At 44.4% G+C, this 142,051-nt stretch overlaps 11 protein-coding genes, 2 long non-coding RNA genes and 1 pseudogene across 21 annotated transcripts in view; 9 read left to right on the plus strand and 5 right to left on the minus strand.

Moving 5' to 3' along the window:
- Positions 1–6,066: 6,066 nt before the first annotated feature.
- On the plus strand, positions 6,067–7,628 carry LOC112895699 (crocetin glucosyltransferase 2-like). Its single transcript, XM_025963687.1, is given in 3 exon segments — positions 6,067–6,148; positions 6,844–7,155; positions 7,158–7,628. Coding segments are annotated over 3 exon segments (843 nt in total). The 3' UTR covers positions 7,607–7,628.
- A 6,380-nt stretch (positions 7,629–14,008) lies between these two features.
- On the minus strand, positions 14,009–18,485 carry LOC112879032 (zinc finger CCCH domain-containing protein 15). Its single transcript, XM_025943353.1, has 2 exons — positions 17,481–18,485; positions 14,009–14,314 (listed from the first exon to the last, which is right to left on the minus strand). Exons 1-2 carry the CDS (start codon positions 18,354–18,356, stop codon positions 14,177–14,179), a joined length of 1,014 nt encoding a protein of 337 aa, XP_025799138.1. The 5' UTR covers positions 18,357–18,485; the 3' UTR covers positions 14,009–14,176.
- A 1,621-nt stretch (positions 18,486–20,106) lies between these two features.
- On the minus strand, positions 20,107–24,032 carry LOC112878959 (probable protein phosphatase 2C member 13, mitochondrial). Of its 2 annotated transcripts, none has more exons than XM_025943242.1 (8): positions 23,576–24,032; positions 22,348–22,475; positions 22,171–22,269; positions 21,914–22,072; positions 21,536–21,622; positions 21,201–21,292; positions 20,772–20,846; positions 20,107–20,523 (listed from the first exon to the last, which is right to left on the minus strand). In XM_025943242.1, exons 1-8 carry the CDS (start codon positions 23,869–23,871, stop codon positions 20,386–20,388), a joined length of 1,074 nt encoding a protein of 357 aa, XP_025799027.1. In that variant the 5' UTR covers positions 23,872–24,032; the 3' UTR covers positions 20,107–20,385. The 2 variants fall into 2 exon arrangements, with proteins under 2 accessions (XP_025799027.1, XP_025799028.1); XM_025943243.1 differs by having other exon boundaries at positions 20,113–20,523; positions 22,348–22,470; positions 23,576–23,599.
- Positions 24,033–25,969: 1,937 nt separating this feature from the next.
- Positions 25,970–34,065, plus strand: LOC112886176 (cyclic nucleotide-gated ion channel 1-like). Of its 3 annotated transcripts, none has more exons than XM_025951990.1 (8): positions 25,970–26,134; positions 26,839–26,990; positions 27,245–27,782; positions 28,984–29,196; positions 29,832–30,112; positions 30,187–30,298; positions 31,381–31,617; positions 33,067–34,065. In XM_025951990.1, the coding sequence occupies exons 2-8, from the start codon at positions 26,962–26,964 to the stop codon at positions 33,763–33,765; spliced, it is 2,109 nt and encodes a 702-aa protein (XP_025807775.1). In that variant the 5' UTR covers positions 25,970–26,134; positions 26,839–26,961; the 3' UTR covers positions 33,766–34,065. The 3 variants fall into 3 exon arrangements, with proteins under 3 accessions (XP_025807775.1, XP_025807791.1, XP_025807783.1); XM_025952006.1 differs by having other exon boundaries at positions 26,861–26,990; XM_025951998.1 differs by having other exon boundaries at positions 26,871–26,990.
- Positions 34,066–37,841: 3,776 nt separating this feature from the next.
- Positions 37,842–42,023, plus strand: LOC112895708 (cyclic nucleotide-gated ion channel 1-like). The gene is made up of 7 exons (XM_025963699.1): positions 37,842–37,987; positions 38,105–38,210; positions 38,451–38,663; positions 38,866–39,146; positions 39,234–39,345; positions 40,474–40,710; positions 41,325–42,023. Exons 1-7 carry the CDS (start codon positions 37,842–37,844, stop codon positions 42,021–42,023), a joined length of 1,794 nt encoding a protein of 597 aa, XP_025819484.1.
- A 3,028-nt stretch (positions 42,024–45,051) lies between these two features.
- On the plus strand, positions 45,052–50,948 carry LOC112892329 (spermine synthase-like). Of its 2 annotated transcripts, none has more exons than XR_003228705.1 (12): positions 45,052–45,246; positions 45,832–46,049; positions 46,159–46,203; positions 47,153–47,229; positions 47,310–47,432; positions 47,618–47,722; positions 47,814–47,886; positions 47,983–48,054; positions 48,340–48,535; positions 49,360–49,456; positions 49,951–50,080; positions 50,374–50,408. XR_003228705.1 is itself a non-coding variant. In XM_025959503.1 (12 exons), exons 2-12 carry the CDS (start codon positions 45,863–45,865, stop codon positions 50,638–50,640), a joined length of 1,161 nt encoding a protein of 386 aa, XP_025815288.1. In that variant the 5' UTR covers positions 45,052–45,246; positions 45,832–45,862; the 3' UTR covers positions 50,641–50,948. The 2 variants fall into 2 exon arrangements, 1 of the variants encoding a protein (XP_025815288.1); XM_025959503.1 differs by lacking the exon at positions 49,360–49,456 and adding an exon at positions 50,563–50,948 and having other exon boundaries at positions 50,374–50,448.
- A 493-nt stretch (positions 50,949–51,441) lies between these two features.
- LOC112892721 (ribosome production factor 2 homolog) lies at positions 51,442–54,167 on the plus strand. The gene is made up of 6 exons (XM_025959848.1): positions 51,442–51,617; positions 52,392–52,595; positions 52,923–53,168; positions 53,255–53,491; positions 53,651–53,716; positions 53,799–54,167. Exons 1-6 carry the CDS (start codon positions 51,546–51,548, stop codon positions 53,904–53,906), a joined length of 933 nt encoding a protein of 310 aa, XP_025815633.1. The 5' UTR covers positions 51,442–51,545; the 3' UTR covers positions 53,907–54,167.
- A 6,846-nt stretch (positions 54,168–61,013) lies between these two features.
- Positions 61,014–62,023, plus strand: LOC112903174. Its single transcript, XM_025972398.1, has one exon. It carries the CDS (start codon positions 61,276–61,278, stop codon positions 61,633–61,635), a length of 360 nt encoding a protein of 119 aa, XP_025828183.1. The 5' UTR covers positions 61,014–61,275; the 3' UTR covers positions 61,636–62,023.
- A 35,931-nt stretch (positions 62,024–97,954) lies between these two features.
- On the plus strand, positions 97,955–98,811 carry LOC112895713. The gene is made up of 2 exons (XM_025963711.1): positions 97,955–98,291; positions 98,371–98,811. The coding sequence occupies exons 1-2, from the start codon at positions 98,127–98,129 to the stop codon at positions 98,809–98,811; spliced, it is 606 nt and encodes a 201-aa protein (XP_025819496.1). The 5' UTR covers positions 97,955–98,126.
- A 621-nt stretch (positions 98,812–99,432) lies between these two features.
- On the minus strand, positions 99,433–101,339 carry LOC112902780. 3 transcript variants are annotated; one of them, XM_025971961.1, is made up of 4 exons: positions 100,627–101,339; positions 100,236–100,396; positions 99,844–100,146; positions 99,603–99,744 (listed from the first exon to the last, which is right to left on the minus strand). In XM_025971961.1, exons 2-4 carry the CDS (start codon positions 100,248–100,250, stop codon positions 99,637–99,639), a joined length of 426 nt encoding a protein of 141 aa, XP_025827746.1. In that variant the 5' UTR covers positions 100,251–100,396; positions 100,627–101,339; the 3' UTR covers positions 99,603–99,636. The 3 variants fall into 3 exon arrangements, with proteins under 3 accessions (XP_025827754.1, XP_025827746.1, XP_025827738.1); XM_025971953.1 differs by having other exon boundaries at positions 100,502–101,339; XM_025971969.1 differs by having other exon boundaries at positions 99,433–99,744; positions 100,236–101,337.
- Positions 101,340–105,288: 3,949 nt separating this feature from the next.
- Positions 105,289–113,535, minus strand: LOC112902094. Of its 3 annotated transcripts, none has more exons than XR_003230480.1 (4): positions 113,124–113,535; positions 107,410–111,082; positions 106,597–106,895; positions 105,289–106,161 (listed from the first exon to the last, which is right to left on the minus strand). It is a non-coding gene; the product is annotated as an uncharacterized LOC112902094 (long non-coding RNA). The 3 variants fall into 3 exon arrangements; XR_003230482.1 differs by lacking the exon at positions 105,289–106,161 and having other exon boundaries at positions 106,598–106,895; positions 107,410–108,554; positions 108,634–111,082; XR_003230481.1 differs by lacking the exon at positions 105,289–106,161 and having other exon boundaries at positions 106,598–106,895; positions 111,680–113,535.
- Positions 113,536–126,224: 12,689 nt separating this feature from the next.
- On the plus strand, positions 126,225–127,146 carry LOC112878145. The gene is made up of 3 exons (XR_003225643.1): positions 126,225–126,264; positions 126,443–126,521; positions 126,630–127,146. It is a non-coding gene; the product is annotated as an uncharacterized LOC112878145 (long non-coding RNA).
- Positions 127,147–130,005: 2,859 nt separating this feature from the next.
- LOC112879936 lies at positions 130,006–133,421 on the plus strand (annotated as a pseudogene).
- A 7,443-nt stretch (positions 133,422–140,864) lies between these two features.
- The window catches only part of LOC112901675 (putative UPF0481 protein At3g02645), a 2,019-nt gene continuing 832 nt past the window's right edge, over positions 140,865–142,051 (minus strand). Inside the window, exon 1 of the mRNA XM_025970635.1 lies at positions 140,865–142,051. This exon is cut by the window's right edge and continues 832 nt beyond it. Coding sequence (XP_025826420.1) covers positions 141,007–142,051 — 1,045 coding nt within the window. The 3' untranslated portion in view covers positions 140,865–141,006.

Below are 142,051 nucleotides of genomic sequence, written 5' to 3' on the forward strand. Positions count from 1 at the left end.
CACGTTTGGCTCTAAATCCCATGATTGTTGGGGGCTCTTGTTGTTAGGACACTTGTGAACAACTTCGAGTTGTTCTTTGTAGAGGCTTTTCGGTTTTCTCCAAAATTCGTTGGATTTACTTGAGCTTTTTCGAATCTACTTCCAGATCTGTAGCCCTTGAGGAGGTGCTTTTATGGCTCAAGTTTTGCTTCGATTCGTTGCTCTATGAGGAACTAATTTAGATTTGACGTTTGGCCTTCTTTGTTTCTTGTTCTTCCCTGTTCGTCCTTCTCTGTCCTCGTTGCAGGCAGCCGGGTGGCGACGAAACGCGTGGCTCGGCTCGGCACGCACAGGTCTCAACAGCAGGCGCAGGTGCGTTGCAGTTGCAGCGGGGGGAGACGACTGCAAGGCGACCGGCGACGGCGAGCGGCCCACGTGCAATGTGCGCGATGCGGCCCAGCGCCTCGGCTCAGCCCATCGGCCGGCGGGCACGGCACCAGCGCGCGGCTCTGCTCGTTCGCTCCGTGCGGCGCCGCGGAAGCAGCTGGTAGGCCCGTGGGCGCAGGCGGCCAGGTCGGGCACCTCCGACAGCAAGCAGTCGGGCACCAGGCGTGTGCGGTGGAAGGAGTTGCCGAGTTTTTTAAAAAAAATAAAAAAAATTCGAAAAAGGGGAGCCGAATGGGATAAATTCGAGAAATGGGTAACTCCCACCAATCGGGCGGGAGGCGTGGGGCCGGGAACCTCCAGCCCATCCAGCGGGCGGGAGGTTCCCCGAGAGCCTCTTCGCAAATAAGAAAATTTTCTTATTCGCGAAGAGGTCCCTGCGGGGGCATCCCGCCCATCCAACGGGCGGGAGGTGTGCCGAGGGGCATCCCGCCCGTTAGGCGGGCGGGAGGTCCCCCGGCTATATAAGCCCCCACCTGCCCCTAAATTATCATTTTATTCAGCAAAAACTAGAAAAAAAGAAAGTGAGGAGAGGAAGAGAGAAGAGAAAGCGGCGAAGCCCTATTCACACATCGATTTGGAGATATATTCTCATTCTAATCGTATAATTATTTAAAAATAACTATAATCTAGGAAATATTTCTTAGGGTAGTTATGTTTTGAATAGTTTTTAGTATTTTTAATTATTTTTAGTATAATTTATATTCTGAATAGTTTATATTCTAGAAAATATTATATGGGAATCGCTGAAATTTAGGGTTGTTGTGTATTAATATGTAGTATAACTAGTTTTTAAATGATTGACAGATATGTCTTTCGAGAAGGGTATTTTCAGTATATATTACGGAGAAGGAAATGTGATTTATAGGCCGAATGGGGTAGATTTAAGTGAATTCAACTGTGCGGTCAGAGGAATTACCAAACCGCACGAAAGGATATTTGAATCCCTATGCAACTGGTTAATGAGGGGATTAAGGATTAATCAGGAGATACACACTGTAAGTGTTCAATGCGTCATAAATCGTACCACTCACGCTTTGATCTGGGAGCTGATGCCACTTGCAAGCAACGAGGACTGATTAACCTATCTGCAAAATGCAAGTCATTAGCAATGGCCACTGGTACTCCTTGTCAGTGTGCACCAGAACCCTTTAATAAACATTGAAGCTACTCCGGGGGATGAAAATATTAATGAAGAAGTTGAGGAGGCAAACATTGAGTCAGGTGGCACCGCAGCATCTCAATGCGTGGCTAATGAGAGGTAGAACATACCCTTTATTGTTGAACAGCTGCAAGACGAAGAACGTGAATTGAATGAAGCAATGAATGCCGATTCGTCTGATAATGATGATGATGTGCCTGAAGAATGGCTAAGCAGCGACTTCAGTCATCTTGTCGTAGATGAGGGATCTAGCGTGCCTTCGGATTGCAGGGAAAACGAAATTGTCCAGGGTGTGAGGTACCACTCAATTGAAGAGGTGAAGGAAGCTGTTAAGTGTTGGTCTCTCTCTTATGCGAGAGTTCAAAACAGTCGAGTGCAAATCTCGTAAGTACGATGTGGTATGTACGAAGGAGGGTTGTCCATGGCGGGTGCATGCCTATAAGGGTAAATGGAAAGATTATTGGGAATGCTCAACTGTCACTCAGCACACTTGTCATTTGCCGGGGGTGCAGAAGACCCATCGCAACTTTACATCGCAATACATCGCAAATGAGATGTACGGGATGATAGTAGAGAACATGTCATTTGAACCAAAGTCTATTATCAGGCATATTTAGAAAAAGTACAAGTATACCATCTCGTACAGCAAGGCGTGGAGTGCAAAACAGAAAGTGTTGGAGATGAGGTTTGGGACGTTCGAGGCTGCATATGATAATATTCCTCGATTGCTGGCCGTCCTATATAAGAGAAATCCTGAAAGCTATTATGACCTGAAAAGTCTAGACAGAGTAGAAGGTCCGCCCTACATGTTGCAGCGGGTCTTTTTCAGCTTGGGTCCATGCATTAACGCATTCCAACATTGCCGGCCTCTCCTATGCATCGATGGGACCTTTCTCATAGGAAAGTATAGATTGCAAATGCTGACAGCTATTGGAGTGGATGGAAACAATCAATTGCTTTCTGTTGCTTTTACTTTTGTTAAGAGTGAGAACACAGACAGTTGGTACTGGTTCCTGGAACGGATTAAGCTTGCAGTCGTTCCAGATAGGGAAGATGTCTGCCTGATTCATGATCGTCACGCCAGCATACTGAGGGCAATACTAGATTTGCAGGAGGGGTGTGTGGAGACCGGAGAGCCGCCCAAATGGCGTGATGTTCGCAGTAGGTGGTGCATGAGACACATCGGTGCAAACTTTTTCAAACAATTCAAGAACAAGCACCTTATGGATATGTTCAAGAGGCTATGCAAGGAAACAAATCAATAAAAATTTAACAAGCAGTGGCAGAAACTTGGAACTGACCGGAAGAAAAGAAGCGAGGATGCAACAAAAACCAGAACTGTACAGGACGAAGCAGAGCCTTTGTGTCATTTGCCAACAGATACTGCACGTAGTCGCAGAAGGTCTGGGTCAGCGGTGAAAACCTTTTCTGAATGGATTGAGAATGAATCGAAGAAGAAGTGGGCGTTGCTTTACGATACCGATGGTGCAAGGTACGGCATAATGACCACCAACTTCACCGAGATTTACAAAGGTGTTCATGGGCTTCCACTGGTTGCAATTGTGGAATTCATCGTCCGCGGGTGTACCGATTATTTTAGGGATCGGTTCACTAAAAATCAGGCATACATGCAAGATCCTGACAAATATTTTGGAAGAATGATGACAGAATATATGACTAAGAAGGCAGCTAGCGCCTAGCTACACCACGTACGGCAATGTGGTACACAGGAGCTCAAGTTTGAGATAGCTCCCAAAGACAAAGCTCGACGTGGCATGAGACGTCAAACTCCTGTAAAGGAGTGCATCCTCAAGTTTGATGGAACTTGTTTTTGCTCATGCATGAGGCCAAATTTGCTACACGTACCTGGTTCTCATGTAATGGCTGCTTGTGCGGATATTGAATATCCTGTCAATATATATGTTTCCCATTACTTCAGAAATAAGACAATTGCCAGCACCTGGCAGTATGAGATCTATGGATTCCGTATGGTTGGATCGTTCACTGAGACAGTGAATCCTGTGATATATATTTCAGACCCGAGAACAGCTCGGGTTAAGAGAGGGCGCCGTCAGACACGGCGTATTCGTAATGACACGGATGAGTCAGAGCTCCGTCCGAGGATACCGCACTGCAATGTATGTAATCAGAGTGGACACACGTATAAACGTTGTCCAAACAATGATGCTGGCCCCAGTTCTGCTGAAGCTGGCTCTACAGGTGATGCTACAGATGGAAGACCTCCGGTTGCATCAAGGAGTGGGAGACGTCGCCGATCGAGTGTTACTACGTCATCAGGCATCGTTTAGTTGTAATTTTATTTGAACGTTGTTTGCTCATGTGTAATATTTGCCGTGTTGAGTTTGTATCAGACCTGGATATGTATTTGTAATTTTAGTAGACCATTTGTAATATTTGCCGCATTGACTTCATGTATCGTACTATCGTAATATTTGGATTCTATGTTGCAAAACGTTATCGCTTAATGATCTTCATACGAGTTTCAATTTTTCCTGATTTTTCTATTTTCCATACATACAATTTTTAATGTATTTACCATAATGAATTTGCTAAAACTTCGCCGTGTTGTGGGCCGGATTGTGATGAATTTTATAAAACATCACAATTGTCGGAGAAAATCTCCAGCCGGGTGGCGGAATGCACCCACCTAATCCTAATCTAGGATGAGTTTGGGGGAGATCTAGGAACGCTTGATCAAAGGGAGCTTGAACATGGGAAAGACACAAGGATTTAGAGTGGTTCGAGCCGCTGGAGCGTAATACCCTACGTCCACTTAAGTGTTGTATTGCTTGAGAAAGCTTGGGAAAACTTTCTGTGTATCCAAGAGAGTTTGTCGGAGCTTGTGAACCTTGTTCGACCTTGTGTTCTAACGGATGCACTTTCCCTTTTATAGACTAAGGAGAGTGCATACACTGAGCGGGGCCCCGACAGGTAGGCCCGGCCGACTGGAGCCTGTAATACGAGAGATATGGAGATCTTCCTCTCCAGCTCTTCCTTGTAGTCCTCTCGATTGAGAAGTTGATGTGCGTATCTACAGCTAGGATATGGTCTTGTGACGCCTTACCGGCACAGTACCTACTGTCAGTGTTACACACAGCGGAAGTCGTGCTGTCGCTATTGGGTCAGCACCTCTGACAAGTGAAGGGGCTTTGCTGACCCGCCGCGCCGTCGCCTCCGCGCACACTGTGGCAGCGCACGCCTCGGCTCTCCTGCAGCAAACCATCATCACCCTTTGCTCACGCGCGCGGCGCTGTGAGTTGACTGTGTGCCGCCTGCCCGCGCACAGTGCACAGTGATGCGGCGCGCCGCCTTGGAAACAGGCGGGCTTACCGTGGTGTCAGCATACCTGCCCAGTGTGTCAGTGGGCAGGCCATGCCCTGTCTTGGGCGCGCGCAACCCACCTACCCGTATTTAATGCGGTAGCTGGGCTGGCGTCCCACGCAGGGCCGTGTCACGGGCACGTGGCAGGGTTGGCCCTGCAGCCACCTCCTTGGCAGCTTGAGGCAACACGTGGCGGCACCGGACCCCTTCCCGGGGGAAAGGGAGGTCTGGGCCCCCGAGGCCAGTCCGAATGGACAGGCCCAGAGGGGTCTGGTTCCCACACATGGCAGCGCCGAACCCCCCTGGGGGGGTCCGGGCCCGTGGAGGCCATACCAGAGCACTCTGCCCTTGTGGGTACATGGAGACGCCGGGCCTATAACGAGGAAGGTCCGGGGACCATGATCCCAGCTGGCAGGCCCGAGCCGTACACCTCGTCACCCGGAGGGCAAGGGCGAGGTCACGGATAGCCTTGCACCCATCTGGTTGGACACACCGTCAGAGGACTTACTGACAGGCGAGATCCGCGGAGAGGCAGATCTCCCCACAGCAGACTACTACGATCTTCTGGTCGTTAAGCAGCTCCTTGGCGATGATCGAGGAAAGGCGGCCGAGCATGTGGTGGCACGCGTCCACCACAATACGCTTGGCGCACACGCCGGAGCCAGACACTATCGCGCCTTTACCAGAGAGGTGGCAGCGGTGCTCTAAGTGTTTGGAGTTGGTAGAGGCGGATTGTGCGTCCACCACGGCGCGTTTGGCGCACACACCAGGGCTGGACATCCTAGCAGGAGGTACCCCTATCCATATGTACCGACAACTATGTTTGGGTTTGAATATCCACCAATGCACATCTATAACGGAAAACAGAAAAAACATCGTAGATGTAGTACCATTTGTAATGTTCTGAAAATATCACGAAAAATTCATCATAGATTAACAGATTTCTTGTAGTGATACTTGCAAAAATTTTATGACAAACATATGTTTAACTATTAAACAATCTCAAATGACAAAACTACTAACTATAAAGTTTTAGGTCTCGTCGAGCTCTACGATTTTGATATAAAATTTATCTTCATCCGAGATTATATGAAAAAGTTATAAATTTATTTGTACGAAACAATTTTCAGCGGTAGGCCATGTCATCACCTGCCCCTGAAAATGGTCATGCGGAGCAGGTCACCCCATCGTCCGCTCCTGGAAATGGACCCTATTTACAGGGTGTGTGTGGCTCGTCCCTCTGTTCGTCCCTGGAGATACAATTATAAAGCCGGCGCTATTTTACGGTGTTCTCTCGTATTAACAGGGGTGATGCGTTTTTTGACCCGCCTAACCCGCTCATACTAATATTTTCTGTAGTAGCGGCTTGAACTGAAACTGGACTAGTACCTCGTGGTGTGCTAGCTGTGTCTGCACATCACGTTGATTGTTTCTAAATTATGCTAAGTGTTGATTCCAACATACTTGCTTGGACAAACTTTTTTTGCCAACAATAACCTCTGCTGCAATCTTTTGACGATATGATTGATGCACGATGAGCTCGAACGCCAGAAAGGTGACTTTTGACACTGAGAGCGATCGTGACGTGCTGCTTTATTTTGCTTAGCCGCCGGACATTATGACATAAAAAATCTTGAAACTAGTCACAGGACAAACGCTAGCTAATATCTTTAACGTCATACTCATACCATGATCTTGTCCACGGCAGCTTATGCATGTCGCGTAGTACGCGAGTCCTGCAGCCGGGTTACATTGTTCTACAAACTGAATAATATGGACAATAACATAGACTTTCGGCACACAAACCCAGCACTAAAAATGCACTGCCCGCAGCGCACGCAGCTGAGTGATCGACCAGCCATGGCAGAGCCAGAGGCAGAGCACGGCATCCACGCCCTCTTGCTCCCGAACCCAAGCCAAGGACACATCAACCCGATCCTCCAGTTCGGCAAGCGCCTCGTCGCCGCGCCCAGCGGCGTCCGGTGCACGCTCGCCGCGACCCGCCTTCGTCGCCGCCGTCTCGGACATCCGCTTGCCGGACGACACCTCCTACGGCTTCCACCTCTACACCCCTCTGACGGCGGTGACGAAGGCCTGGCTGGACGCGAGGCCGGCGCGCTCGGTCGTGTACGTCTCTTTCGGGAGCCTCGCCAAACCAGACGTTGTTCAGATGGCCGAGATGGCGGAGGGGTTGTACGACAGCGGCAAAGCCTTCCTGTGGGTTGTCAGGCCTCAGAGATCTCAAAGGTACCTGAGAACTTCGCCGACAAGTCCAAGGAGAAGGGCCTCATCGTGACATGGAGCCCTCAGCTCGAGGTGCTGGCGCACCCGGCTGTCGGGTGCTTCGTGACACACTGCGGGTGGAACTCGACGACGGAGGGAATGGGTGCAGGTGTGCCGATGGTTGCCATGCCCCAGTGGTCCGAGCAGACCATGAACGCCAAGTATATTGAGGATGTGTGGCGAGTCGGCGTACGTGTGCGCCCGGATGAGAGAGGTGTGGTCAGGAAGGAGGAGGTCGAGAGGTGCGTGAGGGAGGTGATGGAGGGAGAGAGGAGCATGGAATACCGCCAAAACGCTACCAATTGGAAGAAGGCCAAGAGGGCCATGAGCGAAGGTGGCAGCTCCAATAATAGCATCCTAGAGTTTATTGGCAAACTTGGACCGAAAAGCAAATGACAGAGATACATTTTTTTTTTCAGCTCATTGTTTCGATGTCATTTATCATTTGCCATTGTTCTTTTTTTGTGTGGTCCTGGCCTGTTGTGGAAAAATGTGTGACCTTTCTTACAACAATAATGCAATCGAATTTAATTGCGGCGGTGAGGTACAAACTGAACTACAATTTATTGTGGTGAAACTTACATGTGTGCACCCAGGTTCGAGTCTGAAATTAACCAGAATATTCTTTTGGTAGTAGACGACGTGTCATCCGTTAACAGCGAGTCATATGTGATGACTTAGTCAATCTTTAGATCTTGTCAATCCAGTCTGTAGAGTTGAGTGTGGTACGGTGGTACCTAATGCCGGATATATACAGTTCTAGACCTGCGGTCTATTGGTTTCTTGGCAGCGCTGGCCCGTGACGCCTATTTGCAGTTGCAGGGTGAAAACAGATTCGGCACGCAATTGTTCTAAAAAGAAGATTCAGCACACAATTTTACACGTACGAGAACTAGCATTTGTTTGAAATAAAGACTTGCTCTCGGTGCTCGGCTGCTCGCAAGAGAGATCATCCATGGCAGTGCCGGAAGGCTAGTCGGTAACTCCCATTTTGCAAGTAGCACATGTAAAAAACCCGGGGAAGTGTTCTTGAAGACGTACCGGCCTGTGCAAATTTGCACAAGTTTTCAGACTATGAGGCCAGCAATAAACGAAACAACCACCTCATCCAACAGAAGAGATCCCGGTTTGACGGAGTCACGAAATCCTAGGAAAATCCCAACATGCACGTCATGGAGTGAGGAAAGATCCCCAAAATTTTTGGTTCCTACTAAGTTGATGATGTGGCCGGAGGGGGGGGGGCGGTTCTGAATGGGGACGACCTTGTAAAGCCGTGTTTACCATGGGCCGCCAAGTCGGCCACCCACTGTCTTCTTAATAAGCTCAAGCTATGGGCCTCGCTGCTTTTTTTCGACTAGGATCCTGCCCGTGCGTTGACGCCTATTTGCAGTTGCAGGGTGAAAACAGATTCGGCACGCAATTGTTCTAAAAAGAAGATTCAGCACACAATTTTACACGTACGAGAACTAGCATTTGTTTGAAATAAAGACTTGCTCTCGGTGCTCGGCTGCTCGCAAGAGAGATCATCCATGGCAGTGCCGGAAGGCTAGTCGGTAACTCCCATTTTGCAAGTAGCACATGTAAAAAACCCGGGGAAGTGTTCTTGAAGACGTACCGGCCCGTGCAAATTTGCACAAGTTTTCAGACTATGAGGCCAGCAATAAACGAAACAACCACCTCATCCAACAGAAGAGATCCCGGTTTGACGGAGTCACGAAATCCTAGGAAAATCCCAACATGCACGTCATGGAGTGAGGAAAGATCCCCAAAATTTGATGATGTCTTCGGAGGGGGGGGGGCGGTTCTGAATGGGGACGACCTTGTAAAGCCGTGTTTACCATGGGCCGCCAAGTCGGCCACCCACTGTCTTCTTAATAAGCTCAAGCTATGGGCCTCGCTGCTTTTTTTCGACTAGGATCCTGCCCGTGCGTTGTACAGGCTGTACAGATTATAGATAAATAGCATCACTATGAGAAACTATTTAATCTGTGATGAATTTTTTTTAACGTTTCTAGAGAATGTCACTAACCATATATAATCTGTGACAATTATCAATTTTCTATCGCGGATCTGCAACAGTGATAATATAGTGATGTTTTATCAAATTTGTTACAATTCGGCCCGATGTTCTATAAAATTTGTCATGGATCAACATGAGGGTAAAGATGTTTTAAACTTGATTAAAAGTGAGAAAAATTAGCGCACATAGGATAAGGAGCGAGAGTTTGATATTTAATCTTTTTATACGTATACTACCAAATATCCCCGTACGCTGCTACTGGAAGCCATATAAATATATTGGTTAGCATATAAAAATGCATATATCATACACCATGTGTATTTTATAATTACATAGTACGTGTTTGTTGAGAGCTTCGGATTTTTTCTATTTTACATGACAAAAGCTAATTCTAAATAGTTTTGGACCCTTAACTCAACATACGGTCTCCCGAATTTGTATTAGAACTCCGATTGATGGATCAAGAAATTATTACTTGATTTAGTAATAGTAGAGACGTGAGAGAGGGGAGTGAACCCAAGTCAAAGGAAGAATTCCACGTACCCTACCACTGAGCTGTGCCTTCGTGGGTGATAATATTGGACGGTATTATCCTATTATCTTTGATTATCAGCCCATTATTGCATAAAAAGAAAAAAAATAGAGCTGGGGAAGAGTCCAACCCGTTACCTGCATCTTGGAGGAGATAAGTGATACCACGGCACTAGATATTTGGTTGTGTTTTGCTAGCGCTGACATGTTTTATATAAATGACCCGGCCGGCTGTATTATAGTCTTTTTGTACGGCGATGCTATTTTCGGAAATAGTAGCAAAAGGGGCAACATGTTTCCGTCTTTCTGGTTGTTTCGCCCTACACGCGCACCAAAAAAGGGGCTCGCTGCCCAGGCGGACCCACCCCCTTCCTCCATGACCCATCCCCCGCTAATTTGCCTGGATCCGCCGCCGCCCCAAACCACAAGTAAAAGCAAATCTGCCTCTCCAACCGCACAGATTCAACGACGGGGACATCAACCAAAATTGCTCAGGCGAAAATTCACAGCAAAAGAGAAAAAAATAAAGATCTGAACCCAAACCTTCTTTTGTTCGGAGGAAAAAGCTGCATGAACAGAAGTCTAGTATTTTTGGCTGCACATAAGTATTTACTTTGACTGATGTACTTGAGATATACTACCAAGACGACTACACGTAAGTATTTACTTTGCCTGCTTTATCTACGTGATCTGCTTCAAATCTGCACATCTTATTTCCTCTCCCCCAGTCCTTCCTCCTTTCCTGCTGGATGCCTGCAAAATATTTAGAATGAATATGATTTGATTAGAGAACTTGAAGTACAGTGGAAAACAGTGAGGCATAACAGATAATTGCCTAAGGACTTGGATTATTATACCTTATTAATAACACATTGTTGCCTGATGGTAAAATAAACAAGGAAAACTCATAGAACATGTCCTGATTTTGCCTTGTTCTTAACACATTATTGCCTGATATATGTATTGAGTTGCATATATGAAAATCAAAAGAAATGCCTAGATATATGCACTGAGTTAGCCTTGTTCTTAACACATTATTGCGTAGATAAAATGCATTGAGTTGCGCATATGAAATCAGATGAACTGCCTAGATAAATACATTGAGTTGGCTTTGTTCTTAACATATTTTTGCCTGGTGAAATAAATATTGTTGGCTACTTTGATGCACACACGGCGCCCCATCTCCACCACCTCCCCCAGCTCCGGCTGCTAGCCGCCGCCTCCGCCCTCCATCACTGCCAACACAAATTCGAGTGCGTCTTCTTCTTCTCCAGCCAACACCACCCCCTCCCCTGCCGCCTCCACCGCCCGCTGGTGGGGAGGGGGCTCGCCACCGCGTCTCACCGCCGTCTCGTCCGCCTCCACCGCCGGTCAACCAGCTTCCCCGAAGATCCCTTTAGAGTCGGAGAGCACAAAACCTCCACCGCCGGTCAACCATCTTCCCAACCGCTAGCAGGCTAAAAGATTGTGGTCGTCCGGCGGTGCCTCAACATCGATGATTCGAGTAATGGTGCACTCTGAAATCTCAATCTCGGCCAGGGACACCGCCATCAGTGCGTCGTAACCCTGCGGGTTTGCAGCCATGGGAGCAGAAACATTCTCAAGCTGCAAGCTCGTCGGCGGTCAAAGTCGACGGCGCTCTGCGTGTTAGTTGTGCCTCTCGGTCGCTTGATTTATTTTCGCGCGAGAAAGGATCGAAGGAAAGCCTTTTTAAGCAGAGCGTATACTTCTGGCAAGCAGTGATAGCGGAAACAGGGATGTGTTCCACCTTTCTTCACTGACTCACTTTCCAGCAGGACCGTAGGGCAAGCAGTTGACGGCTGTGTCTGTGTGCCCCTCTGTCAAGCCAACACACCGGCCACGGCCAGTGAGTTCTGCATTGTCCACGTGAGTGTTTGCACTCCAATTGTGTGGGAAGCATAGGTAAAACTACAATAGCTCGCGCTCGAATGTTACCATATCAGTTTGTAGAATTTTCCAAACAAATTTACATATTATTGCAATCATTCTACGTTAATTTTGAGATAGAATGTAGAATTATCCCAAGAAACAATTGAATTCTTCATCTGTCTTTGGCACATGAGCTATAATTGAACATATGAGCCTCAACATAATTTATGCATTTCTTTAAATCTTGTCCGAAGTACACGTAGTTCAATTTATAATTACTTTTTATAAGCATGTGGAAAATTATTCAAATGATAGAAAATATCAAATGTGTTGAAAACTTCTTGAAAGTCCTACATTACAACCTAGAATTCGTCTATTAAATTTCCAAAATGTATTGGTGTATTTTAGATAACTATTTTTGCATGTTACTTCGCAAGGATGCCTTAATTAGTTATATAAAAATAAAAATAACTTTTTTGCATAACAAGTGGCAAAGTAAATTCCCACTTGTGAATAGGATGGTAAAGGTAAGTTTCTGTCCAAATTTGAGGTTTATACGGGTTTAAAAATATTATGAGGTATTAAAATCTCAAAGTTTGACTTGAGTTATAAGAAACTATGGAAGAGATGTATCCATTTGTGAACAATGTATGGTCCCACTTTATCAAAATTATTTAAATTCTTTAGGCAAGATTATGGACAAAAATATGTTATCACATCAATTTGTAGAATTTTCTGGTTAAATTTAGATATTATTGTAATTATTATGCAGTAATTTGCATATAGAAGTTTGAATTATCCCTAAAATACAATTGAATTTTTCATCCATATCTAGTGCATGGGCTAGAATGTAACACATGAGCCTAAATATACTTTTTATGCAATTTTTTTATCTTATTAGATGCATACATGGTTCAATATGAAATTTTCTCGATAAGCACGTAGAAATTCATTTAAATGATTGAAAATACCAAATATATTCAAAAATTCTTGAAACTCCTATATAACAACTTAGATGTTGTCTATTTTGTGTAAATAATGTATTGGGGGTATATAAGATAATTATTTTGCAAGTTACTTCAAAGGGTGCTTTGAAAAAGAAAAAGAAAAACAACAAAACGTGAAGGAGTGATAAGTTTGACTCGGATAACTCAGGCAACCCGGTTAATGATTGGGTTACGGTATTGCTAGCGTGAGGGCGTCCGATATCCAAGAAAAAGAATAAGATGTCCCAACCTAGCGCACTGATGTTGCGGTGGGAATTTTTTACATATAATTTTGTTACTATAGGTAGGAGTTGATGTTGCAGCAGAAACGCATTCCAACCTCAATGACAGATGTTGTGGTGGGCTTCTTACATGATTTTTTGTTGCGATAGGCATACGATGATATTGCAACAAGAGTTTAAGTTGATTATTAATATTGCAGTGGGAGTTCCAGTTGATTATTGATATTGCAATAGTTATTATAGGATTGTTTGTGGGTCGATATGTGATATTGCATTGGTGCTTTTTAGTATGTTTGAGATGTCAGGTGGTGTTGCAACGGTTGTTTTAGGATGTTGCATAAATTTATTTTAGACGTTTTGATAGTTGATTTGCCATGTCGCATCTTTTAATCTAATCGACTAATTCTATTTGTTTTCTTATTTTTAAAAAAATAGATAAATTTTTAAATGTTACAATTGTAGTTCAAAAATATCGGAATTATAATTTTAACCGTTGCAAATGGTAAGTGTTGATATTACAAAACTCTATTTCTACGTATTGTTCTTCTCATTAGATGTTGCATGAAATATAGTGTCACGTTGCGGCGGAAAATTTTTATTATAGAATTAGATGATGGAGTTATTTTTATATGCATTTTTTAGTGTTGCAAGTAGTGATTTTAAATATTGTAGTAGTTAATTTTTAATATTGTGACTGAGGATCCGACGAGAAACTTCACATCGGATGTCCGAGCGCTATAGTAGCCCCGATTTGGTTAAGGGGGCCGGGCCGCAAGAAAGGCGTGACCACTGATGACTGACAAGAGAACCAGCACCAACACGCGCATGCACGCTAGAAAGCAGCCTCCCTAGCAACTCTCCAACTCCGAGCAGCAGCAGCTGACAACCCGATTGCTACAGGATACTGGACACAAGGGATCCGAGGCACATGAGTTTGCAGGCCTGCCGCTAACAGCTTCCGGAGCCTGGCTCACCTGAGTTTTTCCACTTGCGGGGCACCGGCACACTGGCAGCTCAGCGCCGCTGCACCTTTGGAGCTTCATACTAGCTTTACATCCATCCAGGAACCATCTGACAGGCTACTTGACATGAGGGCATGGGACCACGTGCACACAGCAGCAAGCTGGGCTAGCTGAAAGCTGAGCTAGAGAGACAATGTGGTGATGCATGATACAGGTTCAAAGCTGGGTTTCTAAATTTCCTTTTCTTCTCATTTTTTCTGATGGAAAAAAAATATCAGAACAAAGCTATTACATCAACGTACAACAGCTAAGTTTGCATGGGATGCCTAGAGTTATCAGTCCTCATCATGCTGCTGCTGCTGCTGCTGCTGCTTCTTGTCCTGCGCCATCTTCTTGCGGATCTCCTGCGCGGCGTTGAAGATGCCCATGGTCGGCTTGTTGCAGACGAAGCACTTTTTGTTCTTCGAGTGGTGCTGAAACATTAAGAGAGAAAAGGTAGAATTTGTTAGAATTTGCTCTACCACAGGGAACATGATTAAAAAGCATACAAGTCAGTCTCATGTCAATGCAACACTATAATTTTGCCCAAACACAAAGTAGTTGTGCAAAGAGGACTTCGTAACTAGTATTCAACCAAAGCAATACATGATCAGCAGCTACAGATTCACATGTCCACTTTGATATTATAGTTTGCACGGATGTGGTCCACTTCTCAACAAATATTTCCACAAGAGGGCAACAACAATCCAATTCAACTGTCTGCTCAAGAAATAGTTCCACAAGAGGACAACAGCAATCCAATTCGACTGTCTAATTTCAAATCCTTAGCTCTATATCACGCATACACAGTACAGAATTCTCGACCTATGATTTTTATCCTCAATCTTCAGTTGTAACTCTTGTAAAATGAAATTTTAACTAGGGACTTATGTTTCATTTATCAATGGTCTGCCAATAAGTTCTATTGCCGGGATACATATACTTGACTGCAGTAGGCAGCTAACAAACCATTCCAGTTCAAATTCTTAACAATAGATCAGGTAAAGTCAACAATCAACATTTCCTAAAATATAAGGTTCGCCGATTCATTTATCACAGTCCCACTCCATAGATCACAAAAACTCCCGCATGTGATGCTTCTGGACTGAAACTACCAAGCTACTGCCATATCTGAATCACAGTAAAACTAAATTGACAGTAACCTCAATACAATCTCTATAAGCAAACAGTTCCATTCTCTAAACAAGCCTCCAAATAGCTCACATCACCAACAAAACACTAACTACATTACATCTTAAAATTAGTTTACACCCACAAATCAGACTTGATGTATTCGCCACCCCATGGGACTGGCTCACATGATGTAACGCTCCCAACCTCTCTTTATGGAGACTTCTGCACTTGGCCCTTGCAAGTTATATTGGATTCAGATCTTAACTGTTTGTACCATATGACTTCATGTTTGGTGTCTAACTGCTCGACTGGCATTCAAAAGAGTGCAGAGAGATAGAAATGCTTCCTAATAGACTTCCCTGTGCTTCTATACAGGAATCATACAATGGAGTGATATATTGAAAATTTCTGTAAATATTGTTCAGTGTTCATGTGATGTATTCTGTCTAATGCCTACTGTGCCTAATATCATTCAGGCAGGATTTTTTATCGAACGCACTCAGGCAGGATTCACCTCTATGTTGCTTGCCTCAGTCTACACTTCAGGGACAGAGCAGATGGTTACAACGGGAGTTTCTTTGAGCATGACATTTTTTATTTAGCATTGGATCTCGATCAGCAGACTATTCCTTAAAACCAATAATCAGAATGGCACTAGAAACTGTTTTTCTCATTATAATTCCTCTGGAGGAAGAAATAAAACAAAGTTCTTCTATGAGAATAAAACAAAAGGAAAGAGGCTTCAAGGTGGAGCACAAGGAAGTGGCCAACCCTTAGATGGTAGCCATGACTATTAATCAAATGCCGCTACTGATTAAAATTGTTGGATTTGACTTGCCAGGCTTAAGATCATTGTCCAATGGCCAGTGACTGAACCACCTTTCTTCTAAGGAAAGATGACCGACAAGGTGTCGAGGCAACCATCTCAAGGCTTGCGTGGTTGTATAGCCCAGCCTTTGTTTGTAACTAGAAGCTGTTTTATCCTTCTGCAAGGAAAAGAGGTTGCGTATGTAACCTGCCATCTGAGAATAGGTCACTACTCCTTCCTTACCCAAGATAATGTATGAGCCCTTGTCCCACACTAAGTGTTGGCCATCATGGGACCCAGGAAGGAAGTTCAAATGCTTCTAGACTGTGTGGACAGCTCAAAGGTAACTGCACTTTTGGGGGGAAAAAAATGAAGATCCACCACCTCTGGGAGTTAAAATGTGTCCCGGAAGTGCAGGAAGTGGAATCTCATGTGGGTTGGTCTATAAAAGTTGCTCCTAAGGAGCCTAATGAGATGGTGTTCCTACTTCTTTTCAGAGAATCAGCAGCGAAAGATGGACATCTCTAACAACTTATTGTTAAGTTGACAAAGCTGCATACATCTCTTGGTACTAAGGGACATGTTTCTAGATGGCATGATCGTGCTATCCTGCTTCACTTGTATTAGAGAAGCACAGCTAGCTGTACAGAGGCACTTGATCTACATGACGATGTGGTCTTGGTTGAGAAATCCTTAGTGAGCAGAACTGCCATGAAAAGTAAGGAGGAAAAAAATCCAAAAAGAATCCCAAGAAAGGGTAATGTTTCAACAGTTCAACTTGGGTAACAACTTGATGCAGTGTCATGCAAAAGTCTGAAGAAGCGAGGAGTTATTTGGTGGAGCATTCAGTACACCGAAGAAAGAGAGCAACTGATGAAGCAGATTATCCCTACCAATAGATATATCTTCATTATCTCCTTCAAAGTTTCCTAAATTTGTTAAAGTAAATCATATATTTATACGATTTCCTTTCACCCAATCCATCTGTGTATAATTCTTATCTTGGTAAAAACATTTCCTATTCTTTGAAGTGAATCCTTCAGATCAAAAGTACATGTTCCACTCCTTAAAAGAATTTAACTATTCAAGGAGCAAATTAGGAAGCACATGATACTATTGGTGTATTTGGCAGAACTCCAGTTCCAAGATCCACGGATAAAATAGAGTTTGTTGATAAATTAAAATGGTTTAAAACCTCTGAGTTTAATCCAAATAAAAACAAAATGCCTCAACTGAATACCCTCAATCTGCCCACAAATCCAGCTCCAAGAATTTCTGGAAATACGAATACATTCCAAAAATTCTTGAAGCCAGAGCTCTGTCAAAGGGCTTATTACAGACCAACAGTGATACAATCACACAACTACAGTTCTAGACAACAAAACTGCTAATCAATCACTTCATTACACAATAACTAACCTAACAAGCTTAAATACTTTAGTGTGACAATTTACTTAGAAAGGAAACATAAAAAAACTAGGAAAGAGACTCTATATCACACAATTCTAGTCAAGTAATAACCTTACTAAGCAATTTTGTTCCATAATCTTCTACATGAAAAACTAGTTGCCTAGCCGAGCAAACAAGTGATAAACCCATCAATTAAACAGATGAAAAGCATACGACATATAACGAAAGCTGGAGAAACTGATTCATACCTTCAATGCGCAGTGCTCACAAAAGTAGTGCTTGCATTTCGTGACAACCGGATCCACAAAAGGCTGCCTGCAAATGAAGCAGGCGAAGGGCAGGGCCTCATCATCGTCGTCGTCGTCCTCATCCGCTGCCTCATCATCACTCCCATCCCCACCTCCCATCGCAATGCGCCGCTTGCGGGCCTTTTCGGCCTCCTCCCACTCCTTCTCGAGCTGCCAACCGGACTTGTAATCCCCTCTGTCGTGCATGAATTTGCAGGAATCACCGTACCCGCAGTAGCCCGTCTCCTTGTAGTCCTTGCAGATGTCGGGCTGGTAGTCGAACCGCGCGGAGAGGCGGATGTGCGCGGAGGCCCGGAGCGGGCCGTGCGAGCCGCCGGCCTTTTCGCTGGCCACCGTGTGCTCCCGGCGGAACCCGGCCTTGTAGTCCGTGTAGCCGTGGATCCCCTTGTAGACCTCCCCGGAGGCGGAGGCGGAGGCGGCCCCGGAGGGGTTCTTCTTGAGGGCCTCCTCGGCCTGCTTGAGCTGGCGCTCGCGGATGGCGCGCGCGTCGCGGTCGAACTCCGTCTCCGTCTCGAGCGTGGCGGTGGCGCGGCTGTCCGTGGACTGGATCGTCCGGGACGACTCGTACTGGAACCGCCGCGGCTCGGAGGAGGCGTCGGCGGAGGAGAAGACGAGCTTGCCCACGGAGGACGGACCCTTCTTCGACCGCAAGGCCGCGAGGGCGCCGCCGCCGTCGTCCTCGTCGTCGGAGCCTGCGGGCGCGGCGGGGCGCTTCCGGATGTTCTTGGGTGGTTTCCTCACGAAGCTGCACAACGGCGCCGAGCCAGCGCCGGCCCCTGGATCGCCGGCGCCGCCACCGCCGCCGCCGTCGGCCATAGATGCGGTAGGGTTTGGGGCTTGCTCGGTTTGGATCGAAGCGGCACGAGGAGAGAGTCCGAGATTTGGGCTTCCCTCCGTCTCTGATCGGTGGACCCGTCCGTCGTTACAACTAACAACGCGTTCGTTTTCGTAGCACGAAGAGTGGGGAATTGGGGGAAGAAGAAGCAAGCAGAGCCGAGTCGGTTTCGCCGTGATCGTCGCCCATTTCGATTTGGGGTCTGGTGGGCCGGGCCCAGCAAGGCTCCCTCGGGACCCACCTGTCAGTGCCGTCTCTTCTCTTCGAATTTCACCGAATCACCACGTAGGCTTGTGGAGCGCCACGTTGTACAGCGAGCTGTGGAACTGAACCAAACAAGCAGAAAGACAGAGGCTGCTTATAATAAGTCATCCTTGCTCCCTTAGGCTAATCACAATGGGAGTTTCATGTCCATATTTCCAAAAATACCACGTCAACTTTGTAGAAGGATGAAACACCCTCTCTCAATAGAGAGTTTCATCTCATTATTTCATATGCCAACATACTACTTAAATGCTGCAAATAAATAACCAATAGAATTTACTCAATTGTGTGAAAATAAAACAAAACACTCTCAATGGAGGTTTCACACGGTTTCCAAGTTCTTGGAAATGGGTTAACATAGTTTCATCCTCATGAAACTCCATGAAACTCTTACTTCTTAAATGATGTGCCATGTCATCCAAATTACTGATGTGGTAGGCTAATTAATGTCATAAAACACCCCGTAAAACTCCCATTGTGAATAGCCTTACAAAGAAAGTTCGCTTTTTATGGAGATGATGATTAGTTTATGAGGACTCGTATATCTTAACAGCCTAGAACATAGCCAATTATTGCACAAAAGGTATTGTTCTGGGTTAAATTTTTTTAACTTCGACTAACCATTTGGTGCCATCTGGTTGTCTTGGTGTTAGAACTTCATGAAGGGGCGGATCTAGCCCTAGGGCATATGGGGCTAGGCCCTTCCTACCGTTGCTGGAAGTGAGCTCTCCTAACTAAGCCCCTCTATGAATTACAGCCATTAAAACTTGAAACAAGGAGCTAGAGGTAGAAGTAAGATTCTTTTTTTCTAGATCCGCCCAACTCCAGGTAGTGTTTTTATCAGATCCCAAACTTAGAGCGAGGCATAATGATATGGGGAGGTAAACAGACAGGGGCAGCTTTGATAACATTTGACAAAGATGAGGCCGGGTGTTACTTCAAAAACCATGCCTTAAAGCTTCCTTAAAAAAAAAAGAATGGCCTTAAAGCACTACGTCTATAAAAAACCATGCCTGAAGCGCCAAGCTCCTCCAAGTGTGATTCCATTTCCTAGTGATGGAAGTGTTGCTCGAATGTTTTGTATGCATAGCAGCACCTCAAGTAACCTTGAAGAAAATATCTGCAACACTGAAAAAGAACCTGGACTGGGGGAGAAAGAATAAGTAAAAGGTCAAGTACTATGTTTTGTCCCTCCTGTCGAGAGCTAGAATGTTTCATGGCATGATTGTCTTCCAATTCCCGTTCCACACAACAGGGAAGAGCTTCATAATAGTAATAGCTACGTTCCATGTAAAACTTGAGGAAATGTAGCGAAATGTCAAGTGGAAAATCTAATATGTATGTTAGGAGTCAGGAAGGCGATTTAACCGCACATAGTGCCCGATAGGTTTCTGCACTGGCTTACTCATCCCCTTCCCCTATTTCCTACGGAACACCGAGGGAAAACAGCTTCGAGAAGAACTGAGCTAACGATAAACACAAATCGATATATTATAAATTCATCAGATTAAAAATGTCTCTTACAGCGGTTGGAACAAAAATGTTTCCTAGAGGGCAACAAAGAATCAATGGAACAGTTCTTGGCAGTTGCTACATGAGTGATAAATCTGGGAGAAACCCCAACACCCGCTTGCAGGATAATAATAGCCTGAAGCAGGGTATTACCGGAAATCAGCCGCCCCACGCCTCATCCAGCTTTTGTCGTGGTGAAATTGGACCACGTCACATGTAATGTTGTCCGATATCTCATCCAGTTTTATCATGGTGAAACTGAACCACGATGCATGTAATGTTGTCGGCGCTGCCACGAGAGTAGGCGATCTCTGTCAGTTTCCGAGCTGCAGACTCAGCAGCATCTTCCAATTTCCCAAGGGAAACAGCTTCCTTTAAGAGAGAAGCATTAACATGTTAGTGCGATAGCTATAAAGTTAAGCAGAAATATGTGTCTAGTTATAGAGTTAAGCAGGCATATGTGTCAAATATCACAGCTGAGCATTTTGTGAGCAATACGAACACAACCCGAAAGCAAACAGGAAAGAGAGTGAGGCAATGCTTTGATTTGAAATCAAATAAACCATTGTATGCTTGGAAGAATTTAAGTGAACTGCAGAACATGGTAATATATTTATTACCTCATTTTCCACGACATCCCAGAGCCCATCACTAGCTAGAACCAGGCATTCCAGCTCCCCATTGACCTGTTCTTCCTGCAGTTTATTAGAAAATACTTCATTAATTGCCAAAGGGCAAGTCTATGGATGAAGTTCTACAGATCGATCATCAAATTTGCATGGTTGCAGCAGCTACCAACTGATGGATCAGCAGTAGTAACAACTGCATATTGATGTCTAATTTTGCTTAGTTCCAAGGCTTAATCAATAGATAAACTGTTAAACAGCATTCTAAATTAAGGTTTAGAAGTAAACAGAACGTGTAGTTTTACCACTTTAGCAATTCTACTACAGCAAAATAAGTAAAAACTGGCTTCCCCTAAAATAAATTGAAACACAACAAAAAAGAATACATGGAACCTTGCCATAACTCAAATTACAGTTTTATACCTGAATTTCAGGTTCTGCCACCACATATGGCTTCAGTAAACGATTGCCAAATGCACGGGACATTGCCAATACACCACCTACCCTCCAAGTACCTGGGAAAATGCCACATCAAGGTCTTACGTTTATCATTCGAAGAAAAAATGACATGACTTGAAAAATAAGGGTGCTCCACTATAACACTATGCAATACTCGTATGACTGTATGGAAACATAACATCTTCAGCTTCCAGATGACTAAAATGAATACCACAAGCCTTTTCCTACCTAACTTATCAACTTGAGCTGATACAAGCAAACTAGTCCAATGTAATAATGAATGGAGAGAAAATGCTTACCAGCCCAAATGACGATACCACCAGCATTTTCAATTCTCTTTCGCTCATCAATCCTGTTAGGTTTGTGATCTTCTGAAAGTGCCATAGCTAGAAAAACAAACAGACAAACTTTAAGGCACTTATCACAGGTGGCAAGGAATCAAATAACACGAATTCAATGAGAAACCGTATGAACCAAACTTTTCATGTACAGATATGCAAAGTGATCAGGGACTTGAGTGCATAGGTTGACTAGATATTATGTAGATATGAAGAACAGAATGATGCCAGATTTTGCTTCTTGATTTAGATTCCAGAGACCAGACTAGACATCGTGTGAAGGATGTGGCATGAAATACAAATAAGTTACTTAAACTACCTACTTCCAATATGCAATACCTTTGCCAGCTTTTGAAATAACAGCACGAGAATCACCAACATTTGCAACATACAGATGGTCACCCACCAAAACTGCAGTTGAAGCTGTCGAACCATCATCCCTAAAGGCACTTAATTCTGATTCCAAGAAATCTGTATCTGTTTTCTGATATGTTTCACCTGTTTTTAGACATAAATTTCAAGTCAATTTGTAGCAGCAACAAGAATGGCAACAGGAAGAGTCTACAGTAAAGCCTTATGAGGAAAAAAAAAGGTACTTATAGCAAGCTTTGTATCCGTCAAGAACTCAGGATGCTTCAGAAGGTTCTCAAACAAGTGTTCCTTCAAATACTCAGCAGCACGTGATCCTCCATGACCTAATGCACCAGATCTTGAGAGAAAAACGTGGTAGGCAAAGTACTACAAATTAAATAGGGCAACATTGGAGTCCATACCATCAAAAACACCAAACAGGCTAACAGCTTGTCCATCAACTTCAGTTAGCTTCACATCATAGAAATCCTCCATAGTAGCCCTCTTCCCTCTGAAACTTGAGTATCCACAACTCAGTTTACTATCTTCTCTGTCACAATTTTAGCATTGTGTTAAGCAAGGCATCATGTCAAACACCCAAGAAAGAATACCATAAAGAGTGCGTCTACAGAATAAACGGACAAAACAAAGGCATTCTTGTACAAAAATACATAATTAAATGTTCAAGTTATAAACTGTGTGGAGAATTGGAACCCATCATAACAAGATCACAAAGTAAACAATAATACAATATATGCAATATTTGGTGCAGTAGTATTTTTCAACAGAATGAGCTCTATTCATAGTGAATTAGTGATCACTACAGAATGGACTCCATACCTATTCTTCTTTTTAAGCTTTTTAGTTATATATTTTTGTAGCAGCACTTGGCCAGTCAAATATTCATACAGCATTCTTTATAATTTTCAATTTTTCTTTACAGTACTGAAATAGGATTGAGGGACCTAAGATAACTTGATTTGGGTAACTGTAGCTGGTTCAATCTTCAACCTCACAACAACCCCACCCATCACATATGCAAACAGATGAACACTGCCATTTGCTTAAAAACAGATGTTGAATTCTGATTACTTTAACCTGATTACCTGAGCCCCTACCAATGCAAACTTGTAAATGATACTGCTACCTGCCTACCTCTATGTGCAACAGATAGAACCACAGAAGCATCCTCGTGCTTTAGATGTTCAACTATCACTCAGACCTGATTCTGAGTTGCGATCATGAGAAAATATATATATACTTACATATGAGGCCATTAACAATGATCAACTTCCACATAATGTTTGACTCGTACTGTATTTCTGTTAGTTACAAATAAGAATGATCTATGCCAACTATCGCATGAGAGCCAGTTGGCACCTAAGCACTAAGGCATGGCACTAACCACTCGCACCCGTTAGACGGTACTAATGCCTGGTTAGGAATAGTAAAATGGGAGACGGCAACACATTTGTACCAACAAAAAGCACAAGGTACATTTGCATGTTCGGGTGTTCAAGCCAATATAGCATCTCATCTGCATGCTTGTTATTGACACCATCACACCGCAGGCGGCAAGCTATCCGTTGCGGAAAGGCACAACATTTCAATGCCGACAGCGAGGCCTCAAACCACACGCACATGCATTACCTCTCCCATCCGCCGCTGGCGTAGCCGCCGTCGTGCGCCTGGGGCACCGCCCCCGCCGCGCGTCGCTGCGGCTGCACCTGCCCCGCCTCCGCCGCGGCGGGGGAGGCAGGGTCAGAGGAGTCCAGCATCATCCTGCCCGCGACCGCCCGGAGCCCGCGCCAGCCGTATCCGTGCCGGAGCGTCACGCGCACATCCGCCGCCCGGCCGCACAGGACCCTGGGCCCCCGGCGCCTGCCCGCAGACGACGCCGCCGCACGCAGCACCAGCGCCCTCAGGAGGCTACCGATGCATACCATCTCATGGCTGCTGCCTCTCCGCGCGCTTGCCCGGGTGCCGCGGCCGCGCCCCGAGGCGAGATCCGCTGGTTTAATGGCTTCGGATCTGGGGAAAGGGAAGGCAGGGAGGAGGAAGCGGCGGGAGGGGGCGTGCTGGCCGGTGCCAGATTCCCCTGCGGCCTGCCTCCTCCCCGCTAGAAAAGGCACCGGTTTTCAAGGAATTATTATCCATAATAATATTTGTTGCGTTGCATGATTTCTTACAAAAACCTATGCCTAGATTAGGCAAACAGAGGAAAAAATATTGCATAGAGAAAGGTTGCAGTGCTTTAGGCGGTGATGTATGTAGCTGGCAATCCACTTTACAGCAATTTCGAGTATAAAAAACTTCATTGTTGCCGTCAGCGAGAATAAAATATGCGTGCAATACTGCCTTTGATAATGACAGATATTAACTTGAATTAACCATATAAACTACGAGGAAATGAACCACGTAATACTTTTTTTCTCAATGGTCGTATGTATACCTATATAAATATAACCTATTGTATCTTACAAATACTATATTTCTCTTATCTAATGAAACAACATCGTCACCATCCTTTTAGTTGTGCAATGTTATAAGCAGTCATCTCCATCGTGATCATCTGTCGTCTTCACGAGTATAAATGTGTTGTCGACATTGGGCAACGAAGAGTCACTTCTTTATTGCACTGCCCACTGCACATATATTATAAGTAGAACCTACTATATCTCAAAAATTTTAGATCTGTTGCTGAATATCTCATATCTGTATTTTTTTCTTAATGTCGTTTATTCACCAAATTCTACGATAAATAGACATTTCTTTCATCAAATAACCATGCATTTTGATCTAAAATTAAGCTTAGCAAAGAACAAAAAGCACAAAAAAAGTGACATAGGACTTTATCGTAGATATAAAAGCTATCCAATTATTTTCTTCCTTTTATCAGTTTTGAATTTTTAATGTTGTTTAACAACTTTTTTGCGAAATCTATCTAACAATCTTTGAGAAGAAGCATGCATCATATAATATTGCCCTAAGTAGATAATTTCAATTAAAATATCAATCTTTCTGTGATTCAGTTAATACTAATGTATTGATACTTTTATACATATTTTATTCAATATTATTCAATATGCTTTTTATATTTTCCTTTTTCACTAATAACATATGCCTTTGTATGCACGTTTTTCATCATTTAGGTGTTGGTTATTTGTTCCCCTAAGCTAATTTGGGAATGCTAATTAGCCTACAAGTGCAATAACATCTATTGAGCAAAGCAATATGAAAATCATATAAATGAATTTTAACTCAAATTATATGAGAAGAAAATAAAATACAGTACAATATGTAGAACAATCGACATCGTGCTTGTATTTATGAATAATTGTTTTGTTAATGATTCGTGACGTGCTTCTTGATAGAAAGATATGTGCAATTTTGTTAATTTTAAGATGTGGCGGCCCATGTGTTTGTTAATTTTGTTATATATATATATTCATATAAAACTAAATATATAAAACTAAGTGTATTGCATGAGTTTTTGACTATTGACTTTGGATTCTTTGCTTTGTCTTTTTAATATTCCCGAGCAGTAATTTCTTCCAAAGTACAGGAACTCCTGTTGCAACTTACCACTGAGCTCCAATCTCAAACTCTTTACCTCCAATTGCGGTTGTGTGACAGCGACTGATGGCGACTGCGCTGGCAGCTAGGAGGTATTTCGTTCAAAAGAGGCTAAACTTTAACCCTAACCCTATCACATTAAAAAAAATTTATCATTTAGAAGCATTAAATAAAGTCTAATTATAAAATTAATCGGAGAACCTCTAGATTAATTTCTATTTCACGAGACGAATCTAACGAACTATATTAATCCATAATTAGCGGATGGTTACTGTAGCAAATTATAGATTAATTAGGCTCATTAAATTCGTCTCGCCGAATTAACATCATATGTGAAAAGATTTTATGAACAAATTTTATTTAATATTTTAAATGGTAAATGGTAAGATTGTGACGCCACCGGTCGAGCTGGAGCCCACACCCACCCACGCGAGGAACGTGTCCCCGTCATGCACGGACGAGCCGTCCCGGCCCGTGAAAACCGCCGGTAACCTTGCCATTCCTGTCCGTTCGCCGCCGCCGCCGCCGTCTCGTAATTCGTAACTACTATCCGCTACCCCACCACGCCCCCACGAACTCCCCCACCGTCCTCCTCGGCCAGCGGCGCCGCCCTCGGCCGGACCCTTCGCTCTGGTAAGCTCGCCCCTGCTGCCTGCTGCTCTCGCTGCGGCCCGACCCCCGATCTACCCTGCTGCCTCTCGGTTTAGTCCGGTTCAGATCCGTTCCGGCTTCCGGCTGCTTCCGCCTTTGCTCGCGCCGTGATCTGGCAGCGGGATTTTGCTCCGCTTCCGGGGCTGCTCAGCTGCGAATTGTGGCATGTCGTGATGCGGTGACTACTTACTGAGAGCTACTCTCATGCTTGGAACGCGGATTCGGCGTCCTGGTACGGTGCGTCGGCTAAGCCAAGCTTGCCTCTGGCGAACGGATTGGGGATTACAGTCTTGTTAATGCGATTTGGCGCTGGAACTGCGGTCCAGGGGGTGAATTCGTGAGCCCATTCGAGGTGTTCAGAGATGGGAAAAGAAGGGGGTTGGGGGGCAGGATTTTGTTCTGCTGTTGGCCTGTTCTTTCCCTCAAGCCAGCCGAGGGGATTGGAACACCACCTTTAACATCTCAGTTATAGGCAAAAACTGTTCCTATTAGCATAAGCTTTCGAATTCCCCAACCTGTCCATTGGATTGCCCTTGGTTACTTACGCTTGGTGCTTGATCTGCTGCTCATCTGTTGGCATCATGCTTAGGCTTGAGGATTCTTGTTCATTTTACTTACTAGACTGTTACTGCTAAATGAGAATCTGCACAGTTTGATGATCGCTTTGCTCTCTATGCCTTTTGAAGGTTCTTACGCTTATGTGGTCAGTGATCTCCAGGGAGGTTGATGCATCCATGCTGCACTTGAAGATTTAGTCAGCTGTTGCTGCCTTGCTGGCCCTGTTTCTCCTCTAGCATTAGAAGGAAGCCATGGCAGGCCGAGAGGATAGATATGTGAGGTCAGCCTCTTGTTTTATCCTCTGATTCTACATGGCATCAGAACTGTAGTGAAAAATTGCATTATAGTGCCACAAGTTTAGTTTGCATCATAAACATTTTAGCGACCTGCTGTCTTATTTTGAAAGAAAAACTTCACATCGTTTGAAGGAAACCCTGCTTCAGTGGAAATGTGTGGTGCCAGATTCATTCTATGGTCTGCAGAAATTTTGCATGTTCTGAGTGCTACCTTTTCTATTGCTTTTGTTATGCCCAGGTTTCAGGACTGGAGATCAGAGCAATCTGTTTCTGTTGTTTCAGATAGGGTAGTTTCAGAAAAAGGGCATAACGTCTTTGGGTTGCTAAAGGGCAGAACTGCAGGAGCCTTTTCATTCCTAGGGAACTCTTCACATTCCGAAACTCTAAACAAATCCGCTTCGGAGGAAAGGAAGCGCAAAACAAGAGTTCTTGATCCCCAAGGGCCATTTTTGCAGAGATGGAACAAGATATTTGTGATATCATGTCTTTTTGCAGTTTTTGTGGATCCATTGTTCTTGTATATCCCGGTAATCAATGGTGACAATAAGTGCATGCACTTGGACAAGAAGTTGGAAACCGCAGCAAGTATCTTGCGCTTTTTCACAGATATCTTCTATTTACTCCATATAATGTTTCAGTTCAGGACGGGCTTTATTGCTCCTTCTTCTAGAGTGTTTGGTCGGGGTGTCTTGGTTGAGGACATGTGTGCAATAGCAAAGCGGTATATGTCAACATTTTTTCTGGTTGATTTCTTAGCTGTTCTGCCCCTCCCTCAGGTAAATGACGTACCATCTACTTAGTGTTTCATAATTGAGTTACTCCCTCTAGTCACAAATACTTGACATTTCGGAAAAGATCCAGTCAAACTTTTGAAACTTCAGCTACATGTTAGTCTGTAATAAAAAAAATCATATGTGTAGATATGTCTTGAAAATCTTTCCTAATCTCATAACGTTTTTCAGATTTTATAAATATATTCTAGTAGAAATTAGTTGTCAAAGATACATATCAGACACTTTGTCATGTCCAAAACATTGAGTACTTTGAGTGGAAGAAGTATCTAACAACATGCGGTTGTCTTTTTTTTTGCTAGGATACATGAAAACTTGTAGAATTATAATATCCACGCACTACAGTTCTAGTTTACTCATATACGATAATGAGAGGCTACAAGAAAATGCTGTTGTTACTCCCTCCGGACCGATTTGTGAGGCATATTAGCGTTTTTCATTTTGGCCAAAATGTTGGGCAGACCAGCTTACCAAGGCATACAGCTGCTATAGCTGGCTGACATTGATTACAAGAGAACCAATCACAAGAAGCAAGTTAAGCACTCAGCATACATGCATGCATTCATATCCGGAAGCTGAGCCAATCACCATACGCACGGATGAGGCACCCGGTTCTGAAATTAATATAGCGCACGCTCCCATCCTCTCATCTTGGTATGCGTTTTTCCACTCCTGGCGCCTAAGAAAAGGGTATGGAGGGAGTACTATTTTAGGATACTTTACTAAGCTTCAATGCATCAATGGCCTAGAAGACTATGACATATATGTACATTGGTGCAAGTGTGCAACAAAGTGAAAAACTGGCAATTCAGATGGAATTGCCTCCGTTCATTGGTGCTCGCTCTGGATTGCTAATCTGTTTTGCGAGGTGGCTGGTTGCGGTCGCCTAGAATATATAGTGTTGCGCGAATGTAACCTTATTTCCTTCATGTTGGGTGTGTTGGGGAAAGCTCTCTTTGATCTCTCCTCTGTACATATATTTCTCTCTTTTTAGTGAAATGACACACAACTCTCCTGCATTGTTCGAGAAAAAATAGATAGGATTGCTTTTGTTTTCCAGTTTAGAATTTTAGATCTGTCCATTAAACGGTTTAGATTTGATTCTCCTAAGTCCTTGTTACTTATTGATGCTTGCTATCCTTAAATTCCATGTAGTTGTCACTACCTCTGATATTTTCACTATCAGGTATTTGTGTTGGTGGTGCTGCCTCGTCTTGAAGGTTCTGAAATTATGAAGGCAAAAATTGTACTACTGATTATTATTATATGTCAATATGTGCCTCGACTGCTCCGAATAATACCACTTTACCTTCAAATCACAAGATCTGCTGGTATACTTACAGAGACAGCATGGGCTGGTGCTGCTTTCAACCTGATAATTTATATGCTTGCCAGTCATGTAAGTCCCCTTAACATATTATTAGCAAGAAAACATTATTTAGTATTTGCGCTTGCTCACTAAAACCTTATCTTCTGCCTTGGTTGTAAGCTGTAATACAATGTGTGCACCCACACCTTTCACCAGGTTGGGGACAATTTCTAAACCTTAATCATATATTCGTATCTATGGACAAAGAGCGAAGGCTTATGGGAGCTTCTTACAATTTTTGCATGTTCTGGTGGCATTCTGATCCAGAATCTGCCTGTCAGAAATTGAATCTGAGAAGAATTTGAAACATACAACAACTAGAGATGCCTACACTAAATGATTGTAAAAATATTTGGATACCTATTAAAAACAAAGTGGCAAGCATCAGTTGCCTTATAATACGAAGTACACATGTCTAGTCACAAATTGGGGAAGGCACAACATCGGAAAAAGTTACTCGTTCAGTAACCAGGAAGCAAAACAAATACTAGAGAATGTAATATGTAGACCACCTAGTTTGCCATCATATAATGAAGTGCTCCATTATATGGCTCACCTCCAAATAACTAGATGAGATGGCTAACCTCCTGATAAATGCAGTTAATTTCCGCAATTTTATTGTCCATGGTGAGTTTATTACAAACTGATGCTACAACTGATTACAGGGCTTTGGAGCTCTTTGGTACATGCTTTCAATCCAACGATTAGACTCCTGTTGGAGACAAGCATGTAGCAATCAGACTGGCTGTCATCCTACATCTTTATATTGTGAGACTAATACATTTGGAAATAATGCTTTCTTACAAAATGTTTGCGCAACAAATGGCAATGCCAAGCCAGACCCGACATTTGGAATTTTTCTACCAGCTCTCAAGAATGTTTCAAGTTCGAAGAGTTTCTTTGAGAAACTATTCTATTGCTTTTGGTGGGGGCTACAAAATCTAAGGTTTGCTTACAAAAAGTTAGCTTCCAGCTTTTTTTTCTTCAACTTGCATTTGTTTATTAATTCATCTATTGCAGCTCTCTTGGTCAGAACATGATCACAAGCACTAATACATTGGAGAATCTGTTTGCGGTTTTTGTCTCAACATCAGGCTTGGTTCTATTTGCACTACTTATTGGTAATGTGCAGGTACAGACAAAGTGTTTTTTTGGTCATTGATGGCATTTTCTTGTCGTGTATGTGTTGTTGGATTAAGTGTCAGCTAATTAGCTATTAAAAAGGTCAACCTATGTCAAGCATGGTTTGGATGTCCAAAATTGTGTGCCTGCAATTTTAATTAATTGCGCTAAAATCTTATGGCATATTGTTGATGTATATTCACTTGATTTTAGTAAATTGATCGAATGGACATATCACATATGTGAAATAGAACTGCCTATGGATTCACTTGATAAAATCACATTAAACCAATACCGACTGTACAGGAACAGTGTGTTTACATGATTCTATGAAGTTAAGTGCTCCGTACATACATACCTTGAGAAAAAAGGAACTGCACTGATGGAAAAACTGGAAATGAAAAAACATTATAAAAGTTATTTCTTTAAAAGATAAGTCTCTCTTTTATTACCTTCAATATTAACATTTTCCTCATTCAGCTAACTCCATACATTTTCCTCAAACAGCTAACTCCATATCCTTTACACCTGTATTAGCTCTGATGTTACTGATTTAGATCGAGAAAAGTATTAACTGTGATTCTAGTTCTAGATATGGGGCCAAGCCCTGTAGTATGATTGCAAGAGTTACTCGCGTTACGGTGGACACCACAATCATGTGTGCCTCTAATCAGAACTGATGCTTGTAATTGCTTGTTTTTTTCCTCGAATAAGCAGGAGAACTACGCATCATTGCATTAAGAAGAGCAAAAAAATTACAAGACACTACACCTGTAATGGCTTGGTTGCTTTGAAAATAAAATAAAATAAGCTTACATAAACTTTTAGATCATCATTTCTTAATGATCTTAAACGATCTTCATTTCAATACAAATAACAAGCTAAACGAGTCCATTTTCCTTTATGTATCAGCATCTCTGATTTCCCAAACATTTATCCTGCAGTGTACTGTGTCACTTTTAAAGACAAAAGCTCATTATTTCAGTTAGAATCAGGGATTATTAATTTAATTATTTAGTTACTAACTAGGCAGCTAAGTTGATACGTACCATATTATCCTAATTTTCTTTTTTTATGGTTGGTGAATTACAGACCTATTTACAGTCAGCCTCTGTGCGTATAGAAGAAATGAGAATGAAAAGGCGTGATACAGAGCAGTGGATGGCACATAGGCTACTTCCTGAAAATCTTAAGGACCGGATTATGCGCCATGAACAATATAGGTGGCAAGAAACAAGAGGTGTTGATGAAGAGGGCCTTCTTACAAATCTTCCCAAGGATCTTCGAAGAGAGATAAAGAGACATCTTTGTTTGTCGCTTCTGATGAAGGTACTTAAACTTTTATCTCATCTTCTCTCCACGTCCCATCATTTGGTGTACGGAAATGGATACATACAGATACTGCCAAGCACATTTCTTGAGATAGCGTTTATCTACTGTTTCCATACAGACTGGATATTTGACCTCTTGCCATGTAGTCATGATATATAATTATATATGCATATGCTGATATGCCTAACTTTATTTTCCAAGAACCATAAGTTATTGAAGTAGTCGGTGCCGACACTATTGTAGTGTAGTCGTAAGCTCCCCAGTTGATGGAGACACCAATGAGGGTTTGAATCTTGGTGGCACCAAAAAAATCCCCTTGCTGGCAACCTAAAAAAATAGTGTCACCTGTGGTTGGTTTGGGCCCTCCTACCAGGGGCAGTTGCAGTGGTCGCCAGCCCAATGGGTTGTGGTCGTCCGAGGTTACGGTGCGGTCCTATAGGGTGAAGCCAGAGTTTGGGGGTTTTCTCAGCCATCTTGGCTGAGGTTCCTTCTCAGTTGTAATACTGCAGGGGCGGTCTTTCCCCTGCCAGCCGAGTTTGTATTCATTGTGTTAGCAGATAGTGGCTGTGGTTCTGTTCTGGATCAGGTTGGTTCTCATCTGGGCTTTAGTGCAACTCTGGCTTGGAATGTATGTATTAGCAAGCAGAATGGTTGATACAAACATATGCCCCCATATATTTCTTGGGATAGGCCTAATGGATGCTTTGAACTATGTATGTGATAAGGTTCTACACCACTCTTGCGGTCTTGCCTAATGGACAGGCAATATTGACCTATCATTTGATCATCTTCATCTGCTCTTACAGCATTGCTAAACTAGAATGGAGCTTGATTCAATTTATATGCTGAATGCTAAAGAGAGGAGGAAAGAAAAAAAAAGCAGTTAAATAATGTTATTGGGTAATTGAATTGATATTGACTCAGGTGTGGATTTGCGCTTCACATTTTGAGAAACTAGGACTTGTAATTGAGCTAAATAGGGTCGCTGGAGACTCTTAGAGGCATCCATTCACACCCCCAATATTGACTGAAACGACAATTTCTGAAAAATGATACTCTTTTGCTAGTTTATTCACCGTTTATGTTCTCTTTTTCTTGAAACTCAGCAAACCTAGCCACACTTCGTCAACTGTTTAAAGGAAATTAAGCAGTAGGAAAACTAAGTTCTAGAAAGTTGCATGCTAGCACCCGAATGTCAGGTCCCTTCAAAATGTGTCTGAACTCTGAATTGCCATAAAATACACTGAGCTTAGATTTACCCCTAACAAGTTGAAAGGCAGTTAATAACTTTTCAAAGACCTTCTGATGGAGAATTTTAAGTTACTTGAGGGACCTATACATTTTATACTTGATTCGTGTATACTTCTTTCTTTTAATTTTGTTCTTTGATCAACAGATGCTGTGTTATTAGCATTTCCATCTTTAACCCTTTCCTTCTGTTTGCAGGTTCCAATGTTTGAAAACATGGATGAGCAGCTATTGGATGCTATGTGTGATCGTCTAAAGCCCATGCTGTACACGGAAGGAAGCTGCATCATTCGTGAAGGTGACCCTGTGAATGAAATGCTCTTCATCATGAGGGGAACACTAGAGAGTACAACAACAAATGGTGGACAGACCGGCTTCTTCAACTCTAATGTTCTAAAAGGTGGTGACTTCTGTGGTGAAGAGCTCCTCACATGGGCCCTTGACCCCACTTCAGCATCAAATCTCCCTGGCTCAACTAGGACAGTGAGGACGCTGACTGAAGTCGAAGCTTTCGCTTTGAGGGCTGACGACTTGAAGTTTGTTGCCACCCAATTCAGGAGGCTTCACAGCAAACAGCTCCAACACACCTTCAGATTTTACTCACAGCAATGGAGAACCTGGGCGGCTTGCTTCATACAGGCAGCATGGCACAGGTACTGCAGAAAGAAGCTTGAAGAGACTTTATACGAGAAGGAGAAGCGGTTGCAGGCAGCAATTGTATGCGATGGCACTACTTCGCTTAGTCTTGGTGCAGCCCTTTACGCTTCGCGTTTTGCTGGTAACATGATGCGGATCTTACGGAGAAATGCCACCAGAAAGGCCCGTTTGCAGGAAAGAGTGCCTGTAAGATTATTACAGAAGCCAGCAGAACCCAACTTTTTTGTTGAAGATCAGTGATCCTGTCTTCGGGGGCACCCTGTAACAAGCAGACATTATTCATGATCCAACCGGTACAAAACTCGCGTGATTGGATGCTGCACAAGTGTACATATATAGACCAGGTGGTCTAAAGCCATCTGGTTTGAATCACAGAATTCGATGTATCTATTATTCTTTTATCGGACACACCATATTAAATCTGTATTCAGATGCATGTATTTATAAGCATCCCAGATTTTCACCTCTTGTGAATCTCGAAAACAGATGGTTCTGTAAATGTTACTGATCAATAGTTTGTTGATTTTGGGATGGCTCGCATGTGAACTGTGAGAGGAAGAGGTTGATATGAACTGAAAAAGGGTCTGTGAAATGATGTAGAGCATCCGTCACTTGTAATCATGGTTTTGCCGTAAATACGTAATATATATTTTGGTATTGTGTGTATTCCTCTGAGTCTCAGACCTGATCAATCCACTGGGCCAGCTTTAAAAGCGGGCCTGAAATGTGTGGGTGTTGATGTGTCGGGTTTTCATTTCCCGGATTGGGCCGTGTTTTGGGCTAAATTTGGAGCCTTAGCACGTCTAATGGGCCGCTTGTCAGGTCCACTTTATCAGCTTTGGCAGCCCATTATTAGGTCTCCACTTTTTTTCCTTGATATAATATAACGGTAGAGGTACCGATATCATTCCCTTCCCAAGTTCCAAACCAGGGGCGAACCATAAAATTTTTTAATATCAAACTACAATAGGCTTGAAACATACGAAATGATACTGTCAGCTTCAGCTTTACCCTTTCAACTTAAGCTAGTACTGGTTTCTCTTCGGTCAAACACTTGGATTATCCAGATTTCTAAATAAAAGGATAGGATATTAGAGTATCTCCAGCAAATTACTCGTCTCTGTTTAATATTATAAGACTATTTTTTATCAGAGGTACTTAGCACATTACCAATCAAATTCTATTATTAAGTAGTTTTTTAATTATCAAAATACATCTTCTTCTCGTCTAAACCTAAATGAAAGTGATTTATCCCTCTACTCTATTTTTGGTGATTAGATTTTGATAATTTGTTATAGTAACTGTTAGTAAAATGTAAAATAATTTTTTGGCTATGAAGAGAGAATTTTTTAATATAAGTAATCAGGAGATGCATTTACTTACTAAGAGCATCTCCAACAAATTACTCATCTTTCTCTGGTACCAAATGCTTTGGTGATTGAAGGTGCTCCAGCAGATTATAAATCCAATCCCCATTACCTAAAAACTACTTTTAGAAATTACCAAAACACACATATCTCTCATCTAAATGAACTATCCTATTCTCGATAATTTTATTTTGATAGTCTGCTGCAACAATTATTAAAAAATATAAAAATAGTTATTGGAACAAGAACCGTCGGGCACAGGGGGAATTAAAAAGCACCACTCTTTTAGAGTAGTCGTTCAGAAAATTAAACAAGAACGTCCAAAAAAATACGTTGAAGTTTTTTATTTTTTAAGGGTAACGTAAGATCCTCAAAGAGGATACAAGTATGGAGCTAGGCGCAGCGGCGAAGCTAGAGCAAATTGAAGAATGATGCACTTACCTTGTGGTGAATGGAATTGAGCTGTGGGGATGCATATATGGTGAAAAAATATATCTAATCACTGTTTTTGCAAAATTTCATGGGTGCATGCGCACCCCTAATTTGAACCTACCTTCGCCCCTGGCTGGGTGAAAATACTTATGTAGCGTAGTGGTTGATAGCAAGTGGATTTGGTCCATATTCGAACCCGTGCAACAACAAAATTTTTCCTCCTTTTCAGGGAGTGTTCGGCATACCTATTTTCACAGTGGGCCTTTTTCTCTTCCTGAGCCGGATCAAATGGATCCTGGTGGCTCACTCAAATCTAGTCCAGCTCCACAACAATTTTATTTCGGGCCTGGCTTTGAAACAGGCCCATGCTGCGGTACCACCATGATACATGCCCACGATGTGGACACGCTGGATCTGGAAAGCAACATGTAGACCCACCCAACGGGATCCGCATTATCACGTGTTAGCCATGACGGCCTATTGGCCCACACTCGTACACGTGGACGGCTTGGTCTCACCTCACCAGTGGACCCCGCGTTAACATATTTGACCCAGAACTCTGTCTGACATGTGGACCTTTGGATCCTAGTCATCACACGTGGCTGCCGGGTAGACATCTTGGACCAGTCAACCGGGACCTATAATTACACGTGTTAGCCACGTCGGCCTGCTAGCCCGTACTCGTACACGTGGATGGCCGGGTCCAACTTCTCTTTGGGGACTCCATGTTGACATATTTGACCTACAACCTTGACACGTGGACCTTCGGATTCTAGTCACCACATGTGACTGCCAGATAGACATCTTGGACCAGTTAACCAGAACCTCAGTTACACGTGTTAGCCACGTCGACCTGGTGGCCCTGCACACATACACGTGGACGGCCGGATCCCACCTCTCCAGTGGACCCCGGGTTGACATATTTGACCCATAATCCTGAACACGTGGACCTTCGGGTCCCAGTTAGCACACGTGGCTGCCAGGTAGACATGTTGGACTAGTCAACCGGGACCTACAGTTACACATGTTAGCCACATCGCCCTGCTGGGCCCGCACTTGTACACGTGGACGCCCGGATCGCACCTCTCCAATGGACCCGCGTTGACATAGTTAACCTACAAGCTTGGCACGTGGACCGACGGGCTACACGTGGCAGCCACATAGACACGCTGGACCCTCTGTCACCACATGTGGCCTATGGATCCCAATGCTATATGCGTCTCACCGGTTCTATGTTGACTCGCGGTCATCACAGATACGAGGAGTTGATGGCGTACCTTTTTTTAACTATGAGATATTGTTATGTGACGCACGTTTTATTTTCGTTATAGTTCCGTAGGTGCTGAGGGCTGCCGCCGAAGAACTACGACTAAACTGGAATTTTTGTTATAGATATGGTCTGTTCGACGATGAAGTTTCAAGCATCACGCGGAAAAACATCATAAAAGCTAGTATTTCTGTTAATGGGTGGGAAAAAATTATTTTAAGTACTAGGTACGAATAATCGGTTGCCTATGCTCTTACTAAGAGTGCGTGCAGCTCGTCGCCACTCGCCACGGCTGAGGCATGTCTGGAGGTATATAGAATGAACTCTTTCGATCACTCGGTCCAAACTCTCTCGACTTTCAGTTCAATGGCATGGTCACATGGAGACGCCCCCCAGTTTATTCACACCGGCTTGGCTACCCAATTGAATCGAGTCCATCTTGCCCGACCAAGCGGACTCTCCAAGCTTGCAGCTGCGCTTGGCCTTCTCCGCCACCTCTTCGACCCTCGTAAACATCCACACCGATCCTTCCACCCTTCTCGTTCCCATCTCCACCTCCTCGCCCGCGACGCCGCGCCGCCGCCACCTCCTCCTCACGATTTCACGATCCGGCAGGGAGCTTTGAGCCCTTTCAATTAACGGCGGTCGTTCCGGCGTTCTTGCTTAACTGCTGCCGGGAAAACAAAACCAGTTCTCTTGCTTATCAGAGAGCTAGGTTGTTGCTGCCATGGCGCACCCAAGAACTGATTAACTGCGTCTGCGTCACGGCCGTAACCAGTGGCAGTCACAGTCAGAGAGGTAAGCTCTTAAAGCTTGTCCTTCTATCCTCGCATTGTAAATTACATAGCTCACATGACATGAAACATAGATATGTGGTGCAAGGCTCAAAATTGCACTGCTGACGCGCGCCGCACACAAGCTTACCATGTATCAGCACAGTGGTGGTTTCCTTTTCTTGAATTAAAACTTGTATCTTTTTCAGAGGAAAGCCTACTTCATTGGAGATAGTGTGATGCCATTGCCAGCTCGATGAAATTCAACCGGTTGAACTCATAAGTCACCACAGTATGAATCGCTGCGAAAACGTATGGCATGGATTGCGCTCAGAATGATTTTTTATGCACAGACTGGAGATCAGACTATGAGAGCAATGTATTGGATCAGATAACATTGTCTTAACAACTTCGGCTAGCTGAGGATTGTAATACACGTGGCATTCTGAAACTCTGAACAAATAAGCTTCAGTCTGAATGAGGTCCAAGGGAAGGGTTCTTGATCCTCAGGGGCAATTCCTGCAGACATGGAACAAGATATTTGTGATATCATGTCTTATTTCAGTTTCTGTGGACTCACTGTTCTTCTACGCCCCGGCGATTGATGGTGACGACAGCTGCTTGTATCTGGATCATAAATTGGAAAAGATAGCAAGTATCCTGCGCTCTCTTACAGATATCTTCTATTTGCTCCGTATAATTTTTCAGTTCAGGACAGGCTTTACTGCTTCCTCCTCTAGAGTGTTTGGTCGCGGTGTATTGGTTGAGGACACATTTGAAATAGCAAAGCGGTATTTGACAACATATTTTCCGATTGATTTCTTAGCTGTTCTGCCCTTCCCTCAGGTACCTTTTATGCCACTTTACTTGGTTAACCTTCAACTGTGGGGCTCTGTATCTACATCATGCAAACCTTGTAATCCTGATGGTTTTTCTAGGATACACGAAAAAACTGATTTTTCATGTATAGGAGTAAGTCACTGTTCTTAATTAGAACTGAATATTGCAAACGATTTATTTTCATTTCAATGATTCCTTGTCTTATAACATTGTAAGTTTGTAGCTGATATTGATGTTTGATATCAGGTGTTTGTGCTGTTAGTGCGACCCCATCTCCAAGGTTTGAAGGTTATGACGGAGAAAAATATACTAATGCTAATAGTCATATGTCAATATGTGCCTCGACTGATCCGAATAATACCGCTCTACATTCAAATCACAAGATCAGCTGGTACAGTTATGGACACAGCATGGCCGGGTGCTGCCTTTAACCTTCTAGTTTATATACTTGCTAGTCATGTAAGTCCTCCATTCATTTGTCGATATGAGAGTGTAAGTTTTAAATAGCGCTTTCCATCTCTGAAACGATGTCATTTTTTTTGTCCATTCTTGATTCACACAGGATAATCTCAAGATCATTTTAATACAATTAATTTGCCACATATCATTGTGCATGGTCAAAACAGTAGTATATTATAACCGAAGCATTGACTTCTTATAGGTCATTGGAGCTCTCTGGTACATTCTTGCCATTCAACGAGAAGAAACCTGTTGGAGAGAAGCTTGCAATGGCCAGGATGGTTGCGATCGTGCATCTTTATATTGTGGAAGTGCTGTATATGGAAATAATACTTTCTTACAAGATGCTTGCCCAACAAACGGTGATGCCGATATAGATCCAATCTTTGGAATTTACCTACCAGTTCTCCAGAATGTTTCACAGTCAACGGGTTTCTTCGAAAAATTATTCTACTGCTTTTGGTGGGGGCTACAAAGTCTATGGTGTGTGTGTAATTGAAACAATTTTTTTTCCTCACCAAAGAATAGTACCCTGGGTCCTGTATTTATGTGTTGCCTTTTCTATTGCAGTTCTTATGGTCAAAACCTGAAAACAAGCACTTACATATGGGAGAATTTGTTTGCTGTTTTTGTCTCAACTTCAGGTTTAGTATTATTGGCGCTCCTTATTGGTAATGTGCAGGTACAGTTTTAAGCATTGGTAGAATTTTATTGCTATATGTCCTGTTACATTAAATGGCAATTTATTATAAGGCAATATGTGGCAAGGATTTATTTTTCTGGAGGTGCAAATTGTGCACCTGCAGATTTATAGTATTGTTTTTTTGTAAAACAAAACTCGAATTGATTCAACAAATGTGAAATGAAAACATCCCTTCAACAGAGTCATTTCCCTTGAAAAATGAAAAGCAAACCTCTCCCGCTTTGACCACTAAAATACAACGAACTGTTTGTATGAGTTATCCAAAAGTACTACAATATTTGTCCTGAAAAGTACTTTCACAATGTCATAGCTTAATATTTTTTTTACTACCACATCGTAGATAATAGTAACGTAAAATTTGAACATTTAAGACCGTATAGCAAGATGGGCACAACATTATACATTTTCAACAGAGGGAGTGCCCCCCATATACTTGAAGATTTTGTTTCCTTAGTTCTGTTGGAGTTGGATATTGATGTTCTAGAGGAAATAGATTCACCTGAAAAAAATAGTAGTTAGACTAAAAACTCTGAAAATGAAAAACATATGGCACAACCACCATCCCGGCTTCACAAAACAATATTGCCATTTTTAAACTCATATGTTATAGGCCTGTATTTGCTACTGTCTAGAGATGCTGCTGCTCCTAGTAGCCTCAACCTTTGACATTCACGTCTTCAATATAGGTCCAACGCAAGATCTTTATAAAGAATCTCCTGTCCTTACGCTGGACATTGTAAGCATGTTTGTTACATGTAATCGAATGATGCTGGTACCGACTTGGTTTCTTTCAAAATAACATGGGATAAAGTCTACTTCGAGATCTTCATTTGGAAGAATTTCAAGAGGTTTCGAGTGGCCCTTTTTTTTTACAATCCTCAAATCAACGAGCTATGTCAATCAGTTTTCTTTATATGAATTATCATATAATATTTACCCTTAAAATTTTTCCATGTGCTTTGTACTTCAGTGTATTTATGCTATATATCAAGCCGGCCAAGAGCTTATTGTTTATTATGTAAGTAGGAACCATAAATTGAATTATATAATCAGCGGAGATGTGTGACTTGACCATTTTTTCCAAATTTTTTGGTTGAACTATTGCAGACCTATTTACAATCAGCCTCTGGGCATATAGAAGAAATGAGACTGAAAAGACGTGACATGCAGCAATGGATGGCACACAGACTACTTCCTGAGCATATCAAGGAACGAATACTGCGTCACGATCAATATAAATGGCAAGAGACGCAAGGGGTTGATGAAGAAGACCTCCTTACAAATCTTCCTAAGGATCTTAGGAGAGATGTAAAGCGTCATCTTTGTCTATCACTTCTCATGAGGGTACTTTCCTATACCTTTAGGTTGTATCCATAGTCAGAAGGATTCGTCATTTGCTTCTTGTCCCATCCAGAGATATATGGAAAAAGGAATACTTGAGACTCTATCCCCCCATCTTGATATCTGAACTCTATGCTAAGCAAATCATAGATCAGACAGTCAAACAAATTTGTTCTCTTCAATTTTTTTAGGACAGTTTGGTTAATATGAAAATCAAGTTATTCAACAAAGTCATGTGCTTTCATCGTAATGCTGATTCTCTTCTAAATCTGTTTAATTTGCTGTATGTATTTTAGAAAATTTCAAAAATTTGCTTTGCTTTACTTAATTAATTAACCCTATGGAGTTTTGTTCCTTTTTAATATATATACACCATGAAGTTTTCCCTTTCGATTAATAATTAGCCCTATGAAGTTGAATGTCAGTTAATAACTTTTGGAAGCTCCCATGTGAAATACATATATACTCCAATGGAGGTTATTAGATGGATTCTAAGGAGATCTAGAATTTTCATACGCAATTTAGAGTTAGTATGTCTTTCTATCTGTTTTGTGCTTTCATCAATACATATTGTTCATTAATTAATTGACTAGCATTAATTCCAATTACTTTTGCAGGTTCCAATGTTTGAAAAGATGGATGACCAGCTCTTGGACGCCATGTGTGATCGTCTAAAGCCCATGCTGTACACAGAAGGAAGTTGCATCATTCACGAAGGCGGCCCAGTGAATGAGATGTTCTTCATCATGAGAGGAACGCTTGAGAGCATGACTACAGATGGTGGGAGAATGGGCTTCTTCAACTCCAATGTTCTCAAAGGCGGCGACTTCTGCGGCGAAGAGCTCCTCACATGGGCTCTGGATCCCACATCAGGCTCAAACCTTCCCAGCTCCACCAGGACAGTGAAGACGTTGTCGGAAGTCGAAGGTTTCTCTCTAAGGGCTGATCACTTGAGGTTCGTGGCCACCCAGTACCGGAGGCTCCACAGCAAACAGCTCCGGCACACCTTCAGGTTTTACTCACAGCAATGGAGGACCTGGGCTGCTTGCTTCATACAGGCAGCTTGGCACAGGTACTGCAGGAAGAAGATGGAGGATAGTTTGTACGAAAAGGAGATGAGGTTCCAAGCGGCCATTGTCAGTGACGGCTCTACTTCTCGCAGCCTTGGTGCAGCGCTCTATGCCGCACATTTCGCTTGCAACATGGTACGGGTCTTACGGAGAAGTGCCGCCAGAAAGGCACGTTTGCTGGAAAGGGTGCCTTCAAGGCTGTTGCTGAAGCCAGCAGAACCCAACTTTTTCGCTGAAGAAGAGTGATCTTTTCCGTGCCATGTTGTTAAACAACGTTCATCTCAGACAACCTGTAATTGTTACAACGAACCCTCAGGTGATGTGCTTGCTAATGTGGTCTGAACTGGATGCTGTACATAGACACCAAATGGGCTGAAGCTGTCTGGTTTAAATTAATGTTACATGTATGACATTGACATGGGCTCTATACAACGCAATGCATGTAGTACTGTATGCATTCCACTTCCACTCTGCATCCTTCCTCTTGTGAACTTCGAAAACGAAAGATACTGTCAATGCTATTCCGTACATTCTAAATTGTAAGTCGTTTTAATTTATAGAAAAATATACAGATATCTACAATATCAAACTAGTTTGTAGATGTTAATATATTTTTTCCATGAGCTTGGTCAAAATTAGACAAGTTGACTTAGAACAAAGGTAAAATAACTTATAATTTAGAATGGATGGAGCATCAAGTAGTGTCAACTCTCTCACAAACATACTCGACCATCGGTTTTTGAAGTTCATGCTCAGAGGATAAAATGCTCTGCATCAGCGTTCTTGTATGCCATTAAGGAATAACCTGATGTTGGAATCGTTGTACCACATCTGATCCTTGTTATGTCAGATGTTAACGGCATGGTACAAAAGTCCAATTTCTGCCAAGCTTCAGACCACACATGTGCCATTGGTAGACAGCTACAGATAGTAGCAATAGTTCAGCTTATCTTAGTGGTCTCTTCTAAGATGCTGGAACTTTGTGGTTTATTCCTTCATCGAGCTTTGAGAGAGATAGTCTATTTTCCCTGCAATTCCCCCCTCCATGGGAGCATCTCCTTTTAGGGTGCTTCACTTTGGCGAATATAATCTCCTTTTTGATATGCTATCCCTGTTGATCACACTTCCAACGCTTCTTTGATACTCCTTTGTTTCGCCATCCAAACAAGGACTTGAACCGGTTTGAGGAAGTGCAATCAAATCTGAAGAAGCCACTCTTTGTCAAAGGGGACTTTCAAAGATGTTTTTTTTTCAATAAAAAACATAACAGTAGGAATCAACCCTTACGTCATGGATAGATAACAGAACGAAAGCAGAAAAATAATCTAGACAGATAGGTACATATTCCCTAGAATAAAGATGCTCATGCAAATAAAGCTCACTTTTGCAAAGTTGTCTGCATATATTCTCATGAGAGTTGATGGCTTGATTTGTTATTCGCATGGTGACGTTGATCGACGGATGAGCTCCTGCTGAAACGAACACGCTTTCTGAATGTTTGACACTTGGGATTACGAAGTTTCCGTCAGAGGTAGGCACTTGGTCAGATTTGATTACGCTAGCGAACTGTACTTGACAAAAATCTAAACCACTAGAGTCTCTTCTGGGTTTCTGACTTTCCGTCGTCCCTCCCGTGAAGTTGTTGCGGTTGTTGGCATGCTGCCAGAGGAGGAAATGCTGCAGCACGCGGATCACGCGGGCAGAGCATCTATCAGCTTTGCAGTCCCTGCTTCTCAATTTGGTGGATTGCTGTTGCGCGCACATGTGAAGGATACCAAAAGTTTCTGCTATCTTTGCTGAACTTACAGAAGAGTGCAATCTTTGCTGAACGTACTAAGGAGTACATGGGCTGCTGGTTATTGCTAGGGTTACACACAACTGTTCATTAGGTCGTGGCTGATGATCCACTTCTCTGCTTGTCAAATAATGCATCTTCTTTACACTGGTTTCCTTGAAGTATGATATTCCGCAGCTGGATGCCAAGGTTTGCATTACAGCACACAACGCTCCAGTTGTTGTTTTAGCACAAAGCTGAGTTGGATGTTCTATTTGCATGTCCAAAAAAATTGATAAGCAAGACGCATTTTTTTAGGAGGAAAAAAAAGGAAGTGACGCGTACTATGTTCTGAAGGTCAACAACCTCTGAGAAAAAAAAGGAGCTGACGCGTACAACCTCTGAACAGGCTTTCTGAAGATGTAAGCAGTATGATCGGTGTGCTCCGGCGCGTACGTTCCCGTGCACACGCATGCGAGCAAATCGGCAACAGCTGCCTCACTCATGTCTTACATGAAGTCAACGCACGTTGAGCATCGTCGGTGCTGAGCGACCATGCGCTGCTGCTACTTGGGATGAGCAACGAGCAGTGCTATGCTCAAGGAGCTAGCAGAGGTGGTTGCGCCCGATCGATCCATGTATGAACGAAGTCCTCGCCGACTCAGAAAGGAGGAGCCCTACACAGCGGTTTTATCATGCATCCAATCCCCTTAGCTCTTGACTTCGAAGTTAATTTTTATTTTGCCACCAACTTAATAGAGACAGATGACAAATATTTTGCAGTACCTAAGCTTTCATGTAACTTTGTATTGCAGTCATTTCACATAACTCTCCCTGCAAAAACCTGGAGTTTTTACGCATAGCGCTGTTGGAGGCAGTAGTGAGGCACTACTGTCGCAGAGGGACCATCCCATGTGCCTTGAGAAAAAGGCTCGCCTCAGTGAAACTATTTTAGCTTTAGGAAAAATGTTATAAAAAATTTCATTCAAATTATAGCCAAATGTGTCCTTATTTTTAAAATCTCATAATAAAAAAAATACAAAGGTACAGTTAGAATTTAACTTAGATACTTAATATAAAACTTACGATGTATTGTTTTAATCTTTATGTGCGTGGAGGACCATCTCGCATTAGCACTGATGCTAATAATATTATTAAGTGATATTAGCGTTTACAGGATAATTAAGGTTTAATGAGATAAACTAAGAGCTATTGAAATATGCTTATACAAAATAACATGGAACCACATTTGCTCTTAGCATTTTATCTTATGTGCTATGTTCTCGTGTGATCTGGCCGATTAGAAGCTTGCAACCAATCAAACTGCCATTGCATCCGCTCAGCCTGCCAATCACGTCCAAATTGGCGAAAAAACTTTCCAAAAAGCTTTCATCTTAGTAACCCCATCCAGCATCCGACGGCCTCTATCCCTCCACGTACCCACACGATGCTCGCCATCTCCTCTCCTTCCCGCAGGAAACAGAGCACAAGATTCCTAGACACCACACAAGGAAAGAGGAGGAAATAAAGGAAGAAAGAGGGGGGAGGCAGGGGGATTGCAGAGAATCCACCCCCACCACCACCGGCGCGGCGCCCGCCACTCCTGCTCCCCTTCCTCTATTTCTTCCGCCCCACGCGCCGCCGCCTCTCCGCCCCTCTCCCCATCCCCGCCCCGCCTCGCCATTCGCGCCCCAGGTAAGGACCCCCCTTCCCCACTTGACGCCGCAACCCTACTGACCTTGTATCCTCTAGAAGCTTCCGGAGTAGTAGCACTAGCACCCACCGTACGCGCGCTTACGCCCAATCCCTTTTGCGCCGGTACTGACCGTATTGTTTTCTTCGGCCGGGAGGGGTCGCTTGGGCGGTTGGCCGCCGCCGGCGGCGGTTCTTGAGGTTTTGCGCGTTCCTGCGATTTGTGCAGGTGGTGTTTGTGGCGCACGTACGGCGGCGATTAGGGAAAAGGCTTATTTTTTTCAAATCCCTGTTATTTTAATTTCAGAAATTTGGATGCTTTAGGATTATCCACTGGTTGATTAATCCCATGTTCTAGTCACGTCCTTGTTGCCAGCGATAGGTTGTGGTGGTGTGGGTGGGTGAGCATGCCGTTGTTGCCCTTGCCCCCCAACCATCTGTCACCACGCTCGTGGCCCACGTTTTCTGTGGATATAGCCTGCCACCTGTTAACCATCTCGCGCTGCTGCATCGGAAAAGCTGCTCCTTAATATTGTGTTTGCCATTGGTTGCTGCGTACCCTGCCTGATGTTGCCTTGATTGATCCAGAGGCTGGGAACTCCAAAGAGGAACAGGGTCCATGGAGGGTGGAGGCGCAGGAAATGGTTTGACTGGAACGGCGCAGACAAAGGGGACTGGGGGTGATGGCTCCGCCAAGCCGCTGCCCCCTTGCTGCGTAAAGGCCAGGGCCGCGGCGCCTGAGTCTGAGGCGAAGTGTCATGCTACAGTGGTGTCGGGCTGGTTCACGGAACCACGATCACGCTGCGGTATGTCCAGGCCGCGCTTCACATCCTCGATCATCTTGCTTCTATTACTTACTATCATTCTCCAATCTCCACTTGTTTTATCTGACCCTAATTGCTCCCTATTGTGCAGGTAAAGCAAGCAAAGTTCAGTACTACAATAACCCGATGTGGCCAGGTACTTGTCCCGCCACTGCCAATATATCAATTTTTTGTTTGCCTAATGAATATATCGCTAACAATAGTCTACAGGAGTGATTTTAGTACAAAGTTCAAAAGTTAAATTGTTTGTCTGTAGAATGATATTCTGATAGATATGTAGTATTTGCTGGACAACTGCATGCCCGTGTTTATTTATGTTAGAGAAGGTTGTAGTGCTCAATTGCTGCTACTGATTTTTTTTATTCAGTGAATGATTGGATCAGATTTTGTTTTTCTTGCTGAAAGAAAATTCTAGCATTTGATAAAAGTTATCATGTATCCTCCCAAGCTTTTCTTCAAATAATGGTTCTGAATATTTCTAAGATGATATCTTTATTATTACAATTACAATAAAATTCTCACGAATTTGTTGGAGAAATTTGACCTAGCACTGTGCACTGTGCTTGCTATCAGTCTGCATTGTTATTTACTTTGTTGTACCGAAGATACTCTATAGTCTGTTGACTGTGCTAGTAGTGATGTGGTGTCTTATGTCTGCGTAGATTTTCCTCATGGTATAAAGACCTTACATAAGCTGATAAGACATAACATAAGAGTGCATATGCAGCTTAGTGATGCTCTGTGGCTTTTTTTATTTGACCGTTGTAGTGTGCATAGTTTCGTCATTTCCACAAGAATGCCTATGTTCTTTTGGGTTCATTTCCTGACCTCTGTAATGTCTTCAATTTATTTTCCAACTTTGGATCATCAGTGTGTTGGCTATACTCACCAGTGTGCATTCTTTGCCCTTAAGTATGTTGATTTTTCCTTGTACAAATACCATCGTTTGACATTGTATAATATGCTCTTTTGGCATTGAACCGAATATCCAATTGTGCTCACTGCCGTATTTTCTTTCATTTGCCCTAGAATGAAACAATTCTACTTCTTTCTCATATCAGTTGTGGTTTTATTCTCGTATATAGGAGAGGCCCATTCCTTGAAAGTGGAGAAGATCTTGTACCAGGGGAAGTCACCGTACCAAGAAGTCTTAGTTTTTGAGGTTCTTGTCATCTGTTGATACCAGAAATAAAAACTATCTTTGGCTTCTGTTGTGTATAACCTGGTAATTTTTGTGTGCAGTCGTCAACCTATGGTAAAGTCCTTGTGCTTGATGGCATTGTTCAGTTGACTGATAAGGATGAATGTGCGTACCAGGAAATGATTACTCACCTCCCACTTTGTTCCATTCCATCCCCTAAAAAAGTATATCCCCTGATCCCTGATTTCCTCAATATTGTGAAATTATACTCATGATGTATTGCCACTAACAGAAATTGAACAGGAAGATATTCTGCAGCTATATACCAGCACATGGAATATTTTTTATCTGCACTTGAATGGAAAATGTAGCATGATAGTGACTTATTCTCTTATGAACTACTTTGCAGGTTTTAGTTATTGGTGGTGGTGATGGAGGTGTACTCCGAGAGATTTCCAGACATGGTTCTGTGGAGTCTATTGACATATGTGAAATTGATCAGCTGGTTATTGATGTAAATTTCTCCTATGATTCTTTGACATTCACTTTGAAGTGTAATCACTATCTATGCCTTGCTGATATAAATATACATCTTAACTTTTTAGGTTTGCAAAGATTTCTTCCCACAATTGTCTGTTGGATTTGAAGATCCTCGTGTTCAACTTCATGTTGGTGATGGTATGTCAATACTAAATTACTTGTTCATATGTGATTAAATTCCCTATTTTTGTGATTTGTAATTTCACAACAGAATGGCCGTTTTTCCACTTTCAGCTGTGGAGTTCTTGAGAAATGCTCCCGAAGGTACATATGATGCTATCATTGTTGATTCATCAGACCCAATAGGTGAGCTAATGCTGCTATGTATTGTCTTTCTTGAACACAGAGCCATGGAAAGTCTTAACTTTGTCTTTGTTGCTGTATATCTGTTCTGTGCATTTTGGTTTTATTGCTTCCTATTATATTGTTCCTGAGCTCCATGCTTCTCTATTTTTAGGTTACTACATCCCTAGCTATTCTGCATTAATGATGATTAATGTGTTCAGATTTAACTTGCAAACAGAACTTTGCCCTATTAAATTCTCAGTCAAATGTTACTGTTCTTATTTATGTTACTCTTGGCATTTGCAGGGCCTGCTCAGGAACTTGTGGAGAAGCCTTTTTTTGATACAATTGCTAGAGCCTTGAGGCCTGGTGGAGTTCTTTGTAATCAAGCTGAGAGTATGTGGTTGCATACGCATCTGATTCAGGATATGCTTTCAATTTGCCATGAGACTTTCAAGGGTTCTGTGCACTATGCATGGACTAGTGTCCCAACATACCCGAGGTTCTTCACACTCTTTATTGTCTATTCTCCTTACCTTTACCTTTCTTTACATTTTAGCTGTATTTAATACTAATTTAGGCATTCTTATGTTACTGTTGCACTTCACAATCTAATACTGATTTTGGTATATTATGAGTTAAAGATGACCTGTTGCAACCCATGTATTTGCATGGTGTATATGAACTGCGATTATTCTGGGTTACCATTGGTCCTAAAAAATTGTTTTGGGTTGTCATTGTGTATACTTCAAATATAATTCCAGTTTCACTTTTTAGTTTTTTTTAGTTGTCCCTCGGAAGTCATTCAGTATCATTCATTACCTTTTGAATAAGTATCAACTATTTCTGTTTCATTGCAAGGGTCAGTACATGTCTTAAACCTAACACTCCATTATTCGTATGAAAAATTAGTATTCTTTTTTTTATACATGCATTAACTAAGCACCATATCCTTTTTTTTACAGTTCTTATTCTTAAATGACATGGACCAGATAAGGCTGGCTATTGTTAAAGTCATTAACTTAAATAGCATTTATTGGTTTGATTTTTTTTGTCTTTCTTTGCTCCTTTTCTTTTAAAAATGAAGATTATATGGGCCTAGCAGTGCAAGCTTCAAAATCTGCTCTGTGCTTTGCTGAGTTGAATGGATGCATATTTGGGGGACCTTAACTTATGGTTTCTGTGAATATTTCTTGTTTTATCCGTTTCTGACATGAGCTTGATGGCCTGGGTTGGGTATGAGAACAAGTTCTGTATTCAGCTACTTTTTCGTCTGTCCCAACAAGATGGTACTGCAATCCTCATGAGTGTCACTATTGTTGACAGTGAACTGGTGCCAGCGCTGGTTCATTTGGCAATCGTAAGATATTTGGGGCTTAGCTCAACTCATGCAAGGAACCAGTCATAGCCTGACAAAACATTAGTGAGCAAATATTCCCGACATTGTCTATATATTTTGCCTAATCAAGTCATGCAAGCTGGTCAATGCAGACTCTGTTGGCCCCTCATACTATTGAAGCTACAAATGGTTTCTAGTTTTATCTTCTTGAAGCAGTCATTTTGGATAGGCCTTAGTAGACTTACCAAGAGAGGGAAATAATCACATGACACTCATTCTGTACTTCACATTGTGCATAAAAGAAAGATAAGTATCATGCAAAAGTTGGGATAACAGAGATAAATGCTATTTTGTTCGGAAGGACAGCATATGTGGTTTTTGGAAGGAGAAGTCCAAACTATGTATGTAACCATGAAGTAATTAACTGCTGTAGACAATGCTGGAGATCTTGCGATATATGCTGTCCATGCACAAGATTCCTTGCTTTGCGGCTCTAGACAAAGAAGTTTTTTATAGTGTTAATTGTTTCTCCATTTGGAACTTTTTTTTCTTACAGAACATTTACTTGAATTTTGCAGTGGAGTGATTGGGTTTTTGCTATGTGCCAAAGAAGGCCCGCCGGTCAACTTCCTAACTCCTATAAATCCAATTGAAAAACTGGAAGGAGCTACAAAAGCTGGAAGGGAGATCAGATTTTATAATTCAGAGGTCAGTTTTCTTTTATCAGTTACATAGGATTTCCTGTGCCAATATATGATTCAACCTATCCAGCCTTTTTGTCTTATACTATGCTGATAATAATCTAGAAATCTAATCTGCTTTAATTTACCCTTCTGTGCTATGATGAAATTTGAAATCTGTGTTATTTATAATGTGGGGATGTTTGGATACCTACTGTTCTATTTTTTGCTCACTCCTTTTGAGTGCAATCATCTGAATCCCTGATGTGAGACCACTTCCGCTAAGACTCATTCGCCCTGATTAATTTTGTCACTAAACAGATGCATAGGGCAGCATTTGTTCTTCCGACCTTTGCGAAAAAAGAGCTAGAAGCATATTGCGTTTCCACAGAAAGGGTAAGTTTTTACAAGTCAGTACTTGCGATTACTTTGTATTTGGTGTGTTTTCACAGTTTAAGAATATTTTTGAAAGCAAGCTCACATGGAGAGAACCTGCGCACCATTTTACAGGAACAGCCAGAGGAAACAGCTGCAACAGCGCCAAAGATTTCTGTTGCTTCAAAGAGCGAAATCCTCACGGCATCCTAGACCAGGGGCTCACGACCCATCACGGATATCAAGAAACAGTTCCTTCCCGGTGCTCTTGGGTATCCAGTGGATAAACCCAGCCATGTACCATCACATATTGTAACCATCTGTTAATAATTCATGCTCTGAACGATGAGATGAGATTAGCATGTTCTGAAGGGAAAAGACGAGCTGGCAGCGCAATGTATGATATGAGCGATGGACATTTCAAATTGCATGTTCCCCCCTACTTTTTTTGTCGAGCTGTGTTTTGTACTCGTTTATATGGTGGCCATTTCTCACCACCAGAGTGAGGTATTTGTGAATTATCAACGTTTTGGTGGATGTATGGGAAATCTTCTCATCTAACCATTTCACAATTATTTTTGTGCGTCTCGAACCATGATTTCATTAGTTTTTTTTAAAATCTGACGCTACAAATTGGAGAAGGGACGAAAAAACTGCTACATTCCAGCTACTACCCTTTTGCTGCTTGCTCCACTGATCGCATGTGGAACATTGTTTATTTTCCCTACATGTAATGTAAGATAATATTTAATGTGTTTGTTGAGATACCTACTTTTTTCGTATACCGAAATAATAAAAGGATCACTATGGAATTTAGAAGAAAATGAATAAAAAAAGTAAGAGGAGGTGGGTAAAAATTCTCTACTATCTTTGCATCGGAGAGTTGCTATCACCACTTCCTTAAAAAAACAGAAAAAAAACAAAAAAGTGTAGCTTGTATGTTACATACAAGTGGAGACAAGCCCATTCAAACTAGCTGTCAAGGCAGGCCCAGACCGGCCCATTACACAAGTGGAGAAGAAAGCCGAGGCGAGGCTTTAGGGCGGCGCCTCCCGAACCCGAATGCTGCGCCGCCTCCTCCCCCTTCAGCTGCTTCTCCGCCGCGGCCGAGGGAGAAGATGGTTGCGGCGATCAGGGTCCCCAAGACCCGACGCGCCAGGCGGGAGCTCCTCAAGCACGCGCCCAAGCTCGTAAGGTCCCCTTATCTTCCTGAAACCTCAGCGCGCCAAGCACAATCCATGCCTTCCGCGGTCTTGGATTCGTGCTGAAGACACGCTTCAATGTTCCGTTTTGGCAATATACACTCAGGATGAAATTCCACATCATATTTATAGCGTTGTACTTGTACATAGCTTATATCGGTGATTGCTGTGTGGCTCGAAAAATGCTCTGTTGCTACTGGACATAGAGTACCACGTCGTCGTAACCGATTGTTATTCCTGAATCAGCCACTGCCATGGCACACTGTGGCTGCTCAGCTGTCCTATGGGCTGGGTGCCTGGGTCATTGCGGAGGAACCATCTTAGAATAAACAGCACCGATGAAGCAATCTTGGGATAATTCTTTAGCAACTCTTGTCTCCTGTTCATTCCTGTCTTGCCTTCCTATACCAAAAGGACAGTTTTTTGGTATTGGGGAGAGGGATGAGTGATCTGCTGGAGATACTCTTAAATCTTTAGCGACTCCAGCAGTGGTTGAGTAGTTGGAAAAGACGTGAGCTTTGGGCAGAGTTTGCAATTGCACTGTGCTTTGTGAAGAAAAACTGAAAATCATGTAGAATTCTTGGCGCTAGCTAGCTGGTAATATGAATCATGTAGAAAAAGTAAAAAAAGAAACAAAAAACTGGAGCTTTGGGCAGAGTTTGCAATTACAAGGTTTTCATACTACGAGCCCTGGATGGTAACATATCTGAGAAATGGAAATATGAATCTCACATCTGACTTGTGCTCTGACGATTCTGCCAGGTTGAGACCGGCAAGAAGATGCTTATCCTCCATGGTACAAAGACTAGTGCTGTGTTGAACTCAGTGCTGTCAGATATCTACCACCTAAAGCGAGATAATGCTGTGAAGTACACCAAGAAGAATGACAACATTCGGCCGTTTGAAAGTGGTGGGGAATCTTCTCTGGAGTTTTTCTCCCTTAAGACAGATTGCAGCCTTATAGTTGTGAGTGAGATATCCCACTTGGTTTATAGTTTGTCTTTTGGGTGCTTGGTGTGAAGAATTATATGTTTCCCTTGCATATTTACTGTAATAATTCATGGTGTGGAGTAGAAGTAGAATATTTTATTGAGCTGTTAGCTGTATCTTTGATTTCTGACAATCCTGGTAAACATGTCAGAAACAGAGTAAAATATTTTTTATTTCTGTTCAGAACTTTTAATGCTCACTCAAGTCCTTTGTCCTCGTATCTTAAACTTGTTGATTCATTGAATTGTCTTATGACTATCCCCATCCATGTTTTTCAACTGTACTTTTTTACCTGTGCTGCAGTATGGTTCTCATTCAAAGAAGAGGCCCAACAATCTCATTTTGGGAAGGACATATGACCACCACATATATGACCTTGTTGAAGTAGGTGTTGAGAACTACAAATCGATGGAATCTTATGTTTATGATAAGAAGCTGGCACCAAAACTTGGATCGAAGCCTTTCTTTGCCTTCATAGGGGAACACTTTGAGAGTGTTGAAGAGCTGAAGCATTTGAAAGAAGTGCTGCTTGATCTTTTCAGGGGAGAGGTGTGCCATTTTTATAAATACAAGCTGCTATTCAGGACAGAGATAATCTGTTGAGCTTCGTAATAAACTGTTGCTCCTGAATGCAGGTTATAGAGAATCTAAACCTTGCTGGTGTAGATCGGATCTATGTGTGCACAGCAATCTCTCCTACCACTGTCTACATGATGCACTGTGCTCTCCGTCTAAAAAGGTCAGGCACACCTATTCCTAGAATGGAGCTGGTAGAAGTTGGGCCTTCAATGGATCTGGTTGTAAGGAGACACAGGCTTCCAGTTGAAAGTTTGAAGAAAGAAGCTATGAAGACCGCTGAGTATGCTAAGAAGGTAAATCTAATGGAACTGTCTGTAAAGTTTATTCTTCAGATTCTTGTTGTCACTTTGGTTCCATTAGCTTTGAGCAACTAATACCCTTGTCTCCTATGTTCTCGTAAAAATCTTCCTTGGTCGCTATGGTGTTCACAACTACCATTAATCTCCTTGCAGGTGAAAAATGTCACCAAGGATCCAGTGCAGGGCAGGCTGGGCAAGGTCTACATGCCTGATCAGCAGGTATATAACTTTTTGTTTACGATTGTAAAGGTCAAGATTGCTTCTTAGATGATAACCTGACTCATGGCTTGGCTGGATTCAGGTTGGAAGGCTGACCTTATCAAACGACATAAAGGGACTGAAGAGGGAGCGCCGCGAGGCCAAGAAAAACAAGGAGCACTCGAATAAGCAAAAGGTCAACCCCGAGTAAAGAGCGCTGAAGTTTATTTATTTTTGTCTTGGATACTAGCAGATCAAGGGCATTTTGCTTTTAACTTTCCCGGTTGCTGTGTTAGCCAAATGGAAGCCACTTGCTGTTAGATTGGTGGAAAGTAGTTTAGTGCCATCTTGTTAGGCTAAGAACCTTTGTGGTGGCTATCACAACTATATTGTATACCACGCCGCCACCTCATCTGAATTCAGATAGAAGCATGGAAATTTTGAGCAGTGATAGTATTTTACGATTAATCTATTGTTTAGTCTGTCCTCATGAATGAATGTCATCTCTTGTGAACATTGAAGCTGTTACAAATGTACCGATGCAATGGAATCATATTGGAATGCAAAGTCGCGGACTGTCGTTCTGTTTGCTGTTCTGTGCAAGACCATCCATCTGCATCTACAATGACTGATGTAGCATGTTCTTGATTTTGGATGGCCGTAGGCCGTAGCCAGTCTTGGATCAAAAGTATATAGGTCTGCAATATCCCTTTTGTGACGAGTGTCCCATTTGTCGTGTCTCATCAGTGGTCACTGGATGATTGAAGGTTGCATTTTGTGAGATGAATTTATTGTGTCGGAGGAGCTAATGCAATCACGAACGATGGCTCGTCCGCGCCCTGTCAAAGTGTGATACTCGGTTAATTTTCTTTGCTAGGTACACAATATGGTCTGCGCTGTATACTTTTATGCAAGTTCAAACACAGCCACGAGCACACCGTCCAGTTGACAGGAACATGCCAGCAGGAACAAAGAAACAGCAAGGCAAAAGGAAAAAAAAATCTAAAAATGAAAAAAAGATGGTGGTCTGTTGCAGTGGAACTCTGGGCCAGGAGCGGGCCCATGGTGCAGCGGCCTGTGATGATCCTCCCACCGTTGGAAGCGGGCAGTGATCGCTGATTTTTTTAAAAAAAGGTTAAAAAAAATTAAATTCGAAAAGGGTGCCGTTTTGGAAATTTTTGAAAAATGAGTGTCTCCCGCCCGATCAACGGGCGGGAGGCGTGGGGCCGGAGACCTCCCGCCCACCCAACGGGCGGGAGGTCCCAAAATTTTTCCCAGACCCCTCCCGAGGGCCTCTTCGCGAAATTCTTATTCGCGAAGAGGCCCCTAAGACATCCCGCCCGCCCAACGGGCGGGAGGTGCCCACTTTCTTACTTTTTGTTCGAATTTATATTTTACAAACTATTTAAAATTCATACTTTTTAAAATCAAGATTTATTCGCCATACTCTTTTGTATACATATAAAATTTTAATTCAATTTTACGAAGAAGATTACTGTATCTAAAACTCGTATGAAGATGGTTAAACGATAACGTTTTGCAACGTAGAATCCAAATATTACGATAGTACGATACATCAACCCATTAAAAATAAAATAGTATCATACAAAAAAGTTTAAATATATAGAGTCCACCGAATCAGAAGTATCTACTCCGCCTCTCCCGGTTGTCGCGCTCTCTTGGTCCTCCCCCCTAGTCCTAGGCCGTCGGCTTATGTGCCCCTCTGAGTACGTGAGTGCATCTGGAGCGCGGTGAGGACGAGGTGGAGGAGGCGCCGGTGTGAACGGGTCATCCTGGGACTGTGGAGCTGGAGCGTCATACGTCTGAGAGGGACCAATGATGTCAGGCCCGGCGCTGCCGCCCACCAACTCCGACAAACTGACGGAGCCGCCGTCCCAGCCGTTTCAGTCCGGCACACCGAACAGACCACCATGTGCAGAAACTCCCATCGACCAAGCATGCTGGGTATAGTCCTGAGAATACGGAGCAGCTGGCGTCGAACCCAACGGGAGAGACGTTCCTGGAGCATATGCGCCAAACGTCTGAGGCTCCATTCTTGCAGGAGGAGACCCCATTGCCGTCGAGTGCATGACTATGAAAACAAATGAAATTAGTCGTGTAAATCAAAGTTGATCGAAATGGCAATTATAAAGGACTTACAGCTCGAACTGGCGGCAGTACCGCTGGACGCTGCGTGCGGTGCTGCAGAGGTCGACGGGCCAGCTGTGTATACGTGGGCAGACGCATGAGATGAACTGGAGGCCCCCACGTCGTCTCTGCTGCAACGCATCAGTGCACGTAACGCTCGCGTCAAGTTGTCATGAATCCGACGAAAGCTCTCTTTATACTGTGCGTCCGGTACACGTACTCCACGTTCAAACAACGTGATATGAGATGCAGCTTCGACCTCCGCGCGGTTGATCAGATTGATCTGCATGAGTAATAGGAAGCAGAGTAATATTGTTATCGATATTTTTTTAAAAAAATTTAATAATTGAAGTTGCGAAAGACGTACCGCGCCACGCTGCACCTGATCACGGTACAAGGGATACGTGTCCGAGATGGTCGGCGGGTGCTGATGCTCCACGTCATCAATACGTGAAAGAGTGACGTACAGACGCGTGCGAGTGAGGTACCAGCGGAGGTATGCGCCGTAAGACGCCTCTGTGTGGCTGCGGCTCGTCCCACACATTGTCAAGTGCATCTAGCCACCCTCCTACGTACTCCTATAGCTTGACAACCCAGTTGACTTCGTTGGCATGATATCCCCTGCGCGAATATCTGTTGCAAACATTTGAAAGATAACATTATTTTATGATAACGGTTATATAATTAATAGAAAACGAGTTATCACAAACTTACTCGTGTACGCTGCGCGGCACGGCCTGGAACGCTCGGGGTAGGAGAGGGAAGTGCTGTCGTCACCCGAACTGCCTCATCACTCGCTCGACGCAGTACGGCTCCACGACAATATCAAACACTAGGTTCGCCTTTGTGAGCCAGTACGCCTCGTCACGCGTGCAGAGGGAGGATAACCCGTGCGGCGCACGTGTCTGGACAGCCGCAGCGGTGTACGGGGTCCAGATGACATCCTGTGGCCGCATCCGATCAAATTCGGACACGAACTGCGGGTATGCTTTTCGGACCTGCCGATGTGCCCAGCTCATCTGCAAAATTACAAAACTGCGTCGGTACTTTGCATATACAGGAATGTACAACAATAAATTAAAGAGCTTACCCGTCGATCGGTCCAAAGCGAACCCATCGTGGGGCTATCCTCGTGCCACAGCCCATACATCTCGGGCGTATAAGGCTCCTCGCTGATTAGGGGGCGTGCTATGGCAAATCGCTTGTACGACCATAGCTGTAGCAGAAGTGGACAGCCTGTGATGACGGCGGTCCTCTCCGTCTTGAAACAGGCCTAGCAAAGGACTCGGTACGTGGCAGCAAGCACTGCCGATCCTCAGCTCCACCCAGGTACCTGGCCCGGCTCCGCATCCGCAATCGCGCGCGCGTACTGGATGAGAACCTAGTCCACATAGTTGCCGCTAGAGTTGTAGAAAAGAGTCCAGCCGAACAACCACAACAGATATGCCTCCAGGCAGCGCGACACCTTGTACTGCCCAGCCAGAGGGTGGAGATCCTGAGCCTGAAATATATTTGTCCAATGCTTAGAGATAGTCACATATGATTCAATTAAATTAATTAAAAATAATTGTACATACCCTATATTGTATTACCCAACTCTTGGCGGGGCCGGGCGCTTCAGGTACGTCCAAAAAATATGGCGGGTTCACTGGAGCAAACCGCTCCTGAAGCTCCGCCCTTCAGATAGGTGGCACGGAAACCGGGCCAACAGCTTCACCCGCAATGGGAAGCCTGAGCAGGTACGACACGTCCTGCAACTTGGGGGCCATCTCCCTACACGGCATGTGGAACGTGTGCGTCTCCGGACGCCACCTGTCCGCCAACACCGCAAGTAGAGAGTGGTCCAGCTGCATCCGCTTCTTGGCGCCACCGTCTTAGCCGTCGCCGGCTTGAAGCATACGTGCGAGTGGCAGCAAACCAGCCTCACGTAACCTGTATATTTTGCATTATGGTTACAATTGTCGTACAAGCAATACATTCATTCCGTAAAAATATACACGAGAGCGCAACTCATGAAGCTACTGCCCCTCCACCGCTGCCTGGTACGACTTGTGCCGTTCGTCGGTGTTCGCGTCAAGGAGCTCTGGTGTCCGTGCCGTATCTGCATGAAAAATATAACTACCCTAAAAAATATTTCTAAAAACTATTAAAAATACTAAAAACTATTCAAAATATAACTACCCTAAGAAATATTCCTAAAAATAATTGAAAATTCTAAAAACTATTCAAAATATAACTACTCTAAGAAATATTTCTAAAAACAATTGAAAATACTAAAAACTATTCAAAATATAACTACCCTAAGAAATATTTCTAAAAACTATTAAAAATACTAAAAACTATTCAAAATATAACTACCCTAAAAAATATTTTTAAAACTATTGAAAATACTAAAAACTATTTAAAATATAACTACCCTAAGAAATAGTTCTAAAAACTATTCAAAATACTAAAATCTATTCAAAATATAACTACCATAAGAAATATTTCTAAAAACTATTGCAAATACTAAAAACTATTCAAAATCTAACTACCCTAGAAATATTCCTAAAATCTATTGAAAATACTAAAAATTATTCACAAAATATAAGGCGGGCGGGATGCCGCCGCGGCCGCGTGCTCCGTGAATCCAGCCTCACGCCGTTCCTGCCACTCTAGGCCCGGAGAGGCCATGGAATGGGCAGGCCAGCTAAGTTACACCAACACAGGCCCAGGCCCAGAGAACGCACCGAACATCCTCACCACCCTGATGCCCCCACTTGGGTGAGAAGCCCACGCTACTGAACTCAGCGAGAGCAGGTGATTAGGACGAGTATTTAAGCTGGTGTTCCGCTGATTAGATAGGCGAGGTGGTGCTAAACAAATGGAGGATTAGACAGTGAAGAAGGATGAGAAATCCATTAACGTGTAAATGTGTAATGGATGGGGGAATAATGCTGCGTCACGTGACTTTGTTGTATACTTTCTTTACAGGTTCAAATGCTACATCCTTACTTGGTCTACTCTTCCTCTGGTGGCTACTGCAATCTGCCTCAAACAGTGTAGGGATTTTTACCTGACCGGCCTTGAAAACAGGATAACCGCAAAATCACTGATATCATCGATGATAGAGAAGAAAGGAACGATCTTTGCCGTCTTCTCAGTAGTGCATCACTATGTGATAAGCATGATGTAATTGTTCTTGCATTCATTCGGATGTCTTATTAGCACCGTTATAGGTTGGAAATCTGGTCACGCTTGGAGGAGGTCAGCCTCGAGTTTCCTCTTATATATAGACTGTACCTTACAATGAGCTGTTCTGCTGGTGCCGTTCCCTATTCAGACAGTGGTGAGCAGTGAGTGTCACTCTGCTATAGGCTGGGATCAATGGTGATGTTGAGAAGTGGCGATCTCTCTCTCTCTCTCTCTCAAAAAAAAAAGGAAAGAAAAGGAAAAAAATTGGTGACGTGTTGACAGCAACATATCATGTAAACCGTGTAATTTTTGTGGAGATGCATGGCTAGTTGTATACTTGACAGAACCCTATCATCACTCTACCAGTGCAGCTCCTAACGGCTAACGCACCGAAACCTCGCAGTCTCTCTGACATCGTCGTGACCGTGATGCCCCAACCGCTGCTGTTGTCGACATGCTACGTTCTGGGCGAAACGATGGATGGATGAGGGATCAAGCAAGGCAGGGTCCCCAGACGCAGGCATGCACGGCATCATTTCTTCCATCATTTATATGGAAAAGAATGCCTTTTTTTTTGGTTGAAATTAACCCTGGAGCCCAGGGGGTTGATATATGATGTCAGCATATCTTCCTCCTTGTAATGTAGTAGCAGTGCCGTGCTCTTGCGCGCTTGCAACTTTAGGAGGCCGACAAGTCGCTGGGAGTTGAGAACATGCTGCCAGCAGCACCGGTTCTTTGTTTGTGTTTATAGCTACGCACCTCAGCTAACTGCTGGGTCCCAAATAGTTTAGGATTCTCCCCTACCCTTGCCTTCTGCATGCAGCCTGCATTACATAGCTTTATTATGCAATTTGTTTGTTTTTTTAGCATGCAGTTTCATCAAGTTGTGGTTACATTGCAGGTGCTGCTTGTTTGTTTGTTTGTTTGTAAGATGCCAACGTTTACACTACTGAAGATGCTTATTACCTGACTTGTATAAAGATGTCCATACACGACACCCTTGGTCGATCGGCTATATATGTTTTTAATTTCCTTCCTTAAATTACTAGGCATCGTGTCTGGAGCGATCGAGTGGCACCATGTCAGCCTGATGCCACGCCCATGTCAGCAGGAAGACGGCCTTCATTCTGAACTCCAAGAACGAAACTACCACGTAGCTAGCAGCCGTCGCCGCTGAGCACTCGACGACGACGTCGCGATGTGTCGCGGTCACGGCGGCCTTGGCTCTGATCTCTCCGGCCAGCTAGCTGCCTCCGACCCGACCCCGTTGTGTAGTAGGCGCCTTGCTCACGTCCTGGCCGACCTGACCATGACAGGTCTCTAACCGTCCTGGTCATGCATGCATCCTGCTGTCAGGGCGTCCTGTACATGCATGTTCGCCTATTTTGTAGTATGTCCTTTATTACTAATCACCTAGCTAATTCTGCTGATTGATCATCCCTATCGAAATGATACAGCTAAATAAGGTACGTCAGCATAACATTGGCAATAGTTCCTTGTTTAGGTGGTTCAATATTCAAACCTCAAAATCTTTACTACTTAACTAATGAATTGCAGTAAGGATTTTGTAGATTATAGCATGCAAGCTTTTGTATCCTTTCTACCGGATTCATGTTTGAAAGTATTTTCACATGATGTCAATCTTGTATGGTCAATTGGGTAACGCAATATAATACAGGTTAAAATGTAGCCTAGCTTGTAGACTGCACGGGTAACAGTTTCATAATGCTTGAAGAAGCGAGAAAAACAAGGCCGGCCTAATCCAATAATGCAGTACGTATAACAGTGCAGTGTGAACTTGTAGCTTATTTCCGAGACAAATTATTGCAGTACGTATAGCTTATTTCCGAAACAAGGTTCCAAGGCCATTTTTGCGGCGATGCACGTCGTCCACACGCGCAGCACCAAAGCGATCGAGCAAGCAACCAGGCCAGGCCCCCACCATGTGCCCTAGACAGCGACTGCAACTGGATTATTCGTCGCCAACGCCATTGCCATTGCGGATCGATGCACACAAACAAAGCAAGCAACAGTGTTAGTTACAACCATGTCCAAAAATATATACCTCGATCCACCTCCTCCCACACCCCACCCTCTCACTTCGTCCTCAGCTGCACCAACCCGAGCCGAGCCACCCACTCAAGAACCAACCATCGCAGCTGCCTGAGCTTTTGATGAGCAGTTGAGCTAGCTTAGGTACAGGGTACGGTCACGGAGTAAGCTGCTAGCCAGTGGTTGTATCTCTTCGAGCCTTCGCCATGGGCAACTGCATCCAGCAGGGCGGCAGCAGCGCCTTCGCCGGAGAAGGCAGCCCGGCGGAGAGGAGCGGCAGGAGATCAAGGACCTCCGGCGGGGATGGGGAAGAGGACCACGGGGCGTCGGCGGCGGCGCCGTCGTCGGTGGTGAAGGTGAAGGTGGTGATGAACAAGGGCGAGCTGGGGTGGCTCGTGGCGCGGCTCAAGGCCGGCGACGGCTGCCTCGAGGACGTGCTCCGCGAGGTGGCGCGCAAGCGCGAGGGCCGGGGCGCCGGCGGCGACGGGTGGCGGCCCAGCCTCGAGAGCATCGTCGAGTGCCCGGCCGAGACGGCGGAGGAGGCGGCCGCCGGCGCCGACGACTAGCTAGAAGCCGCAGCCGTCAAGAGTATTTCTTTTCTCCTTTCGCGTGGATTATATTATCTCCTCCCAGAGCCTCTGGTTTGAGTCGGTGGTGGAAAAAAACAACTGCAGGATAGACCAAGTTCATTGCTGAAGAGTGATTACATTAACTAGCAGCCGTGCATTAGGGGTAATCTAAGTAATTAGCGTACGTCCAAGCTGCCTAGTTCATAATTAAGTCGTGTTAGCATTTGCAGCTTTTGTTTTTCTTTTCTACGCTTTTGTATATAAATATAGCTAGTATTAGCCCATTAGGGTCTAGGGACGAGACACAACCACGGGCCGGCAGGCATGCCGATGAAGCATGTTTATGCTAGGTACTCGATCTATGAATGGTACGAGTATTTTGTCACATGTAAATGAGTTACCTTTTTCAAATTTAAGTGGTTCTCATCGTTACAAATTTTGTTTGAATAAACTCATTTCCTCCCAAGCAGCGAAATATAGTATAAGGATTAGAGTGAAAAATGAATTAAATTTTCACCAGAATTCCTTACACTACGATCGCTCAATTCCTTCCAATACGTACTATAGAAGGGGTTGCTATGCATCGAACAAGATTAACCCTTTGCTCTCCCTTCTGTTAAAAATGCTGTGGTTACTTTTCATCAGACTTCAACTGCCCTCGGGTAGTACTGTCGGTGGCTGCAGCACTGTCATCCATACACGTGTGCATGCTCTCTGTAGATATTCACCGGAAAATTATATTATATGCAAAAAAAGAAACTTTGCTGACTGCTGGTTCACCGACAGGGCGAGTGAGAGTGTTACCTACACACGTCAAATCGGTGCCGAACTGACCGGAGGAGGCCAACAAATTTAACGTTGAGTTTTCTTACGTGCAACTAGCCTTGAGCAACTTTTAGACTCAAGAGAACCGCCTAATTTAACATCATTTTAAAATGAACCGCCGCTCACGAAAGCTAAAACGCGCTCATGCTAAGAGTGTGCCACGTGTTAACCCACATCTAAGCTATAAATGACCAACTCGTCATTCGCCAAAAATAATATCAAATCCGATAGTCTCGGTACGTGCTCCACCATATGTCCAAGATCATATATACACGTACCATCACAATCTGGTATATCACCGATGGACCACAAAGAGCAAATTTTAAGCAATAAAAGTTACGCTAAACATTATAAGTTCAACAAGTGATAGGTTAAATCCGAAATTAAAGTTCAACAACAAATTACAAGCCACGGGCTCACTGCTTAACATTAGGAGGGAATATAGTTTAGCAAATTAAAAGTTGAACCTATCATCCCCAAAATAACGAGTACGCAGCAGAAAACTAATTAACGATAACTTGATGGGGTCTTGCTCAAGGACACCATCTAGGCCCCATCGACCAACTCCTCACCCGCACCGGGGTCGGTGGGATAGAAGTGGCCAAACACAACCTCCGGCTCACCTGCAACTTAGTTAACAAAGCAACATGAGTACAAAGGTACTCGCAACACTTACACGAATTAATTAACAACCAAGGATTATACAAATGAGGGCTCGCTGTAGGGTTAAGTACTTTACATAAGCATGAGCTTTCTAATCCAACACCCAGCTTTCTAGCATTTTAATTATCTTGCCCAAACCACCTCAAATTTTAGTTAATTGAATTACAAAATAAATGAGTATCAAGAGTTGACATGAACCGAGTTCGAACAAAAACGATACTTCTACGAAGAATTCATTGGATATTGAGCTTGCTCATAACCGAGAGCGCGGCAATTCGAATTGATTATTTAACCTTGCAAGGGTGTACTTCTTTCCCCACACGACACAAGGACCATACGACTCACTCAACCGATCACGTTGAGCAAGGGGTACTTGCATCAACCTTTTCCGACAGGTCTCAACCGTTGAACATCACACCTAACTTGCGCGGAAAGTTACCTAGGTCCACCAGGGATACCCCTAAGCCTTTCTACAAAGCCCTATGGCCACGCATCTAGGACCGTGCATCAAAGATTAATAATTTGAAGGTAATCGGCTCATCCATACCATGATTAGATATGTGGTAGTACGATATCATGCTCAAAACCAAGGTCATCCACGGACGGTCCTTAATCGATTCAAGCAGACTATACCTACGAGACTCCTTTCCCGAGACCCTACATTCTGCCCAAACCACGAAACCATTTCTTTTCTAAGTAGACCGACACAAACTTCCAACATCCCAAACCCGAACAATCGCAAGCAAAGTAAAAGTTGTGTATTGTGCAAGTGATCCTATTCCCAACAATATCTCCCAAGATACGGATTAATTCTAAGCATAGCTAAGCATTTATCAAATTGATTAGTTACTAACCACCGGTGTCAAGACATGGGTATATAAAAATAAGGGATGGTCGAGGTATAAAATACGATCGACGATGCAATAGATAATATTTAGCATAAACATATATATACCCGAGTGAGATAACTAAATCCAATCAAATTAAATAGGTCAAGGAATCATGCTTAGCTGCTTGCCTTGGTTATCTTCCGGCTCGACAATAAAATCAACTCTCAGCTCGGTTTCGACAATCTCGGCGGGCTCAACGGGTTCGTGCTCCGGCGTCTCGGTCACTATAATGCATGAATGGAATGTATGCATTAGCATGATGTTGATGATATAAAAATGATATGATGAAATGAAGAATGAGCATCATGTTTAACATGGAAGCACGCGAACACTAAATAAGGAGCTCACCGATTACATTCGCAAAATATAAGAATCAAAACGAGGATCGCTCAAAACAACTCATATAGAAAGCATAAATCAAGATTTAAGGTTTGCATACAGAAGACATCAAAAGGAACCCATGAGAGTTGGATTGGCAATAAAATTATTTTATTAGAATTATTTATGAATTGAACAATTTTCAGCTACTTTAAACAAGTTAAATCTTAAAAGACAAGTTAAACATTTTCATAAATTCTCAGAAAATTAACAGGGAAACTAGACATGAAGGTAAAGTAACAGAAGTGGTCTGGACATTTTATCACCTTTTAAGCAAAAGTTACAATTTAGACAAGCTTGCAAGCAAAATATCATTTAACACTCCAAAATCCTATTAAACTGCATAAAATCATTTGCACAAGTTGTACCCATAGATAGAACATTTCACCAAGATTTCAATAGGATTTAATTTGACATTTTTAGAGCATCCTAACGATTATTAGGCAATTCATTCACTTTGGCAAAAATAATTCACAACTAAGTGTACAGGATATTAACATGCACAACAACAATTTTTCTAAGTAGAGTCATCACCTAGGAATCAAACAAATCAAGTTTCACAATTTTTGGAGTCTACACAGCCACCCGGATCTGGCGCTCCTGGGCGCCGACAGGTGGGCCTAGGAGGTCAGACCCGGCCGGGCGGAGTCAAGGCCGACCGCGGGCCTTGACTCGCCACGGGGGCGCGCCAGAGCGCACCCATGACGTGGCTCATGCGTGCGACGCGATGTCGCGGCAAGCGGCGAAGGGGGCTCGGCCGTGGGCGCGAATGGGGGAATGCAGAGCGCACGGGTTGGGGGTGCTCACCCGCGGCACGGACGGGCGGCGCAAGGCGGCGGACGAAGGCGCGCATTGGGATGCGGCTGCAAGGGAGGAGGGAGGCGATTGAGGGCCGGGGCCGAGCAAGGAGGGGCAGGGGGTGCTGTGCATGCGCGGAATCGAGCGGAGATTCGCGGCGACAGCGAATCGCGGCGGCGGACGGGAGGAGGAAGATGCGGCGGCGGTCGGGCGGGTCTAGGGTTTTCACGGGGAGGAAGAAATGCACCCGAGGGAGAGAGAAGGGGAAGAAGAGGGCACGGACGCCAGATGGCGTCACCCCGCGGCCACGCTGGACCAGCCAGCGGCCGACGGCGTGGTGACGCCACCGCGGCTGGCCAACCGGCGACGCCGGGCCGCGTCACGCCGGGAGAGAGAGGGACTGACGGGTGGGCCCGCTGATGGGTGGGCCCGGGTGAGTAAGGAAATAAAGAAAATCAGCAATTCAAATTCTAAATTCAAAATCTCGTACTTCCTAAGCTCCAAAAATCATCAATTCCCAATCAACAAACGGCCCACGGCCCATTTGCCAACCAGTTCAGATCGGACTAGTCGGAACTTCTCCTCGGCAAGATCGGACCAGTACGAAGATCCCTCTCGCGCAGAATAACTGAGTGATGGGCGAAAGAGTAACTGAGTGTGCAGACCAGAATAACTGAGATCGGAGAATAACTGAGTTCTTACATCAGAATAACTAAGTATTGAGCCAAGAATAACTGAGTCGGCGCATTAGAATAACTGAGTTATTGGAACGGAATAATTGAGTGATGGGCGACAGAGTAACTGAGTGTGCAGACCAGAATAACTGAGTCGGCATATTAGAATAACTGAGTTATCAGGACCAGAATAACTGAGATCTTGGAATAGCACATCCTGTATCTTGGAATAGCACATACTGTATCTTGGAATAGCACTTCCTGTATCTTGGAAAAGGACATGCTGTATCTTGGAATAGCACATCCTGTATCTAGGAATAGCACATCCTGTATCTAGCAATAGCACGCGGTGTGGGCACAATTTCCCTACCATTTGATTTGTACAGCAAGCACGCCCAGTATCTTAGAATAGCACATCCAGTATCTTGGAATAGCACATCCTGCATCTTGGAATAGCACATCCTGTATGCTCTTACTACTATTTCCTGCAGTAAAATCTAAAGTATCTTGGCCACGTAAGCCAAGCAGGGGACTTGCAATAGTAAAAACTAGGAGTTGGTGGAAGGTATGTCAATTGTGAGGTTAGCAAGAAGTTCTTTGTGGCCATGTTCTGTGGGATGACTCCTGTCCGGCGAGAGGGCAATGCAAACAGGCGTCGAGCACATACTGTATCTAGGAATAGAACAACTACAATGCTATGTGATAACAACGGTATGTGGGAATGCACGTAAACCATAGCATAGCATTGCCAACTACAGATCGGTACATGGGACGGCGGTTTAGTGGGAACCGCCAACTGGACTGGTGGTACGTTTGCGTGCTATTTGGGGGTACTGAACGTGCTATTCCTTTAACCTGGACGACCTAGCTATATGAACCAGATAGCGCGAAAATCGTGCCCTTTGAGAATCACATTACATGGCACACTACATCGATGTCTTGAAATTACAACAACAAGCCTAAACCAAAAGCAAAGCCCTTGAACCGTAGAAATACCGGTGGTTCCTCCCTAAACTTGAATGTGTACGTAAAACCTAGCACATGTGCTATTCATGCCAGCGGTATGTTCTACGGAAAGTAGCAGGACGTGCTAGCCTCCTAACCGTAGATGGCTCAAAATCGTGGCGCCACTATGTGCTGGGATTGACTACTGGCTGAAACTGGACGTCCTAGCCTCCTAGCCGTAGATGGCTCAAAGTCATGGCGCCACCATGTGCTGTTCATGCCTGCATAATGTGCGACTGACCGTGGCCGGACGTGCTAGCATCCCAACGGTATGAGCTACTCACGGGGGCGTAATCGATGCGTGTACCATCTCTACTTAAGCAGCTGCAACATGGGCCATGATCTGTTTTTCATTAACATCCATGGAACACTTTGTTAGCATTTTTTTCTGCTGATCCACAGACAGGTGGTTACTAGTATTTAGGTTCTAACATGTTACATACCAAAAGCAGAATATCTTGGTCATGGAACAGGAACAGAACAGGAACCCATTACAATAAACATCACTGGTTCTAAGGCCATTTCAAACGGGGCCAGCAGTTTCATGCCACAGAACATGATCAGGTGTGCACACGCAGTTATTCTGGTGTGATTCTTGTCTGACGACTCAGTTATTCCCTGAACTCAGTTATTCTGGTCTGCACACTCAGTTACTCTGTCGCCTATCACTCAGTTATTCCATCCTAATAACTCAGTTATAAGAACTGACTTATTCTAGCGTCATGACTCAGCTATTCCCGGATCTCAGTTATTCTGGTGTGCACACTCAGTTATTCTGGTCTGCACACTCAGTTACTCTGTCGCCCATCACTCAGTTATTCCGTTCTAATAACTCGGTTATTCTCAGCTCAATACTCAGTTATTCTGGTGTCAGAACTCAGTTATTCTAGTCGGCACACTCAGTTACTCTGTCGCCTATCACTCCAGTTATTTCGTCCTAATAACTCACTTATTCTGTTGTCATGACTCAGTTATTCCCGGATCTACTATTCCAAGATACAGAATGTGCTATTCCTAGATACTGGATGTGCTATTCCAAGATACAGAATGTGCTATTCCTGGATACAGGATGTGCTTTTTCAAGATACAAGAAGTGCTATTCCAAGGTGCTGGATGTGCTATTCCAATATACAGGATGTACTACTCCAAGATACAGGATGTGCTATTCCAAGATCTCAGTTCTTCTGGTCCTAATAACTCAGTTAGTCTAATGTCCAGACTCAGTTATTCTGGTCTGCACACTCAGTTACTCTGTCGCCCATCACTCAGTTATTCCGTCCTCATAACTCAGTTATTCTATGGTGCCGACTTAGTTATTCTGTTGTCAGAACTCAAGTATTCCCGGATCTGCTATTCCCAGATACAGGATGTGCTATTCCTAGATACAGGATGTGGTTTTCCAAAATACAGGAAGTGCTATTCCAAGGGACTGGATGTGCTATTGCAATATACAGGATGTGCTATTCCGAGTTACAGGATGTGCTATTCCAAGATCTCAGTTCCCAATCAACGAATGGCCCACGGCCCATTTGCCAACCAGTTCAGATCGGACCGGTCGGAACTTCTCCTCGGCAAGATCGGACCAGTACGAAGATCCCTCTCGCGCGGAATAACTGAGTGATGGGCGAAAGAGTAACTGAGTGTGCAGACCAGAATAACTGAGATCGGAGAATAACTGAGTTCTTACATCAGAATAACTGAGTATTGAGCCGAGAATAACTGAGTTGGCGCATTAGAATAACTGAGTTGTTGGAACGGAATAACTGAGTGATGGGCGATAGAGTAACTGAGTGTGCAGACCAGAATAACTGAGTCGGCACATTAGAATATCTGAGTTATTAGGACCAGAATAACTAAGATCTTGGAATAGCACATCCTGTATCTTGGAATAGCACATCCTGTATCTTGGAAAAGCACATGCTGTATCTTGGAATAACACTTCCTGTATCTTGGAATAGTACATCCTGTATCTAGGAATAGCACATCCTGTATCTAGCAATAGCACGCGGTGTGGGCACGATTTCCCTACCATTTGATTTGTACAGCAAGCACGCCTAGTATCTTGGAATAGCACATCCTGTATCTTGGAATAGCACATCCTGTATGCTCTTACTACTATTTTCTGCAGTAAAATCTAAAGTATCGTGGCCACGTAAGCCAAGCAGGGGACTTGCAATAGTAAAAACTAGGAGTTGGTGGAAGGTATGTCAATTGTGAGGTTAGCAAGAAGTTCTTTGTGGCCATGTTCTGTGGGATGACTCCTGTCCGGCGAGAGGGGAATGCAAATAGGCGTCGAGCACATACTGTATCTAGGAATAGAACAACTACAATGCTACGTGATAACAACGGTATGTGGGAATGCACGTAAACCATAGCATAGCATTGCCAACTACAGATCGGTACATGGGACGGCGGTTTAGTGGGAACCGCCAACTGGACTGGCGGTACGTTTGCGTGCTATTCGAGGGTACTGAACATGCTATTCCTTTAACATGCTATTCCTTTAACCTGGACGACCTAGCTATATGAACCAGATAGCACGAAAATCGTGCCCTTTGAGAATCACATTACATGGCACACTACATCGATGTCTTGAAATTACAACAACAAGCCTAAACCAAAAGCAAGGCCCTTGAACCATAGAAATACCGGTGGTTCCTCCCTAAACTTGAATGTGTATGTAAAACCTAGCACATGTGCTATTCATGCCAGCGGTATGTTCTACGGAAACTAGCAGGATGTGCTAGCCTCCTAACCGTAGATGGCTCAAAATCGTGGCGCCACTATGTGCTGGGATTGACTACTGGCTGAAACCGGACGTCCTAGCCTCCTAGCCGTAGATGGCTCAAAGTCATGGTGCCACCATGTGCTGTTCATGCTTGCGTAATGTGCGACTGAGCGTGGCCGGACGTGCTAGCATCCCAACGGTATGAGCTACTCACGGGCCATGATCTGTTTTTCATTGACGGCCATGGAACACTTTGTTAGCATTTTTTTCTGCTGATCCACAGACAGGTGTTTACTAGTATTTAGGTTCTAACATGTTACATACCAAAAGCAGAATATCTTGGTCATGGAACAGGAATAGAACAGGAACCCATTACAATAAACATCACTGGTTCTAAGGCCATTTCAAACGGGGCCAGCAGTTTCATGCCACAGAACATGATCATGAAAGAATGAAAATATAGTACTGGATCTGATAACAAGATCACTAGTTTCACGCTGGCACAATAACAAAGTATCACTGGGTCATCAGTTTCATGGCACAGAACATGGCCACGAAGAGCACAATCACTGACGCACATGGAGAACAAATATTCCTATTCCTAGGTTGGCCTGCCTTTGAACTTTGTTTCAGTTTTTCTAGCTCACCCTGCATCAGTTTAAGGGCATCGACCATCATTTTCATTCCTTCCTTAGTGACCAGTTGATCACTAAGGCACTAACCATAAACCAAAAATAAGCTGAGGCAAAATTTATGGAAGCAAGGCAAAATCACATAGTACGTACAGGTTCAATATTAAACATAGTGATCGATACAGTGCTTCAAATTGAACCTAAATAAGCCGAGAACAAGACAGTGCATTGCCTTTGAAACCACACCTCACAACTTTGTCAGTATAAAGGCTTTTGCTTCCTCAATATTTAGCTCCATGAATATCTGACGATACTCCCAATTTGCCATCAATAGGTCGATAGCTTTGAAAAGTGTGTCCCCATCGAAACAACATCTCTTAGCTTTTTTGGTACAGTTCTTCATACTCAATTCACCACCGAAAAGTACCTGGACAGCCTCTTTGTTTTCCATCAGCTTAGGAAAATGTTCACCAATTCTTGAATCTAACTGGCAACTTGCTGGTTGAGCAGTCTGGGTTGCAAGTCATCTTCATCTTCTTTCTGTTGGATGTAAAAACAGTGGTGGCTAAAACATCAGTAGGAAGGGCGTCTTGGACAAACTCAGGCATAATAGCAATGGCTAAAACATCAGTAGGAGGGGGGTCTTGGGCAAACTCAAGCATAACAACAGTGGCTAAAACATCAGTAGGAGGGGTCTCTTGGACAAATTCAGGCATAACATAGTTGAACACTACAAAATACGAATCCCGATCCTTCGAAATTCGTTTAACTTGTGCCTCCATAAACCAAAAAGAAAATGTCAATTGGGAAGGGTCTTAAGATGAAAATAAGTTTTGGATTATGATATGGATTGCACTGCTTACCGTATCGAGTTTGACATCATCTTCCATTGCAATAACTTGTTCTTTTATTTTATCAGTACTCAAGTCGGGCTTCACAATTTTAAGAAATTTCTGTACCTCTGTCAGTACAGAAGGATCAGTAGCTCTCCACTGATCATCTCCATTTGAAAACTTTATATTATACAAACTTAGAAGGATTCTTCTTCTCAGGTCCATCGAAACACTTGGAAAACTATAAATGTGAAAAGAAACTTATATTATCCTGAACTTTTTGAAAATGTGCATATAGCATTTAGAAAGCAAGAAGCTAACATTTGACTTTCTTGTTGATCCACAAATATGAAAAGAAATTTGAAGGATGGAGAGAAACTTACATTTCATATTCTAGCTCCATCAATCCACTAATAATATGAAAAAAACTTGCGTGTGAACTTTTTGAAAATGTGCATACAATTTCTTATACAAATTATAAGGACAACTAAACCTTGCAAGTGAGCTTCCACATGATTCCGACTGGGGGTAAACCTTAAACCTTGCAGGTGAGCTTCTTTCCAACTGGGTGTTCAACTGAAAGAATAAGTCAATAAGTCATTGGGGAATTTGTATGCAATCAACTTGTTGTGTTGTATGAGACATCTTGGGTTGTATGAGACATCGGGCAATGGTGATGAAAAGTTTGCTACCCTGCTCTGCTATCTCAGAAAGATCTTGTGGCTAGCCAAATTTGTGCTACCCTGTTCTGCTATCTTGGAAAGATCTTCTGGCTAGCCAAATTTATCCAGGCAAGATCTTCTCCTGGTTTATCGTGTTTGCCTAGTAGTGGCTACGACTGAATATTTGTTTTAGTACCACCATGAATCAAGTCAACTGGAAAGAATAACTTTGGATCAAGTCGGAAAGAATAACTTTGGAACACCTCAAGTCAACTAAAACAAACCTGAAATTGACTAGGGCTTCGAGCTGAGAGCGGCCTTCCATCCACACACGATTGCTAGGTGGACACTGAACTGCGCATACAGTGGCTGGTTGGTGAAATCGCCAGCAATCAGGAGAGGGAGGAGTGGGTCAGCAGCGGAACCTGTAGCCCGGCTCGGAAGCTGAGAGCGGCCTCGAAACCTCTATCCGCGACCTGAATGCCACCTGAACTGCCTGAACTGCACGCGCATTGACGGGTTCGTCGACTATGAAATCGCCAGGAGAGGGAGGAGCGGGATCTGCAGCGGAACTCAATGCCACGGCGACCTTCGCCATATATGCGCCTTTTGTCATCACATCAGGCACCGCGACCTCCCACTGACGGATATGAATGGCGATTAGACAGGCTAGGTAGGGGTAGGTTGGGAGGAAGACGAGGGGATGAAGATGAATTTATTCCAGGCCCAGCCAGGGTAGCGTTGGAACTCTATAAGTCAAAAACCACTTCGGTTGGTGTTTGAACTCTAAGTCAAGCACCACGTTGTTTGGTGTTTGTACCCTTTTCTCCAAAATGTCCTCTAGACCAGTGGCGGAGGACGGCCAAAAAATGAGGTGTGGTAGGGGGCGGCGCGCCGGCGGTGGGGCAGGGGCGGGCTGCGGGGGGCGCCGCACGCCGGGGCGGGGGCGCGGGCGGCAGCGCGCCGGCGCGGCGCGCTCGGGGTGGGCCGGCGGGGGGGGGGTGGCGTGGGGCGGGGGCATGGCAACCGGGAAGAAGAACACGAAGGGGGAGGAGGACCTGAGGAGGAAGGGCAGCATGGTAACTTGGACGGGTTGAAGGCGGTGTCGGGGTTGCAGTTCTGCGGGTAGGAGCCGTCGGCGCGGGGGGCGGCGCGCCGGGCCTGGGACTGGGGCGGGGCCGTGGGGTGGGGGGCGGCGCGCCGGCAGCGGGGCGGGGGCGTGGGGCGTGGGCGGGGGCGTGGGTGTGGGGCGGCGTGGGCCGTTTATGTATGGCGCACACCGCAATGCGCCATAATGGGCCCTCCGCCATTGCTCTAGACCCGCGGTGAACCTCTTTTGGTAAGTTCTAAACGCAGGCGACGAGGGTTTTGCTACCTATAGGTCAAAAACCATTTCGGGTTTTGCTACTTTAGCTTTGGCTGGCCACAAGTGTGGCTGCTGCCTCACTTTAGGTGTGGCAACTTGTGGCCATCAACCAAGCTGATAATTATGTTTCTTACCACAGCAGCGAGGTGACCGCCGAGCTTTCTTCATCCGCCGATGCTAGGAAGGAGGAGGACCACATCAGCACGCTCCATCTTGACATTTAAACTCCTTCTCCTGTTGCTATGTGGGTTGCGGAAGCTCAACCTCGTGGCCCTGGCACTCAGAGAATTGGTAAGCCCCGCCCGTGCGAATGGTCAGGCTCATATCCTGGTCGTCCCCGGCTGTCCAGGCAGGAATGAATCAGATCAATGGCGACGCATCCGATGTAGCAGATCGAGTCGTTAGCTGGATGCTAGAGGAGGACCTATCCACAATTGGCGGCGAGGTGACCGCCGATGCAAGATGGTGGTTGAGTTGCATTGGCGAGCACCTCTTCGGAACTCCTCCCTAGGGAGCATAGCCTAGGGAGCATAGCCTTGCAGCGCTAGCTAACTCCTTTCTTCCTGGCTGCAGCTAAAGCAACAGATTCAGGCACCCGTGAGCGCGGCCTCCGTTCGAAGTTCAACGGAAGGGCCTAAATGTCAGCAGGTAGAATCTTTAGAATATCAGATATAAGTTATTACTAGGGCCGGCCCTGAGATTTTAGGGGCCCAGGGCAAGACTTAAACCTAAGGCCCTCTCTTATTACAACACATATATACATCTGGTATCGCTTATTAGTTTAGGTGCTAAGCAATTGTTACAATACCAGTAAGAAAAAAATTTCATCCTCGAAGATAAATACAATATCTCAGAAATTTCAAAATTAGTATGCTTACATTACCTTTCTGTCCTAGTAGCATACACATTCGAAACAATTCTCATCACTAAATAAGTCATGCACTTATGCCCCTTTCTTCCTGGCTGCAGCTAAAGCAACAGATTCAGGCACCCGTGAGCGTGGCCTCCATTCAAAGTTCAACGGAAGGGCCTAAATATCAGCAGGTAGAATCTTTAGAATGTCAGCTATAAGTTATTACCAGGGCCGGCCCTGAGATTTTAGGGGCCCGGGGCAAGACTTAAACCTGAGGCCCTCTCTTATACATCTGGTATTGCTTATTAGTTTAGGTGCTAAGCAATTGTTACAATACCGGTAAGAAAAAGTTTTCATCCTCGAAGATAAATACAATATCTCAGAAATTTCAAAATTAGTATGCCTACATTACCTTTCTGTCCTAGTAGCATACACTTTCGAAACAATTCTCGTCACTAAATAAGTCATAGCGCATACATTCGCATTGATGTCATGCATGCTAGTCTTTAGAGTTTTTTTGAAAAAGGGATAAAAAATTAAATTCAAAAAAGGGGTGCCGATTGGCAAAATTTCGGAAAATGGGTACCTCCCGCCTGTGGGGCCGGGGACCTCCCGCCCATCCAACGGGCGGGAGGTCCCAAAATTATTTCCAGGCCCCTCCCGAGGGCCTCTTCGCGAATAAGAAACTTTTCTTATTCGCGAAGAGGCCCCTGAGACATCCCGCCCGCCCAACGGGCGGGAGGTGCCCACCTTGCTTATTTTTTATTATTTTTTGTTAGAATTTATGTTTTACAAACTATTGAAAATTCATAATTTTTTGAAATACAAGATTTATTCGCCATACTCTTTTGTAACCCAGGCTGTACTACTTCTTCGTCATGGACCTTTCTGCATCGCCATGCGGTTCGTACATGGGTCCCGCTCGATCACGCGTGGAATTTTTTAGAATTAATTAGCAGAGGAAATATAGATAAAGTAATCGGAAAGCAGCCTGGGTTAGCGGGACGCACAGGCTGTTCCAGTACGGACCCACGTGTCATTGAGTATACCTTACTCCACAGCCCAGTGATTACTCGTTGGAGACCGGGCCAATTCCCCTATTCCCGCGGCCCCTCAGCGGACCACGTGGCTGGCGCCTAACTTATATAGAACCTCGCGCCCGCCCAACGGGCGGGATGCCCCTCCACAGTCTACGGGCCCACGCCTCCCGCCTGTTGATCGGGCGGGAGTTACCCATTTTCCGAAATTTTACCAATCGGCACCCCTTTTTCGAATTTAATTTTTTTAACCCCTTTTCAAAAAAAACTCCTAGTCTTTACACCTAGTTGAAGCCGGTTAAGGGCATTGAAGCCGGTTAAGGTAATTGTCTCCGGTTAAGGGCATTGAAGCCGGTTAAGGGCATTGTATCCGGTTAAGGGTATTGAAGCCGGTAAAGGGCATTGTCTCCGGTTAAGGGCATTGAAGCCGGTTAAGGGAATTCTCACCGGTTAAGGGCATTGTCTCTGGTTAAGGCTATTGAAGCCGGTTAAGGGCATTTTCTCCGGTTAAGGGCATATCAATGAGGTGTTGTCTCCTTCTTAGATAGCCATCCAAACACCAAAACACAGACACAGTATTTGGGCACGCCAGTGCAGCTGCAAATATTTGACGCGCAGCCACTGAGGACTCACGTTCCACCATATACTCAAGTGCAGATTCTTTGTCTTTGGGTGTCGTGTCTTCCCTGGATTTCCTCTTCTTCGACCCCGCATCAGAACTTGTGGCTTCACTAGGACTGAATAATTGAGTCTACAATTGGTCATGGCCAGTGATTTCACCGCCCGAGGATGTATACTGGGATGCAAGACAACTTCTCATCAGCAATCTATATTCAGTTCAAGTTAACAAACAAAATGGCAAAGAATGAGCAGGAGTGGGGCAAATACCATCTTTTTAGATCCAGAGGGTTGTACTTCCGAGTATCCTTGAAATCGATCAAGTTTCATTCTAACCTTGGTAGCATCCAAAGGAACATATTGATGATTCACTTGAAAATGGTCATTCATCATGACTGCAACACGTCTGCAGAATTCTCTTTTGTTGGCCTGATACGATAGTCCCACTGCAACTATCCCAGCAAATTCAAACAGAGCCTTTTCTTCTGGATCAGTCCATATATGTTTGTGTCGTTCAGGCTTCTATATATCAAAACCAAAGTCAATAAAGAGCAATGCATCTAAAGTCGAAAAAAGGAACAAACCTTCTTCGTCATCATCAGCTGACTAGGGAAAACTAAAGAACAGGATCTGGTCAACCTCAGACTCCTTTGATGAATTTGTCACAATTTCCATCCACACTTCAATTTCAATCTTCTCAATGCCATGTCTTCATCTACCACGAATTCGAGTGAAGGAATGGAGGCTAAAATGATCGATGCGTTCCAAGCGGAGTATGAGGAGGTGATGCTCAATCTTGAAGAGGAGTCAAGCAGAAGGCAACGTCGTCGATGCTACATCAGGCGTGATCGTGAGGGTGCCTATGATCGGCTGTTCCAAGACTACTTCGTCGACAACTGCGTTTATCCTCCGAATTACTTTCGACAAAGGTACCAAATGAGGCATCAACTTTTTCTACGTATTATGCGTAGATTAGGTGAATACTCTCCATATTTCACCCAAAGAGAAGATGCTTGCAACCGTCATGGTCTCTCTCTGCTACAAAAGTGTACCGCGGCCTTACGCTTGTTAGCTTATGGAGGCGCTGCGGATTCGATAGATGAGTACCTAAAGCTAGCTAGATCAACTGCATTAGATTGTCTAGAGAAATTCTGTGAAGGCATCATTCACTGTTACGTGGATGAGTTTTGCCGCCAACCAAATATCGTGGATACTCTGCATCTACTAGCGAAAGCCGAGGAGCGTGGCTTTCCGGGCATGCTAGGGAGCATCGATTGCATGCATTGGCGGTGGAGAAACTGTCCGGTGGCACATGCGGGGCAATTCACAAGGGGGGACATAAAACATCCCAACATTATCTTAGAAGCCATTGCATCGTATGATCGTTGGATCTGGCATGCCTTTTTTGGAGTGGCCGAGTCGAACAACGACCTCAATGTACTCAATCAGTCGCCGTTATTCACTGATGTGCTTAGAGGAGAAGCACCCGTAGTGAACTTTACGGTTAATGGACATGAGTACAATAGGGGTTACTACCTTACCGACGGCATCTACCCCTCTTGGCCGGTGTTTATGAAGGGTATTACTCTTCCGCAGTGTGAGAAGCATCAGGTATTCACAAATGCTCAAGCAGCTTGGTGCAAAGATGTCGAGTGTTCATTTGGACTGCTCAAGTCTAGGTTCAACATTATAGCAGTTCTCGGACGCTCTTAATCACAGCGTACTCTTGGGTTGATCATGCGTGCATGTGTCATCCTACACAACATGATCATCGATGACGAGCGTGATACCGATTTGGACGAGATCTATGAGACAGTTGCGTCCAATGTCGGTCCGGTGATCCACAACGATGCACCACCAAGCCTAGCTGCCAGAATTCAGATGGACACCAAGATGAGGGACTCACCGATGTATGCACAGCTCCAGCAGGATTTGGTTGAGCATATGTGGGCACATAGTCATCCTTAGATTTATGTAATTTTTTTATTTATTATGTAATCGGTAACTTTTTTAAGTTGAATAAAATTTATTTCTTGAATTCTTTTGCGTATACGAACAAAGGAGGTTGAAATAATTAAATCTGGAAAAGAAAAGCTGACGTGGAGGAGAGAGAAGTGAGAGCTGACACTATAGCCTGTGCATTGGAGGGGTGGGTGAAAGACATCTAGGCCCCTAAATGGGTTTTGGTGATAAATGACAAAGCACATGTATATTTAATCGTGTTATTAAGCATGTGTGCAGGTGCTAAGGGTGATTGAGCAAAGCATATAATGAAGCGTGAACCCTGAAAAAGGATATGAAAAGCGGTGTTCTCAAGTGTACAAAAAGACTAGATTTTATTTTTAAAATGGAATATAGGAACGCCGTACTATCAAGAGGAACTTTGATCCACAAGCGTGGAGGTGGTAGTTGTGCTCAAGAGAACCTACAAAAACTATGAGAAACAATCCTACCACTTAAAAATGGACTTCCTCTGAAATTCACTGTCTAACCCGGAGTGTCCGGGTTCCAGTCCGGAATGTCTGGACAGAGTGTCCGGAGTATCCGGATGTATACCCGGAGTCTCCAGGTTACTGTTACCGGTCCGCAAAACTCACTGGTCCGGAGTCTCCGGACACCTATGTCCGGAGTATCCGGACATATACCCGGAGTTTCCGGGTACCTCTCCCAACGGCTAGTTTCTAGGTGAAGGGGTATAAATACCCCCCCATACCCCCTCATTTCCCTCTCTTGCTCATTTCGACCAGAACTGCCTATAAGCAAAAGAGAGCCCTCTCACTTCCCATTTGCTTCATTCTTGAGTGATTTTCTTAGGGGATTGAAGTGAGATTATTGCAAGAGCTAAGATTTGTGCAAGTAAGCCTTGATTCCTTCTCTTGAGCACATCATCCAAGTATAGCCCGTGGATTCTAGTTTGTTGCTCTTGAAGCTTCAAGCTCCTAGGCGGCTAGGCGTCGCCCTTGATCGCGTGATTGAGTTGTGAGCATCACAGCAAGTTTGTAATCATCATTCCTCTCCGAGGAATTCATAGTAAGTGACCTTGGGTTTGAGCGTTGGTCTCACCCTTGGGAGAGAAGCATAGGGGTTCTTGAGCACCATATCTTGAATTCTTCCTCAACGGAGACGTAGCTCCTTTGGGAGTGAACTTCGGGAAACAAATTCTGTCTCACTCGTGCAATTCTAGCTTGTCTTTGTGGTTGTTTGCTTGTGAGACTAACTTTTTAGGGTTTGAGGTCGATCTACTATTACACAAGTCTCAGGAGTAAGACAACTGGTGAGAAATACTCCAAACGTACCACTAGTCCCTCTAAATATACTGGATCTAATTTACAGCATCATTATCTTTGTTTTTGTGTAGTTTGTTTCATACCCGGATAGTCCGGACATTATCTCCGGAAACTTCGGACTCAATATCCGGAGTATCCGGACATCTGTGTTACTAACCGTGTTCAAAGTGTTTTAAGTTGCAGATTAGCCTATTCACCCCCCCTCTAGGCATCTTGAGGTCCTTTCAATTGGTATCAAAGCAAGGTTCTCCGTCTTTGAAGCTTAACCGCTTGGAGAATCGAGATGTCAAGTGACACCTCATACAAGGCTCAAGTCGATCCGATCGTTGAAGTTGAGAAGGAGAAGACGTTTGAAAAACCTGAGGACAAGAAAAAGAATAGGCAACAACAAGAAGAAGAAGATTTGGAAACAACCGATGACGAGATGTCATTCCAAGAATGGAAGGCATGGAAGAAGAAGAAGAAATTGCAAAGAAGGAAAGAAAAATCCAGCACCAAAATTATAATCAAATCAAGTGATGACTCGGACACCGATTACAAGAGAAGATCCTCAAGCTCATCAAAAGGGAAGAAAAGAGTCAACTATCATCGAGTGGGTCATGACTACACCTTTCAAATCCCAAGTGAACACAATGCCTCAATACATATGGGAAAGCCACCTCATTTTGATGGAATGGGTTATAATCAATGGAAGACCAAAATGTTCGGTTATTTGAGTGCAATTCACAAGGATCTTTGGAAGATCATTGAAGTAGGTTGTGATATCCCAGAAGATGGAGAAGCCACAACGCCGGTGCAAGCATATATCTTACGAAGAAGCTATCAAGCATTGAACATTCTTCATTCATCCGTGAGTTCGGAAGAGTTTGACAAGATTGAAGATGCTCTCACTGCCAAGGATGCTTGGGATACACTCCAAGTAAATCATCAAGGGTCAAAAAAAGTCCGAGAGTCAAGAATCAAGATTTTGGAAGATGAACTAAGCCTATTCTCCATGAAGAAAGATGAAACCGTCAAGGAGATGTATAACCGCTTGAAAAAGATCACCAATCAAATCAAGTCTCTTGGTGGAGATAAATAGGGTGATCGTGAGATAGTGGACAAGCTCTTGACCGTCTACATGGCTAGGGATGTCACATTACCTAGTTTGATAAGAGCGGAGAGGGGTTTCAAACATTTCACCGCCGAGAACGTTCTTGGAAGAATTGAAGCTCATCATGATCAATTAAAGAGGGTCAAGATAAATCAAGATTTGGCCGACCTACAAGAGCAAGCTGCAAAGAATAATGGATTGGCTCTTCAAGCTAAGTTGAAGGGCAAGAAAAAGGCTATCCAATCTTCAAAGAATGATGACTCTAGTGATGGTGAAGATGATGAGCTTGATGATGAGCAAATAGCCTTTTTCATCAAGAACTTTAGAAGAGTTCTAAGGAAGAGCAACTTCCGAAACTTTGGCAAGAACAAGCATGAATCAAGAAGAAGATCAAGCAAGCCATGTTTTGGTTGCAAGAAAATTGGGCATTTCATTGCGGATTGTCCGGAAGAAAAGAAGAAGAACAAGGACACAAAGAAGAACTCATTCAAGAGGGATAAGCCAAGATACAAAAAGCATGTCGGTGAAGCTCATCTTGGTCAAGAATGGGATTCAAATGAAGAAAGCAACTCCGACAATGAAGATGTTGCAATCATGGCATTCAAGACCTTATCCTCACATCAACCAAGCTTGTTTGAAAATCTCACCGATGATGAAGATCAAGGTCAAATTATGTGCTTGATGGCAAAGAACTCAAAGGTAATATCCCCAAACTCATCGGATGATGAAATAGATGAGGAAGATGAAACTGCTAGTCTCATTAAACAATATGGCAAATGTGCGGTAACTAGAATAATGAAATTAATAATAAAATTAGATGACCTAGATGAGACTCTTGAATCACAAGAAGAATTGTTTAGGCTTGAGAGAGAAAAATCCAAAACTCTTGAAAAGCACCTTACCAATGAAAGGAAGGAAAATAAGAGATTTGAGGAAACTCTAAAAGCCAAGGATAGCATACTTCTTGAGGTAGAAGAGTCATTTACTAGTAAAAAGAGTAAAGTAAATGACTTAACTAAAGAACTCTTCTTAGTTGAAGACACTCATGCTAACTTGAAGAGAGACAATGAGAAACTTCAAGAAAGCTTAACAAGCTTGCAAGTCATTCACACGGCACTTGAAGTGAAAGCTAATACTCTCTTGGAAAGCTCCTCCAACACTCGTAAGTCATCAAAGTCATCTAGCCCTTCAACTAGTAATGGTTGTGCATGATGCTTTAATGTTGATATTCAAACTTGTGCTACTAACCATGCCGAAATGCAAGCCATGAAGAAAGAGATTAGTAGGCTCACTCAATTAGTGCAAGAAGAAGCACCATCTCACATGCAAGTACTCAAGACAAATTCCTCACCAAGGGTAGGTGAGTTTGAGAAGCATACCAAGGGATTTGGATCGAAGTACTTGAGCAAATATGGATTTAAGAAAGGTAAGGGACTAGGAAAGAATGAAGATGGTGCATCTCAAGCCATCTCTTATGTCAAGAATAATAAGAAGGCCGCCTTAGGGGCAAAAGGAGGTCTAGTGAACATGACTACTCCCATCCACAAGAAAATTGGTGAAAAACAAGGGATAGGTCATATCAAGTTTATCAAGAGAGGCACAACATGTGAAGAAGGTGCCAAATTTGTTGCATCCTCATTAAAGCAAGACAAGTTCCAAGCACCTAAGATATAAAAATCATTATCTCAAATATCATCTTATGTGGATTATGTTTTAACTAGGAACCATCGTGGTAAAGTGGTTGCTATATTTGTGGGTCAGCGCTCATGGAACACTAAGGTGAAAAGCCATGCGTGGGTACCCAAGGTACTTTTGACTAACACTCAAGGATCCAAATATTGTTGGGTACCTAAAGGGAAGGAATAATCTTATTTTGTAGGAATACTTCTCTGGTGGATCAACATGGGTGATTGATAGCGGATGTACAAATCATTTGACCGGAGAAGAAAGTATGTTTGAAACTTTGAAGGAATCCAATGATGATCATTATATTACTTTTGCCGGAAATCAAAAGGGAAAAGTGCTTGACACCGGTAACATTGATCTAAACTCAAAATTTTCTCTTTCAAAGGTTCTCTTAGTCGAATCTCTTGGGTATAACTTGTTGTCCATATCACAACTTTGTGCGTCGGGTTTCAATTGTTTATTTACTAACGAAGGTGTGACCGTCATTAGGAGAAGCGATGGCTCTGTTGCCTTCAAGGGTGTACTCAAGGGAAAGCTTTATCTAGTGAATTTTTCACAAGAAAAGGCTCAACTTGATACATGCTTGGTGGCAAAGTCTATCTTGGGTTGGTTATGGCATCGTCGACTAGCTCATGTTGGGATGAGAAATCTCAACAAGCTCCTAAAGGGGGATCACATTCTAGGACTAACCAATGTTTCTTTTGAGAAAGATCGTATTTGTAGTGCTTGTCAAGCCGGAAAACAAGTTGGTGTTCCTCATCCATCAAAGAGCATCATCACAACCGTCAAGCCATTTGAACTACTTTACATGGATCTCTTTGGCCCGGTGGCTTATATAAGCATTGGTGGTAACAAATATGGCCTTGTTATTGTTGACGATTATTCTCGTTTCACGTGGGTATTATTTTTGCATGACAAAAGTGTAGTGCAAGATACATTCAAGAAATTTGCAAAAAGGGCTCAAAATGAATTCGAGACCAAGATCAAGAAAGTGAGAAGTGACAATGACACCGAATTCAAGAACACCAACATTGAAGAATTCTTTGAAGAAGAGGGCATTGGCCATGAGTTCTCCATTCCATATACTCCACAACAAAATGGAATTATTGAAAGGAAAAATAGAACTCTCATTGAAGCCGCAAGAACAATGCTTGATGAATACAAGGTCTCGAATCAATTTTGGGAGGAAGCAATCAACACGGCGTGCCATGCCATCAACTGTCTTTATCTACACAAGATCTTGAACAAGACGGCCTACGAGCTTCTACTTGGTAAAAAGCCCAATGTGTCTTACTTTAGAGTTTTTGGAACTAAGTGTTTCATTCTTAACAAGAAGCCCAAGAACTCTAAATTTGCACCTAAAGATGATGAAGGTTTTCTTCTTGGTTATGCCTCAAATACTCATGGCTATCGTGTCTTCAACAAAACCTTCGGTTGTGTTGAAGTTGCATGTGACGTGACATTTGATGAATCTAATGGCTCTCAAGGGGAGCAAGTTGATGATGTTGTAGGCATGGAAGAATCACCAAGCAAGGCGATTAGGAAGCTAGCCACTGGTGAAATAAAGCCACAAGAACAAGAGGATCAAGATGATGATGATGTGTTGATGTTCAAAGGGTCATCTACATCCACTTCCGCAGCACAACCCGGAAACTCCGGTAATATGTCCGGAGACTCCGGATCCCCTGTCCGGAGTATCTGGACAGAGAACTGGAGTATCCGGGTAACTGAAGATGAACCTTCATCTCCACATCAAGATCAATCTCAGGCTGAACAAGAAGTTGAGCCAATACAACATGAAGCTCAAGTTCCTTATCCAAGAATGCATCAAAATATTCAAGAGGATCATCCCGTAGATAACATCCTTGGAAGCATAAGCAAAGGGGTAACTAATCATTCTCGTTTGGCAACCTTTTGTGAACATTACTTGTTTTTTTCTTCCTTGGAACCACTTAAAGTTGAAGAAGCTCTGGATGATCCGGATTGGGTGATGGCCATGCAAGAAGAATTGAACAACTTCACACGGAATGAAGTCTGGTCCTTAGTAGAAAGGCCCAAGCATGTTATTGGAACAAAGTGGGTTTTTCGGAAAAACAAGATGAACATGGCGTGGTGACAAGAAACTAAGCAAGGTTGGTTGCTCAAGGCTTCACACAAATCCAAGGTTTGGATTTTGTTGAGACTTATGCACCCGTAGCTAGGCTTGAGTCAATTCGAATCTTGCTTGCCTTTGCAACTCACCATGATTTCAAGCTATATCAAATGGATGTGAAGAGTGCTTTTCTTAATGGACCAATCTCCGAATTGGTATATGTTGAGCAACCACCGGGTTTTGAAGATTCTAAGTTTCCTAATCACGTCTACAAGCTCCATAAGGCGCTCTATGGGCTTAAGCAAGCTCCTAGAGCATGGTATGAATGCCTTAAGGATTTTCTCTTAAGGAAAGGCTTTGAGATAGGCAAAGCCGATCCTACTCTCTTCACTCGTAAAATTGATAAAGATATTTTTGTATGCCAAATATATGTCGACGACATTATATTTGGTTCTACTAATCAATCTTGGTGCGAGGATTTTAGTAGGATCATGACGAAGAGATTTGAGATGTTCATGATGGGAGAGTTGACTTTCTTTCTTGGCTTTCAAATCAAGCAACTCAAAGAAGGAACTTTTATTTGTCAAACCAAGTATACTAAAGATATGTTGAAGAAGTTTGACATGCAGAATGCCAAGCCTATCAAGACACCCATGCCGACTAATGGACATCTCGATCTAAATGAAGATGGCAAGGCCATAGATCAAAAGGTATATCGCTCCATGATTGGATCCCTTCTTTACCTTTGTGCATCTAGGCCCGATATCATGCTTAGTGTGTGCATGTGTGCAAGGTTTCAAGCTAATCCTAAGGAATATCATCTTATGGCTGTTAAGAGAATTCTAAGATATTTGGTTTACACTCGGTACCTTGGCTTGTGGTATCCCAAGGGCTCCACTTTCAATCTACTTGGCTACTTCGATTCGAATTATGCCGGTTGCAAAATAGATAGGAAGAGTACATCGGGGACTTGTCAATTCCTTAGCCGGTCCCTTGTGTCTTGGAGTTCTAAGAAACAAAATTCCGTTGCCTTATCCACTGCCGAAGCCGAATATGTTGCTGCAGGTGCTTGTTGTGCGCAACTACTTTGGATGAAATCCACCTTGAGCGATTTTGGTTGTAAGCTTAGTAAGATTCCACTCTTGTGTGACAACAAGAGTGCAATCAAGCTAGCTAACAACCCAGTAAACCACTCAAGAACCAAACACATTGATATAAGGCACCATTTCTTGAGAGACCATGAGACCAAAGGAGATATCATTTTGAGTCATGTAAGCACCGATAAACAACTAGCCGATATCTTCACTAAACCACTTGATGAGCAAAGGTTTTGTACCTTGAGGAGTGAGCTAAATATTTTGGATTCTCGTAACTTAGTTTGAGACCATGCACATGTTTGATTGATATAGAGAAATCTCTTTTGTAAAACCTACTAGAATTGCTAGGAGTGTCATTTTCAAAATAATTTGAATCTTTTCTTGCTTACTTGAGACTATTGTTCCCATTGTTGATTGATTGGCTAGTCTCAAGTTAAGTGAGCCTCTCACATCACTAGATTTCTCATATCAAAATTCAATCCTATCCTTCATTGAAATCCTTCTCAGATTTAGGGGGAGCCGGATATTCCGGACATATGTCCGGATACTCCGGATGGTAAAACCATCCCATATATACCGTGGGGGGTTGGTCAAAACGCTTCTCTCTTCTATTTTCACCGCCACCGAGCCCTTTTTCCTCTCCACTGCCTCCCTCTCGCCCAAGGGGTGATTTCCACCTTCCTCGCCCATAAGGATTGCAAATCGTTGAAGGAAGTGCACTCTCCCATCCGGAATCTCCGGAGAACGCATTGGATTTGAAGTTTCCCGCGTTTTCAACTCCATTAAGGTATTCAAACTTCAAATCGCCCGATCCCTCAATGTAGTTGACAAAACTGGATATCCTTTAGGGCATTGTCTTCCCTCATGTCTAGCAGCTTGTACTCCAAATTTCATTCAAATCCCATGGTCGAATCTTTAGATTTCATGAAAGTAGGGTTTTAAATTCGATGCCTGGAGACTCCGGATATGCTGTCCGGATACTCCGGACGGTGTGGCCGGAGTATCCGGACATATACCCGGACTCTCCGGATTCTTAGAATTCCAGCCAGCACATCTCTTTTCTATTACTTCTTGATTGCTCCTAATCACTCAATCCTATGTCTAGGCTATGGGACGAGACCGTGCACATGCCTCTACTGGGCAGAGACGGCAAAAACGCCGACATGATCCACAAATTCAAGAGGAGGAAGTTTCACCTCCGAGTCCTCCTCCAAGGGAACTGCGTCCACATCATCGTCCTGGCAAAGAGCCCGCAGGGAGCAGCTCACAAGCTCCGTAAAGCCCCATACATGATGCCAAGCATGGCTGTGCCTCCTCCTTCTCGGGCAAATCCATCAAGACGGGGAATTGCTTGAGAAATCTGCCCTCGCACACCTCCACATCTTCAAATCGAATATCAAGAAGATCAACGTCAATATCCTAGGTGCCCGAAGCTTGCCCGTCCTCAAATTCTGCCTGAGTTTACTATTTCCATGGGAAGAAACTACTTCAAGCAAACAGTGGCACTCACCAATGCACGCAAGAAGGACGTGTACAAGTATGAGAAGGCGGAAAACTTGGAAAGGAGATTTTGGTGTCAGTTGCATCAAGATTTCTACTCCTCTGTTGTCATGCGCATGGGCAAGGCCCCTATTGTCTCTTGCAAGTATGTTGACTGGGCATATTTTGAGAAGATCAATGACCCATTCTTCAATCAAGATATTGCAAAGTGCAAGGAATTCGGTCTCTATGACATCATGGGGTTTCGGTACGATTGGAATGAGGAGATACTTGCTCAATTTCACTCCTCTCTATTTTATGATGCAAGGCAAATTGCCTTCTTTTGGACCACCGAGGGAGTGAAGTATGGGATAGATTACATGACATTCTCTAGGCTTCTTGGACTTGGCTCAGAGGATGAGAAGAGAGATCCAATTCATGTGGAAAATCAGTTGAAGCCAAATCAGCTACCGGCTCTCTTCTACAATCCGATTCTAGCGGAAGCCGGCAATGCAAGCACCCTCCAACCCTTCTACTACACAATGAATCAATTCTTTCGTGCCACCATTGATGCTAAGGATGGTGATGCTACTGCACTTAGATACTTTGCTTGCAACCTTCTTGCCCGTGTCATGCCCGGTGGGAGACCCTTCTCCATTATATACTTTATTTGGAATGAGTTAAGGAGGACGATGAATGATCCCCAGAAATTTCTACCATCTGCTCCTTATATCATGTATATGATCGAGAGGGTTACCAAGGTCACTTTTCCTAAGGACTGCAAGCGTGCAGCACTTCATCTTCGTCCTCGGTCCGGTGATGCACCGCACGCCCCTCCTCTTCATGCCGGTGCTACAAGAAACCCGAGGTTTGACCCAGCTCCATCTTATTCGGGTCCATCATCTTCTCGCCGTGGTCACCATGACTCATTCGTCAAGAGGGCACTGAAGAGTATTTTCTGCATGTGCAAAACTACAACTCAAGAAATCAATGAAAACCGCCGTGACATTATTGAGATCAAGAGTCACTTGGAGCTTCCGGCGGATCCCTACCATGAGTTGCCCGAGTTTGATGACCCATTTGCCGAATGGGATGCTGTGGATGAGGCCGCCATTGCTGCTGCTCATGCTCCACTTCCTCGCCCATGTCACCGCACCCGTGCCCCTACTCGCTCTCGTCGCTCTCCTCCTCGCGGCCAAGAGATTTTTGATGAAGAGGAAGAGACCAAGGAAGAAGCACCCCCCAACTACCGCGAGATCCCCGACTCGGATGAGGATGAGGATACCTCTGATGAGGACGCCCAGGATGATGATAAGTAGAAGCCCTCCTTGCTCTTTTTCATTTCCTTTTTGGCACTTGATGACAAAGGGGGAGTGAAAATGATCATTTATGTACTCATTTGGGCTTTGTATCAAACTTAATGTTGTCTTATCGTTTCGCTTGAACAATCTTCATGTAAGGACTATGTGGTGTGAGAAAACTTGTAATGTGTGCTACTCTGTGTTGATTATCAGTTTAAAGTTTGTTTTTAAGGCTAAAGTGATAGTGTGACTCTTATTTAGATTGTGATGCAATGTTATTTTTCTGTGTTCTGTGCTGATGGTCCGGATACTCCAAAAATTCTTCCGAATACTCCGGACACGTGGTCCGGAGTCTCCGGACGGGAGTCTCCGGGTTCTGTTGTCAACACAAGTTTTTTTCTTGATTGAATAACATGACATTTGCATTACACACTATCTCAGCACACACCTGCTCACCCCACTGTAGAGTGTATAAAGAGCATTCATATCTTTTTCTAATGTGCCAACCTTGACTTTAGAGAAGTCAATTTGAAATTCAAATTCATGGCATACATTAAGGGGGAGCTCTTGACATGCTTAAGATTACATCTTTATGGTTATCAAATGAGATACATGTGGGTTGACATCAATCATCAAAAAGGGGGAGATTGAAAGACATCTAGGCCCCTAAGTGGGTTTTGGTGATAAATGACAAAGCACATGTATATTTAATCGTGTTATTAAGCATGTGTGCAGGTGCTAAGGGTGACTGAGCAAAGCATATAACGAAGCATGAACCCTCAAAAAGGATATGAAAAGCGGTGTTCTCAAGTGTACTAAAAGACTAGATTTTATTTTTGAAATTAAGTATAGGAACGCCGTACTATCAAGAGGAATTTTGATCCACAAGCGTGGACGTGGTAGTTATGCTCAAGAGAACCTACAAAAACCATGAGAAACAATCCTACCACTTAAAAAGGGACTTCCTCTGAAATTCACTGTCTAACCCGGAGTGTCCAGGTTCCAGTCCGGAATGTCCGGACAGAGTGTCCGAAGTATCCAGACGTATACCCGGAGTCTCCGGGTTACTGTTACCGGTCCGCAAAACTCACTGGTCCGGAGTCTCCGGACACCTATGTCCGGAGTATCCGGACATATACCCGGAGTTTCCGGGTACCCCTCTCCCAACGGCTAGTTTCTGGGTGAGGGGGTATAAATACCCCCCATACCCCCTCATTTCCTCTCTTGCTCATTTCGACCAGAACTGCCTATAAGCAAAAGAGAGCCCTCTCACTTCCCATTTGCTCCATTCTTTAGTAATTTTCTTAGGAGATTGAAGTGAGATTGTTGCAAGAGCTAAGATTTGCGCAACTAAGCCTTGATTCCATCTCTTGAGCACATCATCCAAGTCTAACCCGTGGATTCTAGTTTGTTACTCTTGGAGCTTCAAGCTCCTAGACGGCTAGGCGTCGCTTGTGATTGCGTGATTGAGTTGTGAGCATCACAGCAAGTTTGTAATCATCATTCCTCTCCGAGAAATTCATAGTAAGTGACCTTGGGTTTGAGCGTTGGTCTCACCCTTGGGAGAGGAGCATAGGGGTTCTTGAGCACCGTCTCTTGAATTCTTCCTCAACGGAGACGTAGCTCCTTTGGGAGTGAACTTCGGGAAACAAATTCTGTCTCACTCGTGCAATTCTAGCTTGTCTTTGTGGTTGTTTGCTTGTGAGACTAAATTTTTAGGGTTTGAGGTCGATCCACTATTACACAAGTCTTAGGAGTAAGACAACTGGTGAGAAATACTCTAAAGGTACCATTAGTCCCTCTAAATATACTGGATCTAATTTACAGCATCATTATCTTTATTTTTGTGTAGTTTGTTTCATACCCGGATAGTCCGGACATTATCTCCGGAAACTCCGGACTCAATATCCGGAGTATCCGGACATCTGTGTTACTAACCGTGTTCAAAGTGTTTTAAGTTGCAAATTAGTCTATTCACCCCCCCCCCCCACCTCTAGGCATCTTGAGGTCCTTTCAGTGGGGTGAGATTGGGGTGAGAGTGGGGGTGAGAGCTGACGTGGCGGGGAGATATCTCCACCCACCAATGGACTCAGCCTTATGTCAGACCCGCGGGCCAAGGGACAGTCTCAGGTAGACAGGGGAGGAGGCGCTGCGGCAGCGGAGATGGTGAGGCTCGGATGGCCGCAGTCAGTCTTCCTCTTGAGTCCTGTTCCAACAGAACCGCCCGGTTCGCCGGTTTCTCCATCTTCCGCGTAGCATTTACCGGTTTCATCTGCTTCCCACCCATCACCCCTACGAGGCTACCAGTCGCCAACCCCGAGGCCGTTCCTCTTGAGTCACTGACCACAGCCACCGGCGAGGCTCGTTGAAGGAAGAGTAGCTGACCACAGCCACCCCGAATTGAAGGCTCCCCCCCACCCCCCATCCCCAAACTGAAGGCTCTCTCCCGGCCTCTCCCAAGAAATGGAGGACATCTGCGCTTCAGCTGGTTCGTCCTCACACCAGCACGGCGATAGCCAATCTTCTTGCCGGTCCAGCCGACGCATCACCGGCAAATCTTCTTGCCGGTCCAGCCGACGCATCATCAGCAGATCTTCTTCCCTGTCCAACCGACTTATCTTTGCTGGATCATATCCTTGCTGGACCAGTGCCCGGCTCAGATCTTCGCGGTCTTTACCGGGTCGATTGCCAGGTAACTACAATCTTTAGCAACTATTTTGCAGCTAATTTCATTTCTGCACATATCTAGCCAGTCAATGCGTAGATAGTTGCAATATTTTGTGGCTAGAATCTGTAGCAAACTAGAAACCTAAGCCATTCTTTGAGCCTCCACCCTGAGCTCACCGACAGTTTTTTATCCATACAGTTAGTTCGCTCCAAAATGAGTTTTCATTCCTTAGGAGTTAGGTCACATTCATAAAACTCGTCAGCAGGTCATATTGTTGTTTCCATAAGCTTAACATTGGTATTACCTAACGGTACATTGTCATATTGTTGTTTCTGTAAGATTAACATTGGTATACCTAATGATACATTGTTGTTTCCCTTTTTTATGTGGATCATTTAGAGATCATGGCACCGCTTAAATGGCCTAGACCCATGATGGACTATTTTGTGAATGAGTGTTCCAAGATGGTTGAGGATGGTAAATCGCCAGCGAATGAAGGGGTTTTTTTTAATGTACTTGAACGCTCCATGTCCAGGCAATCTTTTGATATTACACTCAGTAAAGAGGATCTGATTGAACAGTTTAGACGAGTAAGAACTTTATGGAATAAGTTCCATGAGTTTCTGCAGAATAATGAAATGGCAAAGGTATGTACTTCACCTGAACATGTCACTGTCTTTGTTTTTCTTCGTTTATAGAACTGAACCACTAAGTGAGGCTTTCCATTGCAGCTACAAGAACAAAGGGATCCAGATGCATCGGGCCTTGTATGTACCTCATCTGAACACTATATTTCTCTATTTATATAATCGAACCGCTAATATAGTCTTTCCATTGCAGAGAACTGGTGATATTTATGCTAATAAATTCAACTTCATTAGGAGACATGAAACAAAGCTCAACACGATCTATAGAAAATTTTATGAATCCAAGGCAAAATCACTTGGTAGGTACAGGTTCAATATTGAACACAGTGATCGATACAGTGGGGACAGTAGTGTTTCAAGTAAAAAGTGTAGCCTTGATGAGCCCTTCTCACGCCAGCTTCGGCTGAAGAGCTCAGACATGCTTGAGTCATCACAAAATGGCAGCGCCTCTGATATACAAGACTATGACAAAGCAATGGGTGAACTTATCAATAAAGTTGATGAAGGAACTTAATATCATAGCTGGTCAATGCCTTCGAGACCCTAAAACTCTGCATTCATACTCACATATTCCAACCATTGAAAGAAAGATCAGATTCTTGCACGGAACCTGGAGGGTGATGCATGAACCCAAGTGTGTCTTAGAGGTAAGCCATTGTTTTGTTTTCTAATAAACTCTTTTAGATCTTGTACAGTCATGTCAGTTATTTATACTTACTGCTCTTTTGATGGAATACTGAGCAGAACCGATCAGCTATTTGTGGGGACGAGCCCAAACTCCTGAGCTCCCGGCTGCTGGTAAGTCAACCTTATCGTATCCAAGCTTTGTTCATTTTTCCTGTGAAATTGGCACACATGGAACATAATCTATTAGCAGATGGACACAATTCGGGTGCAATAGCTATTGCCACTGCAACATAAGCAGTGACAGCATCATTACTTCTAGACGTACCTCATTGCTATTACTTCATTCTGGCACGGTGGCTGTTGCTTTGCTAGCATGTGTCCCTACTCCCTAGGCATAAAATTACCCTTGTCCAGTTAATATTATCAGATTTTCCTACTAGAATTTTATTCTCGCCAATAATTGAATGTTCTAATTTCTGCAACTGCGGTTGCCTGACTCTTGGCTGCTGCTGGCTGTTGTCTCTCTGCCTGCATGGTTAGTGCCTTAGTGATCAACTGGTCACTAAGGAAGGAATGAAAATGATGGTCGATGCCCTTAAACTGATGCAGGGTGAGCTAGAAAAACTGAAAAATAGTTCAAAGGCAGGCCAACCTAGGAATAGGAATATTTGTTCTCCATGTGCGTCAGTGATTGTGCTCTTCGTGGCCATGTTCTGTGGCATGAAACTGATGATCCAGTGATACTTTGTTATTGTGCCAGTGTGAAACTAGTGATCTTGTTATCAGATCCAGTACTATATTTTCATTCTTTCATGATCATGTTCTGTGGCATGAAACTAATGACCCAGTGATACTTTGTTATTGTGCCAGCGACAAACTAGTGATCTTGTTATCGATCTTGATATTAACACAGTGTCTCTCATCTCGCGGATGCGAGATCCAAGTCGCCTGGTTGTGCGCAGGACGTTCTAAAACTCTTTGAACATATTTTAACTATAAGTGCGCGTACAACGGACGTTCTAAAATCTGTGGTCCAGGCTGGTAAAATCTTGGCTCTAGCCTGGTAAAATCTATGCTGGTAAAATCTTGGCTCTTGGCTGGTAAAATCTGTTGTTCCAGGCTGGTAAAATCTACGATGGTAAAAGCTTGGGTCCAGGATGGTAAAATCTGTGCTGGTAAAATCTAGAACAAACATAATACCACCTCACTTGATGAACTAGCATGTTGCTGGGGTGAACCTGTGTTTTGGTGGAAATTGTAATACAACTAGCCAGGGATACATGTAGCTGGTGGAAATTGTCTCCGGTTAAGGACATCGATGCCGGTTAAGGTCATTGTCGTTGGTTAAGGCACTATCGCTGGTTAAGGCATTGTCGCCGGTTAAGGCATTGTCTCCGGTTAAGGTCATTGTCTCCGGTTAAGGCATTGTCTTTACAAATATACCCTTAACCGGAGACGATGTCTCCGGTTAAGGCATTGTCCTTAACCGGAGACGATGTCGTTAACCAGAGACATTACCTTAACCGGCTTCAGTGTCCTTAACCGAAGACAATACCTTAACCGGTTTCAATGCACTTAACCAGAGACAGTGCACTTAACCGGAGACGATGCCTTAACCGGAGACGATTCCTTAACCGGAGACAGTACTCTTATCAAATGGCATATGCACTATCTTATGTTTAATCAGGATATACAAAATATTAGCTTGTCAAAAATAAAAAAGAAGGCTTATACAAAAGAGGATCAACAACTACAACATCACAATAGAGGTAAACTATGTATGTATGGAAACAATATAGCTCGTAATTTGATCTATGTTGTTTATTTTAAACACCCACCACCATAAAATAAATAAAAAAATCAATTTGTAAATCTGAGCCAAACAATCTTAAGTTTAACCAAACCTATAGAAAAACATGAATATGGCAAATCCAAAAGTTTGTCATGAGCCAAATAATTTCTGATTTCCTAAACTCAACCGCTAATATTACAAATACTGAATATCATAAATAGAGTACTGAACTTCCTGACAGGCGTTTAGCATCAGGGCTGCCGTTACAGCATTTAGCAGGCTATAGCCAGCTTTAGCGGGCTAAATACCATAGCGGCTGCACTTCCTAACAGCTATAGCCGGCTATTTAAAACTTTGACTCTGATGAAAGAATCTAGAGTTTGTTTGAAAAAAAATGGCAAAGCTGGATGGATGGAAAAAAGACAGAAAAGAGAGGTTAAGCAGACCATGGTGTCGAAGACATCCTCGTCGCCGTTCACCGCCGGCCGGTCGGGCGGTCAGGCGCGATAGAGAATTTGGTACCGATTAGATGAATTAGAAATAAAAAAACGACATTATAAGCCCACAAAGGCTTGATGGGCCTTGGCTAGGCCGCGCTAAGCCCACTTCCTCCGTTCTGCAATCTATGACCGACAAGCCCGCTTCCTCCGATCTTGGCTGGGCCGAACCTAAGCTGCTAGGCCGCGCTAAGCCCGCTTCCTCCGTTCTGCAATCTATGACCGACAAGCCCGCTTCCTCCGATCTTGGCTGGGCCGAACCTAAGACGCTAGGCCGCGCTAAGCCCGCTTCCTCCGTTCTGCAATCTATGACTGACAAGCCCGCTTCCTCCGATCTTGGCTGGGCCGAACCTAAGCCTAGCAGCTGGTTAAGCCATTGAATCCAGTTAAGGCCAGTGATGTGCTATTCCAAGATACTGGATGTGCTATTTCAAGATACTGGGCGTGCTTGCTGTACAAATCAAATGGTAGGGAAATCGTGCCCACACCGCGTGCTATTGCTAGATACAGATGTGATATTTCATAAGCCCGGACGTGCTACTGCATACTTTAGTGTTAAGGATGTGCTATTGCAAGATACAGAATGTGCTATTCCTAGATACAGGATGTGATATTCCAAGATACATGATATTCCAAGATACAGGATGTGCTATTCCAAGATACAGGATGTGCTTTTCCAAGATACAGGAAGTGCTTTTCCAAGATACAGGAAGTGCTACTCCAAGATACAGGAAGTGCTATTCCAAGATCTCAGTTATTCTGGTCCTAATAACTCAGTTATTCTAATGTGCCGACTCAGTTATTCTGGTCTGCACACTCAGTTACTCTGTCGCCCATCACTCAGTTATTCCATTCCAATAACTCAATTATTCTAATGCACCGACTCAGTTATTCTCGGCTCAATACTCAGTTATTCTGGTCTGCACACTGAGAGGCACGTTCCCAACCCATTCGAACTCTCCCAAAACGAAATCTAGAGCACATTCTGTCTCGCGAATTACCACACGGTGGCGCGGTACCTTCAGTACCAGTCCACGGCGCGGGAGCGAGCTCGTCGGCCGGTGACGCGAGTCCTACGCAGCCGTCACGCGGCAGCCGCAGCCATCCACGCACGCATGTATGAGCGCATAACCCTAATTTTTCCTCCTATTAGGGTTTTCTCCCTGATTCGTCCTTAGCAGAATGTGGTTAGCATGTTTTCTTCCCGTGATACTGATATACATGTTTGGTTTCTATTATTTTGGGAGATGTGGTTCTCCTCCCCGTCCCCTTTGGATTTCTAGATTTATGGGTTCCACACTGTGTTAACATGTAATTGGATTATGTGCGAATCAAATTCAACTGTAGATGGCTCCTCCTGCTACGATCAGCACTTCAGATCTTGATCATTCTCAAGAAGCACATGAAGAGCAAGGAAAAAAGCGTTCCCAGAAGGTGATAACCACTTTCTATTGTTTCATTTAACATGTTACATTAACCTTGTTTTTTTCTAAAGTAGAGATGTGATTCTTTCTGTTAACATGTTACATTAACCTTTTTTTCTAAAGCAGAGATGTGATATAAATATGATATCATCACCAAAGTGTGTAGTAGATGCAATAGCGGCCCTCTCACAGGACAAAAAGAATAAGATCAAAGAGTTGGGCTTTGGGGAGCTTCTAAAGTTTAGTTTAGATGTCTTTGGAGATCGCTACATGCTAGAATTCCTCATGGACCACACAGACCCAGAAAATATGGAAATTCGAGTGGGGGGAGGAGATAAGAACCTGCCCATCAATGAACACGTAGTACAACCCTCTGGATCTAAAAAGATGGTATTTGCCCCACTCCTGCTCATTCTTTGCCGTTTTGTTTGTTAACTTGAACTGAATATAGATTGCTGATGAGAAGTTGTCTTGCATCCCAGTATACATCCTCGGGCGGTGAAATCACTGGCCATGACCAATTGTGGACTCAATTATTCAGTCCTAGTGAAGCCACAAGTTCTGATGCGGGGTCAAAGAAGAGGAAATCCAGGGAAGACACGACACCCAAAGACAAAGAATCTGCACTTGAGTATATGGTGGAACGTGAGTCCTCAGTGGCTGCGCGACAAATATTTGCAGCTGCACTGGCGTGCCCAAATACTGTGTCTGTATTTTGGTGTTTGGATGGCTATCTAAGAAGGAGACAACACCTCATTGATATGTGGAAAACTGGAATGGTGAGGGTACTTGAAGTGGAGGGCATTCATCCAAGTTTGCTCCCTGCAGATTTCCGGTCATTTTGAGTTCCTGCTCTTCCTGCTATCAAGGGAGCTTGTTGTCTCTAGGTGACTTCCTGCTCGTCCTATAGTCTGACACAAGGAGATGCAAATTCTTTCGATGGTTTGATCCGGAATTTGATACACATGTCTCAAATTTGCAGCAGGACTTGCGAAACAAGGAGGAGTTTGAAGACCACAAAAAGAAGGAACAAGATGTTTTTGGTCCGTTTGGAAGATCTGATGCAAGCCATGAATTGGAGGTGAAGGACCTGATAGCAGTACCTGATCCTATGTTGGTCTGTCTCTGTGTTAATGTCTGTAATATCTAGTGTTGGCCATGCTGTTGGCTTTCGTGCACAGGTGTCTGTAATAACTTGTTATTTACTTGCTCTAAGCCCGCTTCCTCCGTTCTGCAATCTATGACCGACAAGCCCGCTTCCTCCGATCTTGGCTGGGCTGAACTTAAGCCTAGCGGCTGGTTAAGCCATTGAATCCGGTTAAGGCCAGTGATGTGCTATTTCAAGATACTGGATGTGCTATTTCAAGATACTAGGCGTGCTTGCTGTACAAATCAAATGGTAGGGAAATCGTGCCCACACCGCATGCTATTGCAAGATACAGATGTGATATTTCATAAGCCCGGACGTGCTACTGCATACTTTAGTGTTAAGGATGTGCTATTCCTAGATACAGGATGTGCTATTTCAAGATACAGGATGTGCTTTTCCAAGATACAGGAAGTGCTTTTCCAAGATACAGGAAGTGCTATTCCATGATACAGGAAGTGCTATTCCAAGATACAGGATCTGGTATTCCAAGAGACCGGAGAAATGACCCTTGTTGGGCAGCTGAATCATATATCGAGCACTCCTCTCGTGGGTCGGTCCAACTAGTTTGGACCCGGCCCACTCCCAGTATGAGGAGCGCGCGAGAGAGATGGGCCTGTTGGGCTCATTTCTTCTGTATGGGTGGCCTATTAGGCTAGAACGCCCATCTTCTCGACCGGCAAAAACAACACCGCCCCACTGCCTGGCTGCCCATCTTCTTCTGACCTCTTTCTTCCTCCGCGTCCACTGCCGCGACGGGACCTCGCTGCCCCACTGACGCAACCTCGTCGGCTGTGCCGTGGGAGCTCCGACCCCCTCGCATCACCTGCTGGCGGGCCCGTGAGCTAGGGTTTGAAACCCTAGCTCTGTTCACCGCGGATCTCGGCGGCCTCCTCCGTCGAGCTCCTCGTAGCCCCGCGACATGATATCATCGGCCGTGCCGCCTGAGGTAACTGCCATAACTTCACCGCCATTCTCTCTGCTCTTTCCCTGACTTGCATCTGTATCTATTGTCCATCTCTCTCGAATGTCCCCTTCAGTGCCATTCTTTCTTCTTTTCCCCGAGCTGAGCAAAGAGCAGATCATGGTCCATTTGACATGGAATTTCACTCTGGGTCTAAACCGAGTGGGAGTGGTTGATTCTTTCTTTTCTTCTTTCAATTTCCTCCGGTATTCAAAGATGATATCCGATTTCAAGTGCAGCATAGCCTGTAGGGTTAGGGTGGCGAGCAGCAGGGTTGTAGGGTGTAGGGTGGCATGTGCAGCATGCTGCTGAGTGGCGTGCAAGCCTGGGCAGGCTTTACTGCTGCAGCAGCCAGTGACAAGAGCTAGCCGTTCAATGCCCTCAAAATCAGCATGCTCAATTGCGAGGATGCCAGCATCAGCAAAGAGTTCTTCAGGGAAGTTATAGATTAACTGCCTGTTGACAAAATAGTTGATCCCATGCGCTATAATCTTCTGCACCTTCTCTCTCATTTTCTGCTTTTCAGCAGCTTCAATATCTGCAACCTGGGTAGTCATAGCAATGTTCATGAGATCAGCTCTGAACTTATCTGAACATACTGTACATGTTAAATCAGTGCTTTACTTTGAACTAATAAAACACCGTTAACTTATGTTTTCAGTGTTCTAAGGATTGAGCAAACTGGTAATTTATCATTGCTATGGTCTTTCAGGCTATTTGAGGAGATGCCGTCATCGTCATCGTCATCCTTACTCTCTGGCTCCAATACTGCGAGTGCTGAGCTTCCTCTAATCCCTTGCAAGCTCTGCAATGGGGTGATGATTGAGCAGGTCTCCAAACAACCAGAAACCACATCGAGGAAGTTCTACCGGTGCAGAGCCAAGAGAACGGTTATTTCTCAATTTTTGCTCAATTGATAAGTTATATGGTTTGGGTAATTTTGAGGGCCCAAGGCTTTCTTCTTTATAGGATGGGTCTCAATGTGATTTTTTCCACTGGCAAGCGAGCTATGCTGTTTTGTTAATCGAGGATGGGTTTGTCAGTGGTGACCGACGCCTTGAGTTGTTAATGATCGCACTTAATGATCATGGCAAAGCCATTGAATCTGTAACCAATTCCATCAGAGATATGAAGAAAAAGCTGTCCAACCTGGAGTTAGTGATGGAAGAGCTGGATAACGTGAAAAAGTCGACGAAGGCAGCCATGATTGAAATTGAGGAAAACAAGAAATCGACAGCTGCTGCATTGAAACTGATGGAGAATGAGCTGCAAAAGCTGAAAGGGTCAACTAAAGTGAAACCTAGGAATATGGCACTGTGTTTTCTGGTTTTGGCGTTGATTGGGTGGTTTGTGATGGGACAGATGAATTGGGGGGAGGAAGGATCCAGCCGATTTATGCTGAGAGGCTAATGAACTTAGGATGGACTTTTGTATAGCTAGATGTAATCAGAACTGGTTTATATTTTCTCTGCTAACATGGCGTAGTAGCCAAGACACTTTGCTTGTCGATTATTATTTTTAGCAAGATGTTGGTGTGAAGTTGGAAAGGCCTGCTGGGACCAAGATTTTACTGTTGTTCATACAATATGATAAACCACTAGTGACCTAAAAACACACCTCAGGTAGACCAATGCTGGGTTCCCAACCACTAGTGCCCAGTGTTGAGTTCTCAACACTGGGCAGGAACCCAACACTATATACGCATGAAAGTGACACGCCGTTCGGCCCGTGGGTCCTCCCGAAATCAACAAGGGCCCATGGAACATAACACTATCATTCAGAACGCAACACTATAACAATATCGTTCAGAACTCAACACTGAGCAGGAACCCAACACGTGGGTCCTTCAAAAATCAACATGAGAACTCTGTTGAGCTGGTGTTAACACTATGTAGATCAACAGAGTTCTAAACGCTCCTCGCCGGTGCGGCTGCGGCTGCGCGCGTCGTCGAGCAGCTCAACACTTGGTAGGAACACAACAAGATCATTTAGAACTCAACACTGGGCTAGGAACCCAACACTACAGACTAATTAAAGTTGCAGCACCTCTGAATGAAATGAATCACCCACTGAGCAGAGACAAAAGCAACACCTATTACTAACGGCAACAGTGGAACAGCTTCAGAGAATAAAGCCATACAAGTAGACTGATACATGTCTTAAAACACAGCCATACAAGTAGTGTGATACAAGTCTTAAAACACAGCCACTGGACCCATTAACGACTCAACCACCTCACTTTTTTTGCTTGTACTTCACAATATCGTCAGGCAACACCACCTTATTTTCAGTGTGACAAACAAGGTATGCCACTGTCGACTTCTTGTAAGGTTCCAGCCAGTTCTGCAAATTGAAAAAAAAATAAACAATCTTGTAAGTTTCTAGCCAGTCGTGTGGAATTTTTTGTACATCATATCAAGGTAAAAAGGGGAATACACTAACCTTGTCACCCTTTTTCAGTTTCTTGGCATTGTCGTCCAACTTAGAAGTGAAGCTCTCAATAAAACTCATGAGCGCTGAGGCACTATCTTTGAATTCGAGTTCAGTTACAGTAACTGTGAACCTACAATCACCATATTGTTTCACCGTGAAGCCGCAATCCTTCATGGCTTTGAGTAGACAGCCCATGATAGACTTTCCTAGTCGGGATCTATCTTCAAACGACAATGCTGACGTCTTGCAAAACAGAGCTTCAATGATGGGTAGTCTTTTCGTATCGACATGAAATACAAACCATTCTTCATTCTTGTAGAAAGGAAAAAATATATGCAAAAACACATTTATCAGAATGCTGAGTGTAATCATTGTTCCAGGCAAAAAAAATCTCTACTTACGAATGTCCTCCTCATGTGTCGACTGGAATTGATGTCATCACGGGCAGTGTTGGAGACATGCAGAAGCTGGGGATTCAAGAGTCGTTCAAGGCGAAGCAGGCCATCCTTCTGTCCACGACACAGGCGGCAGAGATGATCCTCAGGGTCGATGAGATCATAACCTGCGCCCCGCGCAGAAGAGAGGACAGGATGTGACCACACATGCTTATCTTGGGATTAGGGTGTGTGTGTTTTCCTAGTTGCAGGGGTTACTATGATTTTATTACATTTGGGGTGCTTGGTAGCCCCTGAGCAACTGGGACCTGTTATTTGTCTGGGTTGCAAGTCATCTTCATCTTCTTTCTGTTGGATGTAAAAACCTCTTGCTGAATGTTATCATAAATATGCTCACCAATTTGGATTCAGGGATACCAAAGTTTTGGATTTAGGCCCTGTTTGGCACAGCTGAAACTTGTTCAGAAGCCAGCTGGTGGCTCGCTGGCCAGAGAAGCAGCTGGTTAAAGAAGCAGCTGGTCACCGACCCTGTTTGGCACAGCTGAAACTTGTTCATAAATTATTAACAATTAATATATCATACAATTAATCATAAATCACTCTTAAATAAGATAATGATAACTTAATTATAAATTAGATAACATAATTTGAAATTAGATAATTGATAGATCATCAGTGTATTCACGTGAAATGTACATAGTGCTCCTTAGTCGAATAACAGAGACTGATTAGCCAGGCCTGCCGGCGCTCCTGGCCGGCGCGCTCCTGCTCAATAGCGCCTTCTTCCCGTCCGCGTTCGCCGCATCCTCCTTCCTCGCAAGTAAGCTCCTTTCGGCCTTGCTATATCATTCCGTTTGCTTGGTTGGCTACCTTACCGCCTGCACCTACTGATTGATTCGCGTCGGGTGGCAGGGATTGCGGGCAGGATCGTGTCCACCACGGTGTCGGCGGTGGCCAGGCAGCTCTGGTCGCTCAAATCGGCCGCCACCAAGACGGGTAATCACAGGAGCTGCGCAGGGAAGCGGGGCGGGGGGCCCGACGCAGGGGAGCGGCGCGGGGGGGCCGATGCAGGGGAGCGGCGCGGGGGGGCGGCGCGGGGGAGCTGCGCGGGGAGGCCGGCGCCGGGGGGGGCAGCGCGGGGGGCCCGTAGCAGGGGAGCTGCGCGGGGGGGCGGCGCGGGGGAGCTACGCGAGGAGGCCGGCGCCGGGGAGCTGCGCAGGGGAGCTGCGCGGGGAGGCCGGCGCAGGGGGGCGGCGTGGGTGGAATGGATTGGGGAAGCGAGAAGCTGCGGAAGCTGGTGCGGGGCAGCTGCTCGTTTCATGAAGGCGGTCAGGAAGCGCTTGGGGGGAAGCGGCCCATAAGCAAAGCGTTTGGCCAGCCCGCGGCTTAAACTTGCTCACAAGCTGGCCCATAAGCTGTCCCAAACAGGCCCTTAGGATTCAGTGGCGGCACTGTAACATCCCAGTTTTCATCCCTATTGAAAGGAATGTAAGGCAACCCTCTAAGCAAGAGAGATATTTTCAAGTCAACCCCTAATTCCTTCTCCACTAAGCAAGAGAGAGATATTTTTAAGTCAACCCCTAGTTCCTTCTCCACTGAGCAAGAGAGATATTTTGAAGGCAAACCTCTAGTTCCTTCTCCACTAAGTAAGAAAGAGATATTTTCAAGTCAACCCTTTAGATCCTTCTCCACTAAGTAAGAGTGAGATATTTTCAAGGCTCTCCTTGACCTATAAATAGAGCTCCCTCCTTGCCATGGCATCCACCCATGAGCAAGGTAGATGAGTTGTGGTAGGGCTAGGAGGGTGAATGCTGGACTAGCCCCTTAAAGGTGTGTGTTCCTTCAATAAGGTAAGTGCCTTCATAAATGTTAGACTCCTGGTTAAACTTAGTGGGTATTAGGGCCATCTCAATTTCCAACAACCGCTAAGATAAAACTTATGTTACAATTAAACTAGTAACGTAAAATAATACTAACGTTATATGAGGTATTACGTAACTACTAGGCAGACTATTTTATACTCTTGCCCTGCGTTAGTACATTCGTTCCAGCATACGCATGCTTGCACCTACGACAAAAATCATCTCGTCCCTTTCCATAGAAGCCTCTCGGGTCACCGCACCATGCCATAATTCCCAGATAATCATGACAGCACCTACCTTCTTCGCCATAACTTCATCACACCCTGTAAGCCACAGAGTACCCACACCATGGACCTTGAAATAACCCGTCATGCAAATATAGCGGCACCTACCTCGCCATAAATCGGGGTCGTCGCGCACAGTGCCGGCCTAGATTTTTCCACCGCGCGAACCGCCTCACCTCGTTCATAAAAGAAGCCGACGCCCCTCCCTGCCGTCCTCACCCGCACTCGCTCCCACTCGCGCACGCGCGACACGCCCGGCCCCACGACGGGACCGCGCACTGCCGTCGGCACCGCGCCGTGCCGCCCACCTCCACGTCCCCACCTCGCCCACGCCGCTGCAGCGTCCTCGCCGGCTTTGCCGCCTCGACGCTCGCGCCTTCAGCGCTGCCACTGTTTGAGTTGACGGCGAGCTGCCGCATCCCACGCCGTCGCCCATCCTTGTGCGACGCCGCCGCTGCTCCCCTCGCCTATAAAAGGAGCAAGGCCGTGACGAACCCCATCATCAGCCCAAGCACACCGAGCCGCTTCACTCCGCTAGCTAAACCACTTCTCACGAGCCCAGCTCACTCACGAGACGAAGCTCCAACAGTTAACCCTCTTCCTCGAGCTGTTCCGCGCCAAGGTGAGATAGCAGGCAGCTCCCCGACCTTAACTCCGCAATACTAATAAAGGCCCAAAACACCCACCAGGCCGTGAGCACCTAATCCAAATCATTCTATTTGAATACCAACCAATACTGTAAACCCAATATCTCCTTCATATCAACTCCTTTTCACATAACTCTTCTTCCTAAACTCTCCTCAAATCATATACTATCTATTCCTCCTATTTTCATCTCCATTTGAGCTTATTTTATAGCTTGCTTGTGTTTGTTTGCCGGTTGTGCCGTTTCCACCATAGATCACGGAGTGATCGAGGAGGAGCCTGCCAAGGAGTACGAAGGCTAGTACAGCGGGCCAGAGCCAGAAGACCCGTACCGCGAGCAGGAAGCCGCCGCCGCCGACGTGTACGTAAGCGAAGGCAAGTTTCATCGACCCCTACGTGAGCGGTTGCATCCATGTGAGGACATCTAGTTGTAGCCTTGGTTTAGGATCGATTACATATATCGGTGCTTGAGTGATTGAGTGTGCTCATACATGCATATGAGTAGTTATGCATATCCAGAGTTGAGACTAGGATATGAAGGGATTTGACTGAGGCTAGGGCAGCTGGGTATGCTGGAGCCGGTGCTACCGTGGTGGTAGACTGGCAGGTGAGTGCTACCGTGGAGGTAGGCTCGAGTTAACATGTTGAGGGATGGTTGCTACCCTGGTGAACCATAAGGACCGAGTTGTTTTGACATCTCACCTAGCTTACTTTAGTACGACCACAGGTTCTGTTATGGGCCGGACTTAGCCTAATCCCACTGGTTAGCCTGACGGTCGCAGGGATGGTCCGCGGGTATAGACCATTGGGGTCAGGACCCGAGGGTTTGTGCGGCCGGGCTGGGGCGTGACCACGGCTGGGTGTCGGCAATGTCGGTTGTCCGTTCGGGCAGTCGAGCTTGTGGGTACAGTGTACGACCTCTGCAGAGTGTAGAATCCATTCGAATGGTTCGTGTCCACGGAATGGACAGGCTACGGTGTGGTCCTGACAACTAGTGAGCTACCTACTATGGGTTGTGTCGGAAAGAGTCGCATACCATGAGTTGCATTGCTAATGCATTATGTTTAATGTGCGTCGTGCATGTCATTCCCCTCCCGTAGGGTGAGGTGGAACTTGCTGAGTACTTTTGTACTCACCCGTTTATGACTTATTGCAGATGATCCTGATTTCGTGCCTGAGGAAGGTGAGTAGTTCGTGCCCTATACCCAAGTCTGGAGTGGTGCCGTTGCAGTAGAAGCCACCATGTCAGATGAAGAGTTTGCCCTTGCGTTTATCACCGCTACTGTTGTATTCCTAGTTTATATTATTGTTGTAATCGAACGCATTAAATAAAGCTATGTATGACTGTGGCACCACTTGTGTAATGTATTTTCACCAGAGACTATTTTCTGGTGTTTAAATACATGTTTAGCTCCGATTGTTTAGACCGGGGCATTTCAGGCACAGACAAAGATGCCTTGTCCTTGGAAACAGCTTTTTTATTCTGATGCTGTTCAGTCTCCATTTGCGTATTTACAGTCTCAATTTGCATAATTTGGTACACATTATGAGCTCGGAACTCTTTGGTTTTAGGTACAAATTTCCCCTTAGTTGCACTGTCAATTAGTAACATGATGTATGGGGCATATGGGATCAAACGTCTCTTCTCTCTTTGAGCTTTTTCCATCTCCGTGAACATTATGTCTACAATGTCGAAAGGCTTCTCGGTCAAAAGATGATACAGTATGACCTTGTTGTCATTGTGAACCTTACTGATATCTCCAGCCTTAGGGTAGATGGTCTTTCTCAACAGCCGATTTGCTACACTAAAAATTGCATCATTTTTTTTCCAAGTGTTGAACACCTCTTCGTCTTTGCTAGTTAATTTACCCTCAATCTTACTACCGTGCAAGGGATCAACAAGTAGAACTTTCTCACAAAATCTCTTCGTGACAGTAATCTTCATATTTGTGCCACTCATCCATGTCAGGGAGGTCCTACTTAGATTTATGTACAATGTTGAGAAGAACTGTCTGATTGTCTCTTCATGCCATTCCTTTCTTATTCCATCAGTTTATGAAGACCAATTTTCTTACATTTTGTCTCAACATCAAGCATCTCTTTGAAACGCTTCATGTATTCCCAATCAATCCATCTGTTGTCAGCAAAACTCTTCGTTTTATAAACATTCTCGTACATTTCCTGTTGCTTGATGGACCAAAAACGATTATCTGTTGCAGATCTGGCTTCTTCGTAGAGATTTTCCCTTTTTGCTCTTTTTTTCATGGATGTATAAGCCTTCATTGTATTTGATCCCTCAACTAGTGGAGGCAACACGTCTATAGTCACGCCATCATCCTCTACCGCAGCCTCTACTGCTTGTGCAACTTCTGGTTCGGCTTCTGGTACTTCTGATTTGGCATCTGCTGATTTACGGAGCCTCTTCCTTGAAGTAACATGACTGGGTAAGAAATCATTGTTGGCTTCCTCTATTACAGCCCCTACAGCAAACTGGTTGCATTGTGGTTGAGATAGACTGGAAACTGGCTCAATGTTTGCTTCCTCTATTGTTGCATCCACCAGACCGTCTTCTTCCTCGAGTGCGGCCTCTATCAGGCTGGCACCTGTGAGCTGTATATATATATAGAAGACTTGCTGCATCGGGGTGGAGATGGACAGGAAAGCTGGCCCTGACCTGTATCTGAATTTGATTCCATAGCTTTCAAGTCCGGACCCATATTTAAATTTGTTTCTGTACCTTTTCCCGGCACAATGTTTGCTTCCTCTATTGTTGCATCCACCATGCTGTCTTCTTCCTCGATTGTGGCCTCTATCAGGCTGGCACCTGTGAGCTATGTATATATAGAACACTTGCTGCATCGAGGTGGAGATGGACAGGAAAGCTGGCCCTGACCTTTATCTAAATTTGTTTCTGAACCTTTTCCCTGACCTGTATCTGAACTTGTTTCCATAGCTTTCAAGCCCTGACCCATATGTAAATTTGTTTCCGTTGATTTGAAGTGATCAATGGTTATAGCAAGATACTGGTCTTCATCAGCACGAAAGTAACAAAAGTGTTTCTTTGCATCTTTGACTACCTTAGACCATACTGAATTACTTCTCAGGAGAGTTGTTTCATGTCCAAGGATCCAAAGATATTTCCTGCAGGGAGGGGGGATTTATTTAGAAATATAGTAGGATTGAATTGTCAATTCAAAGGTATGTTCTTTGGCAACAAACAAGAATGAAAGTTAACATATCGTGCTCTTGTCAAGGCCACATTAGCTCTCCTATCTGAATCGAGAAAGCCTATGTTCCCATCATGATTGCATCTAACAGTTGAAATTATTATGATGTCCTTCTCATCACCTTGAAATGAATCAACAGTTTGTACTTTAACAGAAAGAAACCCATGTTTACGAAATCTTTCAAGTCTTTCTAGCAAATAAAGCACTTGGCCTGAATATAGAGATATTCTACCAACACTGGTTTTCTTCTCATTATTGGTGCATACTACAGTAGTGTTGGACCAAATATACACGGATAAGCCATAAACGAATTATATTTAATAAACCACCAAAAATTAGGAGAATATACCTTCAGCAAGTTTATCAACGATCTTTTCAGCTTCAATCTTATTTACAAAACTCGTACAAACATGTTTTTCTGTACCGCCTTCAACATGAATGAGTAATTCTGAAAAATAGATCCAAGTAAATGTCGAAGTTTCCATAAGGCTTAGTGCCATCTTTAATTTTTCCACCATAAAAATTGCCATTTGGGAACTTGCTGATGCAGGGGTACATTCTATATTGCTCATCAAGCATCTGCTTGTGGTGACCGATTTCACTCAATCTCTCAAACAGGCTTCGTCCATACTTAGCATCTTTAGCAATCTACAAATTAGGAAATTAGCAGAAAGAAGAAGTTTAGGTCAGTTGAGTTTACTAGTCCATAGATGCCTGACAGCATATTACTAAGCTGGAGCAATCTCTTGTGCCACTTCTATGAACAAAACAACTTCCACATGTATGATAATCATTTTGGCTGCACCTGTGACAGCATATTACTATCAACATAGAACAAAGCCACTTCTATGAACAAAACAACTTCCAAGTCTAAGTAATAAGCTATATTACTATCAACATAGAACAAAGCCACTTCTATGAACAAAACAACTTCCAAGTCTAAGTAATAAGCTAGAGCAATCTCTTGTGCCACTTGTATGAACAAAACAACTTCCATGTATGCTAAAATAATCATTTTGGGCGCACTTCCATGTATGCAAGAAGCACAACCGACCAGAGCCAAAACAACTTCCACATGTAATCGACCCTCAAGGATATATCATAGTTGTTTGCCATCGAAATTAAGAGGAAATATTCAAATGGTTTTATAACGAGGACATACCGGGCTCTTTACCACTGATTGTAGCTGCTTGTCATCCCCCATAAGCACCACGTGTTTTATCCCACCAATAGAGAGAGGGATCAATGATTCACATTCTTTTAGGTTTGCGGCCTCATCAATAACCAAGGTGTCAAATCGCTGATTTCCTACAAACCTAAATGAACTACAAGGAGTGCAAAATACAAGTTTTGCATCGTTCAAAACTCTGGTTCTCGAATATCTTTCTCTTATTCGACAATCCAATGAAATTTTTGACAGGTCATTTGCTTTGTTCATAAGCTTCTCACTCCCAAATATAATGATGTCTTTAAGTAAATGACTGGTTTTGGTGGACTCTTCAACTAGAGAAACAAGACGGAAGCCAATTGTGTGAGAGCTGTGTTGGTTGGAGCACATACAAGAGTTCTACGTGTGCTTAGATTCTTTAGAAGCATAAGCAGAACCACTGAAGCTGTTTTAGTTTTACCTGTGCCTGGTGGGCCCCAAATTAGACGTACAGATAATTTATTTGGACATTCAGAGGCTGAAATGCAACTTGCCACTGCATCTTTCTGTGATTTGTTCAATCCAAAATCCTTACCTGTGAATTGTCCATATTTTCCATCAGCCAGCAGAATATTATCCACATTCTCCTTATTTTTAGTCAACATGAGATTGATTATTTCTGGATTGTCTTGGCAACCTCTCGTCATAACTTCCCAACTACATGCAAAAGTTGTCAGATTGCACATGCTCATAACTTGGTAAGAACGTTGGTCATTTAAACTGCCTCCATAAGGTGACCGTGACATCCAGACAAGCATTGAAGTTGTATGGTTATATGTTCTAGTGTTGTCTATAACCACTATGATGGTACAAAAGGAGCCAGCCTTGATAATTTGGTCTCTTGATTCCAATCCCCTTTCTAGAAATAACATGAGGTCTCCTTTTCTTGGCATATTCTCTACATTCTCTAAATTGAGCTTGATGTTGTACTCATTTAACCCTCTACGGTTCTTGGAGCACTTATAGGAAACAACATCTAGGCCTCTGGATATGGTATCCATGCTAGAGTCAATATGATGCCAGATCTCTTCTAATTTTGGATTGCGAAATGCTTCTGTATATGCCAGACGGGTGGCAAATTCATTGGGAATCGTCTCAACCTGTAACAACATGAAACCTTGAAATGGAGACGTTTCAGGTGCAAAATAAGGAATGTTACCTGTTGGGAGAGACTCATACCTTGAAATGTGACTGCTTCCGCTTCAAAATATCATCTACTGGAAATGATAGCACCTCTTTGAACAAAGCTTGTGCAGTTGCCATTTTAACGCTGGAACCACAGAAGCTAGGGCGTGGTGGAGACGCTGGGGCCAGAGAAGACCGCGCGGCGGCGGCGGCTAGGATGCGGTGGAGCTTGAACTCGCCGGAAAGGAGATGCCCTGGGCGGCGCACACGACGGCGACGGCAGCTAGGCTGGGGGCTGCAGATCGGAGGAAGCGGGCTTGTCGGTCATAGATTGCAGAACGGAGAAAGCGGGCTTAGCGCAGCCTAGCGGCTTAGGTTCGACCCAGCCAAGATCGGAGGAAGCGGGCTTGTCGGTCATAGATTGCAGAACGGAGGAAGCGGGCTTAGCGCGGCCTAGCGGCTTAGGTTCAGCACAGCCAAGATCGGAGGAAGAGGGCTTGTCGATCATAGATTGCAGAACGGAGGAAGCGGCCTTAGCGCGGCCTAGCGGCTTAGGTTCAGCCCAGCCAAGATCGGAGGAAGCGGGCTTGTCGGTCATAGATTGCAGAACGGAGGAAGTGCGCTTAGCGCGGCCTAGCCAAGGACCATCAAGCCTTTGTGGGCTTATAATGTCGTTTTTTTATTTCTAATTCATCTAATCGGTACCAAATTCTCTACCGCGCCTGACCGCCCGACCGGCCGGCGGTGAACGGCAACGAGGATGTCTTCGACATCATGGTCTGCTTAACCTCCCTTTTCTGTCTTTTTTCCATCCATCCAGCTTTGCCATTTTTTTTCAAACAAACTCCAGATTCTTTCATCAGAGTCAAAGTTTTAAATAGCCGGCTATAGCCTGCTAAATGCCGTAACGGCAGCCCTGATGCTAAACGCGTCTAAGATAGAATGACTGAGTTTGTTCAAATTTAACAAATGACTGGATGTACTCAGTAATTTGCCTGAATGACCTTAACCGGCGACAGTGCCTTAACCGGCGACAATGACCTTTAAAGGAATAGCACGTCCAGTACCCCCAAATAGCACGCAAACGTACCGCCAGTCCAGTTGGCGATTCCCACTGAACCGCCGTCCCATGTACCGATCTGTAGTTGGCAATGCTATGCTATGGTTTACGTTCATTCCCACATACCGTTATTATCACGTTTGGCAATGCTATGCTATGGTTTACGTTCATTCCCACGTACCGTTATTATCACGTAGCATTGTAGTTGTTCTATTCCTAGATACAGTATGTGCTCGACGCCTGTTTGCGTTCCCCTCTCGCTGGACAGGAGTCATCCCACAGAACATGGCCACAAAGAACTTCTTGCTAACCTCACAATTGACATACCTTCCACCAACTCCTAGTTTTTACTATTGCAGGTCCCCTGCTTGGCTTACGTGGCCAAGATACTTTAGATTTTACTGCAGGAAATAGTAGTAATAGCATACAGGATGTGCTATTCCAAGATACAGGATGTGCTATTCCAAGATACTGGATGTGCTATTCCAAGATAGTGGGCGTGCTTGCTGTACAAATCAAATGGTAGGGAAATCGTGCCCACACCGCGTGCTATTGCTAGATACAGATGTGATATTTCATAAATCCGGACGTGCTACTGCATACTTTAGAGTTAAGGATGTGATATTGCAAGATACAGGATGTGCTATTGCAAGATACAGGATGTGCTTTTCCAAGATATAGGAAGTGCTTTTCCAAGATACAGGAAGTGCTTTTCCAAGATACAGAAAGTGCTTTTCCAAGATACAGGATGTGCTATTCTAAGATCTCAGTTATTCTGGTCCTAATAACTCAGTTATTCTAATGTGCCAACTCAGTTATTCTGGTCTGCACACTCAGTTGCTCTGTCGCCAATCACTCAGTTATTCCGTTCCAATAACTCAGTTATTCTAATGCGCCAACTCGGTTATTCTCGGCTCAATACTCAGTTATTCTGGTCTGCACACTGAGAGGCCCGTTCCCAACCCATTTGAACTCTGCCAAAACGAAATCTAGAGCACATTCTGTCTCGCGAATTACCACGCGGCGGCGCGGTACCTTCAGTACCAGTCCGCGGCGCGGGAGCGAGCTCGTCGGCCGGTGACGCGAGTCCTACGTAGCCGTCGCGCGGCAGCCGCAGCCATCCACGCAGGCAGGTATGAGCGCATAACCCTAATTTTTCCTCCTATTAGGGTTTACTCCCTGATTCGTCCTTAGTAGAATGTGGTTAGCCATCTCCACCGAGGTACCCCAAGCTTAGAAGTCATACGTCTCTGCTCCAACCACCATCCTTGCCTCAAGGTGGAGAGTCGCCATGTAATCCACCAAGCCGACTCCATGACCAAGGGCATAAACCGCATACTCGGGTTGAAAAGTGCAGTACGCCCGCCTCAACATCTCATTAAGGAGAGCCGGGAATCCAATCGTCTCCGGGGCGCGAGTCGCCATGATCAACTTGGGAGCCATCTAATCAAACCATAAAGATAAGAGAAGTTAAGCACATTTAAATAACAAGTGAAGCAATAGAGGAGACAATAGCTTTAATATCATGCGAGAAAGTTAGCGATTAATCCTTAGGTTTAAGTTTTTACAAAAAAAAATATTAATGCAAGTGCTAAATTTTTATTTCGCTCTCAATCCATGAAGCAAAATTTTAAGTTCACTTCATGGAACCTCAGCTCTGAGTGTACAGGATATTAACATGCACAACAACAATTTTTCTAAATAGAGTCATCACCTAGGAATCAAACAAATCAAGTTTCACAATTTTTGGAGGTCTACACAATTTACTATGCAATTTACAAGTTTGCAGCATAATTAAACAAAAGAAAAACGCTGAAAAATCGCTAGGGCCACCCGGATCTGGCGCTCCTAGGCGACGACAGGTGGGCTCAGGAGGTCAGACCCAGCCGGGCGGAGTCAAGGCCGGCCGCGGGCCTTGACTCGCCACGGGGGCACGACGCGGCTCGAGCGCACGGCGGGCGACGAAGGGGGCTCGGCCGTGGGCGCGAACTAGGGAATGCAGAGCGCGCGGGAGAGGCTCAACGCATTGGGGGTGCTCACCTGCGGCACGGACGGGCGGCGACGCGGCGGAGGGCGGCGGCTGCAGACGGAGGCGCGCGTTGGGAAGCAGCTGCAAGGGAGGAGGGAGGCGATTAAGGGCCGAGGCCGAGCGAGGAGGGGCAATGGGTGCTGTGCGTGTGCGGAATCGAGCGGAGATTCGCGGCGACGGCGGACAGGAGGAGGAAGAAGCGGCGGCGGTCAGGCGGGGCTAGGGTTTTCACGAGGAGGAAGAAATGCGCCCGAGGGAGAGAGAAGGGGAAGAAGAGGGCGCGGGCACCGGGTGGCGTCGCCCCACGGCCACACTGGACCAGCCAGCGGCCGACGGCGTGGCGACGCTGCCACGGCTGGGCAACCGGCCACGCCAGGCTGCGTCACGCGGGGAGAGAGAGGGGCTGACGGGTGGGCCTGGGTGAGAAAGGAAATAAAGAAAATCAGCGATTCAAATTCTAAATTCAAAATCTCGTACTTCCCGAGCTCCAAAAATCATCAAAAATTTACTGAAGCAAGAATAAATCACCAAGAACATAATGCAACAACAAAGACTCAAAAAAAAACTATTAAGTATTGCTTATAAAAATTCGAGCAAAACTGTTGTTTTCAAATTTTACAAAAATTTTATGGATCGGGTTAAACATCCAAAAATTCTCAAAAAATATTCAAAATTCACCATTTGAAATCTAGTATTTGAATAAAATTTTTGGGGGCATAATTACTTAACAAAATTTGAACTTCCTCAACAACCCTTCTCTCTTTAAACAAAGTAAGAAATTCAATTCTTTCAATCAATCATATGCACATGATGCTCCATTATGCTTGAATGATGCTCATGATGATGTTGCTTAATTTTTTATCATGTTAAAAAGTTTTGGGTCGTAACAAGACTTGCCAGCGTCAATGGTGACAACGTGATCTGATGGCTCTGGTGGACCAGGACACGCTTTGTTTACGCCTTGACTAACCCGCGGTTATTCATGGACGCGCGCTACCAGAAACTGAAATTATCTAAGAAAAGCACAGAAACCACCAAGTAAATGATTCTTAGCGGCCGACCATCAAGCAAAATCCACCAACCAAGAATAGAGCACCAGTAAAATCTGATTACCTTAGCAGCTGGCCACTAAGAATAATCTTCTTGACGGTCACGGTGTTACCGCCAAGTAAATTCTGACATTGACAAACTTTCCTAAGCATCAAGAAAATATTCTAACCGGAAAATATTCTAATCGCGGCTACGTGGAACAAAAAAGGAATCGGAAACCTGTTCTACTGTGAGACGCTTCTTGTCTTCTTGCGATATCAGTACAAAAGGAGCATAGGCACATAGATCTATCCCATGCACTCTCACACTTAGTTAACTGACCGCCTAGTCCCTGCTGGAATCACGGCACTAGCTAGCACAGCTTGATTCAAGGACGGTAAAAGGGAGGAGAGGGAGGAAACTGACCGCTAGTCCCTGCTGGAATCACGGCCGCTAACGGGGCTTGCGCGCTGTGCCTGGCGTGCCGCAACTACGCGCCCATCACTGCAGGCACGGAGGCAGCGAAGGACCTCGGCAGCCCCGACCTGGGGCCATCCCGTTGCCCGCCGGACCTCCGCGCTCGCCGGACCTCTGGACACGATGCTACTGCGAGCTTCACACAGATCCACCGCGCTGGAAGCGACGGCGGAGTGGAGCCACATCAGAGATCCTCAGCTGATGCTGCGCGAGATTTGGGGGAAGATGGCGTGGGGGCAGAGCGCAGGCCCCGTCCACGCGTCGCACACCGGTGCGGCCTCGGCCAAGGCTGGCTTGATTGCCATGACGCCTTCGCCTCTCTCTCTCTCTCTCTCGCAGCCGCCGGCGGCCGTGAACAGAGGATGAGAAGAGCTAGGGTTTTGGTGGCAGTCAACAGATAGATTTTATACAACGTGAATGCGACGCGAGCCGTTAGATCAAAAATGGAAGGGTAAGAAGAGTTGGGCCGTACAGGCCGTGCGGACGCGCGCCGAGAAAACGGCCCAAGCGTAGGTTCTTTTGCCTTTTTAACAAAATTTTACAAATCTTATTATTACTTAAGCGGAAATACAATTAAATTCTTAAAAGTATATATTGTTGCATAAAAATTATAATTATATTAATTTTATGAGTAAAAATACTATATTAAGGTTGTAATAAATTTTCATGCAAAAAAGATAAATTTAACTACTGAACAACTTGAACCTTGCTAGTGATTTGAGAGTCCATATACACATGTGCTTTAAAATGATCACCAAACGAAGCAAATGATTTTTAATTTGATTTTTTTAAAACCTTTTCAGAGATGTTATAAGGCTGTATATTGGTGCCCAACCAAATTTTAGAATTTTCCAACATAACTAGGGTATTATTAACTTTTATAAACTATATGTGACTAAGAAAAATAGATTGTAAAGTATAGAAACATTTGGATTTTTACTTCCAAATTTCCATGTGGTATTGAATAACCCCAACACAAGTAGTAATATGCTAGGTCATTTAGAATAACCCCAACACAATGAGCAATTTGCTTGTCCATTGAATATACATTAATTTTGAAATTTGCTTGAAAACTTTTAAAAATAATCAAGGATGAATCATTTCCTCAGCGGCTAGGCCAAACGGCTAAGGTAACACAACATTTTCTTTGCGGCTAACCGAAACAGCCAAGAAAACACATGGTTTTCTTGGCGGCTCGACCAAACAGCCAAGCAAAAATACCATTTTCTTGGCGGCTGGGCTTAACAGCCAAGGAAAAGCACCCTTTACTTAGCGGCTCGGCAAAACAGCTAAGAAAAAACACCGTTTTCTCTCTACGGCTCATAAAATAGCTAAAAAAATATATTTTTCTGACCGCATTGTCACCGCCAAGGAAATATTATATTCCTTGGCGGCTCAATTCTGACCGCCAAGTAAAATCCAAACCGCCAAAGTAAATCCGTTTTGGTTTAGTGACGTCCACACAGTCCATACACACCAGCAAACACATTAGCTAGTATATATACGTAGTTACCCAGCAAGTTTCAACTTTCAAGAAATGAACTTTGATTGAAACAAACTTAAATTGATGACAATGAATCTTCTCGTGACAATTACTTCCATAGTATAATTTGATGATAAATATAGATATATAGTTTTTTCTATACATCTTAACATTTACCTAGATATATTGTAAAAATTATGTATCTAGATTAGTCAAAATAACCTACAATTTGAAATGAAGGGAGTAGTTTTTTTTCAACTCCGATATAGGAACTGCCGAACCGGTCACGTGCTAGAAAATAAACATGATAGTACTTTTTACTTACCAAATAAGGATTAACCGAGCGAACGTACAGCTTTAAACAGTGCTCAACTGGACGAGCCTTGCTCACCAGGCTGCACCGTTGTCTGCTACGGTGGTCGGCCCAATTTCACTTGGACCCGGTGATAAAAAGGCCCAATTAATTGCCTGTGTTTTCACACCTCGGAACGCTTTCAGCTAAAGGATTTACTTTTTTTCTCCTACTATAATTTTTTTATTCCGAGTCTGCACAGAGATTCGTACGTGAATCCAAACTTTAAGAGACAAGGGTCCCATTTTGTTGTTTTTAAGAATGCCAATCCTCATGAAGAGTTTTATCCTATTGTTTCTGTGAGTGTCAATTCCAATTTATTAGACGATGTGTCATACCAATGAAGCAAATAATAAGACCACCTACATGCTGCAGCTTGGACCAAGCCCTACTCCTGGCTTTTGCTATGCATTGCAACCGATCACGCCCAGCACGTGTGGATCCAGCTCAAGTATTGAGTGACGGTTTGCTAATTATGGAACCTCTGCAGCTGCATAAATAAGGTTTAAAGTCCATTAAAATGAAAATAAAATAGAGCGACGGCTCGTGTTCTCAATGGGCTCTACGTGGGTCCGCTCCTGATGCCCAAATCCCAATAGCCACATGGAAATGAAGTGCAGTTTTGCGTTCCTAGTTATTGCGACATTGATTCTTTTAACTATCTTATTTCGTGCTTGTTATTTTTTCATTCTTAGCTTGAATTCGGGTGTTTACTTAAACATGAGGAGGAGAATACTCCAAACTCTGCAGTCTGCGGGATTCGAACCCGAGACCATTTGCCTCACGCACAACTTCTTTACTACCCCATCTACACAGCACATGTGACTTTGAATGGGATGTCTTCCTTTTAAACTAACATGTGAAGTACCCTTTAGTCCCAGTTAGAGCCACCAACCAGGACTAAAGATCATTTTAGTATGGGTTGGAGCCACCAACAGGACTAAAGGGCTATCCTTTAGCCTCGGATGGTGTTACCACCCGAGACTAAATATTTAGGACTTTTAGTTCCGGTTGGAGCCACCAATCAGGACTAAAGGATGCCCCTAGCCGTTGGACTCGGGACTAAAGCCTTCATTAGTCCCGGGCCCAACAATAGCCGAGACTAATGTCAAGAATCAAAGACCATTTCTGTACTAGTGATCCATGAATACCCCCCCAAAAGTCAAATTTTTGTAATTTAGCTCTTTTTTAGAAAGTTTTTTACATTTGGACCCTTGGAGGAAAGATTTTCGAAAATAGACCCCGACATGGCGCCAAAGGTAACGGTGCCGTGGTTCAATGTTACGGCGCCGTTGTCTTTGGCGCCGTGTAATTCCACGTGGATGGGCTGGCCACTCGACGCCAAAGGCTACGACGCTGTGGCATTAACATACGGCACTACCGAGCATGACGCTAACTATTGTGGTGCCGTGCGCCAGGACTTAACTCCGCGTCTGCTCCTCTGTTCTTCGAACAGAGGGAGCTTCTTGCCCCCTCCCCCTCTCTTCCTCACCTCCCCCCTCCTAGATCCGGCCATTTGGGGCCAAATCCGGCTGGGTAAAGGTCGGATCGACGCGTAGCAAGATGAGCTCATCCCCCTCCTTCATTTTTGTCCGGTGGAATGGTTTGGTTTAGCCGCATTTTGAAGAAATCCAATTGGTAAAGGTTGATGAATGATGCGGATTTAACTTGGTTTTAGTTGAAATTGAAGGTGTAGGTAGGTCATTTTAGGTATGGTAGTTGTCATGCTAGTTGTTGAATGGAAGTAATTGTTGTTTAATGATGGATTTAAAGAATTCCTAGGATGGTGAGTATTGGAATAGAAATAATTGATGGTTTTAGGTACTTTGCCTCTAATTTAGTTTTATAGATTGTTAATTGGTTTATTTGTAGTTCAAAATGTATGTTTAGTTGGGTCAATATAGTTGTTTGCCTCTTTTTGTCGATTAAAACCCACCGGCGAGCAGCGACAGGCAACACGAGGAGCCGGGAGGCTTCCGGAACTGCTGATGGGTCCCGGTCCCTCGGTCAACGGTCCAGAAGTTCGGCACACGCCCTGGCTTGGTGAAGTGCTAGGCGTGCCACCTGACCTATACCTGATCAGGAAGGTGTAGAAGTCGTTGTCAGTTACTTTTCTGCATGCACAGCCATGTCAAACATTAATTCGAGCCGCGAGCGGCTCTTAACATGACTCTCAAGATCGGCTAGAAGAGCCGATGGAGCCTCTGCACTAGGCCAAACCTGTTTTCGTACCAGGATGGACCTTCGAGTACCTCTCAGAATCAGTTGAAAGAAGCCGATTGCCCCGTTTAACAGATCGGATCTATTAATATTTAAGCGTCTTGTACGAATCCGATAGAAAAAGATAAAAGTATGCTCTGTAATTACCAAGCTAATCCAATCCATGACAGTAAGGGTTTTCACCGTGTAACCGGAACATCCTACGTGTGATTAAGCCTAACGAACATGAAAGATGACAGGACGATAACCTAAAAAGAGGCATAAAAACCAACTAACAAGTCGATTCCCGGAACAATCCCTCCTTAGATTACCATGAAGCACCAATCATGCAGCCGGAACATTTAACCTGTTTGAAGGGCCTAATCATACGGATATTAAACTAATTCCTTGTAAAACAAAGAACTACCATAACAGATTAGATCTACTAAGCAAGAACAGAGCAAAGTGCTGCCCTTGCACCCGGGATTGCGTACAAAGGCAGCTAAACGATTACGAACAGCAAGCAGATCATGGATATACTATTCGAAACCAATGCAGCATCATAATCGCTTAAGATAACTAGTGTTACTCACCATCAACAATGCTTCAGTACGAGAAACACAAAGATAAATAGATAAACGCAATGCTGCCCCGATCATACGGAGCATGATCGGAGCAGCATGGCAGTTACCTGGAGAAACCCTTGGGAAAGGGGTGGCGATGCGCCGAGAATTTGTTGCGAATGATTGATTGATTTATTGAATCTCACGATACATATTTATAGTCCGGAAACTTGATCTTTTCTAACTAACCCTATCTGATTACGATACAATCTCTAACTCACTACATTTAAACTATCCTTATTAGATACATGGCCATCCCGGCCCTTGATATGTTCGCACAGAAGCCGATTCGCAGACCATTACGATGATTTCCTTCAGCCCGTGTTGCTCTCGGCCCATCCCTTGGCCCAGTCAAATTATGGCGATAACACCTCTATGTCGATTGGATGTATTATTTAACTTTTGAAAATTGTTATATACAATAGAAGAATTGTTATATACAATGGAAGAAATGAAGAAGTTGTATTGATGATACTTTTCATTTACATGTTAGAACTTTATTCAATAGTTCGATGTTTGGCTTGGGTTTGATTTGTGTAGGCAGTTTGAAGTTAGTATTTGCCTTAAGTTATAGTTTTATGGTTAGTTTACTTATCGTTGCTTTTTCAGGTGTCTGATTGGTGAGGTGAGTATTGTTCCTCCTTTACATCATCACCGCTCTATATTTACATATGCTAACCAATGGCCCATGTTTAGTCCTACTACGATGAAGGGAACTGCCACTACGCAAGATGGATAGATCCTAACAATTTCGAGCACACCCAAGAGTACATCAACATCTTGAGAAACAGGATCTTCGATCTCGAGAGGAAGGTGGAGGGTCTGGAAAAAGATCTAAAAGAAGCCACTCCATACCCATGGACTGCTAGCCTCTCACCGGACCCGCTTTGCCCTAATTTTTGGTGCAAGTATCCGTACCACATGAAGAAGAATCAACCACCTCCATCTCCACCTTCCTCTCGTGGAGCTGTAGGATCCTCCCAGTACTCTGGTGGAGATGGTGGCTACAACGGGGCAGGACCCTCACAGTACTCTCAGAGCCAGTACTACCGATAACCTAGTTCGGTTGTACCCCGGCTATTTCAATTACCTAAAGCGTATTAGGTTTAAAGCGGCGTATGTTCACATAACATGCTGTTGTACATGCCACTGCTTTGTTCGCATTTTATTATTTACTTCAAAGGTTCATGGTCTCACCATGTTGCATAATGTATCTTAGTCTATGCAACAAGTAGAGTCAAAACCATAACCTTTCGGGCATGTAGTTTGTAACCATTTCAAAGTCGGGGATGGCTAACATCATTGTTCTTATTTCCGTCAACTCTATAAAATACTTCATGCATGACGTGGATGCACCTACAACACGTACGCACATCACTAATTTAAAACAGCAGAACAACTCAAATGAATGTCAAATATGTAGTTTCAAATTTGCTTTCAAAGAGAGAGAGAGTTTCAATTCAACAACTCACATGAAATAATGAAGTGGTTGCTTAGCACTCTTGAAGACCTTCTATTTTGCATTCTGTTTGAACAATTCAACTTTTGGTAAACATAAAAAATGCAATATAAAGTACATACTTTGCAATGGAATCAAGTTTAGAATAATTGAACAATGTCCTGGACATATTTGAAGATCCTAAAGTTAGGGACAAATGCTGTTTTCCTTAAAGACTTGAATTTATCTAAGTCTGGGTTGTGCAGTGACAAGTGGCTCATTTTGGACTTACATAAAAAAGTTTTATGTAAAACCTTTGGATAAAAAGTTTACCACTAAGTAGAGGGATGTTTGGAATATAAAAATGTGCCATTGGTTTTTCTGAAAAAGATCAGCAAGGTTTTTAAATTTGATATCAAACAGAGCTAGGCTGGCAGACGGTAACTAGCATGACGCCCTGGCCCTCGGCGCCGTGATGTTAAGACTCGGCGTTGTGCTGTTAGGCCACAGCGCAGTGATGTTTGGCGCTATGGTTTTGGCCTCGCCATGATGGCGTCCACGTGGAAAATGATGGCGCCAAAGGCTACAGCGCATGACATTAAGGGGCTGTTTGGTTTCTGGCCTACGGCGCCACACCGCGCCGCACATCCCGCGCCGCAGGTGTGGTGGCCGAATCGGCCGCCGCACCTTAGGCACGGTGCGGCGCCCTAGGCCACAAAGCAAACAGCCCTTAAACCTTGGCGTCGTGGCCTTTGGCACCGTGTCGAGACTCCATTTTTGCATATCTTTCCATCGAGGGTCCAAATGTAAAAACTTTCCAAAAAAGGGCTAAAATGCAAAATTATTGCCTGGGCAATGGCATCAGTGGTGGTGATGGTCAGCAATGACCCTAAGAGGTAGTTGCAGGTGGCTTTCTCTTCCTCCCTCCCTCCCTCCCACCCTCATCCCTCATCTCCCCCTTCTCTCTCCTCCCACCTTCTCTCGCCTTGCTCTGGTGATATATCATCAACGGGGGTCATCGGATTTGTTCGTGGCTGACGAATCCCTCCCGGATCCGGTGGTCGGTGGTGGCGCCCCCTCACCGGTGAGTGCTGGCGGCTTCGTTGTGGTTCCTGGCCATTTAGGCTGCGTGGGCAGGCCGCAGAGACCGCCACTGCTTCTTGGGGCGGTCTCTTCACCACGATGGGCGGTGGTGCGACTACGGCCGTGTTGCTTGAAGCGAATCCATGGTGGACACGCTTAGATATGTGCCCCACCATGTGTCTGTCCAGTGCTAAGCACTGCTGCATCGCCGATTGGGGTTCAACAACATGCAAAAGCCTTGTGACTAGACCTGAGCAAATGTCGGGCTGACGTCATCTTCCCTCGCCCACCCTACACCACCGTAGTTGCCGACTTCATCTGCTCCACGCCAGCGCGCCACCGCAGCCACCCGCTTTCCCTAATTTGTGCCATCACCGTCACCCATTTCCTCTTCTGCTGCGCCTCCATGCCGCAGGACGGCCTGTCATACTGGCCAGCGAGCGCGGAGGCAAGTTGCATCCAAGCATTGTAGATTCATGCTTTGAGATTCAGCAAATCTTTTATTCAAACCTGTGGGCAATTTTATGGTAATGACGTACTTGTATCTTATTCCCTCCATCCATTTTTCTAGGTCAGATGAGGAAAATCAACTTTTCTAGGTATGTAGTGCGCAGCCCTCGAAACGGCCCACGTCGCCTCTGGGGACTCGGCAGCCTGTCCCCTCGGTAACCCACGTAATTAAGCCACGTTGATTGTATCGGTCCCACGTGAATACAAACCGGCAACGACGACTAGTATACATCGCTTCACCGATGTTCCACTCTATATCATGTGGATCCTCCCCTTCATTAGCCTGACCTTCCTAATCCTCATCTATGAGAGAATTAAAATACATATTAGAGGCAACAAATTAGAGAAAATAATGGATTAGAAGTACATGGCCAAACCTTCATTGCCATTGAAAAACATGGCATTGCTGAAATCAAACGCATCTTCTTGAACCTCATCCCAATCAATCGGGTTGGGTAGATAAACCTCGACTTGAGCACGCCGCACCTCCTGACCATCTTCAGGATCATCTCCAACTACTGGAACATTGAGATCAAATTCTATAACTGGTGGCGCTTGGTTCAAATCAAAGGCTTCATTTTGGTGTGGATCTGCCATGACTTTCTGGAGGTAGGCTAAGCACAAGAGAGTTGGGCACCCAATTTATACACAAGGAGGATGAGGCCATAGAGGGAACTGAAATTTCACATTTTGTTTCAAGTTTTGGGGAAAGAATTTGAATCGAGAGCGGAGAATAGAAAGGAGGACCACGGATGGGCAAATATTTGTCGAGGCAAATGGTGCGCGCGGTTGGGATATGGGAGAAAAATATCTTGCGGTTTTTTCAGTTTGGTGCGGAGGAAGTTTGGCGTGGGGGTAATTGTTTTTTCGGTTAAACGATGACGGGAATGAAGGGACGCTGCATACCTTCATGCAAAAATCCTGCAACATGGCATAAGGCCCAGCGTTGGTTTAAAAGCATGTGCAAGGCTCCAGCGCTGCCTTGATCATCCGCCCTAGAAAAATGGAAGGAGGGAGTATGATCTAGCAATTGTTGGTTTATGCCTTATTCATTCACACCGGCAAATGAGTTCGGGACGCGTCCCATTCTTACAAGCATTAAATAATTTAACTAATTATGGAGCATTGAATGTTGGTTGGGTCACATAGGGCCCATAGTACAACAATTAGTACCATTACACATAGGGCCTCCGCTTCTAAGGGGGTAAAAAAAGGAAGGACCTGGAAAGGGAGAGGGCGAGGGGCAGAGGAGGGGTTGCTGTCGAGTAGGATTCCTATAGCTCGGGGATCAAGGCGGTGTTGACGCAGATTGGATTTTGCTACAAATTCGCAATTGCTTCTTGGTTTCCTTCTCTAATATGCGCTTCATATTAGGATAGCGCTTTGGAAGGATAATTTCTACTGCCCGAGGTTGCGGGCGCAAGTAGATGAAGTAGATCTAAATTCACGGATCCCTTAGGACCGGTCTCAATGTGAAGAGGACATGGTGCTGTAGGTTCCAAGAGTTCGGAGCTATCCGCCTTGTAATCAGATCCTTGGTGATGGATGATTCGGCTTGCAATACATCTACATCTCAGTCCAAACCATTTCTACCAATGTCATCCGCTTTGGATTGTCAAGTTGAGATGTGTTCTTGCGCAAATAGTTTGATATGATTTTTTAATTTAGCTGCATAATGATGTATTGCATCCAGCAGAACTAGGTGGTGCTTTTTAATCTGTAGGTCTTCCTTAACTTTCTCAGATTTTCCTTTTTATATTTCATTCATTTTGTTATTTATTCAACTGATATGACAATACTCCATGTGATATTATTTTAAGATTTATAATGATTCTACATAAATACTAGTACAATCTCTTAAAATTTTCATTTTTGCCACACCAGGACATACCAAGGAAGAAGCAGAAAGGCGGTGGAGTATTGTGCACTCCCAATCAAAGTCTGTTAATGAGGGTCACTTGTTTATGTGAGGTAAACTATAAGCCACTTGTATGATTTAGTTTCGGGCTTATCTCAAAGGAAGAGAGAATTGGTGAAGATTATCGGATTTGAGGGTTGCTACTATTTCCTCCAATTATGCAGCTTAATAGGAGGTTCATACTTTGGCTAATGAGCAAATTAAAGTTGATCCACTTGCACACGAATAGGAATTCGGCCCCAACAGGAAGATCTATTATATTAATAAGGGAATGTTAAAATAAGTCACCATATTTGCCGAGAGGGTCTATAAATTCCCACGTTAATTTAAAAAGAGAAGAAATTATACTGTTGGATTTTATCAAGATCTAACGGTTTAACCTAACTCAAAGAGTCCATATCAAATTCGATTGATAAATAAAATATAATTTCAGAATTAAAAAAAAGAAAGTTAGAGCTTGATGAAAGTGTCCTAGGCGAATAAGATTAGTAAATAGCTAAATTTGGAATTACAAAATAAGGAAATTTATTAAGTAAATAGCCAAAGAGTTCATATTGAATGCAATTATTAAGTAAAATTCAGAATTAAATAAATAAGAAATTAGCACTTGATAAAAGAGTACATGTTGAATGCCGTCAGTAAATAATTAAATCCAGAATTTAAAACATAAGAAAATTAACTGTTGATCGAATAATTGTATTGATAATTTGATTTTAGTTGAGTTTGGGAAGCCAATTACGGATGTAAATAGTCCATGTAGAATAAAATTATCTAAGCTACACTAAAAAATATGGCTTGAAATAGCTACTAATAAAAAAAGTGATAAACAATATTAATTTTTATGATAATCTAATGGTTTAAATTAATTCAAAGAGTTTCTTGAATACAATTAATGTGTAGTTTAACTTGAAATTGTTATAATACAAAATAAGTAGTATTATATATGAATTTGGAGGAAAATAGAAAAATAAAATGTCAATGTAAATAAGAAATGATAAATAACTAAATATAAGAAAATATAATGAAAAATGGTACCTAAATTTTGAAACAAATTACTTACATAAAAGGCATAGGTCCTTAAAGTTATCATGGTAGCCATTTATTTCATGCTACTAACACTAGGAGTACATGCTTTCATAAACAGTTAACCATTGATAATGGTACAGGTGTCCATGACAATTGTTTGAATGTGTTCGTTAGGGTTTCTTCAACCGATAAAAATATAATGGCTTCACATAAGAAGCCCACGTAAAAGCCGCAAAACAACTTACACTATGGAGGAGAGAAACAATAGCTTCCCTAGCTTCTCCTCCCTAACCAAGCACTAAAATTTTCTTTGGATTACCACATTACCGCTAAGAGCTCCACAAAAACATTTGCTTCACCATTGAAGCTAAAATTAAAATTATTTTAGAAGGGTACGTTTGTGATGTGATCTATATTTGGTAAACTTTATTCTTTATAAGATAGTGTGCAATTTGGAAAGCGTGATTATAACCACAACAAAACACATTCGACTGACCATGGAGAAGCACAACTTAATAACAATAATTTATAGGGAACAATTATAATCAAAAGAATGGAGAGTAAAAAAAGATCAAAGTGTTAGACTCCGAAAGAGTGATAATGACCATAGAGAAAGAAGTGGGTTGGACGTGAAGAAGTATAGCCACATAGCAGCATAGAGAGAACACATGCATGATTAGTAAATTTAAGCTTGAAAGCAACAAGAGTTGCTACATCTTCGAAAGTGCAACAAAAACTAGTATACAAAGATTAGCAGCACCACAATTCAAGGATGACGGTACAATCATGTCATAGCCGTAACATGATATTAGCTCGGTCACAAGGTTGAGTACCACCCCTAACATAGCCGCAGAGGCATGGTGATCACTTCTAGTGACAACAAGAAGCAACAAGATGGATCTAAAAAGTTTTGAAGAAAAAAGAAGATGATGCAGTCATATATTACGCTGTTATGATCTAGAACAAAGAAACATGGAAGTCAATGTTTGACATCCATGACCATCTATAGAAAGCTGATGGGAGTGTCTGAAAAGAGAAAAAATACGCACTGTCTGATGTCAGTGAACAGAAGGAGAGAGGGGACAAGTACAAAAAAAGGCTCTATCTTACTAGCTGCAATAGTGAATATGTAGATTGAGTTCACGACACGTGTTGAAAAAATATGCATCAGTCATAAGACATTATGGGAGCATGCATGTATGGGGTTTTAGGTATCGGAGATTGGAGAATAAAGAAAAGAAAAGGCGATCATTTATTTCTACTTTATACATTAAACTACTCATCTAGATCTTCTCTAAAAATATGAGGATAATTTTCCATACCATTGATGAAACTCTCACGGAAAAGTTGTATCACCAGTCAAAATTTTTAAAAATTATACTCTTACTAAAATTATTCTATGTAATATAACATGAGCACTAGAGAAATAGAAAAAGAATATAATTGTATATAAGATATTACATTTGTTCTAAACTCATGTTCCAAAAATACTACTAGTGTTCAAAAAGAATATAAAAGATGAGAAAAGGCATAGATGATACCTCAGATTAGGCCACCTGAAAAAGTAATTATAATAACACTATTTAAAAAAATTATTTGGATCTATTTTAAAATTAAAATATATAGAATAAAAAACTAGCTACCCGCGCTATTTGCGCGGGACACGTTGCTAGTTGTATTTGAGGAGGAGAATGTGGCCCGTGTCTTTGGAATCCCATGCAAAGATCTATCGGTGGCTGATAATTATGGTAAGCCAAAGAATGAAAAGTTGCTTTCATCAAAAGGAAGTTTCTATGTCAGGAGTGACGGTTGTGGTTTCTTCTTCACCAAGTCCAGTTTTCTTCTTCCGGGTTGCGGCCTCTACCAGGGGCAGATAGTGTGAAAAAGGATGGTTGCGTTTTTTACTTTTCTTTTTTATTCCATCTTATGCACCTTCGCTGTTTCCTGCCACCTACATCTATACCTCAAATAAAAAAAACCGAAGTCTGTTTATCTCCCTCATGGGTCTGCCTCCCTGTGGGTCTGCCAACTTCGCATCTCAGCCGTCCGATCATCACCCCGTCCGATCTCAACCGCCCACCCCACCTCTGCCCCCACCCGCGACCTCCTCCCCCCACCTACGACGTCCTGGCCGACGGTTCCCCACCCGCACACACCCCGGAACGAGATCCTCTAAAGTCGGCAAAAACAACTTCCCTCTCCAGTCACGCATCTGACCCGTTGCTTTCCTATCCAATCGTCAGATGTTCCATCTCCTGTCTCACAGACGGTGCCCCATTAGGCTTGCTGTGCTGGAACAACATCAGGGATGACGCGTACGTATATCTGCTAGTGGGGAACTGTAAGTTTCCTGGCACGAATAATCGCTGCTTTGGCGCCGGACTCACATTTTTGGCGCGAGCAGCGAACGTCATGCGGCGGCGATCACGGATCGACGAAGGCCGTGCGTCAGGCTCAGGTTTCTGCTTGTGCTCTCCATCCATCTGCAAACTGGTGCCAAAATATATTTGGATTGTGCTTGAACTGCTCCCGTGTCCATCTCTTTAGCTAGTACCCTGCATACTGTGCTTGTTCTGTTCTGATTGTTTTTCGTCCTCCCTTGTTGAATTGTGCTCGAACTGATCGATTGAATAAAGACCGGTATAGAAGCTTGAAGGAAACATCAACTCGCTTGCATCAAAATTAAATCTGCATACCGAAGATGGAAGAAAATAGGTGCGTAATGCCATGGTTGTTTCTTTTTATTTATTTGCATAGGGTATAGATTTGAGTCGTTCAATTCGCTGCCTAATATCATGCCATCTTTATTCTTTTTTCTTGTAGGGAAGGCTTGATTTCTAGTCTTTTACCTCAAGTTGGCATGGAGTTCAATACTATAGATGAGGCCTGGATGTTTTGGATTAGCTATGGGGGTCAAAAAGGCTTTGAGGTGAGAAAAATGTACACAAACAAAAGAAAGTCAGATGGGAAAGTTAGGTCCTGCAGATATGTTTGTGCAAATGAGGGGCATAGAAAGAAAGATAAAAGGGATCATCTAACAAAGTGTCCAAGAGCTGAAACTAGAACTAATTGTCAGGTTCGCATGGGTCTTATAATGGATCGGGAGAAGGAAACTTATAAAGTTGCTGATTTGATTTTGGAACACAATCACATGCTTCAGTTGCCACAAACCTCGCACTTGATGGTGTCTCAAAGAAAAATTTCAGAGTTACAAGGTTTTGAAATTGAAACAGCTGACGATGCAGGAATTGGGCCCAAAGCAGCACATGAGTTGGCGTGTGTGCAAGTTGGTGGTTCATCCAATCTCAGTTATACTCTTCGTGATCACAAGAATTATTTACGGGCCAAGCGTCAGCGAGAGATGGCATATGGTCAAGCAGGAAGCATGCTTATGTATTTTCAAGATAAAATTGCTGAGAACCCTTCATTTCAATATGCATTGCAGATGGACATAGAAGAACAAATAGCAAATATATTTCGGGTTGATGCTAAAATGCTCACTGACTATGCATATTTTGGTGATGTTGTTAGTTTTGACACTACTTTTGGAACAAACAAGGAAAGTAGACCTTTTGGTGTATTTGTTGGGTTCAATCAGTTTAGAGAAACAGTGGTTTTTGGTGCCGTTCTCTTATATGATGAGACATTTGAGTCCTTCAAGTGGTTATTTGAGACTTTCCTCAAAGCACATAATGGCAAGCAACCAAAAACAATTTATACTGACCAAGATTTTGCAATGGGAAAAGCAGTTAAGGAAGTGTTTTTAGAAGCATGGCATGGCTTGTGTACTTTTCACATTATGCAAAATGCTGTCAAACATCTAGCTGAACCCGAAGATGAAGATGAAGGCAGCAAGAAAAAAGGCAGCAAGAAAGATCCCAAACATGTAGATGACGAAGGCAGTGAGGAAGAACTAAGTATTCTCTCCGACTTTAGTGCATGTATGTATGAGTATGAGGATGAGGCTACACTTGAACATGCATTTCAGCTCATGAGGACAAAGGCGAGCAAGCAAACTTGGTTGGATAGTATATACAAGGTGAGAGAGAAATGGGCTGAATGCTATATGCAGGATGTTTTCACATTGGGGATGAGAAGTATGCAATTGAGTGAGAGTCTGAATAGTGAGCTGAAGAGACATTTCAAATCTGACTTCGATATCATTAGATTTCTTAAGCATTTCAAAAGGGTGGTGGCAGATAAAAGAAAAAAAGAGTTGGATGCTGAATTTGAATCAAGGACAAAACAGCCTGGAATAAAAATGAAGACACCTATGCTACTCCAAGCAAGCAAGCTTTACACACCAATTATATTTGAAGCTTTTCAAGGTGAATATGAAAGGTCACTGGTAGCATGCACCACAACATTGGAAGGCAATAATGAATACCTTGTAGCAATTGGGAGCCTTGATGAAAATTTTACTTGCTTTGAGAAGGAGTATAAAGTTACCGGTGATCCTTTAAAGCAAACCAGTACATGCAGTTGTGGGCAGTTCAATAGATTTGGAATATTGCGTGGCCATGCTCTAAAAGTCCTTGATTTGATGAATATCAAATCACTCCCTGCACAATATGTATTGAAGCGATGGACACGGGAGGCACGTTGTGGAATCGTACAGGACAATGAAGGTCGAAACATAATAGAGAATACAAAATTAGATGATATGCTTCGTTACAAAGACATGACTCGCAGATTTCTCAGTTTAGCACTCCGAGCAGCCAGCAATCCAGGTTGCACTTTGTTAGTAAACAACACCCTTGGTGTGCTTAGCAAGCAAGTTGAAGAAGAAATCAATGGCTGCACTGATAATGTGGAACCTGTCACTGTTCCAATAAATATTGCTCCCCAAAGTGATTTGGTGAGCACTGCACGTCTAAAGAAAAAAGAGGTGCAAACAAAAACCTTGAAGCGCCAAAAAACATGGCTTGATAAGAAACGCAAATTTACAAAGAAGGGAAGTAAGAAAAAGGGACAAGGCTCAATGGTTTGTAGTAGCAGAAAAATATATCTCATTCTCTTTAATTGTATTTAGTGGAAAAAGGCTTAGTTGTATCTAATTTTTATTCTCTTTTATTAGCAGGAACAAGAAAATATAAAAGTGCCATCTGTTGATGGTGTACCGGTACAAAATATTTCCACTAGTACATCTCTACCCAAGGAAGGGATGTCTGAAGCATACATGACCATCAATACATTCTCTCAACTATTAACGGTATCTGCACAGAGTTCACTTTGATTTCTTTTATTTTCCAGTGATCAATCTACTGATGACACACAGAGTTCACTTTTCTTTTGTTTTCTTTTCCAGGGACCATTCACCAATGATCTTGATGCTGAATTTGAGAGCTTCAGAGAATAGATGCTGAATTCTAGTAATATTTCGAAGTAATACACTTTTTCTCTCAATCATAGATGGCCCATTATGTTGAATTATTATTTTTCTAATTCTCAGGGAGCAATCACAGATGCTGTTTTGGATGATTTCTAGTATTATAGATTATATCCCATATGCACTCAAGAGAATGGCTCGACAGCCTCCTTGGCCATCATGTTCTGGTAGTTTTGGTTTTCTAGTTCTGTGTAATCAGCCATATGAAAATTGCAGACTTGCAGTAATATGCATTCTTTTGTGCAGCCATATGAGTTTGCAGGCGGAGCTGGAGAAACGTGCTGCCACATCGGCGAGCCGGAGGAAGAGCGGCGCGTCATGGCCAGGAGGCTGCAGCGCCTCCTGCGGAGGATGGCCGACGATAGGCGCCGGACGCTGGAGGCCGCTGCCACCCTTAGGGAGGAGCACCGGCACCGCCTCCTGCCAGAGCCCGCCGACGCCAAGCTGGAGCGTGAGCTCGGCAACACCCGCCAGTCTTCGCCGAGGTGGAGCTGCTGCGCCGCTGCGGATGTGGTAGGAGATGGAGGAGGAGCGCCAGATGCTGCTGATGGCCGAGGTCTCCGACGCTGAGGTGAGGTACGCCGCCGGATCAGGGAGGCGAGGGTAGCTCCGGCGAGGAACTCCGAGCGTCGCGGCGGCGGCCGGTTGCGAAGGGGAACGGCGACACGAGGAGCCACGGAAAGGAGTCGCTGGCTGGGCTGATATGGGCTGAGAACAGGCATGTGAGATTGGAGTTGGCTGGACCGATGGTTGGATAGAAAAGCAACGGGTCAGATGCGTGACCGGAGAGGGAATACGCCCCGGCCTCCTCCCAGCGACGCCCCAGAGCCCTCCCCTTCGCCCGGCGCCCTCACCCTCCACCGCGCCGCCTCAGCGTCCTGACCTCATCCACCCCGTTCCTCGAGTAGTCGCCGCCGCATGATGTAGACTGCTCATACGGCCATATGGGCATGATCTCGCCCTCGGCGGTGTCGCCCCCCAGCCCCAACCGCCGTCTCGCGCGCTCGCCGGCGCTCTCCCACACGGCGCGGCACCCACGCTCTTTCGGCACACCCACTCGACGGCTCTGCGCACAAGGCGGCGTACCCTCCTCCCAGCCTGCGTCTCTCTTGCTCGGCCGGCGCCACCCCATCGCTCGCCGGCACCCACGCCGTCGACACTTCGCCGCGCCCATGCTGCGGCAGAGCCCCAGCATCGAGCGCATCCCAGAGGACGCGCGCCGCATCCTGCTCCACCTGACCGGCAAGCTCTAGGGCGGCGACGTGGACCCGGCCGCGCTCGTCGTGTCCCAGCTCAGGGGCGCCATGACCAACGAGGTCTTCCGAATCACCTAGCCCGGCGGCGAGGCGACCCGCGCAAGGTGCTCGTGCGCATCTACGGCCAGGGCATCGAGGTCTTCTTCGACCGCGCTAGGTCCGCATCTTCGAGTGCATGTCGTGCCACGGCCTGGGGCCCTGCCACGTCGGGCGATTCGCCAACGGCCGCGTCGAGGAGTCCATCAACGCCAGGGTACGCGCGCGTCCCCCTTGTTAATTTCGTAATTTGTCTGTTGGAATGGTGAATCGGTAATGGTGACATCTCATTCTCGTATTGCCTACACTCTTGCTTTCTCAGACGCTGTCTGCGGCAGATCTGCGTGACCCGGAGATATCAGCGCTGATTGCCAGGAAGCTGAGGGAGTTTCACGATCTCGACATGCCTGGAGCCCTGGACCAAGGATGTCTCGTTGTGGTAGAGTCTCAGGCATGTATTGTTTTATGTCACCTTCTCTTATCATGGCGAGAATGTGAGTGATTGCTGATCAGAGGCTGATTTGCTTGGTGTTGTCTGAATCAGGAGGTGGCTTGAGCAGGCTCGTGTCAGGTGTTCCCAGGAAGAGTCCAAGCAATTTCAGTTGAATAAGCTAGGCGATGAGATTGCGTTGCTGGAGAAGGCGCTGTCGGGGGTCAATCAGTTAGTAGGATTTTGACATAATGATCTGCAGTATGGGAATATTATGATATATGAAGAGACCAGACAAGTCACATTGATTGTAAGTTCTGATTAAATGGATTCACGAGGCGTTCTGATTCTTGATTTAAGCATAGTGTGGTAACTGTTTGCATAATTATGTGGTACCTGTTTGCTAGGGATGGAGACAACTTGGTTGGTAGCCATGTCTTCCTATACCTGACTGCTATTTTGTTGATCAAATCCTGCAGGACTACGAATATGCCAGTTTTAACCCTGTTGCATTTGACATTGCTAATCACTTTTCTGAGATGGCTGCTGATTACCATACATCAACACCTCATGTGCTGGACTTTGCAAAATATCCTAGTTAGTTTACTTATAACCACATGTGTTTCTAAATTGTATCGTGCTCTTTTAGTTACGTTTGCTGCATCATTTCATTTCTCTGTACTATCAGACATTCAGGAGCAGCGAAGATTTGTTCAGAATACCTTAGCTCTTTAGGTAATTGCAAAGCATTTTAAAAACATTGCATACCAATTCTGCGCTAATCAAGCATTTAGCTTTATGAAATGCTCACTTGCATTACATGGATACATTGTGAGAATTCTCTGTTCCTAAGAATTTATATGGTCATCAGGTGAGCACTTATGCGGCTTCGTCGTGTCTCCCTCTCCCGCTTTTGCCCCTCTCCGGAGCCCCTCCTTCGCCGGAGCGCCCGCCGGCAAGGTAGCCTGCTTGTGCTGCCATCGGGCATGGGGAAGAACTCCGAGCCTTTGCAAGAACAAACGGTGTTTTCTGTCCGCACCATCGATGTCGCGTCGCATAGCCCGTCCTCATCGATCCATGCGACGACCTCAACCCTAGCGACACGCTCTCACTTGGTCGGCGTGGGAGGTCGGGCCATCATTGTCACCACCAGCAACGCGGTTCACCAGCGGCGCCCGCGGAGTTTCCCCGCAGTATGCGAGGTCGCGTCAGATGAGGCTAAGGCGAGCCACATCAGCCTCTCGCCGGCCGATGACCGTGTGCTCAGCTTCGGAAGTTCCAACGCTGACTACCGTATGCTCCTCCTCCCGCAGCAGCAAACTCTCCAGCACCAGCCTCCGTGCATGCTCATCCTTGCGAAGCTTCATGTTGGATGACGCTTACACCAACAAAGGTATTTTTGGGATACCCTTGAACTGCTCGACGAAATGAGAAGAAGGACAACTGCAAATGGCGTCATTAAATATAAAATTGGAAAAGTATATATTATTGCCATTTGGCCGTTGATAGTAACAGGGAACTAAGATTATTTAGTGTTAACTCCTGACAAACTTGATCTTATGTGGTTGCTCCAATAGTATAATTTTGACAAGCTATATTCGTGAGATTGTTCTTCTGCTAATTCTTAAGTCTATTCCGAAATTCAAAGCATCTTAATGATCAACCTACTTCTGGATAATGGAAATTTTTCTATGCCAGTAGTACCAAAGGAAGCTGGCTATCCCTTCAATATATCTTGCTTCACAATATATAGGGTTCCAATAGAGGCATGAAAGAGTAGTCGCAACTTCCTGCCAAATTCAAACAAATAGTTTTTTGAACATATTCTAGGTATGTAGGTCAGGGTAGCCAATAGTACATGCTACATCATCTTAGAACATATCCTACACTACACTTAAGATAATTTACTAAACAAGTTCAACACATCAGGGCTAACCATCAAAGGTACGGTATTGCTTCGTACCTGATGGCTACGTGTGTTTGAGCTCACTCAGAGGGTCAAGACACCTGAGCCTTTTTGCCAAGCCAAGCTTCATGTCAGTGTCCTTCAGCATTCTGTCAAGTACTGCAGGCAATCTGAATTTGAGTTATTCTAAGTTACACCTACCTATATGCCACTTAAATTATTTGTTAGCCTCAGTTCGTGTACAGGACGGCAATGTGTCTGGACGTCGCTGGATGGGGTGATGTTGGATGGTGAATTGGTAGGGTCAGGATAGGAAGGTGATGAGATTGAGGAAGCGTTAAGCGCAGAGCTCCGGAGATACCCTACCTTGCCTAGGGTTTGGTGGCAGAAGCAGCAGGAGTGGCATACGGGATCGAAAGTAGAGGGTGTGACAAAGAAGATAAATTATTCTATTGGGTTACGCACGACGTGTCCAATAATTCATTTGAGTGGTTTGAATATGTACATTGAACATAAATATTATTGAAGGTAAAATTTTTACCTTTATGGCTGTGTTGTTTCAAATATTTCATACTTATAAAGAGAATTTATTTTATCCATAGCAACGCACAGGTAACTAATTACAGTGTGAAAAAGACCTTTGTTTATGCCGCATATTGGCGACCGATTAAACATTGACCGTGGTTGATCGCGTCACTGAGTATGCTGCGCTCTGCACATACTGCTATCGCAGCCGTTTGCCCTCTATCCCGACCGTCCAGTACCGTGCGTAGCAACGCACGTGCGTAGAGAATCCATGTTGGGAGCAGGAGGATAAGGCTGTGGCCTCCAAGGAACTAAAGTTTTTCTTTGGGGTACGTGAAGGAACTAAAGTAGCTGGATGCCTGGACGACTTGCTAGTGGGCTGAGTTGTTGGGTGGGCCGTTAAGGTAGTGGCCTGTATTGTTTGTTTTCTTTTTGTCCTTTTATTTTTTCAGGCTGTCAGGTCAGCCCACGGGTTAAAATTGCAGTCCACGCCCGACCTGAATTTCTGACAGGGTCAAAAAAAAAACAGGCCCGTGCACGGCCCATGCACCTGTTGGGTCGAATCAGGTTGGGTTTATTTTTTTATTAAGGTTTAAAACCGGCTTTTTATATCGACATGGTGGATATGTACAGCCAAGGATTACAAGAGCACTTAGACTCTAAACCTCAAAATGAGGGATACAAACACAAGAAAGAAAACTCTAAAACCAAGAAAGAAAGCTAGAAGACTACACTTTAATCTTCTTCTTCGTTCACGTTTCATTCTTACAACAAATCTTTATGCAGCACCAGTCCAACACATCACTCATATGCTTAGAAACTTGAAGACGCCATCATCGGCCATCCGACGAGCCAGAGTTAGGTTTTCATCCGGAGGTCTGCTGACCTTTGCAGAAAGCATCACAACAACGCCTCCAGGGAGGAAAACGACGCCCAAATAGCGCCACCGATGTTGACCTGACACAACATAGCTTTCGCCCGAAGCTCCTGCAAGACATTGTCATCGCCACCGCGGATAAGCCAGCCATCTGACGGCCATCGCAGCTCCACATGCCGATCTGAGTCGGCTGGATCAGGCCACTGGCCTCTCCCATGTTCACCACGCAAAGGGGAACTAGGAAGGCATTGGCAGCCGCCATCTCCGACTTTGAGGAAGCACAGATCGAGACCGAGGGCGGCGCCCGGCCACGGCGCCCTGCAGCCCACGAGCCACACACTGAGGAAGGGCATTGGGGGGAGGCAGCCGCAGCTCCGGCCACGGGGTCGACACGGTGGTGATGAGGATGGGCGCGGCCAGCCCCAGCACCATAGGACCTTAGCAAGGCGCACCACACCCCCTGCGTGAATGCCGCCGAGGGAGGGGGCAGCGAGCAGATCCAGCCCGGGGGGAGGGGGGGAGGAGATCCGGCGAAAGGGTAGGTTGAATCTGGTCCGCGGTGGCCGGCGGCGGAGCTTGAACGAAATTTGGTGGCTGGGTGAGAAAACGAGAGAAGGGAGGGAAGGAGGCAACCGGAGCTGGCTTCGGCTCGGCCGCGGGCCGCCGACGCTGCCGCCCGGCCGGTCGCTGGCGGCGGCGGCGGCCACCGGAAGCGACGGAGGGCGGGAAGGAGGTGACGGAGCGGGGTCACCCCCAAGTTGCCAGGGGGGCGACGCGGTGGGGGGGTTGGGTTTATTTTGGACCGTCGGTTCGGGTTTGTCGGATCGGACGGCCCATGATCAGGTATACTTGCAACTATGATGCTCTTGGGTGCCACTCTCCTCCTTGAAGACGTCGCGGTGATGTCCTCCCCCACCTCAAGCTACCCTTGGTGGAAAATCTTCGATGAAAGCCGTGCTTTCGCTTGGCTGCAACAGCGATGGCGTCGTTTTCTTATTGGAGACATGGTTGTGGAGGATCTTTCATCATCAGTGTCGTGTGGTGGTCACTTCCAAGTTGCGATCTTTGGGTTGGTTTGCGGGGCTTGCTAGTACGTGTGCGCACCAGGAGAGGTCTTAACGCTCATTTCCGAAATCATATTTTTTCTACACCGCAGCCGCTGTTGACAGAAAGGGGAGATTGAAACCATGGCCGCCGCCGCTGATGGCCGATGCCGTAGAACCATCACGTGCAAGCGCAGGAGGACGGGTAGAGGGGAACGAAGTCGCGCGACTGGGATCTGCTCGTGCGCAGGAGAACAGGAGGAGGGGTCAGAACCATCGCGTGCGAGCGCAGGAGGACGGGCAGGGAGGGGAATGAAGTGCGGGACGGGGATTTGCTCGTGCGCAGGACGCCAGCCGGAGAAAAGGGAGGAGGGGGGATGAAGCCGCACGAGGCCAGGGGGCGTGCGGGGTCTGAGCACAAGACGAACGGGTCCACTTGTCTGTGACTAATGACGTATTGGAGTCAAAGGTATCGCAGAATCGGTCCGCTTCTTAGAAATAGTAAATATAAAAAAATTATATAGATAAAATTATATAAAGCAAAAAGTTTATACACCAAAATTAAACAACATATTTATATCACAAAGAAGCAAAATATTTATACAACAAACTTATGTAGCTAAAAATATGGAAGAATGTTTATATGCTAAATTTATACATATAACTTTTGTGGGAAAATCATATGATCAACATTTCCCACAAAACTTTGTCCCAAAAAAATGAAGGAAAAAATTGTGCAAAAAGATAATTCTCAGAAAGAAGTAATATTGATATAACTTATGCAAAAGAAGCAAAAAGTTTATATAAAAGCTACGTATATAACTTGTGAAAAAAAGAAGCCAAAACTAATATACAAAAAGAAAAATGATACATATAACTTCTCTAATAACAAAGTTATGTTTCAGTTGCAGCAACTTTTCAGGAGAGAAAAAAAAGAAAGGAAAAAAGCGAGCACTCCGCCTCCGCCTTCGGCCTGCCGTGCGCCGGCGCCACGTGGCTCGCCTCGCCGAATGGGGAACCGGGGAGGAGCACGCTTCGAGGTGTCGGACGGAGCACGAGCCGCCTACTAGCGGCAAAGGGGAAGAGGGAGGGAGCTTATCATCTACTGCAGCTACTCTCCCCGGCTCACCCAACCACCGCTGGTCTGCACGGCGTCGTGCCGCCGCAACCCCCGGTACGAGGAGAGCATTTAGTGACTCCGACTCCTTGAGCTCGCCGCGCTCTTGCCCTCTTCCGTGGTTCACCGCTCCGCCGAGCTACTGCGTGCGGGAGCTCCTGGGCGCAATATTAATGCACTGGCCGCCATGGACCTCGGCACTGCCCGAAGCCTCCAGCTTGCCACAGCGCGCAGGCCTCCGTGCCCCGGTGTGGACCTCGAGGCCGCCCGGTGCCTGTCGCCCCGCGTAGGCCGTCCCCCTCCCACCGGACGTGAAGGATAAAGATAAATATGAGACGCGTCCGGTGGAGAAGGGGAATGAAAGTAAAAGCAGGCTGGTACTTGGTAGGATCTATGCACGTGGAGGCAACACAGATGGTCCGGAAATCGAGCGCTGGAACGCTCGGAAAAAAATTGGTTACAGCGCGCTGCAAACGCAATGCGCTGCCGCCCCTCACGCCTTTCCTTGCCAGACCCACGTGACAGCAATTTGGGGGGAAAAAATTGGCTACAGCGCGCTGCAAATGCAACGCGCTGCCACCCCTCACGCCTTTCCTTGCCAGGCCCACGTGACAGCAATTCGGGAAGGACGCGCTCGCCTGGGTCGGCTCGCGCTTTCTCCTCGGCCGGCTCCGCCCTCACGTAGGTACACGACGTATTGGATCTGATTTTCTTGCCAGGCAAAGGTCGATCTCTTTACGTGATATTGCTTGCCTTATTGCGACTCTGGTACTACGATGTACAGGCGCCGCCGCCGCCGATCAGGTGCCCACCTCCTCTCCTCCGCTCTACCGTGCCACGCATCTTCTACTCTGCCGTATCAAGCCTTCTCTCCTCTGTCTGTTCATCAAGCCTTCTCTCCTCTGTCTATTCCAGGGCAGCCGTCCGGCACCGTGCCACCGTGATTCATGCAGCAACCATGGAGGGAAGAGGGTACGAGGAGATGTCGGGACAGGAGGACATGGCAAGACAGATCCCACTCTCTCTTGCGCACGAGGAATCCACAAGCGTTAGGGATTGTGTAACCGATGACCAGCAGACAACACAGGTAGAATTGTGTTCTATGATCATGTGTTACATGTGTTTTATGGTCATACGTTACTTGTGTTGTAATTATTATCGATCCGCCTGACCATATTTTTACAATAGATTGTTGATAAAGATGGACCAGATGTGATTGTTCCTAAAGTTGGAATGTCTTTTGTGTCGGAGACTGATGCTTATGAGATGTACGACAGCTATGCTGGTATGGTTGGGTTCAGCATCCGAAAGAGCGATTTAAAGCGTCGAGCAGATAAAACTATATATTCTAGAGTTATAGTTTGTAGCAGCCAAGGACATGCAGAAGCGGGTTCATCAAATGCCACTACGAGGACAGGTTGCAAAGCTCTTATTAAGTTTGAGGTCAGCAGAGAGGGGATTTATACATTGTAAAAGGTTGAACTTGATCACAATCATGTGTTATCAACACCAAAAAAAAGCACATGCTGAGGTCCCAACGACATGTTATAGATGTAGACAAACAACTCATTGCTCAAATACGGGAAGCCGGGATGAGGCCAACACAAGTTCATGAGTTCATGAAGCAGTATTATGGTGGGGCCGACAAAGTTCCCTTCTTACGGATGGATTGCAATAATGAGATTGGTCGCGAGCGGAGCAAGTATCTAGAATCCAATAATGCACAAATATTGTTGGAATACTTGAAGAACAAGAAGATAGAGGATCCTGCATTTTTAATGCCATGGAAATTGATAAGCAAGATGGAAGGATAGCTAATTTCTTTTGGGTTGATGGTCAGTCTATCATGGATTACGCATGCTTTGGCGATGCAGTGTCGTTTGACACCACATTTCAGACAAATAAGTTTAAGATGCCTTTTGCTCCACTCCTTGGAACCAACCATCACAAGCAAACAATAATATTTGGAGCTGCATTGTTGTTTAATGAGACTATTGAATCATTTGTTTGGCTATTTCAAATATTTTTGACAGCAATGTCAGGCAAACATCCAAGCACAATTTTCACTGACCAAGATGCAACCATGGCAGGAGCAATTGCTTATGTATTCCCGAATACAAGTCATTGTCTTTGTTTGTGGCACATTTATCTTAATGCAGCTAAATATCTTGGTCATGTAATTCATAAGCATCCTGAGTTTCTATATGCTTTTAAAAGATGTGTCTATGAAGATAGATCAGAAGAGTATTTCACAAAGAAGTGGAATAAATTGTTGACTAAATATGGCCTGGAAGAGAACTCGTGGTTGCTAAATCTATATGATTTGAGAAGAAAGTGGGTTGCTGTCTATCGTACCTCTTTTACAGCTGATATGACCACAACGCAAAGGAGTGAAGGTATGAATAATGTCTTTAAGAAAAGATTTCGTAGGAAACTTGGTATTTCTGAACTCCTTGTTGAATGTGATAAAGTTTCCGCTTCTCTACATGAAAATGAGTTGGATGAAGATTTTAAATCATTTATAAAGATCCCAATTAATTATGTTCCAAATTTACCTTTGTTGAAGTCTGCTACTGAATCATATACTAAGAGAATGTATACAGAGTTCGAGACAGAATTTAAAAAACAGCATGAGTATTCCTACAAATTGTTACAGATTGAGGGGATAATGTCCACATTCGTGGTTACACATATGCATTCAGATTATGGAGCAACAATTGTATTCAACATTGCAGATATGACCATTACATGCTCTTGCAGAAAGTTTGAATCCACATGTATGTACTCTAATTCCAAAATAGAATTTCGATTGTAATATATATTGCTGACCAGTATCTTCTATATCTTATAGGTATATTATGCAAGCATGCCTTTAAAGTATTCAATATGAATGATATTTTCATTTTACTATCTTAGTATATACTAAAAAGATGGAAAAAATATGCAAAAAAGGGCATTATGTTGAGAAGAAAGGAAGGGAGAATTGAAGCTTGAAAGCACGTGCTGCACGTATATCTCGAATGGCAACATCTCTTGTATTGAAGTGTTCAGCATCTGAACCACCTCTTGATGATTTGGAGAAGTCATTAGAAAAGTGGGAAGTGGAGGCTGATCAATCACTGAACATTCATTTCCTTTAATTAATTCAAATGATCACGTTATGGATATAGAAAATAGTACAATATCATTTAGAGTTCCTTATGTAGTAAAAGGCCCCAAAAGTAAATGAGCAAAGAATGTTGTGGAAAAGAAGATAAGGAAAAAAAGAAAAGTTGTGAAGAAAAGGTACTGATTTTATTGTTGCATGTACTGAATTTTTTATTACCAACTCGTATTTTTAATTGTTTCAAATATATTTGTTGCTGGAGAAGAAATGAGGAACACTAGAGACAATAGTGGTGTTAATGTGGCAGTACCAAATGATTCCAGTAATATCTTGATCAACTTTCCGACCACTGCGCCTAATTTGATGCAAGGAGTACATACAAGTCTTTTGCTTGGTATTGATCAAAATGCTTCAGCTGCACGGAAATTACAATTTGATATAGGAGCAAATGATACAACATTTGAAGAATAGGGCAGCTTAGTTATTGATAGTGTGACAATCATGTTACTGAAATTTACTTGTTCTTTCATATTGTCACAATTTATTTGATGAACAATTTATTTATCCAGCTACACAATTTATTTGAGAGGAATTACTAGACCATTGCTATCGCTAGTACATTGCTATTCAGATATCTCGTGCAGTGCTTCGCTAGTCAGGCATGGGAGGAATTGCTAGTCTATTTTTTGCGAAACAGGAGGAATTGCTAGTCTACTTGCCAGGTCCTTGTCAAATATTCTGGAGCCCATTCTGATCACTGTATTCAGGTACTATTCAAATATTCTGGAGTATCCAATAGTTATGATATGGACCCGTCTTTTGTCAGCCTTCTTTTGTTACAAAACGCGCAGCCTTTTCAATCGGCTCCACTCCCAGCCGAGGAGAAAGCGCGAGCGCGAGCCGACCCAGCCGAGCGCGTCCTTCCCAAATTGATGTCACATGGGCCTGGCAAGAAAAGACCTGAGGGGCGGCAGCGCGTTGCGTTTGAAGGGCGCTGTAGCCAATTTTTTTCCGAACGGTCTCGCTAGCGCTCGTGCGTAGAATTGGATTTGTGTTGGTTTGCTACCGGATTCCTTGGGAAGTCGAGCTGCTTGATCGCTTGTTGCACAATGAAGCTCGACGGCGACGATGTATGGTGGACTATGTCCCGGTTGAGTGGTGTCGTGTTGATGTCACGATCTGATTTGTTAATATTGTTAATTGCTGATAGTTGCTTTTAGTTTTGCGGCAGGCGTTGATGTTTCATTTCAACTGGTCCGTTTTAATGCTCAGTCTGGATAATCTGTTGGTTTATTTTTTAAAAATAAAAATGACTATACTCAGCTTTTTTATAAAAAAATATGAATGAAAATATATACGGGAAGATTATGCTCTGATTTTTAATCAACTTATTACTTAGTTACAAAAGGACGGCTACTGATCAATCGGTAAACTTCTTTTGCGATCAGGAAAACTAATTTGTCTCGTCTGCACAATACTACACGACACAAGACACATGCATGTGTCGATGTAGCACTAGCAGTGGCAGTAAGGATGGGCAAGGCCGTACATGGTTGTGCCGAATTTGATGAGCGCGAAGCAGAACGCGCAGCCGGCGACGACGAGCGCGAGCACCGCCCACGGGCTGCTGCAGTGGTCGCGCAGGAACTTGGCCTTGTGCCTGCGCCAGCTCGAGTGGTAGTACCCGCTCAGGTCCCTGAACATGGCGGCGAAGTGGTGGTCCCCGTAGTCCAGGCTGCTGCAGCCGCCCAGCTGCTGGAAGAACCTGGTCGCCGCGTCGCCGTCGCCGGAGAGGAGGTTCTCCGCGACGCCGCGCTCCTGGAGGTGCTCCACGTCCCTGTCCGTCCTCGCCAGGGCGCCCACCAGCGCCGCGTAGCTCGACAGCAACCTGGCGCCGCCGCCGCCGCCGCCTTGCAGGCCGCCCATGGTCTGCTCGAACGCGACGAGGTTCACGAGCTGCGCCTTGTTGGCGTAGTCCACCTCCATCCGCGGCATCCTCAGAACGCCCCGCGCCGCGTCGAACGTGACGTCAAACATGTGCCGAGGCGACGGCGCCATCTCGAACCGGACGCCGGCCTCGCGGAGCTGGGTGACGGACGGGACCACCATAGGCGGCGGTGGCGCCGTGCTTCGGTCATCCGGCTCCGGCGGCTCCGCCTCCGTCTGTGTCTTCACTCCGATCAGAGCCTTACCGAACCAGGCGCTGACTTTGCGCAGCAGGGTCATGGACGCGGACAGTCTCCTCCAGCCCGGCACCCGCGGCATGTCGCGGACGAAGACGAACCTTTTGGACACGGCCGTCTTGAACCTGAGCCCCATCCGGGCGAGCCGGGTGTCGTACCGCGGCGGTGGCGGCGGCGAGGAGGCCAGCTCCTCGGCCCTGGGCACGAAAGCCTCGTACAAGAGATGCAGCAGGTGGTGGATCTCTCCGGCTTCGGTTGGCACGACGCCGGCCAGCACTTCTTTGCAGAAGGTCGAGTCGTCGAGTTTGAAATGGGGAACGATCAGCTTGAGGAGACCCAGCCTACTCGCCTCGGGGTTCACCGCGTCGAAGAGCGCC

This window comes from Panicum hallii, chromosome 1 (genome assembly GCF_002211085.1).
Source record: "Panicum hallii strain FIL2 chromosome 1, PHallii_v3.1, whole genome shotgun sequence".
Lineage (NCBI taxonomy): Eukaryota > Viridiplantae > Streptophyta > Magnoliopsida > Poales > Poaceae > Panicum > Panicum hallii.

Coding starts and splice junctions, on each gene's coding strand:
- LOC112879032 (XM_025943353.1), bottom strand. CDS start 18,356: ATGGCCGACGGCGGCGGCGGTGGCGGCGCCGGCGATCCAGGGGCCGGC. Junction 14,315..17,480: donor GTGAGCACTGCGCATTGAAG/GTATGAATCAGT, acceptor TTAATGTTTCAG/CACCACTCGAAGAACAAAAA.
- LOC112878959 (XM_025943242.1), bottom strand. CDS start 23,871: ATGGTATGCATCGGTAGCCTCCTGAGGGCGCTGGTGCTGCGTGCGGCG. Junction 22,270..22,347: donor CCTGTTTGGTGTTTTTGATG/GTATGGACTCCA, acceptor CTGGTGCATTAG/GTCATGGAGGATCACGTGCT. Junction 21,293..21,535: donor TGGTATCGTCATTTGGGCTG/GTAAGCATTTTC, acceptor GCATTTTCCCAG/GTACTTGGAGGGTAGGTGGT.
- LOC112886176 (XM_025951990.1), top strand. CDS start 26,962: ATGGCAGGCCGAGAGGATAGATATGTGAG. Junction 26,991..27,244: donor CGAGAGGATAGATATGTGAG/GTCAGCCTCTTG, acceptor TGTTATGCCCAG/GTTTCAGGACTGGAGATCAG. Junction 27,783..28,983: donor CTGTTCTGCCCCTCCCTCAG/GTAAATGACGTA, acceptor TTTCACTATCAG/GTATTTGTGTTGGTGGTGCT.
- LOC112895708 (XM_025963699.1), top strand. CDS start 37,842: ATGAGGTCCAAGGGAAGGGTTCTTGATCCTCAGGGGCAATTCCTGCAG. Junction 38,664..38,865: donor TTTATATACTTGCTAGTCAT/GTAAGTCCTCCA, acceptor GACTTCTTATAG/GTCATTGGAGCTCTCTGGTA. Junction 40,711..41,324: donor GTCTATCACTTCTCATGAGG/GTACTTTCCTAT, acceptor TTACTTTTGCAG/GTTCCAATGTTTGAAAAGAT.
- LOC112892329 (XM_025959503.1), top strand. CDS start 45,863: ATGGAGGGTGGAGGCGCAGGAAATGGTTTGACTGGAACGGCGCAGACA. Junction 47,433..47,617: donor CCATTCCATCCCCTAAAAAA/GTATATCCCCTG, acceptor ACTACTTTGCAG/GTTTTAGTTATTGGTGGTGG. Junction 50,081..50,373: donor TCAGATTTTATAATTCAGAG/GTCAGTTTTCTT, acceptor GTCACTAAACAG/ATGCATAGGGCAGCATTTGT.
- LOC112892721 (XM_025959848.1), top strand. CDS start 51,546: ATGGTTGCGGCGATCAGGGTCCCCAAGACCCGACGCGCCAGGCGGGAG. Junction 51,618..52,391: donor TCAAGCACGCGCCCAAGCTC/GTAAGGTCCCCT, acceptor CGATTCTGCCAG/GTTGAGACCGGCAAGAAGAT. Junction 53,492..53,650: donor CCGCTGAGTATGCTAAGAAG/GTAAATCTAATG, acceptor ATCTCCTTGCAG/GTGAAAAATGTCACCAAGGA.
- LOC112903174 (XM_025972398.1), top strand. CDS start 61,276: ATGGGCAACTGCATCCAGCAGGGCGGCAGCAGCGCCTTCGCCGGAGAA.
- LOC112895713 (XM_025963711.1), top strand. CDS start 98,127: ATGCCGTCATCGTCATCGTCATCCTTACTCTCTGGCTCCAATACTGCG. Junction 98,292..98,370: donor GGTGCAGAGCCAAGAGAACG/GTTATTTCTCAA, acceptor TCTTCTTTATAG/GATGGGTCTCAATGTGATTT.
- LOC112902780 (XM_025971969.1), bottom strand. Junction 99,745..99,843: donor AACTGAAAAAGGGTGACAAG/GTTAGTGTATTC, acceptor TTCAATTTGCAG/AACTGGCTGGAACCTTACAA.